Genomic DNA, 144179 nt, shown 5'->3' with positions numbered 1-144179 from the left:
GGCTGGTGGCAAGGAAAAAGTAGCCATCAGAGAGGGAGGCCCCAGAAAGATAGTCCCTGTGGTGTTTAATCTGATTGTGTTCACTGGAGTTGAAATTTAAAATGACTTCTTCCCACTGAGGCTTCAAATGTTGGCTTCCCAACCATACAAGTATGCAAAGTTTAACTGATTCTGCTTTAATCATTCTATAATTTTTAATGCATAGCACTCCCTTTTCTATATGGAATAAATTACCCTACACCTTACCTTCCCCCATCCAAAAAAAAAGAAAATTCTAGGTTTAGAATCAGAGGACCTAACTTCAAATCTTGACTGTGCCATTTACTATCTATGTGACCTTAGACAAGCTACTTCCCTTCTCTGGGCCTCAGTGTCTTCATCTGTGAAATGATATAGATTGATTCTATATCATTTATTTATTGATCCTATTTACAATTAATTGATTTTTTCCCTGTAATTAACTCTGTCCCTGAACATAGTTTAGAATTCAGCTGGCCTATAATGGGTTAAGTTTATAAATTCTACTTTCTTGCTGATCATTGTTCCGTTCTTGCCTCAAGAAATGTAGTTGTTCTTGTGGGGTGCAGTTCACCATAAGGGAGTCAGGCCTAATATGTTTACACCACCAAGCTATCCTTCAAGGATGTCTGGTTTGCTGTCCAAAAAGTCTGGGCCATTATCTTCCAGGTGGACTCAAACAATGAATACTTCTTAGTCATAGGAGGAAAGGAGCGGGTTGTTGCTAGTTCCTCATTACCAAACTTCCAACCAATCATGTTGTTACCCTCACTTCATCTGTGTAACTAATCTTGTTGTCCTCAATCGCATAATGTCATCTACCTTATTCTGTTCTTTGTACCCTCCAAAGCCTATAAAAGGAGAGCTATCCCTTTGCTTGGGGTCTTTGACATAAAAGGATGACAGCCACATGTGTAACTATTAATAAATGTTATCTTGTGTGGAGAAATGTGCCTTAGTTTACGCTTTTGTTAAAGTTCACTCACAATACCTGTAAATAAAATATGGGAACTGGACCAGATAACCTGTAGGGTCCTTTCCTGGCTCTAAATCTATGATTCCATGCTCCAAGATAAAAACAATGATAATTTAATCAGGTCTGACAAGGTCTGTAAAAAAAATTTTAAATATCAAGATTATTTGAAATATGGAGTCACATGTACTTATTAACAATGAACTTCACCCTGTGCCTAAGGGCATGTTGTGCCTTGAGAGAGTAATTAATAATAGGCTACAGCCATTATGATTAGCCAGGTATTTTAAAAGCTAAGTTTTTGTTGTCAAAGTTGATGTCGTGAGGCATCCATAAAAGCTTGTGGGTCTGCCCACTTTAAAAACTTGGAAATTGTATTTTTAACCCACTTAAACTCCTTCCAAAAAACACATTTTTTAACTCATTTCTTAAAAATACAAAAATGTAACCTCTTCTGATTTGTTCATAAGAACAACTAATTAACATCATGGAAGAAAGGAATTTATTAACCAAATTTCATCTAAAACCTTTGTATAGTTAGTAGATAGTATTGAAAATAAGCATAAGTATATTAATATAATTCTTCCATTTGAATCTATATATCTTTATTAGGTTTTTCCCCCCAGCATGACAGACTTAAAACCAAATACCAAAATAAGCCAAACTTAGAATAGAATCTTTGAATCATTGTATGATGAAATATTAAACTAAGATTTTCAGAAATAATGAAACATTTAATACCATTACTTTCACTAAAAACATTAATAGTATTTAAGCAAGAGCCAAAAGTGGATTTTATACCATTAAAACAGAAAATAAAATATTCTTGAAATATTATTTATTTCTTTTTCCTATCCTCATTTCTATCTTTCGTATATGTTCTATAATATACATGCAGCACCCTCCTTGAGACATTGCCCCAAACTGCACTCAAATACATTGGTTTGGTCCTCGAAGAGTGGCTATTACTCCCATAAGTTCTAGGGACACCTTGAAGTTGGTTGTTCCTAATACTATAGCTCACAAACCTCCCAACAATGTATTTCTTGTTAACGATAAGTAGACACAACTAATACTTAGCAAAGATATTTATAAAGATGGGATAGTAAAAACAGTAACTACAAAACATTCTGCAACCCACCCAACTCGAGATACACTCTCCCACAATTACAGAGAGTGTCCCTGGGAAGAGTGGTTTCAGACTTAGAGTACAATAATAGAGGGTCATACATGTAGTAAGCTCATATGTCCACAACAACTGCCGTGTCACAAGACCTCCAGTGTCATAGTAGGGTCTTTACTAAGCCCCCTCCTGCATAGAATATTTCCGCTGAATAGGAAACTTTGCTTGGTTCCCAGAGTTTGCTCTCTACAACTTAAGTCTTACTTATCATAATTAGCTTTCTCTTGAATTCATAGCCAGCTCTCTTTCCTACTGCCAGAAATCTCATACCTCAAAACTACTTCTTCCCTGGAGTGACTGCCTCTCTGTGTCAATGTCTTCTGCAGTATGTATCTCTGCTCCCTCAGCTATTGCTAAAACTCAAACTGCCTCTTCATCTACTAAATGGAGTTATCTCTTCTTGCCAGTTGCTCCATTGCTAGCTTCTATGGCTGTTAGAGGAAAGAAGAAATAAATCTCCCTCTTCCTCCCTGTAAAGGTCTCCTCTACAGTCAGTGCCTGGTCTCCACTCATCTAAACTGCCAAACTCATTAGTGGCTTAACTATTTAAAGCCCTGCAAATGTTCCAAATGTTCCAGAAAATAGTTTTTAATTATGTGAGAAAAGTCAATTATTTATATCCTTTCATCCAATAATCCCACTAATGGCTATATACTCTCAAAGAAGCCAAATAGAGAAAGAACATTTCTAGATACTACAAAATATTCATACCATTTCTCTTTGTAGTAAGAAAAAACAAAACAAAACTAAGCTTTCTGGCTTTGAGACCATCTTACTAGCTGTGTGACCCTGAACAAGTCACTTAAACTCTGCCTCAATTTGTTCAACTGTAAAAGGGCTGCTGTGAGGATTAAATGAGGTAATATTTATAGAAATGCTTAACACAGTGCCTGGCACAGAGTAGGCACTATAGAAATGCTTCCTTCTCCCTCCCCCATCTGTTAGGTCATACTGACTCATTTTTTTTAAAGGGAAGTTATAAAGAAGAGAGGTTTTGAGGAAAAGACAATGGGTCTTGTTTGGAACATTTGAGTTTAAAGAATATCTACCTGGAATTGTCTAATGGCAATGTAGGGCGGGAGTTTAGGAGAGGAGAAAGCTCTATAAAGCTTTCATGGAATAAAGGGGAATATTATTAAGCTTTAAGAAACACTAAATATGAGGAATTCGCAGAAACATGAGAACACATATATGAATTGGTTCACATCAAAGCAGTCAGATCCTAGAGAACAATCTACACAAAAGAACTAAGATAATGTGAATAAAAACTGTACTAAAAGGCAGTTGAAGTCAGATTTGTTGCAATTACTGGTCTTGGTCCTAGAGAACCAACTTCTCTCCTCTCAAAATGTCATGTGTAGCTTTGTCCACTGTGGTTGTCTTGGTTTTGCAAGGTGTTTTCACTTGTTTGCTTTTTTATTGTTGTTATGCAGATTAAATAGAGGTTCAAGGTAGGAAGGTTAATCGGAAAGTAATTGTGTGTAAAAAACAAGACATCAGTACAACTTTTTTTTAACTCCTATCATTTCAAAATCCTCTACTGCAAGGCAGGTACAGAGCTTACTACACAATGATGAAAAATGAACTATTAGGGGAGAGCCACTACAACAATTGGAAGGAAAGTAGATGTCATTGTTCATCATTTATTCTGAATGTTGAAGTTCCTTTTAATTCAAAGGAAATTTTAATTGCATTTCTAATTGACAAATTTCATTTCACAATAGTTATGACTCCTGGCACTTCTGCATAACGGTGATGCTCAAACCCAGGGGAACTGAGGAATCAAACCAATACTGAGAGTGTAGAGAGAGAATATGGTCTGGAATAGAACACTGGGCGCCTCTACACAAAAGGGGAGGGACATGGCCAATTATCACACAGAGAGGATTGGAAAGGAGATGTACCACACTGGTGTTGGAACCACTGTCCAGTTACCCCAGTGTTATCTAGCCTGATCTCCTATTCAGTTGTGGGCCCAGCTTTTCTATCTACTATTCCTGACAAAGACTCTTCTACTGATGGACTGGTTTAATGGGACATCCATCCAAATGCTTGGTGTAATTTGCAATAAGCATTTTTCATACTCTTCATTTTTCCAGACAACTCTTTTGAGTAATTACAGATTTCATCAAGGAAGTTTTGTAGTGTTCCAAGACTTGATGCAATGAGTACAATTTCAGCTTCAAATAAGAGCATATGGAGAACCTTGCCATCAATGGAGAATCCTATTTGGATTTTGCTTCTCTCCATTACATTGGCTAACACATTAACCAAGCATATGTCTACTCACTTTATGCTTCATTTGATATGATAATCAGAGGATTGCTGAACATAATTATCTCCATGATTGCATCTGTCAAGGACTCTTGCATGATTTTAACATATGTATGGGAGACGTATCATTTAAGGAGAGCCTTGAAGGCTGCATTTATTCTACCACGTTTTAATTTTAGTTTCTCTGATTATTAGTCATTTTGAATGGTTTTCTTAGCCATAAAATGGGGATGATAAGTCTTCACAACCAATTTTACAAGGTGGTTGTGTGGAAAATACTTAGTAAAAGTTAAAATGTTGTATAAATTCAATCTATTATTATGTGTATGAGGCTTAATGAAATGTCTTGCTCTCTTTGCAATATCATCATGATAGTCTATCATCAACAAAAGAGAAAATGGAATGGTAGCTCTGCTTCCAGGGTCCTTGTATTCAATGATATGTCCAGTACCAACACAGAAGTCAGCAATGGTTTTAACTTATGCATTTCAGAAAGTGTGGGATTTTTCCCTGAAGAATATTCCCTCTGATCCTTTCACTCACATTCATTACTTGACATTCCTTTTTTAGCACCTGCTACTTTCAATCCTCCCTCCTCTGCATTGTGATAGGACTTATAGAGCAGGCCCTGAATCTGAGCTCTTGCTTTAAGGCCCTGACTTTTAACTGCCCTCTGACCTGCAGGTCATCAGTTAAGCTGTCCATTCTCCCATAGTCCTTTCATCTTTCAGCCTTGAAAGAACAAAAGTCAGTGGTGCATTAATTATACTTATTTTATCAACTGAGCCACCTTCAACAATTCCAAGAGGTTCAGTCTGTTGATAAGCCAGGTGTTGCAAGGGACAGAGTTGTGATTTGCTTTTAAATGGTACTTTTATGCAAAATAAACCTCTGAGGAATGTTTTCTACTTAGTTTTATGAGAATTCTGCCCATATGTGTGTCATTTTGATGTCAGTCTTTTATAAGAGAATCGGGATTATTAGGGATCATTAGCAGAAGTGTCCCTCATGCATCGAAGGTCAGAGCTGGAAGGGGCCTTAGCAATTTTCCAGTCTAGCCCCTTCATTTTTTAGATGAAGAGCTTGAGATTCAGTAGTATTTCATTTATGCAGCACCCACTGTACCACATTGCCATGTACACCTCTGGATTTTGACTCCAGATGTTAGTCTGGGGCTGTTGGCAGAGGCAAATTCAGCTGTGTTCCTGAGGCTTCTAGAGCATTTATCTGCCATTAATCCCTGGGCTTTTTAAAGAAGTACCAAGACATTTTCTCATGGCTAATGTTCACAAGAGGTGTTCGTGGAAGAAGTTTAGTATGTTTTCAGGGGAAAGTGAGTAGGAGGAAAGAGGCCTTACTGGAGAAAAGGGAAAGGGCTAATCCTAAAAGTAGCATCCATGAAGGAGTATACAGAAGCATGGCAGTTTATTCAAGAGACTGAGTGTGAGTGTGGGTGTAAATATTTAGGTTTATATTGAGTTCTGTGTCCTTGTGCCCTCCTCCTCCCCCATGCAGAAATCCCAGCATTAGGAAACTATAACCATGAATCCTGGTCAGATCCTAGATCTGCTTGGCAATTTCCTGAGCTGCCTGTAGCTTCATGAGCATGGACGTACTAGAATTTGGGGCATGAGTGACAGCACTAGCATCAGTACATGCGCAGGCCTCATCTCCACTAAGGGAATTTAGAAGATAATTAAAACTGACCACCTTAATTGTTTTAAACACTTGGGATGTAAATCTTTCTAAAAATGTATGCTGAAATTCCTGCCTTCTTATACAGAATATACTAGATATAATTTACAATTCTTTTGATGATTTGGGCTCATTACTGTGACGATCTTAAGAAAATGTTTGTGTGATAAGTTAATGCATACTTAGATTGTATTAAGGTATGTGTAGTATCCAGGACTACAGAGGTAGTGGTTCTGCTATACTTTGCCCCAGGTAGACTGCATCTGTAGTATTGTGTTCAGTTCAAGGTATCATATTTTAGAAAAGAAATTGATAAACTGGAGACAATTTGTGGAAGGAAGAGCCACCAGGATGGTGAAGAGCCTTGATTTCATGTCATATGAAATCTGGGTGAAGGAAAGAATGCTCAACCTGGAGAAAAGAAGGGTTAGCAGGGACATGATATCTGTCTATCAGAATTTGAAGGATTGTCATGTGAGAAATTTAATTTATTATGACAAAGGGCTATCCTGTTAATTATACATTGAAAAACTTAACTATGATGCCAAACAAGATACTAGAAGTAATCACACAATAGTTCACTACACTGATACATGGGGCATAAGTTCTATTTAGGGACGATAAACCCACAAGCTTACGTAGACTTCAACAGGTGATAATGCTACTAGATCGTGGACTCTGACTGGAGAACAATCTGCAGTGCACCTGGTGGGAGGCAAGACAGAAACTCTCATGAGACACAGAAAGACCTGAGCAGGGTACTGAAACCGAGAGGCAAGGAAAATGGGCACAAAGCCATCAATCTGCCCTGAAACTTTGCCTCAGTACAGATACTGCAGTGACAATAAATGTTTTCCATATTTTATGCCAGGGAGCAATGGTGGCGTATATCCTCTCAGCTTCATTTCTCATCTTGAAAAGCCACGGCTGCAAGACTTCAGTGTTGCTCCAATACGATGCTAAGACACAATGTGTTTCCGGTCAAAGTCCTGACCATTAAGATATCTTTGTGAAACATGAAAGTGATTAAAGTGATTTCTTGCTTTCCCTACTCCTACTTAGCAGTGGTTCTCAAATGTTTTGGTCTCAAGACCCCTTTACATTCTTAAAAAATTATTGAAGACCCCAAAGAATTCTTACTTATCTGGGCTACATCTATCAATATTTACCATATTAGAAATTAAAACTGATCATTTTAAAATAGTAATTCATTTAAATATAACAATAATAAATCTATTACATGTTGACATAAATAAGTTTTTATGTAACAAATTATATTTTCAAAAACAAAAAGTAGTGAGAAGAGTAGCATTGTTTTATATATATATATATATCTTGCAAAATATGCCTACCTTAATAAAAGATAACTAGATTTTCATATTTGTTTCTGCATTCAATGCAGTTGTTATTTTGATTGAAAATCTAGCTTCCTGTGAATACATAGTTGGAAAAGGGGAGAGTGTTTTAATAAGTAAACAGCATCTTAGTATTATTATAAAAATGGCTTTGATCTTAGGGTCCCACTGAAAGGGTCTTGGGCATCCTTGGGGTCCTTGGACCACACTTTGGGAACCACTGCTATAGAATATTTCAAGCAGTAAACCTGGAATAAGTGTACCTGACTTCGTGATAGGGGCTGCAAAAGCCTTTCCTCTAGTCTGTCACCCTGAGTGGGCAATCCAAGGCACAGGGTACATTTCCAAGGAGAGATCAAGGTGAAGAAAATGTTCCTCCCCTTCATTCTCACCTAGCACTCAATGTGACAGGGATGCTCCACCCAAATCTAGAAAGTTCAAGGCCATACTGTGGGGAATGAGATGAGGGGTGGAGGGTCAGGACAGCAACAAATTAAAAGGTTAACAGTTGAGTTTACAGGTGTCTTAGGGATTTGAGGAAAAGCCCAGGCTGCTTAAAATGACATCACTTACTGAAGCAGCATCCTATCAAAGATGGCATCATCATCATCATTAAACATTTATTAAGTACTTACTATGTGCCAAGCACTGAGGATACAAATACAAATAAAAGGAGCTGACAGTCTAATCTTAGCAAACTGATGGTGTCTGCATATATATCACACACCCCACCACACCCCCATTACACAAGTATTCCTACAGTTAACCATGGTCTTCAATACTCAATAGCTCATATTTCTATAGGACTTTAAGGATTATAAAATGCTTTTCTTATGGTAACCCTGTGAAGTGGCTGGTCCAATTATAATCCTCATTCTATAGGAGAAAATATTAAGGCTCAGAGAGGATATATATTTCACTCAGGGTCACAGAGATGAAAAATGTCACAGCCAGGAACTCAAACTCAGGTGTTCTGGCTCCCAGATGAACGCTTTTCGCCATTCAGACCATATTGCTTTTCAAGCCAAAGGATATTTGTTCTTTTCTCCATAATTTCTCCCTGCCTTTCTTCTGTTTCTGAGATAGCATTTGGTTCTATTCCATGGCTACACTGTCTGGCTGGCTGGGACTCTCATTCTCCATCCTCTATAGTAGAAATGTGTGGTCCTAGAACAATGCCTGGAACAGTACCTAGGACATTCCCATGTCCTAGCATGTACTTAACAAATGTTTGTTGATTTTCATTGAATCTTCTTCAGCTCTCAGTATTTGCATATAGGAGTCTAGAGTATAAACAACGGCTTTCTGCCTACCTCTCCAGCTCATGGTCTCAAGTAACCGTACCTTCAATCCATGGTTTGGGCCCCAGAAAACCTCTCCTGCCCCACCCCCATATTCCAAGCAAGAAACAATTCTGCCCCATCTGGGCTCCAAAACTTCCAGTCTGACACTACCTCACACTTACCTGGTCATCTCTAGCCCCAACAGAAGCTGCTAGATTTCTTATCTCCTCTCTGTATGGGTGGATCCTTGAAGCAGATTCCATAGGGTGTTACTTTGATTGATTGGTTGGCACCTCTGTGTAAAGGTCACCCCTTCTACCTGACTCTCACAGGCCCTGAACCATTTGACCTCAGTCAATAGACCCTTTCTGGACTTGTCTTTCCATGGCTTTGCTCTGTAGCTGCTACATTGGCCAACTTACTATTTCTGAACTTGTGTTCCCAGGTGGGCCTATAGCTACCTACCAGATATTGATTGGACTAAAACAACAGATATAGCCATGCACTGGTAGAAGCTGGACAGTTCTGCCCTTCTTCATTCAGTCAGCAACCTTTCCAAAAATTGCTTCCTAGGTCTCCCAGGATTTCTGTCCCCCACCACAACGTGATGTCCCCCAAGGTGATATTCTTTCCCACCCCCATCCCCATCCCCATGTACCTTATATCCTGAGTTCCTGACTTCCAGAAATGCTAGCTATAATTCTATTAGATTATAAGTTTCCAGTGGGCTGGAACCTTGTCCCATTTAGTTTTGATTTTGAATCCCCAGATTCTAGCACTGCCGCACACATATTAGGTATTTTATAAATGTTTGTTGAATCCCAGTATGATACTTAATAAATCCTATGATGTGAAGATGTCTTGTATGTGATTTTAAAAATAACAACAATTCTTTAAATAATTTATTTGGAATAAATTAAGAATTAAATAGCATAATTCACAAAATAGATCTAGAAACAGAATCTTTGGTCAATACAACTAATCACAGGTAAACCACAGAGCACAGAAATTGGTTAAATAAAAATAAACACGGTTACAAAATGACAATGCTATTCTTTTGGAAAGCCATATAAAAGAATATTTGATTGAACTCTTTTGTCTGTTTCTAGCCTTATTAAAACAGATACATTTTCTGGAATACATTATTGGTGAAAATAGATTTTTGCAAGCACAGTACTTCTTCAACCAAAAACTTAGATAGGATTTATATAGATGATGGCCATTTTGGCTGAGCAACTAACTAACCCAGAACCATGCTGCCCGCCAAACCCCAAACAGATATCAAGTATAATCTTTCACCTTAACCATGTGAGATCTAGAGGTCTGAGGGATTCACAGGACGTGAGTGTTCTTTAGAGTTGAACACAAATTCAGACTCCTCCAGACTTCTCAGACTTTGCTAAAGATCCTAGATTTAGCTCTAGGAGGGACCTTAGAGACTACCTCGTCCAACCTCCTCATTTTATAGTTGAAGAATCTGAGACTCAGAGAGGTTAAGTATTTTTTCCAAAGTCACCCATATAGGAAATGGAGGGCTGGGATTTGAACTCAGTTCCTGTGACTCCAAATTCAGTGCTCTCCCTGTAGTACTGCATGTAGGGCAGCTAGGTGGCACAGTGGATAGAATGCCAGAACTGGAGTCAAGAAGACTCATCTCCCTGAATTCAAATCTGGCCTCAGGCACTTACTAGCTGTATGACCCTGGGCGTGTCGCTTAACCCTATTTGCCTCAGTTTCCACATCTGTAAAATGAGTTGGAAAAGGAAATGGCAAACCACTCCAGTGTCTTTGCCAAGAACCCCCCAAAAAGGTTCACAAAGAGTTGGGCATGACTGAACGACAACACTGCATGAATCCACATGCTCTGTAGCCCTCTAAAGCGTTTGTGTAATATTTTACATTGTAATTATGTCTTATCCATGAATCCCCATTCCTAAAGTAAATGAAAGCAGAGATTCTGTAATCTAATTTTTTTGGCTCCTCTAGGGCCTAATTCATCAATTTGCATGCAGTAAATGCTTAATAAATGTTTGTTAAATTTGTACTTTAATTTCTGACTGCACTGATTTCGATTATGATTCTTGATTACATATTTATGACTACAGATCTGATACCTCAGCAGATTTCCCCTTCAGACTCTTATCCAAATGGTAAATTCTAAGACACTGGTGCTACCCAAGAGGCTGAAATCCAATCACTTTCAGAAAAGAAGAAATTGACTGACTTCAACTTCCTATAAATTAGTATTTTATTACTAGTAAAGGATTATGGGATTATAAATCCTGTATATAGGATATATGGAGCAAATGATTGGGGCCAAAAAAATCTAAAATATCTTTGCTCATCATTCATTTTGATACAAATTAAGAAGAGTTGCATGGGATGCATCTGCCTCTCTTTGGGGTACAGCAGGAAGGTGTTTTAAATACAGGCACGACAACATACAAAAATCTATACTTACAACACAGATCATTTTGAGATAATGATTCACATTATTAAAGAATTTATGTTTTTCAAAAGGATTCAGGACTCCACTAAAAAGCCATTTCCTCTAGAGCATACAACATAATTCAACTTTCAGAAATTCAGTTTCCACATAACTTTTTACAATATATCCCTTACATAAAGGTGGCTACATCTGCATTTCCATCTCACTAGTGAGGCCAGTATTCTGAAGAATATAAAACTGTGTTGATTCTTAGCGGGTCATATCATCTCCTCTTCATCTGTACAGTGAGATTTTCTGTCTTCCTCAGATACAAATTAAAAGTAAAGTGAGATTTGAAAAACCATATAAAGATTACAACAGCAAGTGCTGGGCTGACTGTGTAACAAATGAGAGAGGTTCTTATCAAGAGACAGGGAATGCATTCAGTCTTTAAGGTTTGAAATCAAAATACTGGGTAATGAATAATTTTTTGGACAAAGTTTAGTTCACATAAAGATCTTCACTAGAATATACATTTTGGAGAAAATCCAGTGTCTTTCATGCTTTTCCCGGGGAAAGAACTCTAATGCATTTATCAATGACTGTGACAGAAAACTTGTTTCATATGGGCGCTACTTGTGTAGGTGTCAAATAGTGTCAGAAACAACTTCTTGTTTGGGGAGGACACCTCATGCAGTCTTTTTCTGATGGCTAGACTAGGAAATGAAGATGCAAATTCTCCCCAAAATAAATTACTTTCTTTCTAGAGTGACAGGAAATTTAAATTCAGATATTACGTGCAAAGTAGAATTCTCTAATCTTAAATCTATCAATTTCCTACTTGCTGCTCAGAAGGTTGTTTAAAAAAAAACAACCAATAGAGTGCCAAGAACTTTAAGGAAATAAAATGTCACAGAGACAGTCAAATGAAGTGATTTATATTCTGTGTTGAGCAGGGCGATTCATCTTAGAATCTAGGCACAAGGGTGGTACACAGCAGTGAATTCTGCCAGGTCCATGCATTTGCCTTGTTTGCTGTATTACTCTAATAAAGATAATAGCTCATAGTTACATAATGATTTAAGGTCTAATGCACTCTACATACATGGTCTTATTTGATCTTCATAAGGACTGAGCTGATGTTCTGTTGTAGGGAAGAAAAACGAGAAGATAAGCAGTGAATTAGAGTTTTATTTTACAACTCTAATCGTTTACCATTTACGTGAAGTGCTTTCATCGAAGTTATTAGTACTAGTCAGTAAATTATAGCATTGGAATCCCCTGTCATATGTTATAATTGCATATATGGGGGCCTCAGGCTCAATTAAGATACTAAAAATACCTGCAATCAAGGAATTCAATAATTAATGAATTATTGTTCACAAAAAATAAAAACATTGGGTCTGATTTACGTAGGAGGCTAGGTGGTATAGCGGAAAAAGAATTAAAGACTTGGAGAAAACTTGGGATCTCATTTCAGTTCTGCTACTTACTAACTGTGTACAAACCATTTTACCTCTCTGTGCCCCCCAGTTTCTGATGATCTGTAAAATGATGGGGGTTATCAGACTAGGTGGCCTTTGAAGCCCCTTTCAGTTCTTGGGACTCTAATTGTCCTTCCTTTATGATGACAGACATCATATATCACATATACATGAGGCAGGTAGGCCCTCTTAGTGAACAAAAACATGTACCATATATATTTATCACAACGGTGCCTTTGTTTTTAAACAGTTGTCACTTACTTATCCTCTCTGGGAATTAATTTTGAGTTTACTTGCTCCGGTGTAACTTGTTTTAAAAACCTGTCATTGCTGAAGCATTTTCTGTTCATCTCTCTAAACCACTGGCCAAGTAAATAACCTATTTTCCCTCCAAAATCAGGAGTTCTTAACCCTCTTTGGGTCATGGACCACTTTGGCAGTCTAGTGAAGCCTATGGACCCTTTATCAGAATAAGGTTTTAAATTCATAAAATAAAGTACATGGGGTTACAAAGGAAAACAGTTACATTGGAATACAAGCATCAATGTTTCTTGTTAAAGTTCAGAGACTGCAGGTTAAGAACCCTTGTAAAAATGGAAACTAGATTTACATAATCAAAGGTTTCAATAAATATTGTGCCTGTGTAGTATCACCTCTTACAGTTTAATCATGAAACAAACTATGAAGCAAAATAAGGCTGTTGAACAATAGGTTGCTTTGGTGGGGGTTGGGGGGGCGGAGAGAGAATATTCAGAGGACTTCTTCCTGCTCAGTGCTCTGTAGCTGAAGGTTCTGGCCAGCATTCTGGGAGGCAGCTGTCTGGCTCAGGCGAGGGAGCCCTAGAATCTCCCAGGGGACTCATGTCCTCTAGGCTCGGCAAGCAGGGTACTTGCTGCAATAGTCCCAAGACGCTCCCAGGAGGTGCCACTCCTGTCTGCTGCAGGCCTTGCTCCCCCAGGACGGTGGCCAAGAAGTTGATGTACCTCATTGCTAGTCGCAGGGTTTCATTCTTGCTCAGCTTTTTATCTGGGGGGTGAGTGGGGATGAGCTTCCTCAGCCTGGCAAAGGCGCTGTTGACATTTTGCTGCCTCCACCTCTCCCTGGTGTTTGTGAGGATCTTCCTGGCCATCTTTGACTTCCTGGGGTGGGAAAAAAAAGATAGACCAGGAGAACCAAGCAAGAGGGCTGGCAGCTCTTCGGCAGCCTTGTGGGAAGATGTGCCAACCCCCAGTCCACCTGACGTGATTGTATTCATTGCTACTCCAAGTTAGCAATGGCTTCTATACAGACCCTCAATTCTCACTGTTTTCCCAGAGCTCCTGATGCCTGATGGACATCTTTCTGCCTACATGACTTTCTAGTACCTGAATTTTAAGTTCTTCAACTTGAATTCATCTGCCCCAAAAAACCTGCTCCTTCTACCAACTTCCCAATTTCTGTTAATGGCACCACCATCCTTTTAGTCATTCAGGCTCAAACCTTGAAATCCTCTTGACTCTTTCTTTCACCAGTCTCCCCACCCACTGCCAAAAACCTAAGTCCAGCCTTCGTCTTTTACCAACTAGACTATTGTAACAGCCTACTAAATGGTCTTTCTAACCGTAGTTTCTTCTCTATTTAGCTCATCCTTCACACTTCTGATGCCCCCTGTGTAATCTTCTTAACTCTCCACTTAGATCATGCAACTCTTCTACTCAAGAACATTATCTGGCTCCCCACTGCTTAGCTAGTGGCAGAGAGGGTAGATCACAGGGTTGTTGTTGTTGTTGTTTTAATTTTTTTCTATTTTATTTATTTATTTTTTGTTAGAACAACTAACAAAACATGGAGGGATTATGATTTTTAATGGTGGAAGGAGTAAAAACACCCATGATATTATGGATTTTTTAAAGCATTAAGGAAAAAAAGGTGGTGATAAAAGGAGATTTCCTAGAGTAAGGCTTCACTGTACTTGGTGCACATGTGTGAAGCCTGTAGCACTAAACTGAGAAAGGCAGATGCTCACCCAAGCACCATTATGCTCCGCTTTCTCTCTCTCTTTTAGTCTGTAGCAATCCCTCCATGCTAAGGACTGGGCGTTTCAAGATATAACATTTTCTTGGAGATGTAATCAGCATAAAATGAGATTCATGAATGAGCATTTGGTAGTCTGAACATGGATAGATTTTTTAAATCAGGGAAAACAAAATAATTATCTTTAAATGTTATTCTCTTCTTTTCCCCTCCTTTTCAGGGATAGGTTGAAATGTTTGATCAGTGATATCTAGACCATGGAAATCCTGGGTACTATATGGTCTTTTCATTAGAATATCCTGTTATACACAATAATAACCATAATTCCGAAGGACTCATGATGAACCATCCTATCCACCTCCAATGGGCTCGGAGTACAGGATTTTCTTTTCTTCTTTCCTACCCCTCCCCCTTTTTTGGACATGGTTAATGTGAGAACCTGTTTTGTCTCACTATGTATCTGTAACAATTTTGTTTTTCTTACCTTCTCAATGGGTAGGGGAAGGAGAGGAGGAAAAGAAAGGATTTGGAACTGAAAATAAAATTAAATGGAAAAAAATTAATTTAAAAATAATTTTTAAAAGAATCCCCTGTTACAGAAGCTTCTGCAGGGCTCACATGGCTGTGAGAATCAGTAATTTGGATGCAGCCTGATTTCATAATGTCTTTCTTTCTACCCTTCCATAATCATGCATACTGTGATGCAGGAAACACATTTTTACTTTTAACTATTCATATCACTTAATTTCTCAATGCTTCAGACAGCTCTAAGACACAGTAGAGGAATGACATCAGCAGAAAGATTTCCCACAAAGACAGTACCTCTACTGTGATGAAGTCACAGGTCTGGACCTCTCTTCCATTCCCCTCCTCCAAAATATAATCCTCTGGGACAGGGATTATAATTGCTACTTTGCACGTGAGGACACTGAAGCCCAGAGAAGGAGGTTAAGTGACTTGCCCAGGATCACAGAGTAAGTCAGTGGCAACTTGAACCCAGGTCTCTTGTCTCTTAATTTGATGGACTACCCATTACACTGAGTTGTTTCTCATGAGTCCAATACTCTCTTTGGATATCCTGGCTTTAGCTTGCACAGTAAACTTTTCCATAATTTTCCCCTTTTTCAAGTTTGATTCTTCAAGGCACAGATATGAGACCCAAGTCAGCTAAGCTAAGGGAAGGGTTATAAATAAACTCAATAGCCGCACGTTCCTAACCTGGCCTTGCTGGGATGTCCCCCTGGGAATTTAGGTAGGCCACTGGATCTTTTATGATGCACTTTCTACTCAGAGAGAATGGCCTGAGCAATGTCTGGTCACTCAATATTGGAGAAGACTAGATCTCCGAAACGCAAGGGCATTTGGGGCTCTTCATTATGGCAGAATGGATGAGTGGGAATTAGTTACTTCCTTTAAGACAGAATAAGGCAGCATCTTGGGGCCCCTCAAGGGGGCTGTTGTTTGGTAACGGTTCATTAAGTTAAAGGATTTTTTTAAAGGCAGAGATTTCCACATTGTGTTCCAGGGACCAAGGATGGGCCACAAAGTGCTTTCAAGTAGTCTATGGGCCAGTGCCTTGTACAATTCCTATATAACAATGATAATTTTTGTTTAGTCATTTTTCAGTCATGCCCGAGTCTTTGTGACCCCATTTAGGGTTTTCTTGGCCAAGATACTAAAGTGGTTTGCCATTTTCTTCTCCAGCTCATTTTTTTTTACAGATGAGCAAACAGAGATAAATAAGGTTAAGTGTCTTGCCCCTAGTCACATAGTGAATAAGCATCTGAGGCTGGATTCGAACTTAGGAAGATGAATCTTTTCTTGACTCCAGACCCAGTACTCTATCCATTAAGCCACCTAGCTGTCTAATGATAAGAACGGTAATTATCATTATTCTATCTAAACTTTACTTACCATTCCCAACTTGCTTTTTCAACCATTACCTCATCTCACAACAACCTGAGGTAAGTAATAAGTATCATTACCCCCATTTATGCATGAGGAAACTGAGGCTCCAAGAATATAAGTGACTAAGATATTTAAGATTCAAAATCTCAATGTCAATGTCTTGAGAAGCAGACAGCAGTATTACTCAAGGTCACACAGCTAGTAAGTGGCCAAGCTGAGATTTGAACTCAGGTCTTCTGCCTCTAAGCTCAATGTTCTTTCTGCTGTGACACAGCTGGATAATAAGACAATTCCCATAACTTGGTTTATGACAGGAATTCATCATCTTCCCTCATACAGGGAAATGAGGGCCTAAGGCAGTTACCCAGAAAATTGAGACTAAATCAAAACTACTTGCCTTTCTTATGAGGATAAATGCTTTAGCGCTCTCCTTTGAGCTATTGGATAAAAACCGTTCCTGGGAACTTCTCTTTATACTCCCCGGACATCAGAACACCCTAAGAACCGATAAGCTGGGCAGGGGAATGAGAACAATTTAAATCATCAGATGTAACAGTCATAGAATGCAAATTCATTTCATTCATCTGGAGTTGAAGGAACTGCTCCATGGAAAATCTTCTTCTATAACCCAGCTCCTCACCAACAAACCTTTCAATGAATTGAACAAAAGTCAAACTTTTCACCCATCTCTCTCTCCACAAATGGGTACTCCCATGGCCAAAAGTCAAGCCTTTGTACTTTGCAGTTACTCAAGGCAAATCCCACTTTAATACTGTTTCTAAATCACAGGTGATGCACTGGACTTGGAGTCCAGAAGATATCAGTGCAAATGTAGCTCCAGACACTTACTAGCTTAACCCCTGCTGGCCTCCATTTCCTCATCTACAGTGAGAGATAATGATAGCAACTACCCTTCAGGATTATTGCGAAGGTCAAATGAAATAATAATTTAAAGCACTTTGCAAACCTTAAAATACTATATAAACATTAGCTATTAAATGAATATGAATTCATAGTGAAAATACACATTTAAAAGCCAGTTGAACAATTAGAGAGGTACAGAAACATAGGGGAGAAGTTGCAGTATTCATAGGGCATGTCTACTTTCCCTATCTAGGGCAAGCCTAGTGTATCAGGGCTATTTATTTATTTAATGCAAGGATTTCCAGAGCATGATCCAGTGACCACTAACTGGTGAGCCCTGGGGCTTTTCCAAATGTTCTGTGTGGGGATTCTTGTGGCATTCCTAGGACAACACCTATCCTTTTCAACATAGCATAAGTGATAGGAGAGGCGTACCACTCCAAGATCTGGCCTTAGAGTCAGGATTCAAGTCTCATCTCTAACACCTACTGGCTATGGAACTATAGGCAAGTCACAGGTAGTACTCTGGACAACTAGTTCTCTGTAAGGTAAGTGCCAACATGCATAAGGAGAGGTGGCTTCCTCACCCACGCATTTCCTCTAACAATGAAATCACAGGCCCAGTCCCTATCTCTATGTATAGACTCCACAAGATTCAGAGAAAGTCAGTAAGAGAAAATAAAGTCTATGCCAATTACTCTGCAGTTGTCTAAAAATCAGGTAGTCATATATAGGTCATTAGGTGTCTCAGTCTCATAATATGAATTGGTGGAGGGAATTTTTTCATTGGGAATGCCTTACATTAGTGAAATCACAGGATTGAAAAAAAATAGAATGTTAGACTTCGAGTGGGCAAGACCTGAGTTCAAATTCCACTTAAGATATTTACTACCTATAACCCAGCACCAATCTCTTGGTCTCAGAGAACTGTAGGACTCTAAGATCTACTAATAGATGGGTTCCATCTGTGTTGGTGGAGTTCCTTATGCTCATGAAGTCCCAGATCCTCTAGGTGCTTCATATAACTTTATTGTAAATTTAATTACAATTTCAATAAAAAAAATAAACCAGTGCCTGTAACTTTGATTATTAATAACCAATATCCTGGGAAGATTCAGAGGCTCTCCCCTTTTCCTAAATTCCTCATTTTAAAAAGTTCCCTTTTTTGAAGGACATTACGGATACTTCTTCCACTAACTGTGTGGCCTTGGAAGCTTGCCCTTCCTGAGCCTCATCTGCAAAATAAGTGTTGGACTAGGTTCTCTGCTCTGATTCCAAGACTCCAAAACTCAAATGAAAGCATGATTCATCTGGTCCCAATGATGCAGAAAAACTTAGTCATGTCCTCTCATGAGCTTACCACAAGAAATCCATACAACCCTGTGATGACCTTCTTCCTGTCAGCTTGACATTGTGTGTTTGAAGATCTGAATCCCAGATCTGCCACCTATTAGCTAGGTGAACTGGACATAGCTCTGGGCCTGTTTTCCCATCTATAAAATTAGAAGTAGGGACTAGATGGCTTCTGACTGTCCCTCCAGTTCTAAATCCATGATGCTAAAGTCCTTTCCTGCTCTAATCTGCTATAAACTTCATCTTTACACAAAGAACAGAGAAAGACCACCATACTGAGCAGATATAGGGTCTGTATGCAACTGCAAAGCTTTTCATGGTGGTTAAGTGGAGGAACCAAGGGAGAAACTAGTGGTTCAGTTTAAGAGGGGCTTACTACTCTGAGCTTAGTGACTCCAAGCAGTTTAGGGAATGGACTGTATAGATCAGCTAAGGGGTTTGGGGTAGAGGTAGGAAGGGGAACAGTCATTAGTTCCATATTGTCATTCGTTATGTATAGAACAGAAAGGAAATAGGAGGGTTGTTGTACTTGAGGATTCTTTTCCTATTATTTTAAATTTTCTTTTTTATGGGAATGTATATTTTGGTGTTGCCTACTTATAAGGATAAGACAATTTTTAAATTATGTGTGTGTGTGTGTGAATGTGCATGGTGGTAGGCAAACACTAACATTCATATTCCTGTAAAAACAATTAAAAATAACAAGAAAAGAAATACTCGAGCTTATTGTTTATTGAATTAACTAAAATCATTTTTATTTCATTCATTTAAAAACAATATATTTAGTGCCTACCATATTATAAATTTAATTACCTGATTCCTTTAAGCTTTGTTAAGACTATCAAATCTTTTTCTAGTAGGAGAGAAGTGTTTATATTTGGCATAAAGGTGATACTACCTTGTACTATTATATATACATATATTATATATACATACACATACACATATACATATACATACACATATGCACATACACACATACACATACAGTATATATACATATATCTAAAATAGGATTTTGTTCTCCTTCCTGCCCCAGCTCAGTTGAAATAATGGCGGAGTAATGAGGTGTTAATGTATTAACAAGGTAACTCCCAGTCTTCCTTTTACAGAGATGTAAATATGTCCCTGGAGTAAATTAAATAGAGTAGCAACAGTGGACTAGTGAGAATTGGACACAGCTTTGCAGGGTCTTAAATATCTAGGAACTGCTCAGTATTTCAAGGAAACAGACCCATGTGGGGAAAAGCAGGTAATTTCTATCTCCTCATCACCACCCCACCACCATTAGTGATGGAATCTAGTAGCAACTTGCTGAGAGACACCCTATCTATCAATTCAATGATTCATTAATTCCAAAGAGTTTGAGTCACAATTGCAATAATAAAGACATGAACTCCAGAGAGACCTGGATAGGAAAAGCAGTTGCTCAAGGGAGAAGGCAGCTTTGAGAGCTAGGATCCTTGGCACTAAGGAAGAGACCTGGCTAGGAACATGAGAAAGAGCTTGCCATAGCCAATGAAAGTCAAGCTATGGAGGGGAGCAGACCTTTCAAAGTCAACTGAGCCACCTTCCCAACAGAGATGCTGCACACAGGTTCTTTGCTTAAAGATGAAGCAAGAAAATACTTCTAGGATTCACAACCTAAGTTATGAATTACTTTGCTGCATTTATCACCATCATACTCTAAATTTGAACTCATTCTTCTCATGGATGCCATGTGTATCTGTGGGAGAGTGAGTCCCAAAATTCTGTGAGGAATATTTTGTAGCTACTGCTTTTAACAATGTCATCATAGTAAATGCTTTTGCTGGGAGGTAATTGTGTTTAGTGGCTTCCCTATAAATGAAACTAGAAGACAATCAATCAATGCTTAAGAAAGCCACTACAGTGGTGTGGGCTCATGAGCTATAGTTTTAGCCTTAAGTCTCCACAGTGTTATCCCTGGGACCTGAGATAGCGGCCACACTCCTGGAACCCAACTTGTGAAGGTGAGTGTAAGCTGGAGGACTACTGAAAAAGGGGTGCTATGTATAACAAGCACATGTTATAATCTAAGTGTGAATATGCATATATACTTATGTTTCTAAATTCTTTAAATTAAATTTCTTAAATTCTTATTTTCTTCTATCAAGTTTAAATTTATATGATGCTTTATGGTTTTAAATGATTTCATAAATATCATCACAAAGACCCTGTGAGGCAAGCAGTATCAGTATTATTATCTTTATTTTATTGATAAGGAAACTGATGTTCATGGAGGTTAAACGACTTGTCCAAAGTCAAAGAGCTAATGATAGGTAGGCTGTCTATCCGATTCCGGGTCATAATATGTGCAATTGATTTTCTTCATGTCTTTTGTTTTTCTCGCAAAAAGACTAGATCAATCTCTTTTGAGTACTTGGGCATTTCTTTACAGGGCTAAGGTCCTGTATAGTTTCATCGCTCAATGAAATCACCACCGTGTCTTCCATAAAAAGGAGAGTCTAGAGAATTCTGCTGATGGCCGAGAATTTCTTTTTAATTTGGACTTTGTTAAGGACGCCATCAGTGTCACTGGTGAATAATTTAGGTAAACATATATCTCCTTGTTTTATAGCATGCTTGGAATAGAAAATGGGAAATACTAAGAATCATATGATTCTGCAGACCATCTCCAAACATCGATTTAATTATTGGCCCTCCAAAGTTTATCCAACCACCAATGGATATATCTACTACTGAAGGAATCGAGAATCAATCAATGCTTATGAATCAATGTTTATTGATTGCTTTATATAAAGAATTCATAGGTAAAAGAAAAAAAGGAGGACAAGTTCTTCTGGACAGAAGAATAGAACGGTAGAAAGAACTGGTTTCAGTAAGTATCCAAAAGGAAAAAATCACATCCTTTAATGGATCATTAGATAATCTCACCTTACAGTGTTCACGATGAGCATACACTAGGATTGCATGAAGAAAATTATAATAGTCTACCAACATCTATCGTAGAAGATTAAGAAGCAGAAAAATTCTTTGAAAAGCTAAACAAGATCTTCCAGACCTTGTAGAATTATAGACGCCCACAGCGAGATCAGGGCCCCTGTAGTCTAAGCCATACCTAAATAAGAATTCCTCTATACAGGGATTGGTAAACTACAGCCAAATCTGACCCGCCCCTATTTTTGTATGGCCTATGATCTAAGAATTGTTTTGACAGTTTTAAATGATGTTTTATTGTATTTGAAATAAAATTTTATTGTATTTAGAAATGTACAAATCATTCTTAATTTGAGTTGGGGGGATAGGATTTGGGATGAGGCTATAATGTGCAAATCAACAGCAAACCTCACAAGTGATCATACAACTTGTGCTTTATGTAATACCTCATTAGGAAGCTTTCCTAACATCATATATATAATTTCCTATTTATGACTTCTAATCAATAACCCAGAATAATAGATCTATAAATGGAAGGAATATTAGAAGTCATTTGGTCCAACCCCCAATAGGTGAGAACACTGAGGCCTGTGGGAATGAATGCCCAAAATCACACAGGTCATATCAGAGGCGACATAGAAACCTATATTTTCTAATTACAGAGGTAGAATTCCTTTCATTGTATCAAGTCTTATCATTCCTCCACATGATCACCTTTAAAATGTTTGAAAACCACTACCACGTTTCCTGTTGAGTCTTTTCCTCTCCAAACCAAGCATCTCTAGTTCTTTCAAGTGATCCTCATATGCCATGATCTCAAGGCCCTTTGCCATCCTGGTTGTCATTTTTGGTATCCTTCCTAGGTTGTCAATGTCGTTCATCAAATCCTTCATTCATACTGAGCATGTTGCTCTATATGATCAGGCCTCCTTAGTCCTGACCATGATGATTCTTAATGCAGCCTAAAAATCACCTGATGTATACCTTGATTCTTAGTGACTTCAACATGAAGACCCAAAGCACATTTTGGTCCAGCATGAAGAAATAAAAGAAGCTGGAAGTCAAACATATCTATCAGCACTTTTAAAACACATTTTTCATCATGGATAACAGCAGAGCCATGCATGGCCTCTAACTTCTCACTCCCTGATGTGCCATAAGGAAAAGCAGAAATGGCACTAAAAGGGATAGAGACTAGAAAAACAACAACAGAGCCAGCCCAAGTATGCCTGGGGAAAATGTGTGCTGGAAGCAACCTAATTTGTAAAGAACCGAATGATAAAAATGCAAGATATCTGAAAGTGGGGGACAAAGTCAGATGATTGGCAAAAAGGCAATTGACAGAACACCAATAACTCACCAACCCTATCCATACTCTCTTATATCTATGAAATAACTGAAAATGATTAATGTGTGTATGAATTTTGTCCTTGATGAAAATATGAAGATGGAACAGGAAGACTTGCAAACAATTTTCTATAGCAGACCTTATCATTATAGTCACACAAATGACAGAAAGATGCAGAGAATTCAAGACTCACAGTGCTTATTATCTGTTGACTAAAAAATAGCATTTGACTCAAAAGAACAAAACTGTTCTCCTTCAACAAAATATTGCATGCTAAGATTATACATGATTTCTTGATGGGTTCAGCCTCATAAATAACTTGTTCAGTGGGCCTCTGGTTATCAGTACCAACCGAGGTATAAGACAGAGAAATATGAACATAGCAAAAGTGTTTGACACAATCATAGATTTTTCTGCACATAGGCTATGTGGAAGTTGGATTCTATAAAAATGGAAAGATGTTCCTGTTTGCAAATGACATTGTACTGATTGCATCAGGACCTCCATAATGAGACTGACAATTACACTATAGAGTATGACCAACGATCCACACAGAAAATATTAAGTGAATAAAAAATACCTATTAAACCAGCCTATGAGGAAGAAAGGAAGGAAAGGAGGAAGGGAGAGAAGGAGGAAGAAAGGAAGAGGAAGAAAAAAGAATGGAAGGAAGGAAGGGAGGGAAGAAGAAGGGGAAGAAGGGAGAGAGGAAAGAAGGAAGAGGAAGGAAGGAAAAGAGGGAGTGAGGAAGGGAGGGAGGGAGGAAGGAAGGGAGGAAGGAAAGAAGGAAGGAAGGAAGTGAGGGAGGGAATGAGGGAAGTAGGAAGGAAGGAAGGAAGGAGGAAGGGAAGGAGGGAGGTGTTTTGCCCAGAGAAAACATGTGGGAGGAAGCCATAGGAGAACAGGGACTGTACTCAAGTATTTTAAGACCCCTATGTTGAGGAAGGATTAATTTACTTTGTTTGCCCCAAGAGGACAGAATGAGGAACAATGGATGGCAGTTAGAAGATGATTTTGCCTCAATCAAGAAATGATTTCCTTCTGAGGGAAAGCCTGATCTCTACAAAACTTCCAGAACTCTTGGGGTTCTCCCCACAGGGATTGGAGATCTTGGGTTGGCTGGAAATCAATTCCTCACCTTTGGTGAAAAAAATGAACTGTCCTGGGGAAAAATTCATCTGGGTTCCTAGAAAAATAGGGTGCCTAAAATATTTAGGGGAGAGTGTAAACGGGGAGGATTTGAAAAACTTCGTAATAAGAGGAACCATTCAAAAGTGGTAGGCTACATTTTAAAGATTAAGAAACTAAGGCTTGGAGAGACTACTGCAGTTAGTAGTGAGTTTCTCATCACTAGGAGTCTTCAAGTAGATGACGATGGATGACTACTTGTGATTTGCAGTGGGAAAGGGTCCTCTTCCCACAACAGCTGATTAGATGACCTCTAGCCATTATATCTTACTGCTTCATTTAAAGAAGGTTTAAAACACAAACTAGCCTTGAGATTCTATGATTCTTAGAAACAGTCAACTTCCCTGTAGACAAGAAATATCCCCCGACCTCCCCCACAGATGGCTCATTAGCCAATAAACCAGCCCAATTCACCCAAAGTCACCCAAGCACTGATGGGGCCAAGCCCACTGAGTACTGAAGGATCAAGTCAAGCCAGGCAGAAAAGTGGACTGCCTGGAATCTGTTAGCCCTGCTACTTCCTCAAGCTCCCCCTCCCCACTCTCCCCTTAGAGAGAAAAGAAGGTTAAATAAGCAGGCCAAATGCAGATCAAGACCCTATTATACAGAAGATTAAGAAATGCTGGGAGCAGATGAAGACCTCTCTCAATAGTAGGAGCTCTGCAATCTCCGCTTAAAGCTATGCAGATTGTAGGCAGAAGGGAGGCCTCAGACACAATTCACCATTCCTCACCCCTCCCTCCCCTCCCCACACAAAACAGGGCTCTCAGCTTGGACATTTGGACATTCCGAAGCAAATGGCTATTGGAGCAGCAGTAATATTCTGGGGCTGTTAAGGAGGCAAGCTTAAATCTACTCCACTTTTGGGATATGGGGTTTTCTTAATTGGCATTTTAGCATGTGGTGGTGCCTAGTTTCCCATGAGAGCTCAATAAGCTATTAATATTTTATTAACAATGATCACATTTATTATATATCAATGTATTAGTATTTTACATATATTAATTTTGAATGTTTTATTTCACTGAAATTTCTATGTTAATTTTAAAGCAACTCTTCTACAATTTTATATTAGTTTGTTTGCAATACCTTCAATTCATTTATCCAAAGAGTGGAGGCAAAAAAAAATTTCCTTTGGCATAAAATACTTTTAAAAACTGACTAAGTAGGTTAAAAGGTCATTATTAAATAAGATGTACTTCCCTCACAACAAGTCTGTAGGTTAGGTAGAATAAATATAACAGTCATCCCAATTTTACAAATTAGTAAAGTGAGGCTCGGAAGGGTGAAAGTCAATTAAATTAAACAAACCTCTATTAAGTGCCTATTATATTGAAACACTCCCATTACGATTTTCCCCCCAACCAGAAACTGCTTTGATTTACTTTGTAGATTTTAAATCTTACTTATTTGTGTAAGTGAAGCTCTTCCAGGATTGGGTGGCTTTATTTTCTTCAAAATAGAAAGCAAGCTGGGAATTTCTTCAGCACCTGGCACGGTGACTGGAATATAGTAGTTGCTTTTTTAAAAGTTGGGTTGAATTGAATAATCAAATGTGTACGTGATAGGTCTCAGAGAGTCAAAAGGAGAAATGAAAGAGCCCTTGCCACCAAGACCTGTCCATGGTCCTACTACCAAGAAGAAGTAAGAGTCAGGACTTGAACTGATGGCTCTTAGCTCCTTATCCAATGGCAGTTCCCCTCTACTTACTTCACTGTCTCATTTAAAGGAGAGTTAAAACAGTAGCCTGTAAGAAGTGGTTTGTATAACTATGGATATAATCTGTTTATATTGATGTAACAGACAATGCCTATTTTTCTGTTTGGCAGAATGACAAGTTCACAGCTGCCTTGAAAATTTCACATAATACTTTTTTTTTAAACAAATGCATTACAAGCCAGTTTTGGAGTTAGGAAGACCCAGATTAAAGTCCTAATCCTTACATATACTACTACCTTGTCAAGTTAATTTTTCAATGCCCCAGGCAACTCTCTATGGCTATAAGCTATAAACAAGATGCCAATCTGTTTCAGCATTAGTAGATGACAGTTTAATTTCCAGTTTGACTCACATGTCCATTAATCTGTTCCCCATTGAAAATGAATTTCTAATTTGACAGATGTCATAGAGATCGAAGATTTGGAGCTAGGAGGAACTTCAGAAGGAATCTAGTCCAGCTCTCTCATTTTACAAATAAAGAAACTGAGGCCCAAAAAAGAGCAAGTGAATTGTCTAAGATCACATAGGTAGTAAGTGGCAGAAATGAGATTTGAATGAGATCAGGTCTTCTGACTTCCAAAACCAGTTTTCATTCCATTGTGCCATACAGTCCATTAATATTTTCAGGTATAAGTTTTATGTAAGAGCAAGAATTTTAAGACCTTGGCCCAGACAGTACCAGGCTCACCACTTGTACTGATGAACACGTTTATTTTAGGCTATCTTCACTCTAGATTGAATATTGAAAATATTAACGGTGTAAGAATTGGCCCCTATAATCTAGGATCACCCTACTTTTTTAAGCTTATATTATTTTCTATCATCTGACATTATATCATATCCTATTATGTTATATTAAACTAAACTACATTATACTATATTCACATATTATATTGTATTTCTCTCACCCCCTTTAGTGTGTTGTCTTCCCCCATTAGAATGTGATCTCCTTGAGGGAAGAGACTGTCTTTCTTTTTGTTTGTGTTTGTATATCCAGAGCTTACCATGAGACATAGTAAAAGCTTAACAAATGCCTGTTGCCTTCTCCTTATGCTAGACTATTAGATTACATGTATATATTATGTTATGTTACATTACATTGTGTTATATTTATAATATATAGCATTTAAATTATATTGTTTTACATTATATTACATTGCATTATGTTATACTATTATATTACATGTATGTCATGTTGTGTGTGGTGTCATGCACATCACGTGTGTGACATATGTGTTATACAATACTAATTATGACTGTTGAACCCTAAAGACCAGTAGGCTTTTGCATCTGGAACCTCCTATGTGTGTTTCTCCCCTTATTAGAATGTGAGCTTCTCAAGAACAGGGTTGGTCTCACTTTTCTGTTATTTTCTGTGCTTATGCAGTGCTTTCTGTAGTGTGTAAGAAACATTGTCATTCATTCATCATACCTCTGCGCTTTAGTCAAACCTATCTATTCCTGGTCCCTGCAAATGTACTCTGTGATCTCTTGCCTCTGTGCTTTGTCCTTTTGACTAGAATGCCTTCCTTGCCCCTCTTCATATCTTCCAGAAAGCCTGCCTTCCTTCCCTTCCCCCACCCAGGAATGACATTCTCCCTAAAAACTCATGAAACCCTTAAGATTTGAATTTCTCTAATGAACTTCTCTGTGGAAACAAGCACAGGATTTAGTATGAGATCCTAGCTTTGCCACAAAGTAATAACAGCTAACATAAATATAGAAATAGAGCTTCCAGAGTAGCAAGGCAACTTTATATACCCCCATTCTCTCATTTGATCTTCACATCCAGGCTAAAGGGTAGGATTACTATCCCTACTTCAGGAGGTAATGACTTGTTCAAGACCACATAACTACTAAGGGTCAGAGGCAGGTTTTGAACCCAGATCCTACTGACCTCAAGCCAGTGGACCATGAATATCTCAGCAATTACTGCCTATGTGGCCTTAGGCAAGTGACTAAATCTCTGTTTCCTCATCTGTAAAACTATTGAATTAGATCAGAGTTGTCAAATGTGTGAGGCCTGAACCAGGTTGGAAAATAGTAACACAATAAATAAAAATATAATAGAACCTAGATAATGTCAATAAGTGGTTTTCTAAGTCAGTATGTGGCCCCGTGGATCCTTGAGAATGGTTTAGTGGCCCCCATTTCTATTTGAGTTTGACACTGCTGGATCAGATGACAGCTAAGGTCATCGCTAGCTCTAAATCAAAGATCCTAATGTTCATTATATTATTCATTCAACATGCATTTGTTAAATGCCTCTTAAATGCCTATTATCTCACAGAACCCAGCACAGTGTTCTAAAACCTGTATGAGATTAATGGATAGTTGTTGTGTGATGTGCATAGGAAGCAGCTTGGCACAATGCTACATTCAGAGTCAAGAAGATCTGAGTTTAAATCAATAACTAAATGATACGGACAACTGACATCTGCTTTGGTTGAGGCACTACCCACCGTCAATGAAATCATCGGCCCTTAAAATATGTATGTAAATTGTATCTCAAATATGAGACTCTGGGTTTAAATCAATAAAACATAATGGGAGGAAATCAGCAATGCTACAGTTTCTTCCCCCCACTCCCTCCTCTGTTTAATATTGGTAACTGGCTGAATTACTTGTCAATCAGAGGGCTGGGGCTGGGAAGATATTTGTATTTAAGCTTCTCCATGTTAAAGGAAGTTGTTTAACTCCTTAACTAAGTTGAGGCTACCACCAGCAGAAATCTTTTCTAAATCACATGGGGAGACAGGATGAGGCTGTATGAGTTCATTTTCTGAGAGGCTCACTTTGTGGGACTACCAGAGACAGAAAAAAAAAGGGGAAGCAAAAACAAGGAGGTTTGTAAAATTCCATTTGTGAGAAGTAGGTTCTTTGTGGAATGTTCAGAGAGTGATTAGGACAATATGCCAATGAAGCAGTCAGAAGCTGCCTACTGATTTCTGTTTTGCCTCATGAAGTTAGGAATTTAACCTACTGAAAAAAAAATCAGAAGGGAGAGAGAGTCAAGGCACAGGGGTTAAGATAAAAGCTATGCTTAGGTTTTCCAGAATTTGTCTGTTTTAGTCTGGACTTCAGAGGCTACAGCATGGTACAGCAGAAGACACAAACTTGGAGCCATAAGACCTGAGCGCAAGTCCCAGCCCTGTCATTTATTACCTGCGTGACCTTGGGCAAGTCACCCTCTCTAGGCCTCAGTTTCCCCACATGGAGTATTAGAAAGGTGGATTAGATGACCCCTAGACTAGAGACCAAAGTTCTTTCCTTCCTTGAGAACTGCATATATGTGTTTAACAGTTGATAAACAAGGTCAACAAATTCTTTGATTCAATAAATTCAAAGATGGTCAGAGCTCAAAGGACCTTTAGAGATCTCCCCTAGGTCAAGATTCCTGACGACCAGAGAAGGGACAATGTTTGTTCCAGCTAGTTGGTGACTTCCAAGTCAGTGTTCAGTGACAGCCTCTTCATTTAAAAGTTAGGCACATAGGACTAATTTCAAAGCCTTCTGCTCATGCGGAATTCCCTGTACAGAAACTGTCTCCCCCAGTGCAGATTGGCAAGAGTCCTTTTAGAACAGGGATTCCTAGCCTTTTTTGTGCCACAGATCCCTTTGGCAGTCCAGTGAACTCTATGGGTCCCTTCTCAGAATAGTACTCTTAAAAAATTGAAGGAAATGTTAAGTCTCAGAGGTTAGGGAAAATAAAGATGCAATTTTTCTGCCTTCCAAGTTCATTAATGCCCTAAGTCTATCCACAGAGTTGCAGGAGAATCCGAAGAGGCTAGGCTCAAAATACCTATTTTAAGAGAATTGCCTGGGGGCACCAAGAGATTTGGTGAATTTTCGATGGTCACACAGCTGGTCTGGGGCAGGACTGGAAATCAGGTTTTCCCCATTCTTAGGCTCTATCCACCAACCCACTGGTGCTGCTCATGTCAGTGATAAACTATAATACTAATAACCCACAATTACATAGTACTTTAAGATTTGCAAAGAACTTTCCTCACAATAAATCCTGTAGGGAAGGCAATTCAAAGATTTTTATTACCTCTTTGCAGATAAGAAAACTGAAGCTCATAATAGATTATGAGGTGACTTCCCCGAAGTCACACAGCTAATAAGTGTTGGAGTAAGGATCTGAACTCAGTTCTTCTTACTGTGAGTCCAGCCCATAAATCTAAAATATTTGTATCACAAATACTGATATCAAAACAAAAGTCCAGGAGCTCAAGGTCAAGGCTCTACTATTGTGCTCCCAGTACAAGGAAGCCAATGATGTTTGATACAAAGGATGGGTAGGGGTGCTTTCTATTCTATTCTTCCTTTTTCCTAGTCACTCAGTTAACTTACAGAGCAACCAGGTAGGGTTCCTAGTATCTTCTTATAGATGCCTATCACTTTTCTTAGTATTTTTTTTAAACAGGAAATAAGAAAAGCATGGAGGATAGAGATTTATCAATTTATTCTATATCTCAGGCAAATAGCTCTCTCATTCCTAGCCCAGAATGTAGCTTTGTGCTGGGATTTATTAGATTCATACATCTGTATGCTCCCTACAGGCAGGGCAAGCCTGTCCTTGAATGGCATGGCTCTGAATGCTGGAATTCTCTACGGGGAAAGCAGAATGAACCTCTCTAGGTTGAAGAGTAATTGGAGATGAAGAAAGACAGGAGGGCAAAAATGAGTGAAAGCTGATCTTGAAATGCACTTGTCCCTGGCCTGTCTCCTTTCGGCTTATTACCTCTGTTTACCTTTGTTTGATAGTTCACTTAGCTGCTCTTAGGACAGCTGCAGGCTGCAGTATGAATATGGATCTCTGGCACACAGCAAGATAGCTCTTTGTTAAAGTTTAATATCTGCTTTTAAAAGATTCCTTTAGGGAAGAACCAGCTGCCATTATATCTAATTGCTTAATTTCATTTCTGAAATCAAACGGCGAGTTTAGTTAGGAGGACAAAAAGTATTCCCCACTGGCCCATAGGCACCGCATGGGGATGTCATTGGCATAAAAGATGAGAAATTCAAATGCATTTTTTTATGAGAATGAGATGAATTTGTACCATCCCCACAAAACTGCCTACAAATTATAGACTCCAAGCATATGCACATTCACAGTCTTTCTTAATCAAAGTCATCCCCAGGAACCAAACATCCTCTTCCCTACCCCCACCAGCCATCCCACCAAAAAGTCAGTGTCACTTTTAAAAGATGGACAAAGGTGACCCTGGCTATTAATACTTACACAGCCCTAAGCCTGCCTGGGTGCTAAGTTGGTTTAAGTTTTTTATTAATTTTGAACTTTTAGAAAATTGAACCCATAGATAAAAATCCACCTCAAAATACGATCCAGTTAGATTTGAGTAATAATAACAGGATTATTTATGAATTGTTAGTAATAATGATGTCAAGAATGAAAACACATTTCCATATCTAATAATAATAGATAGCATTTTTATAGCTCTTTAAAGTCTGCAAAGGGCTTTATATATGTTATCTCAGTTGACCTGATTCGAACATTTCTGTAATAGAGAAAAGATAAGAGTTGTGAATCCTTTTCTCACAAGGACCCTCACAGGGAAGTAAGTAGGAAAAACCATTTCATAAACTTGTGGTAAAGTTAACTACAGGGCTGGAGGATGCTGTTCCTTGGATATTCCCACCTGCCCTCTGTATTCAGTCATCTGTAGGCAGTCTCAGGACACAGAGTGCTCCTGCCTTTCTCCGCTAACCCTCTCCTCCCCATGCCTCCCCATCCCCCTACCCCCCACTGCTCTATCCCCACCTAGCCCTCATAAACAAAATTTTCTGCCTTTCCCTTTCCCTCTGGCACCTCGAAAAGTCCTTACCACTTACTTTCCCAAACCCAGGGAGCTGCTGGGGAATCAGAGGCAACTGCTGCGTTTCCCAACGGAGCAGGAGGGTCGCCTACCTCTGCTCTGCACTCCCTTGGCCTGGCCACTTGGGCTGCTGTAGCTGCAGCCAGCTACTCCTGGCTGCCTCATTTATAGGATTCGAGCTCCTTTGTCTGGCGCGTGTCACCACTAGTCCCAGGCAATCCAGGCAACTCGCTTTGCATCTCCCTGGAGATTCCAGGCTCCTAGTATCCCCTGTTCATCTTACCACCCCCTTCCTTTGCTGCCATTGCTGTGGGGTTGCTCTCTGTCTCTGTCTCTCTGTCTCTGTCTCTGTCTCTCTTTGTCTCTCTCTGTCTCTCTCTGTCTCTCTGTCTCTCTCTGTCTCTCTCTCTCTCTCTGTCTCTCTCTCTTTCTGTGTCTGTGTCTCTCTCTATCTCTCCTGAAGAAATAGTAGCTACATATTAGGCTGAGAAAGCAGTTGGGGGAACCACTGGCACTGGGAAACAGAGCTAGATACCCCTATTCTTAGATCGAGAAGCTGTGTTTGTGCAAAAGGGACATTCGGAGAACCATCCACAAGGAAGAGAGGAATTCGTTCACTGCTCTAACCTCAGAGAGATGGCGTCAAGGCCTTTGGGACTCCTCTCCTGCTACCTTCACTTTCATCATATTCTGACAGACTTTCTGAGGGATGGAGGGACCTAGCTCTGTGGAACAATGACATTATTGTTGGTGACAGTCTTTTCACTTCGTGTATTTCATCCTTCCTTCCCCCCGTTTTCTTTTTCTCTTTGTCCCAGTTTCCTTGACTGGCTCCCAAACTTTCCCATCCCCTAAGTATGGGCATTAACTAAAAATCTGTAACTGGGTCTTCTATCCCTTGATATTTCCACACTCTGTCCCTCGGCAATTTTATTCACTCAAAAGACTTCATTTATCGTCGTTATTCAGACGATTCTCAAATCTGTATCTCCATCCCTGCCACACTCTATGGGCTCCAGCTGTATGGCTGTCTTCAGGGGGAAGTCCTGCCAGCACCTCAAACTCAATATGCCAAAAGACTGAACTAAACATCTGCCCCCCCAAACTTGACCCCCCCTTGCTAAATCTACTACTTTTGCTCATGACACCCCAATCCTCCCAGGTACTCAGGTTTGAACCCTTACCTTAAAGTTCCCTTTGAGTTTTCCCTCCCTCTCTTCTCATTTGATTCATCATTCACATCACTTACATTTGTCCCCCTCCTTTCTGCTCCCCACTGTAGTTCAGGCCTTGATCACCTTATGTCCCAACTACTATAAAGGTCTCCTAAATGACCTCCGATATCCTCCCCACTTTTGTCCTTTGCAGTGCCCACAAAGAAGGCCTCCTAATGCACCTCTCTACTCATATTACTCTTTGCTTCCAGTTCCACCCACTGCCTCTGAAAATATTGATTCCTGATCCTGGCATTCAAAGCCCTCCACAATGTGGTTCTACCTTAATTCTTAATGATAGCTAGCATTTACATAGTGCTAGGTTAGGTTTGCAAAAACTTTACATGCACTATCTCATTTCATCCATAAAACAACCCTAGGAGGTAGGTGTTATTATCCCCATTTTTACAGATGGGGAACCTGAGAGGTTAAGTGACTTGCCCAAAATCATAAAGTTAATAAGTGGCTGAGACTGGATCTGAACTCAGATCTCTTTGACTCCAGGTCTAGCATTCTATCCACTCTGCCACCCAGCTAGCTGTCACAAATTTACGTTGTTTTACTTCTTTTCCTACTTATGTTTCCAGCAAATTAACAGAGTCTCCCTTGCCTAGTCTCAATTCTGCTCCATTTCAATTCAACAAACATTAAGTGCCTACTGTATGTAAGACACCACTGAATGCAAAGATAAAATAAGATGGTTCCTACCCTCCAGGATCTTCCATTTTTCTTATTCCTCCTGAGCTATCCTGTACAGTTCTGGGTGGTCATACGGTATAAGATTTTAGAGCTTGAAGAGACCTCAGCAGTTAACTGATCCAATACTCTCATTTTACAGGTGAAGAAACTGAGGATCCACCAAGTGACAGAGCCAGAATTTACAAATTATGTTAGCCAGATTTTCATCAGCTGGCTTTACTCGTCATGGTAAAAATGCCTCTTTCATCTATTCCATCTCTTAGCATTGCGTACGAGAGCTGACCCATAAATATGTTCTCAGTCTAGGCCCCCACATACTATTCTCGGCTCCCAGAATACTTCTCCTTCCTGAATTAATCTTTCCTCTCATTCTGAACTGAGCTGACAGACATTTCCTGGAGCCAATGGATACTGGACACCTTTTCTAGGTCTCTGCCATGGAATCTAATTCCTTCCTTATCTCAGGGTGATTAGACAAGATCCTTGTTCGGGCCCATCTGCATATAGTGGAGCTCCAATAGAACATATTACAATAATTACAAATTGTGTTGAAATTTCATCTTTGTTCTGGTCCCTCTGACCATACAAACTCCCTTCTAGTTAGTATAGCAAGTGTATGAGTAACCAGCATAAAGTAACAACAAGAAGTAATATTGCAAAGGGGAACCTGGAGGTCACTTACAGACTGTCCCATAAATTGGAGTATAACAGTTACTTGTAAACTGTAGTATAAATTAATTAAAAATCACATCCTGAGACTATGTGCTAAACCAGGGGAATTCAGGTGGCCTTGCTATAGAGACCTTTTGGTCCTGCTAACTGTCCATGCTCTGTAAGCCTCAGACAAAAAGCTCCAGGCATCTTCAGTAAGACCAGCAGAACATCAAATGTTGCTGATAATTTGGAGATGATGCGGGTATGCTAATGAACTAATCCCAATATGGCACAGAGAAGAGTTCGTCCCCCACCAAAACTCTATAAAAAATGAGACCCCAAACTCCTTCCCCCAAGCACTCTTCTATTTCCCAGGGGTCCATACTGCTCAAGTTCTCCCAAATCCTACCCCCTGTTCTCTTCCCCATTCTGCCTGCTTTCCTGCACCACCCCATCCCTGTTGCCCAGACCATCTGCCTCTGTAGTCCACCTCCAACCCCACATCATTTGCCCTTGTACCCTCTGTGATTCATTAAAATGTAATAGAAGCATTATTCCTCACTGGTCTTTCCTGGTGAGTACCCAAAGAACCAGGAGTGCCTTTTGTTGTCATTTAGTCATTTCAGTCATAGTTAACTCTTCATGACCCCACTTGGGACTTTCTTGGCAAAGATACTAAAGTTGTTTACCATTTCTTTCTCCGGCTCATTTTACAGTTGAGGAACTGAAGGCAAGCAGGGTTAAGTGACTTGTCCATCGTCACACAGCTAGGAAGTGTCTGAGGCCCAATTGGAAATCAGAAAGACAAACCCAGTGCTCTATCCACTTCACCGCCTAGCTGCCTGAATAATTCTATTAGTTAGTTAGCAATACACAAATAAAAATGCATGAGACAATGGTCATATCAACATATTTTCACTCCCCCAATCCCCATCAAGTATTTGGAAAGGTCATGTTACCACCAAGACTAATGTAACGGAGGAAGTGAAATTATTAACTCAGGAGATCAGAGAACAGAGAGCTAGGGAGGTATGACAGTTTCAATTAGATCACTCAATCAATAAACATTTACTAAGCATCTACAATGTGCCAGGCACTGTGCTAGGTGTTAGAAATACAGAAACAAAAAAACAGGAAAGCTCCTTCCTATAATGTGTTTACATTCCTTAAGGAGAAACAGTATATATACAGATAAATAAAAACAGGGATATGAAATAAATACAAAGTTATGGGGGAGAGACTAACAACTAGGGGGATTAGGAAATCCCTCTTGAAGGAGGTAGCCCTTGAGCTGAGCCTTGAAGGGGGTTCCAAAACATGGAGGAAGTAGGGAGGGAAAGCATTCCTGTCCTGAGGGATAGCCTGAGCAGGAGATAAAAGTGTTGTGTACAGGGAACAGCAAGACTGACCACCAATTTGGCTAGAATGTAGTGTGTGCTAGAAAGACTAATGTGTAATCAGTTTGAAAAGATAAGGAACCATTCACTAGAGCTTCCGGGGCAGAAGAGTGACAGAGTCAGACCAGTAATTTGGGATTATCATTTTGGCGGTTTTGTGGAGGATGGATTCAAGAGGGGAGAGCCTGGAGGCAAGAAGACCAATTAGGAGGCTATTGCAGTCGTCTAGATAACGGAGGGATAAGGAGCTGAGTTAGGTTGGTCCTGGTGTAAGTCAGAAGTGGGATTCAAATGAATCAACAACGGGTTTTCCGTGGAATAGAACCAAGGCGCTGCCCCTGCTAACAACCGATTCACAGAACTCAACCTAAAATTAGGTACTGGTTCTACCAAACCTGTGCGAACCGGCTGAATCCCACCACCGGTGTAAGTAGAAAGGAGACAAATGTGAAAGATGTTTGAGAAGCAAAGGAGCTGGAAAAAGACAAGTGGCCAGCAAAACAGTGACTGCTTGGAGGTCTTACACACCTGATGGTGTCTGCTCCTCTGAACGACCCTGGCACATAAGTGATTCCCTGCATATTCTGCATATCTACTCCCTTAACCCTCACACATGCAAAACAGGAATAGAGCCAACCTAGTCTATGTGATGAAATGAGTGCAAGAGAGATCAGCGAATGATTAGGAGAAACCTCTGGAACCAGCCGTAGCACAGTGAAGTAGTGGCACAAACATGGAAAAGATTATCTTCTCTGCTCTCTCCTTTTAGAATTATCTACCCCTTGTCCACCCTGGCTTCTTCTGTCCTGAAATGTGGTTATTAGAGGAACATACAGATTCTAGAGGTCCATACCCTAGAGGCCAGCTAGCACTTGCAAAGACCCAAGTTTAAACCACAGGACCCTGGGAGAGGGAATAATTTGCTAGATCAATGCTATTACAGCTCTACATCGATGACTCTCAAGGTCCTGGAAGAGTGACAAGATATGATACATGATAATTGCCTCCCATCGAGCTAATCCAGTGGCTCCCTAACTGGAATTGATGTTGTGGGTGAAATCAGCAGAGTAGCTGAGGGGAGGACTCGGCTAAGTGCAGTATTGAATCTAAGGCTCCCTGCTTGGATAATCACTGTTATTTCTCACTGTTTAAGTACCAGCTGTGAGCCAGGGAGTCTACAGAACGTAAATCACAGTCTTAGAATCAGAGCCAATACCTGAATGGGGCTCCAGTCTATGACATCCCCAATGAGTAGGCATTCAGCCATCCTCTGCTGAAAGACCTCCAGAGATGAAAGACAATCCTATTCCTGCATTTGGTCAGTTCCGTTAGGAATTTTTTCTTTACATCCAACTTAAATCTACCTCTCTCCAATTTTCACCCACTATTTTTAGTTCGTCTCTGTGGGACCAAGAAGAACAAGTAGAATATGTCTTCCATTTGATAGCCCTTCAAATACTTTAAGTAAGATCATGTCCCCACATAAACATCTATCTAAGCCTTCACCATAAGTCTAAGCACCCCTAAGTCTTTCAAGTGATTCTCAGACAGCATCGGATCCAGTCCCCTCAAAATTCTGATCACCCTCCTTTGGACACATTCCAGTTTGTTAATGTATTTCTTAACATTTGACACAGTACTCCTCCTGTGGTATACCCAGAGTCAGTTTGCACACAAGTGGTATCCCATGGAGATGTGGGCTAAAGTGTGTCCTCAGCCCCTGGGCCATAACCTAGGGGAAGCCTTTGGTTATCATGTATAACCGTACATTGTGCCTGGCACATAGTAGGCACTTAATAAATATTTATCGATTGATTTTTATCAGCTCAGTCCTCTGGATGAGTTACTCAAGTGTCCGATGCTTCAGGCATTAGAACCATAAAATGAGAATAATTTCACTGGGAAATAATAACTGGCATTTATATAATTCTTTAAGGTGTACAAAGCATTTTACTATTGTCTCTGTGACCTGAGCTTCAAAGGTCATTTGCATGACTCTCCTCATTGGTGGAACTTCTGATTACTCAGTACTCCACACCTGCATGGGGGGCAGGTGAGAATGGAGAGAAGATAGATCCTGGTCTTCTGGCTTCCAGCTTTGAGAGAGAAGACTTAGCCATAACCCAGGGGTTGGGGAACCTGCAGCCTTGAGGCCACATGTAGCCCTCTAGGTCCTCAAGTGCAGCCCTTTGGCTGAATCCAAACTTCACAGAACAAATCCCTTTAATAAAAGAATTTGTTCTGTAAAACTTGGACTCAATCAAAAGCCCACACCCAAGGACCTAGAAGGCCACATGTGGCCTCAAGGCTGCAGGTTCCCCACCCCTGAGTCCTAGAACAATATAAGACCTATATATAGACAACAATAAGGCTATAATAATGAAATAAATGAAAATCTAAATAATTGGAGGGACATTCGATGTTCTTAGATGGATATATTGATACAGAAAAAAGATGATACTCTCTAGATTAATATATATACATATATTTAATGCAATATCAGTCAAAATACCAAGGAAGTTCATTCTTCATGGAACTAGATAAAATCACAATGAAATTTATATATAAAAAAGCAAATAAATTAAAAGCACAAACTTTTTTTTAAAAGTACAATGTATAAGGATTGTGTACTATCTGTCATAATTGCTTTTAAGTTGTCTTTCTTAACTTTTCAGGAATTTACATTGTGAGTGGTTTGGGTTTGTCTTTTGGGTCAAAATAAAATTTATCCCCGCAAAACTCCAGTAAATAATATTAAGGAAGTGGGAGATGGGAGATGATGAAGGTGATCCTTCATTCTTAGACTTTAAAACACAATATAAAGAAATTATCACCAAAACTATCTGGCACTGAGAAGAGAAAGAGACAGATAGAGAGAGAGAGAAAAAACACCACTGTGTTCTCTCAGAATGTGTAGATCAGATATTCAGACATTATATATATATATATATATGCATATATGTGTGCATATATATGTAAAATTTGTGTTTTTTTAAAAAGATAGAAAATAAAAACTGAGATAAATAACAGGATACTGCATACAATGTCAGATGTGATCATTGTACTAAATTGTTTTTCCTTGTCACTAAGGAGAGATCAATCTGGAGGGGAAGCAGGGAATGTTCTGGCCCTAAATCACTGGGCTATAAAAACAAAAGGCATCAATAAAATGTATTTTTTTAAAGTAAAGAAAGACTGGGGAAAGATTCATTAATATTTGTTCATGGGAAAACTGGTTGACAATTCAGCTAATTTTATGATGAAATAACTCACTGAATTTCAGCTGGATGATATACTAAAGCATTAACATTAAAAACAAACTATAAAAAGATGTTAGCAAACTAAATACTGTATTTATCTCAGTTGTGGAATGAAAATAACTTTTTCTACTTAACAAATACAAAGAACTGTTAAGGGCAAGATGGATTGCTTCACCACATTGAAACTTCAGAAATTTGTTCAACACTGAATGCAATTTAAAGAGAAAAACAATAGAATAGAAAAATATTATGGGAAACATAACAGATTAAAAAATTGACATGTAAAATATATAAAGAATTGTAAAAAATTTACAAAGACATCTCCCAATCTACAATGGATATATAGTGAAAGGATGTCCAAGAAGCAGCAGTCTATCTCATTAACAAAGAGATGAAAATTAAAACAAATTTTTACCATAAAAATAGCAAAAATAATTACAAATAATTACAGTGTTAGAGAAGATTGCAGAATGACAAGTAGACTCATTGCTCATAGAAATATAAATTCTAATTAATTCTATAAATTATTACGAATAAACAATATTTTTGAGGATCTATCTAGCAGGTCAATAAAACTTACGAAAATGATCATACACAGAAAGAAGATGAGAATAATCCATGTTAAAGGGGTTGTAAGAAATTAGGCCCACTAATGCATTGTTGGTGGAGCTGTGAATCAGTGTAATCATCTTTGAAAGCAATTTGGGATTATGCAATAGGAGCGACTAAAATGTCTATACCATTTGACCCTGATATTCCACTACTAGGCATGTATCCCAAGGAAGTGACTGTTAAGAAGAAAGTTTCCATATACATGAAAATAATTGTGGGAGCAAAAAACTGGAAACAAAATAGATGTTTATCAAATGGAGAATGGCTAAATAAATTGTAGTACAAGAATGTAATGGAATATTACTGTACTATAATAATAAGAAATGGTAAATGTGATGAATATAGAGAAGCATGGAAAAATTTATATGAGCAGATACGGAGTGAAGTAAGCAGAGACAAAAAAACGATATACACAATAACTACAACAATGTAAACAGAAAGAGTAACCACACAAAAAAATCAAGTGAATGATGCGAAAAAATACAAAGCATGGCTCAAAAGAAGAGATATGAGAAGATATCTCCCCCGACTTCTATGCAGCAGTAGGGGGAACATTGCATACATTTTCAGACTTGCTTCAAGATATTGATTGGTTTTGCTATGTTTTCCCTTCTTCTTCCTTTCCCCCCCCCCTTAAAAAATATTCCTTGCTATATGGAATGGATCTCTGGATGAAGGGAAGGGAGGAATCCCAGGGGAAATTTAGGTGATGTAAAAAACAAAATATATCAATAAAAATGTATTTTAAAAAATAATCATGAACTTTTATATCAATAATTCCATTGTTAGGAATATATCCTGAAAGTGCTTTTAGAAAAGAAAAACAGCTGTTTAAATATTTCCATAGCAGCATTATTTGTAATTGTAAAAAACAAAATTGGAAATACATTGGAAAGAGGCAGATGAAGGCTTCCTAGCAATTAGAGCTGTTCAAAAATGAAACAGGCTGTTTCCATACATTCCCCCCTCTATGGACATCCTGATGCACAATCTGAATGATCACTTGTGGGGGATGTTAAGAGAGGGGATTCTTGCTCAGGAACTGGGCTGAGCTAGAACAGCTTCTAAGGTCTGTTTGAACGCTGAGATTTCATGACGCTGTAAAGTCCAATTATAGGGGAATGGTTTTTAAAATGGGGCACATTAAGGGAAGGAAATGTTGTGAGTGGTTTAACATGCTAAGTATGAGGGATCAGGAGGCATCATGGTGTAGTAGATAGAGCTCTGGACTTGGATTCAAGAAGCCTTGGGTTCAAATACCACCTTTGGACACTTCCTAGCTGTGTAACCCTGGTCAAGTTATTTAATATTTTTGGGATTCCCCCATTTTCCTCATCTACAAAATAAAGGGGCTGAATTCAGTAGCCTCTACAATCCCTTTCAAGCTCTAAAGACATCCTGAAAGATCTTTGGAAAAAAATTAAAAGTGGAAAAAAAAAAGCAGAACCAGAGAAACAGCAAATATTAACTTTTGTAATATCTGACTCTTTGTGACCCTGGGGACCACAGCATACCAATACTGTCCATTTGGTGTTTTCTTGGCAAAGATACTGGAGTGGTTTGCTGTTTCCTTTTCCAGTGGATTAAGGCAAACAGAGGTAAAGTGACTTGCCCAGGGTCACACAACTAGTAAATGTGTGAGGCTGGATTTGAATTCAGGTCTTCCTGACTCCATGCCCAGCACTCTAACCATTGAGTCACCTAGCTGCCTCTGCACTACCATCCTAACTAACCATACATACTAGCTACCACCACATAAAAAGAATAGTGAAAAAAGAATGAATGGAGTTAACTATCCTGGAGACTGAGGGATGACCAAAAAAATGTTGTGATATTTTTACATATTGAAACTAATCTAAATTTAAAGAGTTACAAAGCAAGTTTAATGAGTTGCAATAATGATTAATATTAAATTTGTAATAAATTTACATACATACAGGACACAGTTCTGGGAAACCAGTGTGGTTTCCCTGACCAGCTAAGGAATCTTAAGTGTTATCATCCTGTGCCTTGACTGTACCTGTCCTGTGCCTTTCACAATAGCCACAATTTCCCCATTAAAATTTCCTAGCTCTCCTCATCTTTTTCCAAGGTGAAAATATATCTTGAAAGTAGACATTCTTCCCTCCCATTCTCCTTCCCCAGACCAAGAACAGCTACCCCCAGATTGAAGAGTAGGGGGAAGGGGAAAGGGAGAATTATTGCAAGGAGGAAAGGGTGTTGAAGTAGGAATTTACATAATCCGATTAAGGGGGGGATTATCCAATGGTCGCTAAACAGCCTCAGTGTGCTTGAGCTAAAGACCTTACTATTCATTGCTCTCACCACCCCCTGGAGAGTTTGCACCTGCAAGGCTCTGGTTACCCCTGGAAGCTTCCCTGGAAGCAGGAGGCAAGGGAAGGGTGAATTGCTCGTGGCTGGAAAGGGAAGAAAGGATTCAGCTTTTACCCAAGGCTGTTTCCTGGCTCTGCAGTTTTTAATTGATCTGTCTGGATTAGGCATAAGAAGGCCCAAAATGAAAGCTGAACCAGTTAGTGATATCAGGAAGGCTCATCAGTTTCTGAAAAGGCCTGAGAACACACTACACTATCCCTTGGCAAACTCATTCACTCCTAAGACTTCAGCTTCCACCTCTATGCAGATGACTCCCAAATCGATATTTCTCAGCCCTGACTCATCTCCCGAGCTCCATAGTCAAATCTCCAAACGCCTACAGGACATCTCCACCTGGAAGTGCCTCCAGGACCTCAAACTCACCACGTCTCAAGCTGATCTATTATCTTTTCTTCCAGACCGGCTCATTCTTCTAATTTCACTTTTAATCAGTGGCAGCCCCATCGCATCTCTCTTGTTTTAAATGTTGGTACTATCTTTGACACCCTCTTCATCCCTCACCTCTGGCATCCAATCAGCTGCTGAACACTGTCAATTCTAACTCCAAAACACCTCTCCAATCAGTCTCATGAATAAATGAATGAACGAAAAGCATTTATTTATGAAATGCTTACTATGTACCAAGTATCATTCTAGGCTCTGGGCGTAAAAATACAAAAGCAAGGCAATCCTTAAGTACTTATGGAGCTCTTATGGAGCTCACATTCTAATAATAATAATATCTGCTTACTTCCTTGCAATCTGGCATCGCTGCCATCGCTCCACCGAACAAGCACTGGGCTGAGTCTGAAGATCTAGGCTCCTTCCCTGCTGCTACCGCAGTAGAGTACGCTGTGTAACTTTGGATGAGTCACTTACACAAACCTCTCTGGGTTTCAGTTTTCTTATCTGCAAAATGGGGATGCTAATATTTGCTCTTCTCTCTATTCCTGTATCTACTATCCTAGCATAGGTCCATATTGCTACCCATCTATAGAAGAAAAGAAGGAAGGAAGGAAGGAAAGAAGGGAGGGAAGGAGGGAGGAAGGAAGGAAGGAAGGAAAGAAGGGAGGGAGGGAGGAAGAAAGGAAGGAAGGAAGGAAGGAAGGAAGGAAGGAAAGGAAGGAAGGAAGGAAGGAAGGAAAGAAAAAGGGAGGGAGGAAAGGAAGGAAGACGGGAAGGAAATGTAATAATAATTTATTAAGCACCTATTATGCACCAAGCATTGTGCTAAGTACTTTTGCAAATACTATCTCATTTAATCTTCATAACAACTCCAGGAGTTGGAACTATTATTATTTGCATTTCATAGTTGAGGAAATTGAGACAGAAAGAGTTGTTAAGTGACTTGCCCAGAGTCACACAGCAAATAAGTGTCTGAAGTCACATTTGAACCCAGGTTGTCCTGACTGCAGGCCTAGTACTATAGTTAATGGGCCACCTAGCTGTCTAATAGCCTATTCTAATTGGTATTCCAGCCTTAAAGATCCGTATCTTCATTTTATCCACTGCCGCTATGCAAATTGTATTTCTGCATAGATCTGACCATGCTAAAAATCTCAAGTGACTACTGAGTTACAATCAAACTTTTGTGCCCTTGAATTCAAGACCAACCGTAATCTGATATCACTCTGCCCTTCCAGCTTTGTCTTTTATTATTCCCCATTCTGCGGTTTACTTACAATCTTTGCTCCAGCCTAATTGAACCTTGTTCCCTAAAGACACAAAATGCTTTCCCAATTCCATTCAATTCAACAAAAGCAACAAATATTTATTGAGTACTTATTATAAAAAAGGTACAGTACTAAGTGTATGGGAGGGAGTGGAGATACAAAAAAAAAAAGAAAAAAAGAAGTGCTCCCTCAAGGATCTTACATTCTACTAGGGAAATATAACATAAATTGATTGTGTTTGTCCTTCGTTCTCAAAGAGGACTATGACATCAGGGAGATGATGACATAAGTTGCAGTTGACTTTGATTTGAGTGAGGGAGGGCTGTGCAAGGTCACCAGCCTCACTTTCTCCCCCAGAGCCATCTGGGTCCAGTGGCCAGATATTCATCAGGAGGACTGGAGATAGCCCTGGATGCAGCGGGAAACCCTGTCCCTTTTAGGCTGAGGCCTTTTCAGGTTCTCACTTTGAGTGAGGCAAAGTCCATTCAGTGAATAGGCCTCTTTAAGAAGGCTCTGTGATAGATAAAAATGAAGGTAGTTCCTGCCCTCAAGGAGTTTACATCCCAATGAAGGGGCTTAATTTATACACAGAAGCATGTACAAAATAATATGGGAGAAGTTATAAATACAAAGTAACTCTGTGAGGTAGAAAGCACTAACAGCTGAAGACATGACTGGTAAGAAGTGGCCTTAGAGTTTTAAGTGTGTATTTTTGTTTTTTAAAAGACTAAATATCCCTCTCTCTCCTGGGCTGAAATTGCAGGGGCCACTCGCTGGCTGGTCCCACTACTCGTCAGGATGAGAACTCTGAGTGGATCCATTTCTGATCAGGGCTGGAACCTGGTGACCCCGATGCTGGGGGCTCATCATATTAATGCTGGGAACCTAGTGCACATGTTCAACTGGTATAACTCACTAAAGACGAGAACTCCGGCTCTCAGGAGACCCACCAGCCTCAGCCTCCCTAGCAGCAATGATGCCATGCTAGAGTTGTGTTTAAAGGAAATCAGGAATTCTAAGGCAGGGAAAGCTAAAGAGAGAATTCATTCTAGGTATGGAGACCAGACTGTGCAAAGGCACAATTACTTAATCAATATACATTTATCGAGCACCTACTATATGCCAGGCACTGTGCTTAGCACTGGGGGTTCAGAAAGAGGCAAGAGACAGTCTCTGCCCTCAAGGAACCTATTACCTAATGGGGAGACAATGTGTGTGTATGTACGTATATGTATTATGGATATATATCCTATATATAGCTTGAGAACTACTGTGTAAAAAATACCTGCCGCTTCAGCAATGCTTTTCTCATCTTTTTCTGACATTTTCCTCTTTATCCCCGAGAGGACTGTTTGCTTTGGAGAATGGATGGTTGATAAACATGGGAGGCTTCACAGGACGCAAAAGCATGGAGCCAAGGGAGATGGGCTAAAGGAGGTTTGCTGTCTGTCATACTATATATGTATGCATGTATATGTATATATGTATATATGTATGTGTGTGTATAGATCAAGCTATATACAGGATAAATAAGAAATAACAGAGGGAAGGCACTGGAATTAAGAAATGTTGGGAGAAGGTTTTCTTTAGAAGGTGGGATTTTAGTTGGGACCTGGAGGAAGTGAGGGAGGTCGGTAGTCAGAATGGAAGGAAATTGTCTATGTATGAGTGACAGCCAGAGAAAATGCTAGGAGTTGAAAAATGGAGTGAAGAAAGTCATGCACAAAGACTAGCAAGTAGGCCAGTTTGTCAGGAACAGAGTTGTGAAGCGAAGTGCAGTAAGACTGAAAAGGCAGATGAAAGCCAGAAAGCAGAAGGCTTGAAATGCCATGCTGAGGAGTTTGTTTTGTTCGACCTAATGAAGATTCTTGAGTAGATGGGTGATATGTCCACTACTGTTTGCCAGGCAATATCAGCTTGGTGGTTGTGTCAAGGATGGATTGGAGAAGGGAGAGACCAGAAGCAAAGAGTCTAGTTAGGAAGCTACTGCGACAGTCCAGGTAAGAGGTGATGGTGGATGTGAACTAGGTGATTATGTCAGTGGAGAGAGATGTGGGGAATGTGGAAATGTAGAATCAGCAAGACTCGACAACTGTTTGTACATGGGGAGGAGGCAGAGGAGAGGGAGCGGGGAGGGAGGGAGAGAGAGACAGAGACTGGGAGAGACAGAGAGACACACAGAGAGACAGAGACAGAGAGAGAAACAGAGAGAGACAGAGAGACAGAGAGAGACAGAGACTGGGAGAGACAGAGAGACACACAGAGAGACAGAGACAGAGAGAGAAACAGAGAGAGACATAGAGACAGAGAGAGACAGAGAAGGGAGGAAATGAAGAAGGAAGTGGTGGTGGTGGTGGATAGTAAGAGTGGTTCTCTAAAGCAATTAGAACCTATACCATAGTTAAAGCCAAGCTACAGGAAACAGCAGCCTGTCTCTTGCTTCACCTAACGGTAGACTTAGATGGATTGCCATACAACAGGAAGGAACTTTAGAAGTCATCTAGGCAGTGGGTGGTGTAGTGGATAGAGTGCTGGGCCTGGAGTCAGAAGAGACCTGAATTCAAATCCAGTCTCACACTCTCTAGCTGTGTGACCCTGGGTAAGACATTGTCACCTTTGTTGGCCACAGCTTCCTCAACTGTACAATGAGGATCATAATCACACATAGGGTTGTTGTGAGGCTCAAATGAGATAATATTTGTAAAAGTACTTAGCACGATGCCTGGCAACAGCAGGTGCTATATGAATTCCAGTTGAACTAAAGAAAACTGAGATCCAAGGAAGGGAAGTGACTTCCCCAAGGCCACACATTTAGTCAGAGCTTAGGCCCTCTCAACGGGAGTTGTAACTCCAATTTGTAGGTTACCCTCACTACGGATGGTCTAGCTATAACAGGATTCTGGGTTCCCTAAGGCATTGTGGCCTGGGGGAATAAGATATGGAACAGAAAAAGGGATAGATTTGCCTGCAAAAGGTATCACACCACTCTCCATCATCTCTGTGGCTGAAGGACCTGGGTGCCCTGTCAAAAATTGGATTTGGGCTGGAATCTGATCACCCCCACATGCTTATCTGGGTCCCCGTCCCATTTCCAAAAAGCTCATATGTCTCCCCATTGAGTTTTGGTTGAGTAAAGCCATTAGAAATCAAAGTACTTAGAGGTAGCGTTCACCTTAGAGAGCTCATAGTCCAAATGCCCTCTTTTTACAGTTCCAAGCCAATCCAATAAGCATTTATTAAGTGCCTACTATGTGCCAGGCACCATGCTAAGCCCTGGGGATACAATTAATAAAAAGAAGGGCAGTGTCTGCCTTTCAGCCCTCCCATCAGAGAAGAGAGGAGGCTAAGGGAAGTTGTGTCAATCAAGGCTTGAGTTAGCAGCATGGTGGTGAGTTTAGCATCTCATTCCATGGTGTTGAAACCAGACAGGGCAGCAGGTGCAAAATAGACTACAGCTGAGGAAAGATGTCTGAAGGAGTCAGTTGCCCATTCCACACAGCTAGTAAATGGCAGTCAAGATTCTAACCCAGGTTTTCTTACTCCAAACCTAGAGCTGATTCTGCTGCTTCAAAAAGCCCCATCAACTTTGCTGTAAATTTAATGGCCTTTTCTTCTTCTCTCCGCCCTGCCCCAACCCCCAACTATTCCTAAAGCTAAATTGTGGACCTTAAACACCTGCCTCCTACTCCCTCCAAAGGGCACTTTTTGCTGCTCAACGAGACAATAAACCGCCCTCAACCCCTCTCCCTTGGCTTCCATGCTTTTGTGTCCTGTGAAGCCTCCCATGTTTATCAACCATCCATTCTCCAAAGCAAACAGTCCTCTCAGGGGGAAAGAGGAAAATAACTGAAAAAGCAGAGAAAAGCATCGCTGGAGCAGCAGGTATTTTTCACACATAAATCTCTCTCCTCTGACCCTGCAGAAGACAGGGACTGTCTGGCTTCCCTCTGGTGTGTGCCCATATATCCCTCTCCCCCTCTAGCAATGAATCCAGGGCTGGGGCACCAGAACAGAGTGGGCCCCAAGAGCAAATGTTGACCTTGTGCTTGAAAGCTGTAGACATAAGTGCCTGGAGTGGCTTTTGTTTGTTAGTCCTTTTCAGCAACTTTGCCTAGGCACCCACCAAAAGTGTCAAGAAGGGGAGGGGAGACAAGAGAGGGGGACCTGCTGGGAGCCAGGCAACTGAGCCACTGCACCAAAGTGGAGGCAAATTCAGGGCTGGAGCCTCATCATTCTTCTTCCCAACCTAGGAATTAGAGCTGCTCCTTTTTAGAAGGTAAAACTGAGTCCCCTGGGGAAGGAAAGAAGATTCATGGATGTGAAGAAGGAAGAGGAGCCAGGCTGGATTCCTGGGTGGCTCCTGAGACTCCACTCATCAGTAAAAAGGTAAATCCAACTAACTGGTCCTAGTGATAAAGCTTCCTGACAATCTGCCCGGGACTGATAAGAACAGCTCCAGTTGTCAAAAGCTAATTTATTGCTCTCCACCCCCAATAAAGTCAAACAGGGGACTGGAGCTCAGGCTTATCAGCCTTCATCACCTCCCGTTCCTGCTCCACCCGAACTCTGACTTCTAGTAAAGCTCTTTTGCTTCCCAGTTACCCCAGAGACAGCACCTGCCTCTGGGTTGTGGGGGGGAGGCCCCCCAAGGTCCCTTCCAGCTCTAAATCCCATGTCCTAAATGGAATGGGAGGCGTGTCAGTGTCAGGGAACCAGGCTGTGGTTGATGAGAGAGTTGGTTGCTGGGGCATCTCGGGGTCAAGGAGCAGGACCCAGAGCTCATGTGTGTCTGGTGCCCTGTCCCTCATCTTTTCCAGTTTACAAATCCCAATTCAAAGACATAGACCTTGAGACTCTCCAAATCCCTGGGTTTTCCATCCCCTAGAATGAAATTAGCATTTTCTGAAGGCTCCATGGGGCATATGCTTAGGGTGGGAAACCCTAATGTATATAGTAATGCTTCTCTTTATCAGGATGGAAATTCCATGAAGGAAACCCTGTCCACCATATACCAGAAACATCTTTTACCACTTAAAATTACCTCCTGTAGCTCAAATCATCACATTGAAAATTATTGTGAAAAGAAGGAAGAAAATAAGTCACAGCATTATAGATTTAGAGTCTTCCTGCATGACTTTCATCCACCCAAGATTCAGTCATGTAACAGCAAAGCCTCCTCCCTTTTCAGATGGGAAACTGAGACCCAGAGAACTTAAATGATTTAACTAAAGTCACACTAATAAGAGGAGGGCTGGAATTTGAATGCAGGTCTTCTTTCTGTCCATTCACACAGGAAAAGTCAAATGGACTTAAGAAAAGTAAAATTTAAGGAAAGTAAAACCAAAAATTCTAATCTAAAAAAAAAAAAAAGATCTAAAGCCTGTCACCAGGTTTCAATATGCATCTGAATGGATACTCTATAGAACTCATTTCCCAACTGAATATACTACTTTGGGACTTCTCTGAGGAACCTCATCTTCGGTAAATCAATAGAGCATTGGGCCTGGAGTCAGAAGGACCTGAGATCAAATCTTACCTCAAACACTTACTAGCTGTGTGACCTGGCAAGTCACTCAACCCTTTTTACCATAGTTCTCTCATCTGTAAAAATGAGCTGGAGAAGGAAAAGACAAACCATTCTAGCATCTCTGCCAAGAAAACCCCAAATGGGGTCACATGAAGTCAGACATGACTGTAAATGACTGAACATCATCCTGAAAGATCAAATCAGCTATAGTGCTCCTACCACATCACTACCCTCTTTCCTTCTGGAAAGTGAAGCCATGAACTCCAACACCTCCGAAGGGGGCTCAGGATAGCCTTACCATTTCCCATCTAGTTTCCCTATTTTGGGACTTCTCTGACTTCTTTACCAGGCTCCTGGTTGGGTACCTTCCCCTTTCCTTTTCAGCTTCCTTTCAAGTGTTGTCTCTCCCCATTTGATTGTAAGCTCCTTGAGGACAGGGACTGTCTTTTTTTCATGCCTGCATCCTCAGTGCTTAACATAGTGCTTGGCATTTAATAGGCACTTAATAAATGTTTACTGACTGTTATTCATACATATCCAACAGTATGTGTTATCTGAGGAAGACTATACAAATAGTATAGTCTTAGCTGGGCTCAGAGTTCAAATGGAGGAAGACAGGTTATATTACTTTCAGGAAACTGCAAAGCACTTTTACTTACTTAAAAATTCCCAAATGGCAAAAACCCATCTTTTCAAAACAAACACTTTACCGGCATTGCTACATGACAAGAAACCTGAAACACCAATGTTTCCAAACAGGATGATGGAAAGGAGCTTGTTTTGGTGGGTATGAATGGGCTATAATATAATCATGAGGAATTCTGAAGAGCATAAGTAATGGAAGTCATTCAGAAATTACATGACAGCAGTCATGTCAGTCATACAATGAGAGTGAAGGATAACAGGTAGATGGTGTATTAGCAAGGTAATAAACATGACATCAACAATAATTGTGAATATGCCTATGTAGTTCTGTATCACGAAATATGACAGACTCTCCATATAGAAGGTAGAAGAAGGAAAACACTTATTCAGACACCAGAGAACCAAATCCCATAACCAATAAGTCCAACTCATCCAAGCAGCAACCAACTCCCAAAACCAGTAAGTCCACTTTATCATAATAGCAAAGAACTTAAAACACAATATCTCAGCATGGAGCCTCGCCATCTCATAACCTTCTGCCCCACTGCTGGGGCCTTCCCACAAACACAATCACAGCACAGCTGATGAGCCTGTATCTGCTCTCTCCCTCAGCTCTAACTGCTCTGAGCATTTCCTGCTCCACCCTTTCCTGTTCCTCTCATTCAGCAAAATCCTCCCACCACATGTGACTTAGGCTTCCTGTGACATAAGCAGGTCACATGGGCCTGTTAATGGGTGGGAAAGATCTTCAAATTTACATGACTATTAGAGATGGTGGGAGTGTTCCACCTATATCATGGAGAAAGGGGGAAGATAACAAAGGACTCCAGCATGTTGGGGAGATCCTATGAGGTGAATTTTTAGGACATGGAGGTAAAGGAAATTCTTCAGTGAATGAGATGACAAATCCATTTGAATATTTGAGAGAGTGGCTAGGAGACTTGAATTTCAGGTTTTTCGTCAGTATCCTATGGGTTATTTAAATTGCCTCTTGTTTTTGTTAATTCTTCAAAGTTTTCTAGAATGATTCCCAGGAATATGTTATTTGGATTCTTTAATTTCTGGAACATTGTGAGTGATGCTGAGTTATGGCATTTTCACCTATCCTTCTGATCTATGGCTTGAATCTGCCTGTTTCTCAGTTCAATAATTCAAAAACTTTCTGACTCTGCTTTCTAGTTGATCAACAATCTGTAATAATTTTCTGCTAAAGTTAATGCTCTTTGTGTTTTCAATTACATCAGTAAATGAGATAATATTCGTAAAGCCTGGCACAGTGCCTGGAACATAGCAGGCACTTAATAAATGCTTGTTCCCTTTCCTTTAGCATTGTTTTTCATTTTGACTTTCTATTTTACTTAGTCAATTTTTTCCTCCACAATGCTTCTTTTTATTGTTGCTTTTGAGGAGGTGTGAGAATTCTGGCTTCTCTCAAACATCTCATTCAATATTTATTGGGAAACTCTGTGACAATCTTTTTATTCAGCTCTTATTGCCTCACACTCCCCTCAATGACTATTCTAAACCTTCTCTGTTCTTGAGCCCCCATTCCCTTCTCTAAGCAAATGATTAATCTTCCTACTTAAGTGAAAAGTCTATCCATTGGGAGCTCACTTATCCTCCTTCCCTCCAGGCCTCAAAACCAATTTTCCCATCCTCTCAAAAAAATGAAGTGGCCCAGCTCCTTGTCAAGACTAACCCTTCCATCTGAGCCCTTCCAATTTTCTGTGATTTTGCCCTATTGACTATTCTCATCTTTACTCTCTCCTTATGTCTTTAATCTTTCTCCTCTTGTTACAAATATGTTCAAAACCCTCCTAACCTCAAAAAACTTTTCCATGTTCTACCTGTCTTCCCCTCTCTCTCTTCTCCTTCAGTGGCCAACACCTAGAAAAAGTAGTATCTGAATGAATACAACTTCAAAACACTATTTACAGACATAAAGACACTCCTAAATGATTCAAAGAATATTAATTTCTTATGAGGAGGCAGAACCAATATAATTCAAATGATGTTAACTAAATTAATTTACTAATTCAGTGACATAACAGTCAAATTACCAAAGGACTATTTTATAGGACTAGAAAAAGTAATAATGAAATTCATCTGGAGGAACAAGGGGTTAAGAATCTTAAGGAAAATAATGGGAGGAAAAGTGGGAGGCAAGGGGCCCTAGGAATACCAGATCTCAAACTATACTACAAAGCAGTCATCACCAAAATGACTTTGTACTAGTTAAGAAATAGAGAAGACGATCAATGGAACAGATTAGGTATTGTACAACATAGTGACTTATGGCCTAGTGTTAGGTAAGCCCAAAGACTTCAGTATAAAAGGTTATATCATAAAAAAGAGAGAAACAAGGCAGAAATTATTTTTAATCCTGATACTAGATGTGAGAGAGGAAAAGTAATCATTCTGTTGTGGAAGATTAAGAGCCAGAATAGTATTCCTGCCAAGATAAAAAAAGCCAACCCGGTGTTTAGCACAGGCATAAGTAGCAGGAATGTCTGTGAGCGGAACCAATATGTATGGATGTATGTGTATTTGTAGACATATATTATAAACACACATATGTAAAAAAGTATGTGTACACACACATATATATACATATAAAATAATATAATACATATTTTTTCATTTAGAGAAAAGACCTTTGAATTTTTTAGGTTGTTATGGTTGAATGGCTCATTGAGACTACAAAGCGCTACATTTTAATTTAACTCAATAAATTTAATAAATTGAATTGAAATTCAACTGATTACGATTCACCAAGTATTTATTAATTACCTACAATGTACAAAGTACATGTGCTAGAGATAGAAAAACAGGTAAAGAGTCCCTAATCTCCAAGAAGTTACTTTTCACTGAGGATTTACAACTGACTCCCCAAGTTATTAGTGTCTCATTCAAATTACTGTATATTCATATTGGAAAATCCTATATCCATCTGTGAACATGTTGCATCTGCAGTGTTCCCCTCCCCCCAGGAGAATGTAAGGCAGAGACCCGGCATAGCAACTGGCACACAACTGGTGTTTAATAAATGCTTGTTAAACAAGTGATATGTGTTTATATATATATATATAGACATATATATGCAAATAAGTATTAAAAGTTATTTGGGATGGGAGGGGACAGAACTAAAAACTGGAGGAATTAAGAAAGCCCTCTTGAAGGAGACAGAACTGAGCTTTGAAGGGAATTAAACTAGGGATTCCAAGAGCCAGAGGTGAGGAAGGAAGGCATTATAGGGAGGGGGAAAATACCCGAACTAAGTAAAGACAAGGCAGGAGATGGAATATCATTAAAGGGAGCAAGAAGTAGGTCAGTCTGTATGAAACATAGCATGTGAGAGAGCATAATAGGAAACGTCTCACAGATAGTTTGGAGCCAAAACACAAAGGGCCAATCAGAGAACAGTTTGAATTTTATTCTAATGACAATAACAGGAGGCTGATGTTTTTGTGCAGGGGAGGAAAAAAAATGGTTTCATTCTGAATCTCGTGAGTTTGAGCTAATAATAGATCATTTGGATTGAAATGTCCAGCAGGTAGCTGATGCCAGGCAGACACGTGGTGATGCAGTACATGTAATCCCTGCACCAACCACAATAACTTACTAAGTCAGTGATTAGTAGAGGCTTTTGGAATTGAAGAGCTGATTTTAGTTTGAAGGACTTTCAGGATAAAGTTACCCAGCTGCATTTGACTCCATCCTTTAAAAAAAAAAGATCATCAGCATGGCCTTAGTAGCACAGTTTTCTATTGTATCCTGTGAGTCCTACCAGAAAATGTTAAAATAACTTTGAGAATAAAGACGAACAATCAGTGTTATGGGGAATACACATAATGAACTCTACAGCTAAGATTTTCTTCTTAACTCTATCACTTCTTTCTTTTTTAATATTTCATTTGTTTTAATCTGGCAAAATCCACCTTCTCACCCTCCTAGCCTTCTCTTACTCCTCCCTGCTGAGCCACAGGGTCTGAGTGTCTGAGCCACAATGCTGCTGCTGGCTTCTGGCTCTCAAACTTCCTTTCTCCATATGTCCAGAGCACTCCTACCCAGGATGTCACCGGTATGCAGATCCTCTTTTCAGTCTACCCTGATCTGTGACCTAGAAGTGGGTAGTGGGCGACAAAGCTTTTAGTTCACCTTTATCCCCCGATGAAGTGTCATAGGTCTGATAGAACACTAGTATGGCTCCTCTGGTCTTAATGCATTTTCTCTGTAGGTACTGGAGTACTGGGTACAAAGCAGTTGTTCCTGGCATGTTTTGGCCTGACCCCACCTGCAGTGCCCGCAGATCTCTGTGTCTCCCTGTCCTAAGCTGGGCTAGTCATATGATTCACTGTGATTTTTTTTAGGATTTCCCCATTAGGATTCCATCTGGTGCATTTCCTAGATCTCTCTGAAATTTCATGGAAAGGAGTTCAGCTGTACTATCACTTCTTCCTCTATGCAAATCACGGTATCTCTTGGGCATAACTCTGCCGTTTCTAAAAAATGAGAATAAAGGTGATTGTTTCCTAATATACCTTTTGAAGATGCTGTAAAAGTTAAAGCCAAAAGCAAATTTTCCTAATAGAGGAGCAAAGCAAGGATGACTATTCTAGAAATGCTAATAATAGCATTAAAACAAGAGAAAGAAATTAAAGGTATAAAGGTAAACAAAGAGGAGACAAAGCTATCTCTATTTTCAATGACATAGTGCTTTACTTAGAAAATCCTAGGGAATCATCAAAGAAATTAACTGAAAAATTGCTTTAGGAATGTTGCAGACTTAAAAACAAACTTATAAAAAAGCAATAGCACTTCTTTAAAATACTTTATAAGTATTTAAAACTATCACTGAATTTCATTCTCTTAGATTCCATGTCAGTTAGCCAACTTGTGTGACTTTGAGTGAGTTACTTCACAGCTTTTGGTTTGTCTCCCCATCTGTAAAATGAGGGGATTGAAACGGATTGTCTCTGAAGGCTTTTCCAGCTTTAAATCCTATGATCCAATAGTCTATGACTATCTCCAAACTGACAGGTGATGAATCGCCCGTGACACAGTGTCATGCAAAGGCACTTTTAGTAAAAAACAAAAACCCTCATATTTCTTTACAAAGTGCCTAAGTACCCCTAAAAGGGAGGTAAGGTTATTATAATCCCCATTTTATAAATAAGGAAATCGTAGCTCAGAGATTAAGTGAATTGCCCTGTGAATTGTCAAAAAGATAGCCCAGGTTTTCTGACTCTCAAGGCCAATACTCTTTCTATGACACCACACTGATTTCTCACATTTATTCTCAAATAGAACCAGACCATAGCACAGTCTAAGTCCTAAACTTTAAGACTTAAAAACCCTTCTCAGAAGATATAGTAAGCCAGAAATATTCTAAAAGGCAGAAAGGGTTTTTATTCTTTTTAAACCTAAATGTGATTATTTTTTAAAATTTGGACATAATTTTTATCTTAGAATGTAATTTTATTATCTAGTGTTGCTTAAAGTAAGCAGGCATTGCAATTGTTGGGACTTAGAGGGGTTTCACACACGTATTTTTGCTGTAATGGTTGTCTGACCTGTTTGTATGACAGTGTTAAGATTTAGATCTGGAAGTGATTGTAGAAGTGACTATCTCACCTGGGGTTCCAAAAAGCAGTATCATGTGCAGTGGCCACATGGTAAAACCATCTCAGCAGATGGGATAAATCAGGTTGAGAGTTACTGACGGCCTCAAAGTTGTCGGTGAGTTAGGGATGTCTACCCCAAGTATGTGAAGACTTCCCCTAGCAGAATGGGCACATGAGAAGAGTTCGTTCCAATGGCTCTGAAGGTGGCTGAAACAGGAGCAGTGAAGTGCTCAGAGCTTGGTCATCCATTGCATCCGAGGGCCATTGCCGGATGTCCTGACTTTCATCCCGCCACTGGACTTTGATGACTCTGGAAGAGAGGGTGAGGCTGGCGACTTTGTGCAACTCTGCCAGACTCAAATCCAACTCACACACAAGTGAGGATATCACCCCATGATGTCACTGGTCCTCTTCAAAACGAAGGACAAACAACATCTATCGTAGCCACCCCCCCTTCTCTTCACAACTGAGGAAACTGAGGCCCAAGAGATTACCTAGGTAGTAAGCACAAGAGTCTAGATTTGAAATTAGGTCATGTGATGCCAGACCTATCTAGGGCTCCTTCCATAATACCATAGCTGCCTCTCATAGATTTTTTTGTTTACAGCCAAATCATAGTAATGAGTTCCTTTTCATACAGTCCATCCCTTTCTCAAGTGGACACATGGAAAAGGGTTGGACCAAACAGTATGGTTAAGAGTTTCTGCTGGCAGCATCACTTAATGCTGGATTCACACTGTCTGTGAAGCTTATTGAAAGCTAAGTCTCACTCAGGAAGCTGTGGTATGATGTAAAAGACACTGGATCTAAAGTCAGAAGACAATGGTTCAAATTCTGGTCTGCTACTTACTGTCTGGATGGCCCTGAGCAAATCACTTAAATGCACTGTACCTAAATATCCTGATCTGTAAAATGGGGATAATGACACCATGGGGCTACCGGAAGGACCAAAGTGGATAATGGATGTAACACCCTGTAACACCTAAGGCACTGTAACAATATCAGATAATCATAACAATGAGAGCTGCATCTTCAGTGCCCAGCTTGTGCCTTGCTTAGTATTTATTTTGAATGTCAATTGTTGCCATCTCTCTGGTACTTTTTAGTTGTCAGACATCCCTGTTTTCAACAAGATTTAATTATGAACCAGAAAAACACAGAATGCGTGAACATTTAAAGACATTGGAAAATTTTTATTCATCATCCAACACAACATGTAGTAAAATTCTGTCCAAAACCACAATATAACAAATGTTCTCCATAGAAATAAACATCAATTTCATTAATACTATAGAATATCCACAGACTTTGACAAAATGAAATAATTAGTAAATAAACACTGAATTTTGTACATGGTTAAAAACTCTACTTTATTCTAAATATATAAGTGTGTGTCTGTATTTAAACATTTCACTTTTTATCTAGTTCTTTTAGAGAAATACTGGGCCACCGATGTGACAGAAGAGTATTTCACTACATGGCTAGAACTGTTATCTTTTGGTTGTAGGGCTGTCAGAAAATGAAAATATAACTAAATATTAAGCAGCCTCTGAATTAGTCATACAGAGAGCATAAAGCCCTTTTTTAAAGGTAAGACTGTAAATCTTTCATATTAGAAATGACAAAGTTTTTATCACCCATAAAAGCAGTTACAGAAACTAGCTATTGACTAGGGTAACTTGACGAACCTACATTTTCATGAAGGGAGGATAATCTCAGCAACAAGTCCGAAATATAGACATGAGCAAGGCAGAAATGGGCCACCTCCTAAAAACTCATGCTTCTATTTGTGGCTGGTCCACTGCCAAAAGGCATTACCGACAGAATTACTGCTTCTGCCTTACTCAGGATTTCAGCCTCATTTTGTAGTCTGATTGTTCCTTACCTATGTCTAGGTAAAATTGGAAGGATCAGGGAGGGGGAGAAAGTGAAGAGGGGAAATCTTCCTGTCTTACTTTTCTTCTGCTCTGGCTTCTTACATGTCTACATACACACTTGCCAATTATTTGTGAGGAAGGCAGGGTTAGGGCATGAAGCTAATGTACGGAAGGTAAAAATTGGTTTGAGGATATAAGTTGGAACTAATCAACTTTCAACTACTAATAGAAATTAGCATAGATACTGGATTTAAACACCAGTATCACCAACAAAAAGTCTAGATAATTAAAACAACATAGGTAAAGAACACCTCTGCCACCCAAATCTCATACTATTTCTGGCTTTGGCTAAGTATGAGTCTAGATCAGAAGAGTTAGCTTCAGGAACAGGATGGACTGAGTGAGACATCCTGAGAGCAGAAGAAGAGTTGTCAAGTCATCATGAGGAAACACAACGAATGAGGGGAAAGTGGGACCTGAACATCTGGATAACTGGCATAAAAGTGGCAGGTTCCTCCTGGAAGGTCAGTAAAGAACAGACAATATGCATAATTTATGACCAAAATGGTTAAGAGGGAAGTGAATCTGTGACATACAATCAGAAACTAGAGATCTTAACTGAGAGATAGAAAACTACTAAACTAAAAGATGGAAGAGAACAGGACTGATTTACTAGTAGATGGATCCACTTCATTCAATTTTAACTGAATTGTACTTCAGAATTATAAGAAACAGTCACAGCCAAGTGGAAAAGTGTACTTAAAAACTAAAGGTGTTTTTGAGGATTATCAGCTCTGGACTGATTATAGCTTTTAAAAATATAAATAACAGTTCCTTTGTTTCCTTCATTTAGAAAGTTAAGAGACTAAGGAAACTAGACTTTGTGAATAACATATACCTATTTTCAGTCAAAGCCAGTGACCTGATCTCCTTTTTATCTTGTAGCTGAACAGCTGGGGAATACAGAGGGTGAAAGTCCTGTATTATTTTCACTAACCTCAGTCACTACACAAGCACCTAAGGTTTTAAAAACTTTCACTACATGGCTAGAACTGTTATCTTTTGGTTGTAGGGCTGTCAGAAAATGAAAATATAGCTGCCTGATCTATTAGGCTAGGAGCAAGCTCTTAGCATCTCTTGGAGTCTGAATAGGTCTCATACCACATTGCCCCTTACAACACCTAAAAACTTGACTTCCTGATCACTATCCCTGATCCTTTAGTCTTAAAGAATAAATCTAATAAGATAAGAAACAGACACCAAGCAAGTCAGTCAGATGGCGATCTGTGGTAGTTTAAAAAATACTTTTGTTCATCTGAACGTGGTTTATTTTTTCCTTCCATTTAAGTAAGAACATCTGACAAAAACCCAGTAATTTTTCTAACACAAAATTTTCAATTTAAGAACTTCCTTTGACAAGGAGAAATATCTTGTTTGGTAAGTTCAATGGCTTAGTATAGTTGAATAACATCATCCCATTCAGCAACAGGCCAGATCCCATTGGGCTGCACATTAGGTGGGGAGCTCTTCCAGTCCCAGGTCTTCACAGGAATCATCCAGGATTTGCCATAGTTGGCTTCAATATAGTTGATGGTTTCACAGGGCACACGGACCTTTATTTCTACAAATTCAGCCCAACACAGTGTAAATTTGGGAAACAGGTATCTATGACAAAACAGGGTTAAAGGAGGAAACATTAATTTTTCAGATATTAAACTTCAAGAGTAGAAATGCAAGTTTTACCTGCCTTTATACCAAGATATTTTTAATGGTTAACAGCTCAATCTATCAGTAAGAGAACCTAAATAATACATCTTACATAGACTGGTTCATCTTTTCTTTCAATCTCATCTTAGGAATTCTATAATTTAGAGCAAGCCTGATTCCAAAAGTTAACCATTCTGTTTATTCCCTAAAGTATCATGCCTCCGATGCACCTCAAGAATTATATAGTTTTAGCACCATCCTCTACCCCCAGTGCAGGGTCTATTTGCTTTTATCTTTGTATCTCTGATACCAATCCAGCACTATGTCTTGCAAATCATGGGCACTTAATAAACATGTATTGAATTGAATCTAATACTTGGGTAAATGGTATGTGCAGAGTCTAACTTTATAATTTTCCCCTAAATAGCTGTAGATGACTTTTAATTCATTAAAACTAAATTAACTGTACCCATTTCTGGTATGATTTCAGTAAACTATTTCACTGAAAAAGGTGACTTTTAAAAATTCTGAGAGTGGGTATGTTTTGAAAACTGCCATGGGCCATGTAAATTTATGTACTTAAAAAACCACTTAAAAGCCACATTTTAAAAATTCAGCGTAAGGTTGTGACTTGTACATCGGTTTCTGAGAAATGTCTACCTTTAATTTAATGAAAGTGATTTTCACTAATGGCATTTGAGTGGCAATAGCACAAGGTATTGTTCAGTCATGTTTGACTCTTTGTGATCCCATGCACCCATGCTGTCCATGGAGTTTTCTTGGTAAAGACACTAGAGTGGTTTGCTATTTCCTTCTCCAGTGGATTAAGGCAAAGAGGGTAAGTGACTTGCCCAGCGTCACACAGCTAATAAGTGTCCAAGGCCACATTTGAACTCAGGTCTTTCTGACTCCAGGCGCAGTACTTTATCCACTGAGTCACTTAGTTGCACAAGGCTTTAAAACTATGGTGGATTTTTTTCCCCTTTGGGCAACAGGAAAATAAAAACAGAGGTCAAAATGTAATGATATCATAGAAGTAAGACATAGTTAAGCATTTTAGCATCTCTGGCAAAGAAAAGTTGGCTCCTAGCCAACACCCCTCCTGACTCAAATGAACATCAAGCCAAACATGGCAAGAAGAACATTCAAGTGTTCTCAAGAAAGCAGGGAGTTACTTTTCCTTGTTGGTGCATATAGCTGATGGACAAGCCCAGCTGGGGTCTGAGGACAAGAAACCACATCACACAACGGCTGCTCCGGAATAAGATACTGCACTGAGTTGCCTTTTGCCACTCCCAGTTTTGCTCTGTGCACTCATATTAATGGCATGGCTCAATTTGTTTGTCAGGAGAACATCCACCTGTTCTGTCCCATCTCATCAAGTTGGCACTACTAAATCGAGACGAGGCAGAATCTTGAATTCCTCATTTTCTGTCATAGCCTCCAAAGCCTCATAAAATGACTGAGTGACAGAAAAAAACACAGACCCAGTACAGATGGAATAAATGCAGTCTCTTGAGAAATAAGGAATTTATAAATTTAAAAAAATATCAATTTTTAAAGCTGATGAACAATTTCTGAAAACAAGTAAAAGAAAACCCAGTTTAAGAGTTTATTCTTTACAGAAGTAAGTTTTTGATAGTCTGTTTCTCTCCAAAAAATTCAATGACATTTAGCAAATGGAAAATTTGGACTCCCTAGCAGAGACATAAAGGCAAACTAATCATTAAAATGGAATAATCATTAAAAAGAGTTGATTCAATTTACTCCAACAAGCATTTATTAAGCATCTACTATACATGAGGCTCCATGCTAAGTGCTCTGGGTGCAAATAAAAAAAGTCTTTGCCCTCAAAGCGCTCACAGTCCACTGGGTGGATACAACATGTACACAGACGCATACAAATGACAATTTGAGGAAGGAGAGGGCACTAATGACTACGGGCATTCTGCAGGAGGTGGAACATGGTCTAAGCCTTGAAAGACCCTAGGAATCCCAAAAGGTAGAGGTGAGAGAATGCATGGCAAATAGCCATTGGAAAAGCATGGAGATAGGAGCAATATCATGCCATGGTTAGGAAACAGCAGGAAGGCCAATTTATCTATACCACTGCAAAGGTCACAGGGAGTGACATGTAATGAAGCTGAAAAAGTCATCTGAACTAGAGTTAAATTCCAAGCAGAGGACTTTGTATTAGACTCTAGAAGTAACAGAGATCTACTAGAGTTTATTAAACAGTGGAATGGCAAGATCAGACCTGTGCCTCGGGAATGCTACTTTGGCAGGTATACGGAGAGTGAATTAGAGAGGAGAGAGACTTGAGGCAGAGAGATCAATTGGGGACAACAGTTCACACAGAGGTAATAAAGTTCTGAATCAAAGTGGTTGGGCAAATAGATCAAAGGTGACAGATATAAGAGATAATATGGAGGCAAATTCAGTAAGACTTGGTGTTTGATTGGATGTCAGAAGAAAGTAAAGAGTTGTGAACCTGGATAAATGGAAAGATAGCAGTTTCCTCAAAAGAAATAGGAAATTTTGAAAGAGGGGTGGGCTCATGGGGAAAGATGATGACTTCAGTTTTGGACATACTGAGTTTGAGATCCCTATACAATACCCAGTTTGAAATGTCCAGTATATGGCTGATGATGCAGGATTTGAGCTCAAGAGAAAGACTAAGGCTGGATATTACGATCTGGGATTCATCTGCATAGAAATAATTGAACCAACAGAAACTGATGACAGGGAAGGAGGGAGGCCCAGGCAAGGCCTTGAGGTATGCCCACAGTCAAGGGGGACGATTTGGATAAAGATCCAGCAAAGGAAATTGAGGAGCAAGAAGACAGGTAAGAGAAGAACCAAGAGAAAGTAGCTTCACAAAAAACCCACAGAGAAGACAATACTCAGGAGAAGTTAGTTAACAATGTTGATTATTGCAAAGAAGTAAAGAAAGATGAAGAATGAAAAAAGGTCCCCAGATTTGGCAATTAAAAGACTACTGGTAATTTTAAAGAGAGTAGTTTCAGCTGAGCAGTGAAGTAGGAGGCCAGACTGAAGAGTTGAGACGTGAGTGAGAAGTAGAGAGAAGACAGCTTTTTCAAGGACTTTGGCTTTGAAAGATAAAATAGATACAGGATGATAGCTTGAGGGGATGGTAAGAGTTAAATGAGGGGTTTTTAAGGATGAATAGAGACCTGGATTAGGTCTGCATGGAGCAGCGAAATGACTAAAATTAGAGCCACTCACTGAATCAAGGGGACAGGGCTGGGGGAGAGAAGGGTAGGAAGGTGACATGGTCATATCTGCACTTTAGAAAGACTAATTTGACAGCTGAGTAGAGTATGGACTTAAGTGGGAAGAGACATGTAACAGGGAGACCAATGAGCAAGCAAGATATTACAATAGTCAACAGTCCAGGAATGAGGTGTTGAAGACCAGCTATCCCTTCTTAAAATATGAATCCAACTATCCACATGAAAGAAAAATGGTGGATGAAGAATTTCTATTGTCAAGGTTATATTATACAGTTGTATGGACAACCCATATTTTATCAATACATAGATCTTAAGACAAATACTACTGACTGAGAAGAGTGACTGGATTGCCTCTGAGAAAACAGTTCAGTGCTTTTAAATAATTTCAAACTTCTCTCTAAAAGAAAAGATTGTCGTTTTAAAACATCTATAGTACTCTTGATGATGGCTCTGAGTCAAGGAATATCATGGTCCCTGAACAATTAAAATATGAATCACCGAAAAGGGGATCAAGAGGAGCATGGTGGGAAAGAATAGGTTAGGCAAGGAGAAACTGCACAGGAGAAACAGCATAAAGGGTATTATTAGAGATATGTATCCAAAACATGAACCAATCAATTCAGATTTTAGTATTCCATTTTTCTCTCTTCTTTTTATATACTCCCTTTGGTGTCCTCCCATGTTGCCACAGCTTTAAAGTCGACTCCACAATCTCTACATATGTCTCCAGCTTCCAACTACCTCCTGAGACTCCAGTCCTATGCTTCCAATTGCCTATGAGAAGGGGAAGAACCACTGAGAGAAACCCCCAAGAGTGTGACGGCCCATATAAGACTATGATGTCCAATACAATTCAAACATGAGTAATCAAGAGATATAATGAAGACCTAAGAATTGATCCATGTCATGTTGTAAAACACAAACATAACGACAAAGTGAGAAATACAGGACTGTTGCAGAAAAGTCACTTTTAAAGGATGCTCATTTTAAGTAAGTTACCAAAATTTGTTGTTTTTTCAGCTTCAGAACTGGTAGTACTGAAAAAGAAAAAAAAAGTTGGGGGGTGCTCTCCCAAGAAACCGAATCTTCAGAAAAACCCAGCCCTGTAGTGATGGGGTGTGGAAGCAGAAACCAGCAGAAGACCCTGCTCTAGAACTTCCACCAAGCCAAGAAACCTGAGGCGGTTGTCATCATCACCTACAGCTCTTGCTCCTTCACAGGTACTACTTACTCCCACAGAGCTCTTTTCTCTCACTCCTTCATGAACTTCTAAGACCCCCAAGCCATAAAGTGGAGGACAAGGTTGCATTATAGGGGACTTGAGAGAAGTCTCAGGTAGGGCAAGAATCTCAGCATCTCACTCATTTAGTACAACCCACACAATAACTAGTTTGTTTTAAGCCTAGGAGCAATATCATGGCCCCAAAGGTCTATGTGGTTTCCTCCTATTTGGCTTGAGGAGGTTTATTTTAACTAAAGTTTTAAATTCTATTACAATTGCTCCAAGGCCCCAGTTAGAAAAATCCCTAATATTTTAGGCAGAGGTTGGGCTTTTTGCCTAAACTTCTTTTTTAAAGCTCTCTCTAGTTAATTTCTGGCCTCTTGGTTGATGAGGTGAAATTCAGCTTACAGGATATATTTGGGAAACAAAAAAGCAAAGAACCAACCTTTCCCTGGGACCCTCTTTAGCCTTTGTCTTCTGCTCCAAGATGCCTGTAGAGCCAATGACTCTCCTTCTCCCTTCTTTGCCACAGTCCATTCCTTTCTTTGCTCCTCATGAATGTGTTGGAATGCCATGCTTATTCCAGCCTCCTCTATCCAGACCTTAAAGACCCTCTCCTTCTAGTTCTCAGTTTTTTGTTTATATACAAATTTTTTAGGGAGACACCAAGTCTCTCACACAACAGCTATGAATACTTCAAGGTGGTACACAAATCCTGTTCACACTCAGTTCTGACTGCTTGAGTCAATCAAAAACTGTTCCTGCCTAACAAAGGTAACATTACTTTAAGTGGGAAGAATCAGTGAAGATCAACCCTAACATGGGATTAAGAATCCCTTCTGTGACATTCCTCACAAATATACAGTTTCTGCTTAAAGACCTCCAGTGCTAAGGTAGCTCATTCCACTTTTGGACAGTGCTAATAATTTAGGAAGTTTGTTCCCTTTCAAACCTAAGTACGCCTTTCTGAAACAACCATTTATTGGTTCTAGTTCTTCCCTCTAGAGTCCTACATGATGGACTCTAGCACACAGTCTTCTCTTCTACAGGATAAATGTCCACAGTCCCCTCACCATCCTGGTCCCCCTCTTCTGGGCATGGTCTAGTTTTCCTAATCTGTGTTGCTCAATACCAAACCACAATACTTCAGGTCAGATCTGACCAGAACAGTGTAGCAGGACTATCATCTTCTTCTTCTGGACACTATGCCTCTATTAACCTGGTTTAAGATCACATTAGTTTTCTGTGGCAATGTCAGTCATACTGTTGACTCTCACGGAGACATATGTCATTCAACCCTGAGTTTAATCCCAGGCTAGAAAACTAAATGGTTTCAGTTAACACTCAGCTAGCAAGCGCCCTTACAGAAGCGTGAAAATTTGTGCAAAATAAGCAGGTCACTTCTTAAGAGGTAGGTGATTAGACAGGCAGGGCAATTGGGGTTAAGTGACTTGCCCAAGGTCACACAGCTAGTAAGTGTGTCAAGTGTCTAAGGCCGGATTTGAACTCAGGTCCTCCTGACTCTAGGGTCGATGCTCTACTCACTGCGCCACCCAGCTGGCCCAACAGTAATGATTTGGCAGAACTCACAATTACATAGTCTTAGTTTTTGTTACTGTTAGTGTAATAGGGTTCCATCAGCTTAACAATGTGATTTTGAAACTGGCTCCTGGGCACAGAAGTGAGGAGAAATGCCTGCTGCAAGACACAGGCCCCAAGTAGGATTCTTTATGAGAAAGAAAATCCAAATATTTCTTCATTCTCCACACTCACTTCACCAACCTCAGATGCTCGAATAGCTTTAATTATATGAAAATGCATCCAAAATTTATCTCTCTCTGGAATGTGCTAGAAGACACAGGAGCACTGGCTTCTCTCCAGAATCTCAGACTCATGTCTTTTAAAAAATTAATTTTATTTCTCTTTTGTTTTTCTATTAGCTTTGTTTCTATGTCCTTCCTCCTCTCTATCATTCATAATAATAAAAAAAAGTGATTCAGAAAAGCTAACCAGAGGCTGACAGTGTGTACGTGCGCACGCACATGCACACACACACACACACACACACACACACACACACAGTGCTCCATTACCACTGTCATCCCAGATCTCCAATGAAGAGAGGCATGTTTTCTTATTTCATGTATACGAACAAGCTTGGTAGCTGTAACTGGTGTTGTTTTTGTTTTTTTTCTTTCTATGTGTGCTGGCTGTCGTATTCACTGTATACATTGTTCTTCTAGTTTGTCTTACTTTATTCTGCATCAGTTCACTCAAGTCTATCCTCCTTTTATTTGTTGTTGTGGAGTCATTTTAGACATGTCCAACTCTATGACCCCATTTGGGGTTTTCTTGGCCATTTTCTTCTCCAGTTCATTTTACATATGGGGAAACTGAGGCAAACAGGGTGAAGTGACTTGCCCAGGGTCACACAGTTGGTAAATGCCTAAGGCAGGATTTGAACTCATTAAGAGCCTTTTTGATTCTAAGACCAGCGCTCTATCCACTGCGCCACCTAGCTGCCCCACGCTTTTCTTATAGAACAGCAGAATTCTATTATAATCATGTCCCAGGATCTTTCAAATGGTTTCCTAGAAATTTCCACCTGGATGTACTATCTACATCTCAAATTGAAGAATGTGCAAAAGACATTCATCATTCCTCCACCCAAACACACATTCAATTAACTCCAGTAGCTAACTATTACTGACAGGATCAAATATGAAATCCTGTTTGGTATTTAAAGCTCTTCCTAAGTTGGTCCCTTTCTTCATTTCCAGTTTTCTTACATTTTACTAGATTCCATGAACTCTATGATATGATCCTGGACTAATTGCTGTTCCTCACACAAAACACTCCGTCTCTTGATTTTGTGCATTTTCACTGGCTATCCCTCATGTCTCAAATGCTCTCCTCTTCATTTCTGCCTCCTGACTTCTTCATGACTTAACCTAAATCCTACCTTTCCTGGTTTCCCCCAGCTGCTAATATGTCTTGCCCTCTGAGAATGCCTTCCACCTATTCTGTGTTAACTCTATTTATAACAAATTTTCTATTTAATTAATTCTTAATTCTCTATTCATTATTTATTAAGTGGGGTTCTCAATTATTTATTAATCAGTTCTTAATTCTCCATTTATAATAAATCTTATATGTACCTAGTTATTTTCATGTTGTCTCCTCCATCAGAATGTGAACTCTTTGAGGGTAGGAACTGTTTTTGCATTTCTCTACATCCCCTGCACAGTGCTTGGCACATAGGAAGAACTTAATAAATGCTTGGTGACTGACATCCAGAAGCTGAACATGATGCTTTAAAAAGCCAGCCTGGTCTGCTTTCCAGGGACCACAAGAGGAAGTCACAGCTGCTAGATGAGACAGCATTGCAGGACCAAAGAAAGAATGCACTGACATATGACACACTAATAAGAATGGGGTCACCCTGCAGGGCAGTGGACTCCCTATGTCTCTCTTAGGCGTCTAGAGTGGGGGAGGGGAGGGGAGAGGGGAACTGAGGTCAAAGCCTGTGGACCCTTGAGAGAATGGAAAGGTATTTTCCGCCTGATACCAGCTGGACAAGGAAGCATGGGAAATATACCTGCGATGGGATGTGGGACTCTGGATGCATGAGCTGACTTGGATGTTAGTGAGAGTATTCCAACTCTCTTTTTTTCTGACACATTGACTATGGGGCATGGTGAATTACTGTATTAGTAAAACACTTGGGCTTACTTTATTATAATAGGGAAAGAAGGTCTCCCTTCCCATACTAGTTTACTTGGGAAGAGAATACGTGTGAATTCAAGTCACCAATAGGTAGCTATCAAGATGACTGACTCTTTCACCAGAACAGTGAGCAGCTGTTTGGGTAGTCGCAGTACTGTTTCATCATCTTTCTTTTTACTATGAATACACATAAACTATTAAAAAATACACAATTCATACTTAAATTTTTTCCCTGATTTGGCCTGGGTGCCTCCATTCCACATGTGATCAGTCTCTTCATAGAAGAAAAAAATATCAAGTTTCACATCATCTTTTCCATGGAAAGATAGCTCTAAACTGTCTTCTACCTGTGGAGAAAACAGATTTTGACTGGAAAGGGAATAAACAGAAAAAACCACTATGCCTAGACTGTTCAGTGTTATATTCCCTCTTCAAAATGAATATTAAATATCAAATTCCAGCACCCTCCTTCGGCTAAGTATGGACGTGAACAAAACAAAATACCCCTCCCCCCCGTACATTTTCCTTAACAAAGTAAAATCATTAGCAAATAAATCTTTATGATCATCACAAACAATGAGAATGATAATCACTTTTATACAGTAATTTAAAATTTACAGTGTGCCCTAACATCAATCCTACCCAACATCCTAGAAGGACTAAATAAATGTTACTTGGTAACATGCTAGCTCTACAAGGTTTAGTAACGCTTGATATACAAAATTACTAACCTGTAGGAAAAGGAATCAATTTAGTTTGTCATTAACTATTCTTGAAGAAGCTGTGTTTTCTTTCTGAGATCACTGGACCTGCTAAAGTTAACCCCACCCCAATCCCCTCCACCTCTTACCTGTGAGCTCTGAAATGCCTGCTCCACAGGCAACAAACATGTTTTCATCTTAAATCTTTTCCTAGCTCCTTCCTGATGACACAGCCTCCCTTGCCATGCTTTCCAGTATTGGCTGAGGTAGGGAAAGAGTTGGAATATTCCTTGTTCCCCACTGCTACTTCCAGGCTCTCCAACCTACCACTATCATACTCAGTAACCTCTCTGCCTTTGAAGTAAGCTCAATTCATATCTACCACCCAATCAAAATTCTGAAAAAATTGAGGCCATTCTCCAAGGGCCCCCCCTCCTCCCTTCTTCCACATCTCACATCTTACCAAGGTAATCTCTCTACATACACAAATGATACCACTCAATCCTGTCTTCTCTAGCAGATTGTCCCCTCTGTCAGCCTCACTTCAGTCTCTCCCCGACTACTGACTGCCTCCCTACTGCCTACAAGCATGCTCATGTCTTCCTATCCACAAAAAAACACTCACTTTATCTATGCTCTCCACAACCCCCCTTTCTCCCTCATCCTATTATCTCTCCTCCCTTTTGCAGCTAAAGCCCTTGAGGTCATCTACAATAGGTGCCTCCATTTCTTTTCCTCTTACTTCTCTACAGTCTGGCTTCTGACCTCATCATTCAAACAAAACTGCTCTCTCCAAAGTTACTGTTAATTGCCAAATGTAATGGCCTTTTATCAATTCTCATCCTTCTTGATCTCTCTATAGCCTCTGACACTGTCAATTACCCTCTTCTTGATATTCTTTTCTATGAAGGTTTTCATGACACTATTCTCTCCTGCTTCTCCTCCTTTCTGATCTTTCCTTTGCAGTCTTCTTTGATGGATCTTCTTCCAAGTGATGCCTGCTAACTGGGACTGTCCCACAAGGCTTTGTCCTGGGCCCTCTTCTCCCTCTTACTTTGTGATCTCATCAGCTCTCATGGATTCAATGATCATTTCTATGCTAATGATTCTCAAATCTACTTATCCGGCCCCAACCTCTCTGCTGATCTCCAGTCTCCCATCTCCAACTGCCTACTGGACACTCGAACTAGATTTCTGGCAGATATCTTAAACTCACCATGTCCAAAATAACTTGTCTTTTCCCTCAAACCCTCCCCGCTTTCAAATTTTCCTATGACTGTCAAGGGCACCACCATCTTCCCTGTCATTCAGTCTCGCAACCTAGGTGTCAACTTACGCTCTCACACAGTCGCCCCTCCTCCCATCCAATCTGTTGCCAAGGCCTGTGAATTTTACCTTCATAATATCTCTTGGATACCCTCCCTTCTTTCCTTTGAAACTGCCATCCTGGTGCAAGTCCTCATCACTCTCATGCCTCAACTATTGCATAGCCTACCACAAGTCTCTACCCTCTTCAGTGCATCCTCCACTCAGCTGTCAAGGTGACCTTTCTAAAGTTCAGATCTTACCAAGTCACTCACCTACTCAATAAACTCCAGTGGCTATTATCTCCAGGATCAAATAAATAAATAAAATCCTCTGGTGTTCAACATACTCCTTGGACAAGACACTCCATTTCCCAACTCGGGGCATTTTTATTGGCCATCCCCTCATGCCCTCTTCATCTCTTCCTCTTGACTTCCCTCAAATTCCAGCTAAAGTCTCACCTTCTACAGGAAGCCTTTCCCAAACCTCCTTAATTCTAGTGATTTCCCTCTGTTATCACTTCCAACTTATTTTTACATAGCAAATTTGTACATAGTAGTTTGCGTATTATCTCCCCCATTACACTGTGAGTTCACTGACAGCAGGGACTGTCTTTTACCTTTCTTTGTAACCTCAGTCTTTAGCATGGTGCCTACTACATAGCAGGAGCTTAACAAAGGTTTACTGACTTTAAACACATGGTCTCTGCCTAAAAACAGTTGTGAGGAACCTACACACAATAGCTCATTAAAAATCTATGTGAAATAAAAGGTGTGAGAAGAAGTTCTGAAGTTTAATGACAGAAGAATTTTAAGAGATTTCTTCTTAAGAAACCCTGCCCTAAAAATAATCATAGTAATTAAGAGGTCCCTTTGCTTTGATTCCCAAGATTTATTTTCACAGAACAACAGAATTTTTGGAAAGGGAACTGAGTTTATTTCAACCCATACCTCAAAACTGATCCCTTATAAACAAAACTGCCTAACAATTAGTAATCCAGTCTTTGTTTTAAAATCTCCAATAAGAAAAAAAAGTGGCTACTTCATAAGGCATTTCATTCCATTTTTGTATTGCTCTCATTGATAAGACATTTTTCCTTACACTGAACTTAAATCTGCCTCTTTGAAACGTCTATCCACTGAGTTAATTCCATTATCTCCACTTTTGAAACTTGGGACATTGGCCCTTTCCCTATCCTGCAGCACCTCCCTTTTCCAATGATCACTAACAATAGCTCAGAATCACATCCGACAGTTCCTTTGATACCCTAAGGTATAGTTCATCTGAACCTTATAATTAACTAATTAAAGATTACTAGTTGTTTTCCTACTATGTCCTTAGTCAGTTTTGCTAGAACTAGCACCTCACCATGAAAAATTATGCAATAAAAACTACAGAGTTCATAAGAAAAATGAGGTCAGGGCACAACACTCAAAAACTTCATCAGTGATATATTAAAAAAAAAAAAAGGATAGGAACCAAATAAAAACAGTAGCACAGTTTTACATATGTTAAATGGTTAAGAGTACCTAAATTCGATACTGTCAGCAATCTTGGGCTGCTTCTTGGCCTACAAAGTCTCTCCCCAGGCCTTGGGCTGGTCATAATTCTAGGACTGGGGAGAGGGAAGGGAGCATGGCAGAAGATGGGGAGGAGGATGCACAGACCAGCATTCTTCTGCCTACAGGTCTTATTGCACCAGAAGATATACAATAAATATGACACTTCAACTTGAAAAAAACCTTCAGTTTGCTTGTCAAAGTAGGTATAGAAAGGGTTGCAGCCTGCATTCTTGCTATTTCTTGGGGAAGAAATCACAAATAAGCAAACCAAAATTCATGTTATGCTCAAAATGTTCCCTAATATATCAAACTGGAACAAATTCACATTTTCTTTATTCTGTATTCAGAGAGCTTTCCTTGATGCTATTCTTCCAAAACTAGGCCATATTTCTGTATTCATCATCCATTACTTGCCTTGCTTCTATCTTTTGTGCATGTCTGGTTGGTGAGCTTCTTGTGTGTCCACCTTAATGACCAATCACTTTAGACAATGCCCTTATTTCTTTCTCAACATAACTGGGTTTTGTGGGGTTTTTTGTTTGTTTCTTTAGAATCTCATTTTTGAGAGGTTCCTGTTCTTTCTGCTCTGACTTCCCCTACAGAATCTTGGTCCATGAAAGTCTACCTACCCCCTCTCTGAGCCTTAAAATTTTCTCTCCAAAATTTTAGGGTACATCTAAGATTATTCTTGACTCTCTCTTCTTTATCACAAATTCTAGGATGGAGTGATCACTTCCCCTCAAGGTTCCCATTATTTGTACCCTTACAAAATCAAATCCAAAACAGAGCTTCTTCTTGTTGATTTCATCTTTTGAAGGATGATAAGCAAGTCAGGAAAGTTATTAGTTGCCCTACTTTGGGCAAAGAAAGAATTTCAGCAAGCATCCAAATATTTAAGTCCTTCACTACTATCAAAACTCCACGCCAGGCTTATGATGTTTTCCAAATTCTTCCATTTTCTCTTTCTGACCAAGTGTTTTGGAGCCGGAAGACTGGAGTTTAAATCCTGTCTCAAACACTTACTAGCTATGTGATCCTGCGCAAGTCACTTAATCTCAGTCTGCATCAGTTTTCTCATCTGTAAATTAGGAATAACAGTAGCACCCACCTTGTAGGGTTGTTGTATTAAATGAGATAACATTCGTACATCACTTACTGCAGTACCTATTGCAGTGCTCTCTAAATATTAGCTAGTAGTGTAGTAGTAGTAGTAGTAGTAGTAGTAGTAGTAGTAGTAGTAGTAGTAGTAGTAGTAATGGTAGTAGTAGCAGTAGTAGTAATATACTCTGGTGGCATTGTTATTCAGTTTCTATTCCCCACCTATCTTCTCCTTAAAGCTTTCCACTATGTTTCCCCACTTTTTTTGGGGGGGGGGTTTCATAATATATCTTCTTAACATGAACATATAAAATGATGCCTCATACCGCTTTTCTCCATCCTATTTCTTTTGAGTAATACCCATCTAGAATCATTTTTCCATCATGGTACCATCTCACCAAGTCTCAGTGATAACAGCTGAGGTCAAATTTGACTCAAGTTAGGATCTGGTTCATCCTGCTTGTTACCTGTATTTTGTGCGTTTGTATACACACGTCTGAAGTTATGGGTTTTATTATCACCTTCTTTCTCTGATTATCGCCTATTGTCAAGTTCTGGATGCCTTAATTATTCTTCCCCTACTGTAGCTTTTCCATTTAAACCTTTTGTACTAGGTTACCAAGTTTATAGGAAAATATATCTTTACCAGTCCTTCTGAGGTGCATTCCAAACCTATTCAAGACCCTGCCATTCATATTAAAATATATGGCCATGGGTCAAAAATCCAAATCCCATTCTTAGACACTACTTTAATTAGCTCTTCACTTTTGAAATCTGCTTTTCATCCCTGGCTTCCAATATACTGCAATGATTAAGACCCTGCTGATGCCTCTGATGTCTATAGCATCACACAGAGGCCTCTGTAACCTTTAGCAATGCTTTCTAGGTTCCTCTGGAAGTATCATTTATGTCTAGCTGAATCAGCAGATGTGTATAGTCACTGTTTTGACAAGTCTTGGGAGACTGTCTGCCTTATCTTGGAGATATGCCCTGGGAAAGCAACAGACTTCTTTATTACTATTATCAGGTCAATAGATGGCTCCCTCATTACTCCTACCAAGAAGTCAACACTACTCATCTCTTCTTCCTATGATCCTATTTTGCCTGGTCACATCCATCTCCTTGGATAAAGAGTAAATGCTTCCTCTTCAAAGTATCCAACCCCATTCTAAAGAAAGAGCTTCATATATCTGTTTGAGCATCAAGTTTTTGGTGGTCCTTCTTTCCTTCTTTGTGTAACATTCTTCCTCTTTCCAATCTCTTGACAAAGGTCAGGATCATCCTCTGCATCTTCGGATAATTTTCATTCTTCGGTTTCAAACTGAAGCCTCTCATCAGCCCTTACTCCTTCTAGGTTTCTGAGGAATACTTTGTTGCCCTTAATGACTCAAGCACGTTTACTTTCTTTTCTAGGAGGCAGGTCAATCTGCACTTTGAAATGTACACATTTCTACTTTTAAATAACACATTTTCAGTCCTTGGTGAAAGACGATGTATTTTACCTTGACTTAATGATGCAAGTGCATTGTGATGGAATACAAAGTGGAATGTGAAATGAGATGCTGCCTGGATTTCTGGTTTGATGACCTTCTTTTTGTAGCTGGGCTTTGGTCTTTCTTCTTCATGTTTCTCTTGTGTCTCTTCTTCCCTGGTATCTCTCCACCTGCCTCCAACAAATAAAACCAGTCCTCTTGCTATTATCACTAGCTTCAATTTGCAAACTGCACAGAAAACCAAAAGGAGGTGTGTGGGGGGCGGGGAAGTCCCTTCCTTCTGTCTTTAGTAATCTGCGCTTCCTCAACCTCTTCCTTCTCCCTTCTCCCAGGCTGATGAAAAGCTGCCAAATGTAGGTGTAAAAGTTGAGCTTTAAGAATCATAACAATTTCAGTTCTGGAACAATGAACCTGTTGTTTATTTTATGAATGATATGCACTAAGCATTAATCTAATATAAGAGGAAAAGTACTATTTATGACATCTATGCAACTCCAATGTAATGGAGTTCAAGAGTTTTTTCAAATTTTCATCTTTAATGGACAGATAGGTTTTCCTATTATTCTTTAAACAGAAAGGACAAGTCACAAATTAAGCAAACCAGTGTTTCTGCTGAAGAGAGTAATAATGAACATAGCATGTGCATGTTTTTAGCCAGCTTTAAGTCCCCAAATATACATTTATTTTTTGAAGCACACTACCAAGAGGTTAAAGAAATAGTTCATTGCTGACCTTTCCAAACTTGTGTTTTAGTGAAAGTCCTACATTCTGAAAAGCTGCAATTATATCTGATGTATAATCTTGTATAAAAATCCCCAAATCCACATCTTTGCTGTAAGGAATAATACTGCACTGCCGATACCAGCCTAACAAAAAGAAAAAAAAATGAGAAAAAATGTAAGCGGTTGACACAATATTAACCACTGTTCCTTACTAATTTTATACTACTTGGGTTCTATAACATTTAGTATCTTGGGGCATATTACTGTCATTAAAAAATCTTTAACCTATTACTCCGGGCCAAACAGTATAGAACTGCCTGTGTATGTGTGTGGCAGAGTTGCTGTTGTTCTTGTTTTTTAAATTTGGTCTAAACCCTCCAGAAAAGATGTTTCACTTAATTTTTTTTAATAAATTAAAAGTCTGAAAGTAAATACTACCACTAAAGTACTAATTTTAACAATGACATATCAAAAAGGCTTCTCTGGGTTCCTTCAAGTCTCAGCTAAACATCTCACCTTGTTCAAGAAGACCTTCCTGATTCTCCACCCTCCCAACCCTCCCCACCCCCACCCTGCCCAATGCTAGTGCCTTGTATATATTTTGTTTATATGTTGTATATGGTTAGACTGCAAGCTCCTTGAAGGAAGAGAGGGGTTTTTTTTGCTTTTAATTGTATTCCTAGAGTTTAGCATAGTGTGTGGCAAATAGTAGGCACTTAATAAATGCTGGTCAACTTATGAGTACTATACTGAATAGAAGAATAGTTCACTGACAGGTGAAGAAAACTACCCCCGGCTTCTTCTCAAAAATGATTCAATACTTTTCCTCCTTCATTCAATGAGTACCTTTTTCCTAACTAAATTGGTTATAAAGTTTGGGGAGAACTCTGACTAGACCAAATGCTGGTAAGTATAAAAAGAAAGGCAACACTGTCCTAAATTTTCAATATCATCATTGAAAAATATTTGAGTCTTCACTACATACATACATACATACATTCTGTGTTAGCAGTCTTTCTTATACCAGCGGAAAAAAAAATCCCAACAAGAATTTAAAAAAAAATTTTTAAAGGATTTTTAATATATTTTTCCTAAGGATCTCTAAGCACTGGGCTCTGAAAAATTAATCAAGAATAAAGGCAAAAAGCACTTAAAAAATTCTGGGTTCAGTTCACAAAAGGGATTTATGTTAAGAGATTTCTCTAAGAAGGAGAAATGTCCTCTCTTTTCTCTAGCTGACTCTTTCCTATAATGCCAGACAAAACTAAGGGCCATTTCCTGGACTCACTGCAGTGTACTCATCATAAGATCATACTTTCTCTCTCTCTGAAATTTAGGCTTGCTTATAATTGTGACTTTTTTTGCCTGAGACACAGTGTACCTGATAATTTAACCCTAAGCATAAAGTGTGCTAATCTATAGCGATTTGGTTTGTTGGTTGACTGCAGACAAGTCACTTTAATTCAGTGCAAAGAAATATTTACTTAGGAAAACGAAAACCAATTTAAACCATGAATAAGTTCCTTGCATAGAAACAGCCATTTATAAGTAATAAAGGACTTCAGAATACTAATTTTAAAATACTTGCTTCCAATTAAACATTGACAGAGTGAAGACATGGAACTGGTAATTCTTGGTTTATATGCCAAATAGTAGTGTACTTTGTAGCCTTTGGTCACTGTTCCATTGCTATTGGCCATATCATAGTATCATATATTATAGAACTGGAGTTTGGAAGAGATGTTAGAAATAATCCAATCTTCGCTAGACAAATGAGGAAAAAAAAGGCCCAAAGAAGTTATGTGACTTACTCAAGGTAACCCTAGCAAGCCAGGATTTGAACATGGGTCCAAATCCTGTACTCCTCCTACTATGTCATGTTATGTTTAATTCCTTAATTGCCTGAACTCAGGCAGACTCCTCTTCCAGAGTTCAAATCTGTTCTCAGACACTTACTAGCTATGTGTCTCTGGGCAAGACACTTTAACCCTGTTTGCCTCAGTTCCCTCATCTGTAAAATGAGCTGGAAAAGGAAATGGCAAACTACTCTAGTACTTTTGTCAAGAAAACCCCAAATGGAGTCATGAAGAGTTAGATACAACTGAACAACAAGTTGCAATGTCAAAAAAAAACCAAAACTACTAACAATTATTTTTTAAAATACCTAATTTTTAAACAATACTACAAAGTGAAGCAAAAATATGAGATTTATGCAGAACAGAGGAGCCTAAAGCTAAAGGGAAGTTCATACATTTTCCTAAAAATTTTCAATGGGTTAGTATATGTATAGGCAATGTTTTTGAGACTGCTGTGATATCAAAAATTAGGATGCAGAAGGAAAATAAGTCGGACACACACCACACTAACGTCAGATCTTCATACATTCAAATAAAGGTGGGAACTGTTGGGAAGAAATGGAGGGAAGGTGGGAACCACTGGGAGGTGACAAATAAAGAAAGGAATGGGAACAGTTCTTTGAATGCTTCAGAGCAAGATCAACTTTGATGTCACAATTTGCCAATCTCAGACTAGTGTAAAGAGAGACAGGGCTCAAAAAGTCCACTTCATTAGATAACTATCTAACTATTTGACACTGAGATGTGGATAATTTTAAGGACTGTGTAAGGTTCACTTTAAATTATGCTTTATCCTAGAAATGAATGGGCAATAGGTCCTCCTGCTGCTTCTCATTTCTGCATAGTCTGCTCTCATCCCACAAACTTCCCTGGTCTCCCAAAAACTCCTCAGTCTTTCCTCTTTGGCTTTCTTCTCTAGAGTCTCCAGTATAGGGCTGGGCACAGGAGTAACCATAACTAGTAGATATAATCAGTTTTGAAATTGCAGTTCCTTTCCCTTAGATTCCCTCCCATTATGTGGGATTTTCATAGATTCATGAGATATCTTGACCTTGAAGGGTTCCCTGAAGAAGCTATTTTACTTAGACATTTACTGAATGGTTTAATCTCTATCTTGTCTAGTGGCTCACTGATTTTTGGTTGTTTCATATATTTAATTCTAATTTATGTTTACAACAAAGTGGTCATTCATTAAAATTAAGGAAATAAATCAAAGACTCTTCTTGAACATTAGTTAGAAAGGCAGGTACTGCTTTTAAATGTCAAGTTTACCTGCTTTTCCTTCTGACTCTTATGTGAAAGATTCTTTGTCCATCCCTCTGCCTTAGCATTATATGTAACCTTCCTTTTATCCTGAAATTTTTTGTGTAATTTAAATGAGTAAAGAAAAATAATCATGACTATCTTCAAGGAAGCAATAATAAAATGTTAACTAGAAGACTGCAGTATTATGTAGGCATGTATGAATTTTTTACAAACCACCTTTTCCTATAAATATTACTATGTTCCTCTTCACTATGGTATAAATTTTAATAATAATTCCTGGAAAAATCTAAGCAGAAATCATTATTCCACGGTACTTAAGAAATTCTTTCTTTTTTCTAATGCTTAGAAATTAAATACTTCCAACATCTTTGAACTGTCGTAAAATTATTCTCAAAAAGCCATCTCTAGACACAGAAGTTGAAAACTCTATACATTTGACATACCACCAATTTAAGCATGAGGCAAAAGAGGCAAATAAAAAATGCAAAGATTTTTTTACCAAGACAGGTTCCACTGCTGAGCCAAAATCGGACTCCCAAATCCTTTAATGTTGCAGCTGCCAGGTGTAACAATATTTTGGCATTCTTCTGAAATAGCATTGCTTCCACAGTTATGTCATCATGATACCTCTATAAATTAATAAATATTTAACTATTACTTTCATATTTAGAAAGAATATCACCTATCTTCTGTTTTCCTTTACTTTATAATAAAAATAGAATGTCATACTTTATTGGTCTAATTAAAAAAGAATGAGTATGTGTGATGAGCAAAAGAAGGAAAGCAAGAAATTGGTTTATCTGATTTCTTCCTTGATGACAAGAGTGATATGAGGCAGCATAGGAATACTGGGCATCTAGAGGTGACGAGATACTGAACACTCATGGCAGGCATAGAAGGGTAAGTCAGGGAACTGTCTATTTCTCAAGTTTGCATAGGACTTCAGTGACTCAATTCTCTGATTCAGACTGACCAGCCTGCAGCTACCATCCACTTAGAGAAGTGGAGCTCTTCTCAATCGACAACAGCAAGGGATTGCTATAGGGCCAGAGAACGGAACAACTTGAACATCACACATGCTATAAGAATCAAGAGTTTCTCTGAATAGGTTGTCTTCTCTAGAACGCCCTCACCACTTTAGAATCATTGTCACAGGAGTCCTCTTTAGGGTTATCACTGCTGCGTGCTGAAAGAGCGTGTCAATCATCAGTCTGACAGTCCAGGCCTTATCTGAGTGTTCACAGTTTGATATAGATTCTGTGATGAAAGGTCCTATCCTATATTCCAATTCTTCCACTTCCCAAGATCTCAACTCATTAGGCAAGGGGAGTATAAAATGGAGCTACTTGGATGCATTAATTTTCTTCTCTTTGATGAAGAATTATGTAGTCCAGGGATCATGATGGCCTGTGGTAACGCACTTATTGGGTGATGAAGGCTTTTGTCTTTGGGTCTAATAGCCATCTCTTAACCAAAGAGAACCATTTTTACTCAAGGACCCCTAAGCCTGTGATTCATTCCTTAAATATAAAAGCTCTTTTCCCTACCCATTAAAAAAAAAACCAGACCTATTCACACCACTCTAAAAGGGTTCCATCAAAGTTTCTCGCTGCTTTTCTTGCTTTTATGGAACATGGAGTGGTAGATCTCTTTATTTTTTTTTGCTTTTTGGCAGGGCAAGTGCCCAAGGTCACACAGCTAGTACTTGTGTCAAGCGTCTGAAGCAGCATTTGAACTCAGGTCCTCCTGACTCCAGGGCCCGTGCTCTACTCACTGTGCCACCTAGCTGCCCCGGTAGATCTTTTTCAAAGGACAAACCCATCTCTGGTTTACATCTCTAGAATAGCATATCCTTCTGACACTAAGACACCTCTGTTTCCAAAGCACTTCCCCTGCAGTACACCTAGCCATGGAACATACAACCAGAATCTGGGAAACCTCTTCTATCACCCCTTGATAGTGTCAGCATGCCAATGAACTGAATTGAAGTAAACTGGGATTGAGCAACAGGAATTCATTTTCTAGCCATGATTTTGCTGTGAACTAGCAGTACAACCCAAGTGTAACCAGAATGGCCTTTGTTTTCTTTGAATGACTCAGCTTACCTCATTGAGCCTCTGGATGCTGTGGCTTGCTCTTCTGGGGCAGGAAGCCTAGAGAGCATGTCAGGAAGCAGAAAACTTCCTGTGTGATGAGTCATGGGGCTGGCTGAGGGGAGGTGTTAATGTCTACGCTAGGGGGAGGGGCCAAGTCAAGAACCAATCGGCCCTGGTCATTCAGGCGGCGCTTGATGATGTCAAAAACCCTATAAGAGGGGAGAGGACAGCTTGAAGCTCTCTCTTTCCTCTTCCGGTTGGTGTGGGAAGCAGCGTCAAGCAAGCATGACTCTGGGCCAGCCCTTGCTCTCGGGCCGAGCCCAGATGTTGGTAACTATGAATTGTATTGGGTCTGTCTGTTGATGTTTGTAATTTGTTTGTATTTTGGTTTTGAGGTTCGGGGTGCTGGTTTGTTTTTTCCCCCGAACTAAATGAATGTTTTGAGCCTCAGGGTGCTGGTTTTTTTTTCCCCTGAAGTAAGTCAATGAATCTGTATTTGGTCTGTCTCTTGATGCTTGTCTGTATGCTCCCCTGAACTCACCGAATGCTAACTGAATGCTGGCGTTTTCCCCTGAACTAAAGGATTGTTGTCTGTATGCTAACTGAATGTTGGATTAAAGTCAGCTGGTCAACCCCTTCACCGTGCTTTCCTTGTTTAAGCAGATAAAAAGAACCTGTGCTTTCCCAGCAGCCTCCTGGGTCCCGGCAGAACCTGGGTGCCAGCTGTGGGGGAGGGATCTTACGCCCCCACCGAAGCTGCTAGCTGGGTTGTTAAAACACCAAGGTAAGTCACTTAACATTTTTTTGCTCCAATTTCCTGCCTACATGCTACACTGACCTACTGTGAGAATAACATAAAATCACCAACTCGGCAAAGTTAAAAGTGCGAGGATCTGTGAGTTGATCTAACCGTTTTGGAGAGCAATCTGGAATTATGCCCAAAGAGTTAATAAACTGCCTATATACCCTTTGACCCAGCAGTATCACTATTAGGTCTGTTTCCCAAGAAGATTAGGGAAAAAGGAAAAGAACCTACATGTTCTAAAATATTTATAATAGAAATGGAAATTGTGGGTATGCCCCTCAATTGGGGAATGGTTAAACAGATTGTGGTATATGTTCATGATTGAATATTACTCTCCTATATGAAATGATGAGTTCAATGATTTTAGAAAAGCACGGAGAGACCTGCACGAAATAATGAAGAGTGAAATGAGCAGAACCAAGAGATTATATACAGTAACAGCAGTACCGTTTTAAGAATGACTTTCAACTACCAAGTCATTTTGACTATTATAAACATCCAAATTAACCACAAAGGTCCTATGAAGGAAGGTGCTGTTTACATCCAGAGAAAGACACATGTTCGTGTCTAATCGTAGCTACCTCTAGGGTGGGTGGAAGGAAATAAAAAAAAAGGAAGTTATACAATAACTGTTGTATATTTGAAAAGTATAGCAAGTTGTACAAAATGAAATCTGCAACTTCAGGTGCAATCCTCTGTTTTTCTATTCCACCCTTTTTATTAGAAAGTATTATCACCATAATAATAGCATATTCCTCAACCCACTGAACCATCCCTTAAGCCTGATTCAACCCCATCTACGACTAAACATCTTTTGCTTCACGGTAGTTCCCGAAATTCTTTTCTTAGAGCTGCAGATTTCTGATACTGATGTTTCAATTAAGGCTTATTTACTCCTTAAATCAAGAAAGACTGTCTTTGGAATACTGTGATTATAAATCCCAAGTGAGGTAACATCTCTTTAAGATGATTTCGTATTTGGCCAGAAGAACTTGGACCAGAAAAGTAAAAAACATAGAACCCCTCCTAAAAATCATGCAGTCTTAGAGTTAACATTCCAGTCAAACCGGGCTACTAAATGTTCTTTGAACTCAGCATTTCACCTCCTGCCACTGTTCATTCATTTGTTCAAGATAGCAATCAATCAACAATCACTTATTAAGCACCACTATACTAGGTACTGGGGATATAAATACAAAGAGTGAAATATTCCCTACTCTCAAGGAGTTTACATGTAAGTGGGGAGTCAACAGGTACATACAGAAGAGTATGTGTGTGTGTGTGTGTATTATATATACACACACACACACATATAAATACAAAAGAAGTACAAGGTAGTTAAATACTGGGTAGTTGTGGAGGACTATCAATTGGCGGTGATGGATAGGGAGAGATCAGGAAAGGTTATGTTGAGAAAGTGGTGCCTGAACTGCATCTAGAAGAGAGGGATTCTATAAAGAGAAAATGATAAAGGAGTGCATGCCAGAAATGGAAGACAGCCAGGACAAAGGCACATGTAAAAGGGAAAAAGCTGTTTGGCTGGACCATGGCCCATAATTGGAAATGTACTGCCTTTCAAAATACTTTTATTCCTTCAAGGCTCAACTGTGGTAGCTAAGAATTGGGGAATGGCTGAACAAGCTGTGATATATGAAGGTAATGGCATACTATTGTGCTATAAGAAATGGGGATGATACAGACTTCATAACAACCCAGAAAAACCTACACAACATAATGCTGAGTGAGAGGAGCAGAGCCAGGAGAACATTATACACAACCACAGATATATGGATTCTGTGCGGACCAACCCTGACAGACTCCGCTCTTCTCAGCAACACAAGGTACAAAGACAACTCCAAAGGACTCACGATGGAGAATGCAATCTACATCCAGAGAAAGAACTATGAAGTATGAATGCAGATTGAGGCACACTTCATGCTAGCCTTTTATTTCCCCCTTTTTTTTCTTTTTCTCTCTTTTATTTTTGCTTTTGGGTTGGGTTTTTTTTTTTGGTCCTGTTCCTTCTTTCCCATGATTCATTTCATTGATCACAATTCTTCTCCACAACTTGACTAGTGTGTAAATTAATTCAATGCAAAGTTATACGTGGAAGTTATATGGGATTCCATGCCGTCTTGGAGAGGGAGGGGGGGAGGGAGGGAAGAAAAGCTGGAACTCAAATTATGTAGAACCAAGTGTTGTAAACTAAAAAAAAATTAAAAAATTAAAAAAAAAAGAGAGTTGAGAGCCACAGAATCAACCCTTTGGAACTGAGGTGCTGAAGAAGATTTTTGAGAGTTCCTTCGGAAGTAGGGAGATCAAATTAGTCAATAGGTAAGGAAATTAATTCAGGCTGGAAGGTCAAATACTGAAGCTGAAGCTTAAACACTTTGGCCACTCATGGGAAAAGACCTAATGTTGGGAAAGATTGAAGGCAAAAGGCAAAGAGGACAGAAGAGAATGAGAAGGATAGACAGTATCATGGAAACAACAATGCGAACTTGGACAGACTGACAGATAGTGGAAAATAGAAGGGCCTGGCACGCTATGGTCCAATCAAAATGGGCTCTTAGCACTTAATTCAATCAAGTGCTCTTGAAGAGTTTGGCCTTTATTTCCTTGATTAAATTAGGAGTCCTTGATGACCTCCTTGCCTCAAGGGAAGGCCTAGTTTACATGGGTTTGAGTGACATGTTTGTGACATCAGAGGCTTTCAGACCACCTGTTTTTAAGTAGAATTTTTGTGACGATTTTAGGTCACGTGGGTGAGTCGCGTGTGTGACTCACCCTTGACCCTGAAAAAGATATAAAACCAGAGGTTGGCTTTGTCTTTTTTGGAGCTCTGACCCACAGCCCTTGTCGAGCTCCCAGCTGAACTCAGATGTTGGTAACTATGAATTGTATTTGGTCAGTCTGTTCATGTTTGTAATTTGTTTGTATTTGCTCTGAAGTTCAGGGTGCTGGCTTTTTCCCCTGAACTAAGTGAATGGTATTTGTATACTGGACTAAAGTGAGATTGTCAACCCCTTAACGTTGCTTTCCTTAGTAAAGCAAAAAGCAGATCAAAAGAACCTGGGCTTGCAGCGTTCTGTGAGCTGCTTGTTGCTGGTTTTTCACCCCCACAGCAGCTGCCAGCCGGACTGTTGAAACAGGAGGTCATGAAGAGCGGTACATGACTGAATAACAATATCATAACTCTTTTCAGCACCTCCATTAGTTAATGACTACTGCTACAACAAAATCAGACATAGGTATGCAAATGTATACATATGACTTATAACAGTGTTGTTATGAACATACTGCTCTCAATAGGTATAGCTCTTCTATTACTACTGATACACCACCAGAATGACCATGGGGGAAAAAAAGGTAACTCTATAATGGCAACAAAAGTTACTAATGGCTAACACCTAATTTGGGGCAGCTAGGTGGCACAGTGGATAGAGCGCTGGGCCTGGAATCATGAAGACTCTGGTCTCAGACACTTAGTAGCTGTGTAACCCCGGGCAAGTCACTTCATCCTGGTTTCCTGCCCCTCCCATTTAGGAGGTCATGTAGGATTAAGGAAACATATGTGCTCACCAAACTTGGTTGTATGAGTGATTTACGTAATACTTCTACCCCATGTCATCCCACAGAGTTCAATTTATATGGCCTTCACACCAGTGAAAAAAAAAAGCTCAAAAACACCATCCTCATACTTCATTTATCTTTAAATAATATTACAAGAATTACAAAATTAATCCTTCTGAAAAGGTGATTTTCTTCATAAAGTGTTATAATATTGCATGATGTATGACCCAGAGGGGAGTTTTTATCCTTTGACACTTTTAAAAACAGGGTAGACTACATTACATATATACAACGTATATACAACTAATGGGTAGTTCTACCGGGAAACAAGTTGAACAAATTGACTTCCCAAGGTTCTTTCTAGCTTTTATATTCTAAAATTCTGCCTCAAACATGTGAGAAGCACACAGAAAAGAACAAGTGGTTTTGAGGTGTTAAATAAAAATAATGAACTTCCAGTGCTCAAAAAAAAAAAAAGGCCTCAAAAGCATCAAACTATCCACTTGGAAAGAATTATATTCTCAAGGTTAAAGCCATACTTATTCATTAAAACAAAATATCCGAAAGAGACCATTCATGAATCCACAATCCTGCTGACAGAAGTTTTATTTTGTTTTTTTTTGTATATTTTATTTAATATTAAAATGAGAAAACTATTTTAATTTTAAGTTATACTTCCTGAGTGTCACTAACCTGAAAGAAAGAGCGAGCTTCTTTGAACCTACATTCAATAAACCTAGAGTGTGGCACTTCCTCTAGAAAGTGGTTAAGGTCCTTTGGAATCTGTACTTCAAGTCCATCAACAGAAACTTGTAGCAATTCTGGTCTGAAGAGAAAACAAAAAATTTAAGATAGGATTCTGACCCAAAACATTGTACCCATGACAAACCGCAGCCTCTTCTAACATATAAAACATCAGCAAAAATGGTAAATCTTAAGAATATTTTCACCACAGTCAACTTAGTTACAAATTAACAACTCAACAACAATCTATAAAACTTTACCCAAAATGAGTGTATTTATGTATTTTGTATGAATGAATTTTTAAATACTTTTGTAAATACTCATAAATATTCTCACAGGTTTCATTAGGAAGTTAACAGTGCTAACAAACATGATGACATCAATTTCCTTTGAGAGAAAGCTGTTTATAGAGTGCCTTTAGCTCTAGAAACTTAGAATTAATGACATGAGGAAGAGAGGCAGCCTAAGCACAATGCTGGAGACTGGCCATCAGGTTAATGAATTATATTCCCATATCAGAGACATTCCAGTGGAGTCATCATCATACCTCTAAAAAACAAACAAAAAAATAAGGACAAAGGAAGAATAAATTTTTTTTGCCCTTAGAGAGAGCTTCTGTCAGAAGATTTACAAAGCCATGTTCTCTCCTACAAAGCTGTAAAACTGAAGTTTTGCTTCCTTAGTACAAATTTAGAGTTCAGTACAGTACCTTGTACTTACCAGATGCTGAAAGAATATATGCTGATTAACTGAAGACAATTAGAACCCACACTATACACCTGAATGTAAACTTCAGGAGATCAGGAATCTCATTTGATCCCTAGCATGGAGGATAATATCTAGCATATAGCAGGCACTTAATAAATGCTTACTGACTTTCAATTACTGAATGGTAACTAAATTAATGGATTTAAAACTAGAAAGAACCATAGAGACTATCTAGTCCAACTCCTTCATTTTACAAATAAAGGGAAGCCCAGAGAGGTTAAGTGATTTGGCCCAAAGTCTCTCAAGAGATATCAGAGGCAGGATTTAAATACAGGTCTTCCCACTACAAATTCAATACTTTCCATCTCCCATTGGTCTAGCCCATACCTTTTGCACAGTGTTGTTCAGTTGTTTTCTGTCTTATCTGACTCTTTGTGACCCCATTTGGAGTTTTCTTGGCAAAGAGACAGGAGTGGTTCGCCATTTCCCCTTCCAGCTCCTTTTACAGGTGGGGAAACTGAGGCAAACAGGATTAAATGACTTGTCCAGGGTCACACAGCTAGTAAGTGTCTGAGGTCAGATTTGAACTCAGGAGGATGATTCTTCCTGACTCCAGTCCCAGCACTCAATCCACTGTACCACCTAGTTGCAACGTTTGCATAGCAGGCTCATAATATTTCTTGAATGAATGAACTAGGGCTAGGGTTTTAAAAAAACTTTCCAAAATCATGTCTTTCCAGAACCAGATGTTTCCTATCTCTAAGCACATCCTTGTGGACTGTCTCTAAAAAGGAAGGGGGTAAAGTAGAGGCAAGCACAAGGGATGGGATGTTCAGAATAATGGCTATTATTTATTCACCTAAAATAATATATGATGAAAGTCAATCTTTCAAAATATTTTGACTAAACTGGTCCTTTTAATGCCTGGCTAGGGTCAGAAAAAAATCTACATCTACATGCAAGAAAAATGTATTGGTTCAGACCCTGTTTCATTCTGAGTTAAATATTCAACTCCTGAACTCTGATTATAAAGGTTAACACAAGCAAATCACCATTTTTCTTTACAGGAACAACTCTTCTCCTTGGAAATAATCATGCCTCAGCATTTGATACTGGAATTCTACCAAATTTAAGAAATTCTCATTGTCAGAATTTTGTCAAATGTAAATAAATAGGGGAGAGGAGGCATATTTGTTTGCATTTTCATATGTAGGCCCCTTGGAATTTGAAGCATATTCAGCATTACTGAATCTGTAAAAGGGAAAAGATTTAACAACCCAAGAGAAGAGATTTAACTTTTGATGCTAAACCCCGAGCATAGCTTTTATATCTTCTTTTTAAAAAAATGTTGTTTTATATCTTCAGGGCCCTCCATGGAATCTTATCACAGAGTATTTGGGACTCTGAGTGCTACTGTGACCACACTGGTCATTACTACTTCCTGTTGTTTCTCAGCTATTCACTGAGGGTTTCTGATCACCCTGGAGCTTTCTCTGTTTTTGCTGCCCCCAGACACAGAACTCTGCAGGCTACACATATCTTAGGCCCATATCTGGTCACAGTAGGAGATTGCTGGTTTGTCTGCCTGAACTGATACTAGCTTTTGTTACCACTTTTCTATCACCTATTGACTTCTAGTTGACTTCCTGTGCAGTTCTGGGGTATAATAAGTCATTTACTATAGTTTTTCATTGGATTTCTTGATCATTTGGTGTGGTACAATTTTTAGGGTTTTAAAGGGAAGCTGATCTGCTTTGCCACCATTCAAGGCAGCCAAAGTAGCCAAAAGTTGACATATCTTCAAATAACCATAAAGTCATACCATTAATTACAGAATTTTACAAAAAAATTTTAAATCCCACAAAAATGACAATTTTTCAAAGGAAATACTGTTCTCACTTCTAAATGGGACCCTTTAGATGTTCAAATTTGGATATTAATAAAACCAAAAAGGTACATTTTTCCTCCACAATTTTTAATGAAATTAATACTAAGCCTTTAAGTCTTTAGCCACAATTCCCACTGTCCAGATTAAAGAAGAAAGCTACTAAATAATATTTATAATATCTGAAATAGAATGGTTTCAAGGTACTAGATTAAGTGAAACTGTTCCATCTAGTCTGTCCCATTAAAGCATGATAAGATTCAAAAGCTTTTAGAGCTAGAAGGGTTCCAAAACAACTCTGTCACACCCCCTCATTTTAAATTTACATTGAGAATACTGGAGCCTAAGGATATGACCTGCTCAAATCACACAGCTAGCTGGTTGCAGAGTTGACCAGAGCCTGACTCTCAGTCCAGTGTTCCTTCTATCTCACAAGATTGTCTTCCAGCCTTAAGACAGAGAGAGTCAAATAATTAAAGAAAAGCATCTGATTAACCTAGAAAGACTGACTGGTTGATTAAGCCAATCATGTTATTGATACTAATTGAAAGAAGGCACAGCACAGAGTGGAGAAAACCATATATAATCCAAACTTTTCTGGTAGCCACTGAATTTTATGCTCTCCCCACTTCACAATAGTTGCTAACAAGAAAAAAAAAACCACAAACCCCAAAACACAAACAAAAACAGATGGTTAAGTTTCAGTTACTGTCCTCCTGTCTTTAAAGAAGTACTATGTTAGCAAGGAAATAACCAAAGTAGACAAAGAGAAGAGGAACCAAAGAGTATGGACAACTCACATACTGGACAATTCACTCCCCAAAATTATAAAACTCTTTAGCATAACTAAAAGGGAAAGAAAATATTTGCCTTCTTCCTCAAAAGAAGACCTGAAATTCCTCTTCTCTATGGCCAAGAACTCTACTCACCTGCTATTCCTTAAAGGAGTAGAAAATGATGCTTTCACTAGCTATTTTCATATCCATGTTTTTATTCCAATTCTAAGGAATCCATGAATGGACAGAAATGCTTACATCACTAAATATTTAAATGTTATGAAGTGAATGACTGTTACTCCCTATATATAATGAATCATGATTATATGTCCTTGATCTAGAGTGACTATTAATAACATTTAACTTGATAATCAGATTTTTAAAAGCTTTTGAATTTTAAAACTGGCATATATTAGTTTTATATTACATTTTTTTCACACAGGAAGAAATGTCACTCAATGGGGACAGCAAAGATGTCCTATTTTTTTCAAGGTGTTTAACTCACCTGTCAAAAGCTCCTGGATAATGACCATACTGTAACTTCCGAAAAGGCACAAACTTTCTGTCTGAATGGCCTTTGAGTCGTAACTGTCCATGCCAGAGGTAGTTGCCACTTCTTTCATAGAAGATCACCAGGTGGATGGCATGAGTTGCTAATTTGAGGATATAGTGCAGGGGGATTTCAGTTCCAGAGAGGTAATCTATTCCATCCAGGCGGGGATCTTTGCTCTGAATCTTTAAGCACTGGAATCCCATTCGCTCAGCTATTTGAAACCAGTTTTCCTGGAACCAAAGAAGTTTCCTTTAAAGTTTCAGCTAAAGCCAAAGATGAACAGCAAAATGTGATTGGTGTTTACTAAATACATTAAAGGATCATGGGATCAAAAGAATAACTAGAAGAAATCATAGAGATCACATAGGTCCAAATCTTCACTTTATGGATAATAAAACTGAAGCCCAGGGAATTGTCTTTTCCATAATTAGACTATACAAGGTGATTTCAAGGGACCCCTCACTGTTTCACACCAAGATGTTCCTCCTCCCTTGAAGTCATCTCCCTTGAGAGAGGAGATGAAGTACTGATGCCAAAGACTGAAGGAAGGGTGGGAAATTTTACTAGGGACACAGCTGTTATCTTTCAGACACCAGGCTCACTTATACTTCAAAATGCCTGTGAGACGCAGAAAAGTAGAAAAATATTTGGAGGCCACAACCTGCATTCACTATGTCAATTTTCTCACCTCTTACTTATTACCCAATTCCATCCCCACTACCTGACTACTCTCTTCATGGGCACCAACAATCTCTCTATTACTAATCCCAATGATCTTTCCTCAATCCTATATACTACTGGATACCAATGACAACTCCTTCCTTCTGTATAATTTTTCTTTTCTGGGTTTTGATAGCAGGATTACAGAATTTGAGAACTGGAAGAGACCTCAATGGCCATCCAAACCCACCCACAACCCAAAAGGAGTTCCCATTATAACACAACTGAGAAGTGGTTGTTTAGCCCAGGGCTTCTTAAACTTTTTCCACTCAGGACCCCTTCAGCACTTCTTAAACAGAGTCGAGACCCACAGTTTAAGAAGCACTGGCTCTGGCCTCTGCCTAAAAACCTCCAATGAGGCAGAGTGCAGCACCTTTCAAGGCTGCCCATTCTATTTTTGGACAACTCTAATTATTAGGTTCCAACCTACCTTTCCAGGCTAATTACATGTGATTCCCCTTCATGGATACTATGGTCCTGCCAAAAAGACTTACTTTTTCCTTAGCTTTTCCCCATGCCTGAAATATTCTTTTGTTACCTCCTGAACCCACCCCCTGCCCCAGTTCTTTCAAGGTACAACTTGAGTGCCACATCTTTCAAGACACCTTTCATGGTTCTCCCAGTTTATATGATCTGTCCCTGAGTCATTCTTTTCCATATAAATTACATTTACAATAATACTGTGGTATCCTTCCACCAAAATGTAAGCTCTTTCAGGGCAAGCACTGCCTTGATTTTGCATCAGTATCCCCAATTCCTGGCACAGTGACTGGCACATACTAAGGAGGCACTTGACAAATACTTGCTAATTGACTGTTCATTCAATCTGTCCCTTAGAATTCACCAGAAAGTATAAATAAATTTTAATAGACTGCTTACTTAATACTTAAAATGAAAGCTGCTGGTCTAAATTTAGTTATTAATAATTTTACATTCCCAGAGCACTTCAAAGAAGCAGCCCTTTCATGAGCACCCTTATATTACAATTTGTTACTCTAACAGAATACCATTATAAAAGAATTTATTACATGGATCTTAATGTGTTGTAGGACAATTTATCTTTCGCAACATAATAACATCTAGTGAAAGTGTACTTCAAGCAATAATGGTGCAGAGGCCAGGCAGCAGGCACTGGAATCATGACAACGGAGCTTTAAGACCCACCTTCCACACATCCTGGCTCTGTGACTTGAGGCAACTCACGATCTCTCAGTGCCCTAAGCAACCCTCTAATACTGTAAGCTGAAGATCAGTTACCAATCTGCACCAGCAGAAGCAGTTTCCTCAAGAATCTCTCTGCACCAGTAAAATCACAGGTCTGGAGCGGCAGAGCCTCCTCCAGAGGGAAGGGAGAAACTCGGAGTGAAGACTGAGGCTTATTTTTTAGAAGGTTTTTAGACACGGACAACAATGCTTGACTATACATGTTTACAACAAGTTTTGTTTTCTCAGCTGGGGGTGGGGGAGGAGGAGGAAGAGGAGGGAGAGAACGGGCAGATAAGAACCTCACTGGCCGATAAAAGCAGCTGTTAGCATGACTGACAATGACAATTTGTGCTTCTATAGTGCTTTAAAGCTTACCTCCCAATAGTCTTGTGAGTTAAGCTTTTCACTCATTATTATGATGTCATCTGCTGTTTACAGATGGAAAGCTGGAGATCAGAGTGGCTAAGTGACTTGCCTGAAGTCACACAGCTAGTAATGAGCAGAGACAAGATGCAACGTCAGGATTCTTACTCTTTTCACTACACCACTCGGCTTCTCTTGAAACCTCTTTTATAAAACACAGTATTAATTCTGTCCCAGGAGAATGTAACTGTTTGGGAGCCTTTGTATCTCTAGTACCTTGCAAAATGCCTTGAAAATGATAGGTGCTTTTTAAAGTTGAATTATCCTATGCCTATCTAAATGTTGTGGCTTCACCCTTGTATCCTGTACATTGCTTTCCTCCCAAAACCTCCTGGTGCTAATTGTATACCCTGCCTTGTAATACTGGAAAAAGATTACCTCTAAATTTTCTATTTATTTCAACTCTTAGCTCCATTCCTATAAAAACTATCTACTATGGAAATTTACCTTTTCCTTTCTATCTAATATAACATCTTAAATAAGGCCTACTACAAAACTATCACCCTTTTCCATAGCTATCTTCTTTTCCTATCCCACTTAATTCTAGTGTCCTCCCACTGTTGACCGTTTATATATAGCTTTACGGTACATAGTTGTTAGACTATGAGCTCCTTGACAGTAGGGACTGTCTTTTACTTTTCTTTGTATCATCAGTGCTAAGAACAGTGCCTGGTATACAGTAGACACATAATAAATATCTACTGATTTGTTTGAAATTCTCCTCAAACTTTGATTATTACAAAATGAATAAATATAAAGAATAGTAATTGAATACTGTCTGTTACAAGTATCCAGAGAACAGAAACAGGCACTTTTTAGGCATAGGTTTGGTTCTCTTGTCATCTCAGAAGTCTTCTAGCCCTGGTATGTATTCACCTAGACCTTGGAGAATGAATACAATTTTTGGTCAAATCTAGGAGGTGTCAAACTTACTCCATGCGTCACATCTAACATTCCAAGTAAACTATTTAGTATCATGTAAATGTGACTCTTATTATTAAATTATGTTTAGTCCATTTATTCTTCCATTTAAGTTCTGCCAACTGAGTAATCTACCTCTCACACTGAGAACATATCCTTCTAAATCTACTTTTCATTACACTAGCTTTTCCAATCCACTAGTTACCTGCTCCTGTCTCTTTAGCTGCAGGAATATGCCACCAGCAAAGCCCTCTAAATCCTCATTTCATTTTGATCAGCTGACAACCTCACCAGGTCCATCTCAACCTGATGTCCTGTCTCCTAGTCCTTTCTAAGACCCTCTACTACGTTCTCAACAAAAGCTCCTACATTCAACCAATGTTCTTTCCACTACCTTGTCTTAATTGAAACAAAGCTTCCTCCGAGTATACAACATCTCTTGAAATTCCCTCCAATGGAAGCCACTCCTTTTCCCTCTTCCTCCAACTGGTGGGGCTAGGAATGTAAGCTCATTTTTTCTTTGTTCTCCAGAGCTATTTTCAGATTACTCCTTGACCTTAATGCTAATGCCTGTCCTCTTTTGATGATTTCCAATTTATCCTGCATGTGTCTTTGTTTGTATATAATTGTTTCCATGTTGTTTCCCCCATTAAGACTACGAACTCCTCAAAGAGCTTTCTTTGTATCATTTGTGTTTATTTACCATAAAATATGCTAGTTAACCTGACATAGCCTGCTTTTATGAAAGATGCAAAAAATGTACACAGCCAATTATCTAAAAGTAAACCACCTTACCTCATTTTTCAAAAGATGGTCCAGTAGTGCAAATGTAGTGAAATCCCTTTTTGCACATAAATACTTGCATTCTGAGACACTGCCATAAGAAGAGTTTTTAACCTGTTCAAAATCTTTATTAATCACTTCCAGAACCAAAGGATCAATAAGAAACACTGGCATAGCTTGGTTTGATGTTAGCTTAAGAAATTTCTTAACTGCACGCTGTTTAGGGAAACAAAAAGAAATTCAGTTTTAATTTCACATTTTCACTTCATTTGGTTATAAGACACTTAGATATACACATTAATCTCTCACTAAAAGAATATTTTTTTTTCCCAAGAGAAGAAAAGGCAAAGGCAAACCAGATCTTTCAACTTAAAATGAGTGACCTGGGATGAATGCCTTCTCAAAACTGGCAATTTAATTATCTGTACCCTTTCACTGAAAGATTAATAATATGCCAAAAGTTTTCACTATTGTCTATACTTTCTGTGCAAAAGACTGTGATCAAGACATTGTCTCTGACAGACTAGTCCACATTTACTTTAACTTTTTAAGGATTTTTCCAAGTACTCTTTTACAAGGACAACAGAGCCCTCTACTGGAAAAAGAAATGACAGCATTAGACAAGCGATGTCCTTATCTAGCAGTACGAACGCCTAATGATAGCAAAGATGAAGATAACAAAAATTAAGGATGTATTAAAGCTACATCGCATATTTCAATGAGATGCACATTTACCTGTATTTTAGAAATGCTTAAGAATTTATGTCTGTTAAACAGTCTGAGGTTCTATAGGAAAATAAGAAATCACAGAATTTTAGATTTGGAAATCTATAATCCAGCCTTTGCTAGAACACATCCTAAGAGAGGAAATCAGAAAGTCTCAATTCACGCTGGACTTTAGTCTTCCTCATACTACTCTTACAGGATTGGGCATTCATTTTTGGTTGAATCTCTTCCGTATTCTATACATGCCATTTTTGAGTTTGTCACACTGGGTTCCTTAGCTGTCTCTTTCTTTTTCTCTCATTGAAATAATTTGTGATTATGGAGACAGAATATTTTTAATGCCTTTAAAATTCATTTTCCATTTTTTTAGAGACTCTGGCTAGAAGAACATGCCTATCTTCTTTTAAGTACATTTTCATATCTTTTGTTTTTAATATCAACTACATTTCCCACTGTGTCTTTCCTCAGTGTGATCAGGAGGGACATCCCTTCTGAAGATTTTATATGCTGCTATGTCTGACTATGTCCAGAATTCCCTTTCATGGTTATTTTTAATTCTAAGATAATATGGTCACATGAAATGATTAAACACAATCTCTCAGAGGACCAATGATGAAGAATGCTATCCACCACCTAACAGAGAGGTGATAGACTAAATATGCAGAATGACACGCAGATTTTTGGACATGGCTAATATAAGAATTTGCTTTCCTTGACAATGTATATTTTTTAACAATGGTTTTACTTTTGTTTTCTAGTGAGAGAGATATGGAAAGGAAAGAAAATAAATACTTATTTACTGAAAATTTTAAATTAACTTTTAAAAAATGTAATATGGTCACTTTCCCCCAAGTTTCTCTGTAACTTTACATTACAATCCTGTTTTTCCACAATGTTTAGAATTTGGTCTGCAGTAGGAGTTTCCTTAATTCTACACTTCATATCCTAGAAGTGAACTGTCAGCCAAACATTAAAAATGTATTGGACTTCCCACATTGAGCAAAACAAACCTTAAAGCAATGGTATGTATAGCTGAAATTCACCATCACTAGCATATCATGTTTCTGTGTCAGTTTTGTAATCTATTAGGAAAGTTTCATTCAGATTCTCCTGGTAGCCAAGGGGTCAATAATATATTCACACAAGACTTTATATTTAATTTGTATTCAAATTTCTCTATCATAAACCAATTTTAGTTTACAGGTGATTTTCTAAGTTGTAGTTCACGTAGTTTATTATTTTCAAAAATCTTTTTTTTTTCCAAAATATATAGAGACGGAGAGAGAGAGAGAAAGGAGAAAGGAGAAAAGGGAAGTGAAGAGAAATTTACAGATCAATAAATTTAATTTGGATTCCTGGCAAAATTCTAGAATGTATAATTAAATGAACAGTTAGTGAACCTCTAAAACAAGGAGGGGGCAGGGGGTAAGGTATGATAACGAGCCCAAATGGCTTCATCAAAAATAGGTCATGCCAGACTAATCTCCTCTTCTACTTTGTTAACATTGTTCCTGGACTGATAGATCAAGAGAATGTTCTAGATATAACTGAGTTAGATTTTAGCAAAGCATTTGACAAAATCTTTCATGCTATCTTTGCAGACAAGATGAAGACCTATAATTGGATGTAATGGGGTTGAGAAGGATGAATATTTATGCTGAACCACCTACACAAAATCAGTGTGTATATCTAAGTCCTAAATATGGATATACAGTATGTATATATATACATTTTTATTACCTTTTTTCCCCTCTATTTACTTTTTTATGCCTCTCCTGAGTCTTGTATTTGAAAATCAAATTTTCTACTGAGCTCTTGCCTTTTCATCAGGAAGCTCTGGAATTCTCTTATTTCATTCAATGTCCATCTCCTTGACTGAAAGATTATGCTCAATTTTGCTGGATAGTTGATCTTTGGTTGTAGTCCAAGCTCCTTTGCCTTTTGGAATATCATATTCCAATCCCTCCGATCTTTTAATGTAGAAACTGCAAGGTCCTGTGTGATCCTGACTGTAGTTCTGCAATATCTGAATTGTTTCTTTCTGGCTGCTTGCAGTACTTTCTCCTTGGCCTGATAATTCTAAAATTTGGCTACAATATTCCTTGTTGTTTTCAATTTGGGAACTCTTTCTGGGGGTAATCAGTGGATTCTTTCGATGACCATTTTATCCTCTGGTTCTAGGACTTCAGTGCAGTTTTCCTTGATGATTTCTTGAAAGATACTGTCCAGGCTCTTTTTTTCAGCATGTCTTTCCGGTAGACCAATAATTCTTAGATTATCTCTTCTGGATCTATTTTCCAGGCCAGTTGTTTTTCCAATGAGATATTTTACATTTTCTTCTATTTTTTCATCCTTTAGATTTCATTTGACTGATTCTTGATGCCTCATAGAGTCATTAGCTTCTACTTGCCCAATTCTAATTTTTAACAAAGTTTTTTCTTCAGATAGCCTCTGCATCTCTCTTTCCATTTGGCCAATTTCACTTTTCAAGGAGTAATTTGCTCCTGTTACATTCTATAATTTTTCTTTTACCTCTCTAATATAGCTTTTAAAATCCTCCTTGAGCTCTTCCAGGAATGCTTTTTGGTCTTGAGACCAGATCATATTCCCTTTTGAGGTTTCAGATGTGGGTATAGTGTCAATGCTGTCCTCTTCTGAATTCATATTTTGATCTTCTCTGTCCCCATAACACGATTCTATGGTCTTTTTTACTTTTCTAGTTTGCTTCTTCATGGTGGTTGCCTTTTTCCTAGATTTTAAAGTGGATCTCTGCTTCTGAGGCCCCAGGGAGGGGGTGGAGGGATCCGTCCCAAGCTTCCTGTGTTGGGAGCTAGGGGCCTGGTTACTGGCTTTGTGTGCTGTGGCCTCTGGTTTTATCAGCTAGAAGCTATAAAATGCTGCAGCTCATCTGGTGCTGAGCTGGAACTGGCTGGTATGTGCCAAGGATCAAGGCCCAGTGAAGTCTTTCTGAGTTTCCCTGGGGTTACACTGAAGCTTACAGTATGAGGTGTGGGGGAGGGGTGATGTGGTTATTGGAAGTCTCCTCTTCCCCTAGGGCCGCACTATACAGCATGAGTGGCCTCAGCCATTGGTCTGTGCTGGTGTCTGCCAATTCCCATGGCTATGTGAAGGCTTGCTGAGAGTCCTGGTGTTGGCACTTAACAGCTCCACACCCCCAGGGCTCAGGAACTCCCACTGGTCTGCTGAACTGGGGCTTGCTGGGACTGCTCCCTTCCTGCACTGTTCTCCTTCCGTCACTGCAAGAGGGGCCGTCTCCCTAGCTAAAAGACTATTGTGCCCCTACTTCTGGCTCCTCTATTCCAGGGTTTTTCCTAGGGCAGTATTCTCTGGGTTATTCAAGGGAGGGATGAGAGCACTTACTCAGTCTTCATGGCTCCCAGAAGTTCAAGAAGGTGAGTTTCAAACCTGTAGAGTGTGGGCTGATAGGCCCAGGAGTAACTGATGTCGCTGCCAAAGGCTCTGTGCTTCTGTCTCCCCTAGCTCCAATAGACTCTCATTCTGCACTAAAAGGCCTGGGGATTGCCACCACAGCCAGAGGGCTGGGCCTGTTCCCATTCCGGTATGGTCAGGTGTAGTTCCTCCAGCTCAGTGCTCTCCCAGCCTGGTTCAACAGATCCCTCCTGTCGACTTTCTAGACTCTCCTGGGTTGGAAATCTGACACATTCTCCTAGTGGATTTGTTCAGATTTATTTTTCTTTCTTTTTATTTTTTAATTTATTTTAAAATTTTTTTATTTAATATTTTTACTTTTCACCATTGATTTCCACAAGATTTTGAATTGCAAATTTTCTCCCCATTTCCACCCTCCCCCCCACTCCAATCTGGCATATGTTCTGATTGCCCTGTTTCCAAGTCAGCCCTCCTTTCTGTCCCCCCACTCTCCTCGATCCCCTTTTCCCTTACTTTCTTGTAGGGCAAAATATATTTCTATGCCCCATTGCCTGTATATCTTATTTCCCAGTTGCATGCAAATACAACTTTTTTTTTTGAACATCTGCTTCCCTCTTCCCTCCCCAACCACCCTCCCAAAGAAGGCAAGAAATTCAACATAGGTCACACATGTATCATTATGTAAAACCCTTCCACAATACTCATATTGTGAAGGACTAACTATATTTTGCTCCCTCCTATCCATTCCCCCTTTATTCAATTTTCTCCCCTGACCCTGTCCCTTTTCAAAAGTGTTTGCTTTTGACTACCTCCTCCCCCATCTGCCCTCTCTTCTATCATTCCCCCTATTTTATCTCCTTCCTACTTCTTTCCTGTAGGGTAAGACACCCAGTTGAGTGTGTATGTTATTCCCTCCTCAAATCAAATGTGACGAGAGCAAGATTTACTCATTCCCCCTCACCTGCCCCCTCCTCTTCCCTTTCTACAGAACTGCTTTTTCTTGCCACTTTTATTGAGATAATTTACCCCCATTCTATCACTCCCTTTCTCCCTCTCTCAATATATTCCTCTCTCATCCCTTAATTTGTTTTTTTTTAAGATATCATCCCTTCATATTCAACTCACCCTGTGCCCTCTGTATATTTCCTTCAGCTACCCTAATACTGAGGTCTCATGAATTACATACATCATCTTTCCATGTAGGAATGTAAACAAAACAGTTCATCTTTAGTAAGTCCCTTATGATTTCTCTTTCTTATTTACCTTTTCATGCTTCTCTTGATTCTTGTGTTTAAAAGTCAAATTTTCTATTCAGCTATGGTCTTTTCATTGAGAAAGCTTGAAAGTCCTCTATTTTATTGAAAATTCTTATTTTGCCTTGCAGCATGATACTCAGTTTTGCTGGGTAGGTGATTCTTCGTTTGAATCCTAGCTCCATTGACCTCCAGAATATCATATTCCAAGCCCTTCAGTCTCTTAATGTAGAAGCTGCTAGATCCTGTGTTATTCTGATTGTTTCCACAATACTCAAATTGTTTCTTTCTAGATGCTTGCAGTAAATTTTCTCCTTGATCTGGGAGCTCTGGAATTTGGTGACAATATTCCTAGGAGTTTTCTTTTGGGGATCTTTTTCAGGAAGGGATCTGTGGATTCTTTCAATTTCTATTTTATCCTCTGGCTATAGAATATCAGGGCAGTTTTCCTTGATCATTTCTTGAAGGATGATATCTAGGCTCTTTTTTTGATCATGGCTTTCAGGTAGTCCAATAATTTTTAAATTATCTCTCCTGGATCTATTTTCCAGGTCAGTGGTTTTTCCAATGAGATATTTCACATTGTCTTCCACTTTTTCATTCCTTTGATTCTGTTTTATAATATCTTGATTTCTCATAAAGTCACTAGCTTCCACTTGCTCCAATCTAATTTTTAAGGTAGTAATTTCTTCAGTGGTCTTTTGGACCTCTTTTTCCATTTGGCTAATTCTGCCTTTCAAGGCATTCTTCTCCTCATTGGCTTTTTGGAGCTCTTTTGCCATTTGAGTTAGTCTATTTTTTAAGGTGTTATTTTCCTCAGTATTTTTTGGGGGGTCTCCTTTAGCAAGTCATTGACTTCTGATGGTTTTCTTGCATCACTCTCATTTTTCTTCCCAGTTGCTCCTGTACTTCTCTTACTTGCTTTTCCAAATCCCTTTTGAGCTCTTTCATGGCCTGAGACCAATTCATATTTTTCTTGGAGGCTTTTGATGTAGGCTCTTTGATTTTGTTGACTTCTTCTGGTTGTACGTTTTGATCTTCTTTGTCACCAAAGGAAGATTCCAAAGTCTGAGTCTGAATCTGAGTCCATTTTTGCTGCCTGGTCATGTTCCCAGCCAACTACTTGACCCTTGGTCTTTTTGTCTGGGTACGACTGATTGTAGAGTAGAGAGTACTTTGTCCCAAGCTTGAGGGGCTGTGCTGCTATTTTCAGAGCTACTTCTACACAACCAGCTCTGCTACACCAGTGTTCCTTCTACCCCAAGATCTACCAACCAGGATTACAGCCCAGATTCAGGCAGGGCAAAGCAGGCTTTGCACTCCTGCTCTGATACGCTGCTTAATTCCTCCCGGCAGGTGGGCCTGGGGCCAGAAGCAACTGCAGCTGTAGCTCTGGAAATAGCCTCAGAGCTGCACTACTTCCACTGTCCCCAGGGCAGTGGCCAACCCTGAACTCCTTTCACTCTATCCCAGCAGCTTTTCCCACTAACCTTCTCTGTTGTCTTTGGTGTTTGTGGGTTGAGAATTCTGGTAACTGCCACAGTTCACTGATTCAGGGTGCTAGGGCCTGTTCCACCTGGCTCCTAGTCTGGTTGGTCCTGGCATGGCCCATACTGGGCTCTGCTCTGCTCCCAGCTCGGTGCGATAGACCCTTCCCAGCGACCATCCAGGCTGTCCTGGGATGGAGCCCTGCTTCCCTTTGCTATTTCATGGGTTCTGCAGCATTAGAATTTGTTCAGAGCCATTTTTATAAGTGTTTCAGGGGACCTGGGGGAAACTTATGCAAGTCCCTGCTTTCCAGTCACCATCTTGGAATTTGTGAGAGAGCTCGGGTATGTACCTGCTTTCACTTCACCATCTTGGCTCCACCTCCCCTTTTCATTACCTTTCTTGCAAAGCTTGATCTATGTATCTTCTTTCTCCCCTATTCTCAAACACCATAACTTTCAATATCTTGAAAAATGCAATTAAAGGCTAGAAAACAAGGGTCTGGGGCTGGGGAAAATGGAGTTCCATCCACAAGTATTTATTAAATTTCTACTATGTGCTAGAAGTGCAAAGAATCAAACAATCTCTTTTCACAGTAAGCTGATATCCTAATGGGGGAGACAACAAGGAAATACAAAAGTATATATAACATAAATGTTCAATCCAACCTATGAAGAAAAAAGCGAGATATACTATGAGAATATAACATGCCATCTCTAAGGTCTGTTCTGTATTTTCCCACTCCTGTGCCCTTGCTTGAGTTATTCATGACCTCTAAACCCCACTCCCTATGTCCAGCTTCCTATTCATGTGTTACCTGTAAATGCCATAATCTCATTTTTTATATACCATGGGTTATTTATTGACTGAGTTTCCATAACACCCCTTATTCCAAGCTAACCTTGGAGTGCTTACTGAGACAAGTTTATTATGCCTTATGTGTTTCCCTGGTTCAACCTGGTAACTAGCCTCCTTCAACTTCCTGAAGATTCACCAAAGACTAGTTCTTAGTGCCAAAATACTTCAGTGACTCAAGGAAGGGCTGGGCTTCATTTAATTGACCAAAGAAATAAGTAAAAATTATTTCTTACACCTGGGAAGATTTATATGAACTTATGTAAAGTGAACTGAGCAGAACCAGGAGAACACTGTACACATTAACAATAATATTGTAGCAATAATAAAATGTGAAAACTTGGTTACTCTCATCAAGTCAATGATCCAAGATAATTCCAAAGGGCCCATGATGAAAAATGCTAACCACATCCAGAGAAAGAGAACTAATGAAGTCTGAGTACGGACTGAAGTATACTTTTTTCTCTTGCAACATGGCTTTTATGGAAATATTTTGCATGACTTTACATGTATAATCAATTTCACCTCAAGGAGTGAGAGAGGGGCAGAAGACAAAATGTGGAACTCACATTTTTAAAAAATGTTAAATTTTTTTACATGTAATTGGTTAATATTTAATGAAATAAAAATATAGTGAAAAAAATATTTCTTTTGGCCACCAAGTGTTAACACTTAAACTGCCAACACTGACTCAGCACAGGTGACATAGTCCTTATGTTCTTTGCAAGAAGGCAAAGATTCTCCGCAAAAGTACCACAACATCAATGGCTATTTCCAGCTCCCTAGGTGTGATGCATTTCTTTTGATCTGGAGATTAACAAGTCACCATCCCTTACAAAAGTATGATAGGTGACCAGGACATCTCATTCACCTATTCTGATAGAAATGAAAGGTAGGAAGGAGAGATGGAGTAGGGGAATGGCTGCTGCTGTGACAAAAGAGGTTATTTGTTTGTTTATTTTGATCTAGGATGATCAGATAAATGTAGTCAAGGAAGAAAATGGGCCTCTCTAATGGAGTGAAAAAACAAATCAACTAAAAATTTCTTCTGAATTTTCAAAGTCTTTGACTTTTCTGTAACATAAGCCACTATTCATCCAGCCCTTCAATCAGGATACTCTGCCCTCCACACACATCAGTGAAAACTTTTTTTTTTTGGTCAATCTCCAACATCTCTGATCAGTCTTTCCCATTCCTTTTTTTTTAATCATTATTTATTTATTTAATATTTTTAGTTTTCAGCATTAATTTTCACAAGAGTTTGAATTATAAATTTTCTCCTCATTTCTACCCCCCCCCCGACTCCAAGATGTCATATATTCTGATTGCCCTGTTCCCCAGTCAGCCCTCCTTTCTTTCACCCCACTCTCCCCCATCCCCTTTTCCCTTACTTTCTTGTAGTGCAAGATAGATGTTTATGCCCCACTGCCTGTATCTTATTTCCTAGGTGCATGCAAAAATTTTTTTTGAACATCTTTTAAAACTTTGAGTTCCAAATTCTCTCCCCTCTTCACTCCCCACCTGCCCTCCCAAAGAAGGCAAGCAATTGAACATAGGCCACATGTGTATCATTATGCAAAACCCTTCCACAATACTCATGTTGTGAAAGACTAACTATATTTTGCTCCTTCCTATCCTATCCCCCTTTATCCAATTTTCTCCCTTGACCCTGTCCCTTTTCAAAAGTGTTTGCTTTTGATTACCTCCTCCCGCATCTGCCCTCCCTTCTATCATCCCCCCTTTTTTATCTCCTTCCTCCTTCTTTCCTGTGGGGTAAGATACCCAATTGAGTGTGTATGTTATTCCCTCCTCAGGTCAAATCCAATGAGAGCAAGATTCACTCATTTCCCCTTACCTTCCCCCTCCTCTTCCCTTCCTACAGAACTGCTTTTTCTTGCCACTTTTTTTGAGATAATTTACCCCATTCTATTTCTCCCTGTCTCCCTCTCTCAATATATTACTCTCTCATCCCTTAATTTGATTTTTTTTTTAGATATCACCCCTTCATATTCAACTCACCCTGTGCCCTCTGTCTATCTATCTTATCTATCTATGTACCTATCTATCGATAGATAGATTCCCTTCACTACCTTAATACTGAGGTCTCATGAATCATACACATCATCTTTCCATGTAGGAATGTAAACAAAACAGTTCAACTTTAGTCAGTCCCTTATGATTTCTCTTTCTTGTTTACCTTTTCATGCTTCTCTTGATTCTTGTGTTTGAAAGTCAAATTTTCTATTCAGCTCTGGTCTTTTCACTGAGAAAGCTTGAAAGTCCTCTATTTTGTTGAAAGTCTATATTTTGCCTTGGAGCATGATACTCAGTTTTGCTGGGTAGGTGATTCTTGGTTTGAATCCTAGCTCCATTGACCTCCAGAATATCATATTCCAAGCCCTTCAATCCCTTAATGAGAAGCTGCGAGATCTTGTATTATTCTGATTGTGTTTCCACAATACTCAAATTGTTTCTTTCTGGATGCTTGCATTTTCTCCTTGATCTGGGAGCTCTGGAATTTGGTGACAATATTCCTAGGAGTTTTCTTTTGGGGATCTTTTTCAGGAAGGGATCTGTGGATTCTTTCAATTTCTATTTTATCCTCTGGCTATAGAATATCAGGGCAGTTTTCCTTGATCATTTCTGGAAGGATGATATCTGGGCTCTTTTTTTGATCATGGCTTTCAGGTAGTCCAATAATTTTTAAATTATCTCTCCTGGATCTATTTTCCAGGTCAGTGGCTTTTCCAATGAGATATTTCACACTGTCTTCCATTTTTTCATTCCTTTGATTCTGTTTTATAATATCTTGATTTCTCATAAAGTCACTAGCTTCCACTTGCTCCAATCTAATTTTTAAGGTAGTAATTTCTTCAGTGGTCTTTTGGACCTCTTTTTCCATTTGGCTAATTCTGCATTTCAAGGCATTCTTCTCCTCATTGGCTTTTTGGAGCTCTTTTGCCATTTGAGTTAGTCTATTTTCTAAGGTGTTGTTTTCTTCAGTATTTTTTTGGGTCTCCTTTAGCAAGTCATTGATTTGTTTCTGATGATTTTCTCGCATCATCCTCATTTCTCTTCCCAATTTTTCCTCTACTTCTCTTACTTGCTTTTCCAAATCCTTTTTGAGCTCTTCCATGGCTTGAGACCAATTCATGTTTTTCTTGGAGGCTTTTGATGTAGGCTCTTTGACTTTGTTGACTTCTTCTGGCTGTATGTTTTGGTCTTCTTTGACACCAAAGAAAGATTACAAAGTCTGAGTCTGAAACTGAGTCCGTTTTCGCTGCCTGGCCATGTTCCAGTCAGCTACTTGACCCTTGAGCTTTTTGTCGGGGTATGACTGCTTGTAGAGTAGAGAGTACTTTGTCCCAAGCTTGAGGGGATGTGCTGTTGTTTTCAGAGCTGTTTCTACACAGCAAGCTCTGCCACACCAGCGCTCCTCCTCCCCCAATAACCGCCAACCCAGACCGGACTCAGATCTTAAGCAGCCTCTGCACTCTCACTCTGATCTGCCACTTCATTCCTCCCAGCAGGTGGGCCTGGGGCAGAAGCAACTGCAGCTGTAGTTCCGTAGCTGCACCACCTCTGCTGCCCCCAGGGTGGTGGTGGAACAGCAAACTTCTTTCACTCTGTCCCCTGCAGCTTTTCCCACTAACCTTCTCTGCTATCTTTGTTCTTTGTGGGTTGAGAAGTCTGGTAACTGCCACAGCTCACTGATTCAGGGTGCTAGGGCCTGTTCTGCCCAGCTCCTGGTCTGGTTGGTCCGCGCACAGTCCATGCTGGGCTCTGCTCTGCTGCAAGTTCCGTGCAATACACCGTACCCAGCAACCATCCAGGCTATTCTGGGCTAGAACCCTACTTCACTTTGCTATTTCATGGGTTCTGCAGCTCTAGAATTTGTTCAGAGCCATTTTTTTATCAGTGTTTGGAGGGTTCTGGGAGACAGCCCTAGCCAAGTCATTGCTTTCTAGATGCCATCTTGGCTCCGCCCCCTTTCCCATTCCTTTTTACTGGATCCTTTTTCTCCTCCTAGCGTCTAGGTGTGGGTGGCATTTGAGGTTGTGTCCTAGGACTTCCTTCCTTTCTCTACCCTTCTCTTTATGATGGCATCATTTGCTCCCATAGCTTCAACTATTTCTGTTGACAACAAGAACCATCATTTCCCCAGTCACCAAAGAGTTCTAAGCCTTGGAGTTATGTTTTACTCTTCTCTCCACACAATCCAATCAATTGCCAAATCCTGTCAATTCTATTCTCACCTCTTGCAGCACAAATTCCCTTCTTTCCTCTTCCATCCCACCCTAGTTCAAACTCCATGTTACTTCTTGTCTGGATTATTACCTCTTAGCCCAGGGCCTGGCATTTAATGGCACTTAATATTCACTGATTTAAACTATTATAGTTGTTCTTAAGTGGTCTCCCTGACTCCAGAATCCTCACCTATTTACCCTTCACAGAGCTGCAAGAGTAATGTTAATGGTACGCCTGCCTAACTCCACTGTTCGGAAACTTTTAGTTATCTCCCCACTCTCTGCCAGACAGTCAAGGCCTTCTACACTCTGGCTCAAGCTTGACTTTCTGGCCTTATCTCACACCATGCCTTCCCTAGATACAATCTACATAGCAGACAAAATGTATCCTTCATCATTTCCCAAACTCATCCTGCCCCCTCCAGCCTCCAGACATTTGTATATGTTTCCCCTTATGCTGGACACTCCTCCCACATATATTTCCCTGAAATTCTTCTCTTTTTTTCAAGGTCTGCCATCATGAAGCAGCCCTACAGCTAGAATGAATGAATGCAGCACTTACAGTCCCACTCTCCAGGAGCTCCCATTCTAATGGAAAAGACAACACACACAGGAGGTTTGGAAAGGCTGCATAGTCCTTAGGGTGCAACAGCAAAGTAGATGGTAATACATGTCATTTCCATTGATAAAAGCCATATTGGCTTCTGATGCCAAACCTTTTGATAGTGCCAAAATCTTGGCAGCAAAAACTTTCTTTCTAGGCCCAAGTAACTCTGGCTGCTGAGGAATTTGGCAAGCTGCATCTTCTAAGGATTGCTTGCATGGACTATGGCTATACGAACCAGCCGAGAAGCCAGACTAGTTGGGGATTAGGGTAGAGGGGAAGGAAGAGGAGGGGAGTAGCTCAACTGCCCATAAGTGGTAGTGCTTAATGGTTGGTAATAGTGTTAGGAAGGATGAGGGACTGTGGATTGCATCTTAATTTTTTTTTCACCTTTAAATTCTCTGCTTCTAGCTCAGTTCCATATACAAAGCAGAACTTAATTAGTGTTTTCTGATTTTAATACAATTAAATTTACCCCTGAGCTAAAATACTTTTAAACGAATTTAGATTATTCACTTACAAGGATACAGATAAACCTCAACTTCATCTTCTGTGGAATTTTCCTTTTGTACTTTTGTCTTTTTCCTAAGCAAAAGAATTTTTTTAACATAACAATCATCCTAGTTTGAGAATCCGGGATTTCAAGAATGGCAATTAAGGAGATGGTTTCTCCAAATGCTTCGCAGGGAAAGAATTCTAAGAAGTGTCCCGGCACAGAGATATATATAGATATCAGAATTCCAACTTTTTTTCACTTTAGAAGGAAGTTCAAGAGTTAAAAGGAGTCTGTGGACCCAGAGACAAAAAAGAGAGAATTAGGAGAACTATAAAGTAGCAGAAGAGACTGGGACAATTGGGACTGGGATCTTGGAGGTAAAGGAAGAAGAATGAAAGGGCTGCTAGAAGACCAAAACAAGGACTGATGGCTAACAAAGCCAAAGTTTACCTATTTCACAATTTTCTTTATCTTCAAAATAGAAATATCCCTACCCTACTCTGTCTGTTGGGTGGAGAGAGTCAAATGGATTTCCCTAAATGACAGATTCATTTACTTTTCCATTAAAGACATACACACTTGATTTTTAAGTAAATCAATGAACTTGTCCATTTTTATCGCTTTTCTTAAAATTTTTTTGAAGCCTGCAAATTATAGACACTGTCCATAAATTCAGCCAAGTTCTCTCACAATAACATGGCAGCTATTAAGACTTTTTTAACCATATTCATATGCGCTCTTGAAAGCTTGAAAATTTTATATTATGAAATGCATATCCAAATTTTTTAAGTTTAGAAAAATTATTTGGTAGCTCTGAAGTACTATGGCTTAGATAGGTAAATAGCCTATTATTTCCTTTACAACATCGCATCAAACTTACCATAAAGAATGACATATGGAAGTTTTTTTTATTCCATTTTGCTTCAAGGGGAGGGTATATTACATGTCTAGTATTCTATTTAATCATATGGCTCTATGTGGCTGAGATTAGATTACTAAATATCTAGTATATCATGTTCTTTTTTTCTCCCCCAAATCCTAGAAAAGTCCCTATGATAAAAAAAACCTGCTACATTAGATAACTAAAAGTACACATATGTGTCTCTAGATAGATAGAGTGAGGGGTTTGGTAATGGAATGCCTGGACTTTTTTACCACTTAAACAGCAATTTGGTTCCAGCTGGTGTCAGCAGTGACCCAGAATTTATCAGTATCTGCCGACTGCTTGGTGACCTAAAAGCTGAGTTCTAATCTAAAAGTCTTCTTCCTCACTGGTAGCAGAGGAGTCAAAGATTGAATTGTGTCATTAACATTGAAATGTCTTGTCATATCACTGATTCATACTACTAGGATATATGCATTCAGAAATGGCCAACCTGGCATCACTAAATTGACTTACAAAAAGTTAGGTAAGAATACATCTCAAATTTGGACACTGAGTCTGAAATATGCTCCATGATAGTTGCTGGTTATATTTTCAAGAGTTCATACAAATGGCCTGTGTCCATTTATTACTTCTTATCAATATTTTCCTTATTCAATTGTTCAGTTCTGTTAACTTAGTAACAATGTTCATTGAGGTATTAAATACATATTATACTTACCCACTGTGCATTATTGTGTCCAACTTTACTTCCTTTGGCTCCTGATAAACCAGCTCCATTCTAAGATAAAAATATTTATATTTAGCAAGCTTATTTATTTATATTATCAATATATTATTACATTAATAGCATAATTATATATTATATATAATAATATATTATTACATATAAATATATATTATTTACATTTAGCAAGTTCATAGCTTGTTAAGTAACCTTTCCTTTGGGGCAGCTATAAGGGGAAAATACAAATCTGACATATTAATTCATTAGTATAAATTTTTTTTAGTAAATGCCCACATAAACATGGTCCTAGGCAAGATACTATAGTTATAAAAACATTGTGTGAGCCCTCTATGAGCTTTCAATCAAAGAAATCAAGGGTGTAAAGGACAAAAGTCCCTAAAACAAGCTTATATTTACTAATGATTGACAAACTAGCAGAATGTACTTCTGCTGATACTTCTACATTTCAGACTATCTATATTACGGAGACTGACTGACTTATTCTTCCATTTACTAAATATTTGTTAAGTGCTGATTGTGTTAGGCAGGAGGAAAATACAAAGTTAAAATAAGATATAGTCCCTGCTTTCATCAAGCTTGCTGATTACTAAATAAGTAAGGTACAAACAGATAATATACAATGTTACATGAAAAGAGTTGAAAAACAAAGTGTTATATGATTTCTGAAAGTGAAAGTTGTTATCAGCTATGGATATCTGGGAGGGCCTGGTGGCAGAGGTAACAGAAGCTGGGCTTTAAAGAAAGGGTACAAATTCAACAGCCAAAAATGAAGAGGGTGGGCATTCCAAACATAACAAAGAGCAAGAGCAAAAGGAGGGAAGGGCAGGGAACATCAGGTAGGACTGGAGGGGGGAGGGGTAACAGCTAATATTTGTATGGTGCTCTGAAGTTTGTGAAAAGGTTTAAAAATGCCTCATTTGATCCTAACAACACTGGAAGGTAGGTACTATTATGCCCATTTTATAGATGAGGAAACTAAGGCAGACAGAAGTTAAGCAACTTGTCCTGGGTCACACTATAGTCAGTATCTGAGGGTGGATTTAAACTCAGATCTTCCTGACTCCACTGGAGATGGAAATGGCAAACCACTTCAAGATCTTTGCCAAGACAATGTCAAATGGAGTCATGAAGAGTTGGACACAACTGAAAAATGACTGATAAAACTTCCTGACTCTAAGTCCATTCTATGCACTGAACCACTTAGCTGCCTCTTCATGCCTTCTTCCCTTACACCAAAAGAAGTCATAAAAGGTAAGGCTGGAGTGGTGGTGGACTGGCAAAAGACTGTGGAAGGAACCAAATGCTAGTCCAAGGGGTCTAAATTTTACTTGGAAAACAACAGGAGGCCAAGGAAGATTTTTAACAGACAAATGGCATGACAAAGAAGTACTCTGTAAGAAGACTTGTTAGTAAGCTATTACAACAGTAAAGGCAGGTGATAAGGAAAGACTGAACCAGGGTGACATTAACAAGAATAGAGAAGACACACATGTGAAAGGCAGAAATGGAAAGGCCTGGTATCTCAACGAATATGAGAAGTGAAAGAGAGGAAAGTGTCACGTTTTTAACATGGGAGACTAATGACACTGACAGAAACAGAGAAGATGGAACAATAGTAGTAAAATTAAATAAGCTTGGTTTTAGACATCTTGAGTTTAAGATGCTGGCAGGATATCCAGAGATAAAAATCTTGCAGGCAGCTAGAGATGTGGATTCGGAACTCAAAAAGAAGTCAAGACTAGAGCTACAAATTTCGGAGTCAACTTCATGACTCTCAATCTAATCATGAGTTTATAGTTGAAGCTTCTTCCATCTCCAGGGGAGAGACTAAAGAGAGAAGAGGGGCAATGACAGATTTTTCAATGTTAGGAAAGGAAATGAAAGGCCAGTAAGTGAGACAAGGATGGAGCTGCCAAATAGAAAGGAGGAAAACCACAAGAGAATGATGTCTCTTCTCTATTTCACTAAAATCTCCCATCCCTATCAGATCAGAACATCAAAACCATGTTTGTTGCGTCTTGTAGAGTAACAAATTATACCTCCTGGTTCCCAAAGCTAACTATAATTCCTCTGAAATATTTTGACATACATGTTAAATATAGGCAGGTGCATTTGAGAAGTTTATTAATTTGTATTTTTAGTTTAATTTTTTTATTATGAACTTAGACATCAATAAACATAAGCATTCCAATACACAGAGAACAAAAAGAGGATTGTATACAAAACCATAAATTTCTGTTACCTTTTTATAAATGCATATCTGATTTAACAAAATTGCTGACTGTGCATTCTTCTGAACTTTGGTTTTTTTGATATATTTTTTCTGCTTTAATATTTTCCCATTAATTCATCCACAAACAGGAAGAAGCCCTCTCTTATAATAAATATAATCCAGCAAAACAAATCAAGCATTAATATAAACTGTGCTCTCTAGCAGTAAATTCAAAATAGTCTTTGCTCCTCATTGCTACTTTCATACTCTCTCTCCATCACCCATCACTCAGCAACTTCTCTTCCTTTGAAAGCTATTAAAATTTATTACCTACTGCAGATTCTGGTGGCCAGAACATTCTCCCTCCTTCCTCAATGAGCTCAGTGTTGGGCTCAGAGACTTTTTCTCCCCCACCTGCCAACATATATACTGATATTCCCTCAAATACCCTAATTTCCAAGTTCCTCAATATTCTCAATTCATATTACTCCTTCACTTCATCTCAATTACACACAAAGATGGACTTAACCTTAGTAAAGCATCACTTATAAGTGTTGAACCTCCATGTTCATGAACTGTGAAACTCCTCTATACGATCACAATTTTTTATCATCACATTTTTCCATGTGCTTTATGACTCCAAACTTCGTTCTTTATCCTCACCATTACTTCTAATCTTTCTATCTCTCAAGTTTTTGTTACAGGTCATCATCCATACATTGGCCTACACTCTTCTCCCTTCTCATCTCAACCCCTTGGTGGATTGGTTCAATTCTACACTATCCTTTACACTCAAAACCCTCATCCTCTTCTCTTATTATCAATCACACATTGCTAAACGTCAACTCTGGATCACTCTCACCACCTCCACCACTCCTATTCACATGCTGCTGAACAGGCTAGAAGGAACACACACAAATGACTGAGACCACCACAAATTTATGTTACCTAATCTCAACTGAGTCCTCACTACAACAAGGCACTCTAATCAATAAGCTATCCCACTCAACTAACAGTGGTTATTCTGAACCTTTTTATCCCTCTTCAAGCCTCCCACAGTACTCCCTCAATCCAACATTTCAGCTGAGGACCTGGCCTCCCATTTCACCAAAAAAAAAAAAAAAGGAAGCCATTCTCCATAAGTTCCATCTTTTTCCCTACTCCTCTCATATCGCTCAAATGTCTTCCCTCACTACCTCCTTCTTCACTCCTATCTCAGCTGAAGAGGGGGCCCTTCTTCTTGGTGAGGTCAACTTGCTCCACATTTACCAAATGAGATATTATTTCTAAAGCATTTAGTACAATGTCTGGCACATAGTAGGCTCCTGATAAATGCTTACTTAGCCTTCTTTCTCTCCTCTTTCCCTCTAAGTTATCTTACTTGGTGATCTCATTCACTCCTATGAGTGAATAAACTGGAATGTTAATACAATTTGAAGATCTTCCCATTCATTAATAGGCCCATGTGACTTTCCTTAGTCACACAGAAGTCTGAGTCACATGAGCCTGTGGTGGGAGCAGACTGCTATTCAGCAGGATGGAACAGGAGGGGGTAGATCAGAGCTGAGAGGAAGTGAGGCAGAGCAGTCAGCTGGGAGAGACACACACAGAGCAGCAGCTAGTGTGAATGAAAGAGGGAGTGATTTTGCTCTTGTTCATGGGAAGGCCTTGACAGAGGGAAGACTTGGGGATGAAGGTGCCCCTGCATTGCTAATGTGTATAGATTTCTTTGTTGCTATGATGGATTTGGCTTTCTGGTGTTTGAATAAATGTTTTGGTTTCGCCTTCAATGAAGACAGTCTGTGATATTTTGCAATATATATTTGCCATATTCATGGCAGTCACTGTGGATATCACATTGGCACTATACCATCTCTATGCAGATGATTCCCAGATCTAAGTATCCAGTCTTAATCCAGAGTTCCAGTCTAGGACTAACAACTGCCTTTTGGATATCTCAAACTGAATGTTCCACAGGCATCTGAAAGTTAACATGTCCAAAACAGAGAACTCATTATCTTTCCCTATAAACCCTCCTCTTTTCACCACTTTCTTATGACAGCTAAGAACAACATCCTCCTAGTCACACAGGTTTGCAACTTCCATGTCATCCCTTACTCGAACTCATTTACCTAGCCAGTTCACTGTCAAATCTCTTTTCTAACTTCACAGCATTACTCATATGCATCCCCTTATTTCTGTTCACAGAGACAACATACTAGTTCAGGCCTTCATCACCTCTTGCCTGGCACATTGCAGTAGACTTAATTGGTCTCTCTGCCTCAAGTCTCTGATTCAGCTGCCAAAGTAATTTTTTTTCAAAATTTTTTAAATTTTAAATTTAAATACTAAAACCTGAATACAAAGTAAGAAAAGAAAACATAAACATTATAAACTTAAATATTAAAACGAGTACAAAATAAGGAAAAGAAAGCATTGCCAGGTGCACAGCAGAATGTAAGAGAGGATTCAAAATATACAACAATAAATTTCCATTTCAAGAAAGCCTATATAATAAATGCTACACATTGTGTTCAGAGCTGTCCATCTTTTCTTTGCATCCTTGTAAATTTTCTTTTGTTCTTTGCTGTGCACATTTTACTTTGTTGTTTTTCCCCCCCTTTCTCCTCCCCTTCCCCAAGAAGGCTACAATTCAGCATGGATACACACACACATACACATACTTACATACACATACATATACTTAGGTGTCTATAATCATACTCCACAGACATATACATTCATATGCATCTATGTAAGACTGTACTATACTTATTTCTCCTCTGTTTCTCTGAGGGTAGAAGAGGATACTAACCGCTTCCTTCATGAGTCCAAGTTCTTCCATATTTTTCTAAGTCCACCAACTCATCATTTCCTACACCACAGCAATATTCCAACCTTATACTGTCTAGTTATTTTAAATAGTCTAAAACAATATTAATATGGCTGACATATAGCATAGTTTCCCTATTTTTCTCTTTTGATTAAATCTACTTAGCTTTAATTTTGTCTCAGATCATGATTACTACCCCTGCTTTTTCCCCTAATAAATTCTACTCCTGATCTTCATGTTTGTATCTCTTACTTGCTATCCTTCCTGACTCCTCTACTTTACCTCTGCCCACTACCTTGCCCTCTTACTTAACCTACCCCCCATCCCTCCTTATCCTCCCATTCTTGCTAATCTAAACACCCTTCTATACTTCCCCCTTATCCTATTCCTTCATTTTTCCCTCTAAAAATCCCTCCCTTATCCTCTCCCCCTTCCCTATCCTCTTAGCCTTTTATTTCTTTTTGGATCTAGAAGACTTTTATACCCTTGAAATAAATATGTACCATTCCCTCTTAAACCCATTCCCAATGAAAGTAAGATTCCAAAGCTACCAGCCTTCCTCTCCCATCTAATTCCTCTATGTCAATTCTTACTCTGGCATCTCATTTGTATAAGATAATTATTCGTTTTATCTTTTCCTGAAAAGTTTTACTTTTTAGAATCCTATCATACTCAGGTCTAACCCAATCTTTATTCTGAACTATCCAATTACTAATAACAATCTTAGATATACATTTTACATTTCATCATATAAAAAGTAAACAGTTTGTCCTTATTGAGTCTCTCATAATTAGTCTTTGATATGTACCTTATATTTCTCTTGGATCGTATATGTCAAATCTTCTGTTAAGTTCAATTTTTTTTTAAACAAAATCCTAAAAGTCTGGCAATTCATTAATTATTCATTTCTTTTCATTCAGGATTATGCTTAACTTTGCTGGGTATGACATTTTTTCAATGTGATTTTTTTTAATTTAAATTTATTTATTTAACATATTTGGTTTTCAGCATTGATTTTCACAACAGTTTGAATTACAAATTTTCTCCCCATTTCTACCCTCCCCCCCACTCCAAGATGGCTGGTATTCTGGTTGCCCTGTTCCCCAGTCAGCCCTCCCCTCTATCACCCCCCTCCCCTCTCATCCCCTTTTCCCTTCCTTTCTTGTAGGGCAAGATAAATTTCTACGCCCCATTGCCTGTGTATCTTATTTTTTAGTTGCATGCAAAAACTTTTTTTGTTTTTGAACATTTGATTTTAAAACTTTGAGTTCCAAATTCTCTCCCCTCTTCCCTTCCCACCCACCCTCCCTAAGAAGTCGAGCAATTCAACCTAGGCCACACATGTATCATTATGTATAACCCTTCCACAATACTCATGTTGTGAAAGGCTAACTACATTTTGCTCCTTCCCAACCCATCCCGCTTTATTGAATTTTCTCCCTTGACCCTGTCCCCTTTCCAAAGTGTTTGTTTTGATTACCTCCACCCCCATCTGCCCTCCCCTCCATCATCCCCCCCCTTTTATTTTATTTTTTTATCTTCCTCCCTCTTCTTTCCTGTGGGGTAAGATACCCAACTGAGTATGTATGGTATTCCCCCTCAGGCCAAATCTGATGAGAGCAAGGTTCACTCATTCCCCCCTCACCTGCCCTCTCCCCTCCTCCCACAAAACTGCTTCCTCTTGCCACCTTTATGCAAGATAATCCACCCCATTCTATCTCTCCCTATCTCCCTCTCTCAGTATGTTGCTCTCTCATCCCTTAATTTCATTTTATTTCTTTTAGATATCTTCCCTTCATCTTCAACTCACCCTGTGTCTGCTCTCTCTCTTTTACGTATATATATATATATATACACACACACACACATATATATAAAAACACACATATATATACACATACATACACACACAAACATATACACATAGATATATACATACATACACATTCACTTATATAAACATATATATATATGCATATTCCCTTCAACTACCCTAATACTGAGGTCTCATGAATCATACACATCATCTTTCCATGTAGGAATGTAAACAAAACAGTTCAACTTTAGTAAGTCCCTTGCAATTTCCGTTTCTTGATTACCTTTTCATGCTTCTCTTGATTCTTGTGTTTTTAAGTCAAATTTTCTATTCAGTTCTGGTCTTTTCACTGAGAAAGCTTGAAAGTCCTCTATTTTATTGAAAATCCATATTTTACCTTGGAACATGATACTCAGTTTTGCTGGGTAGGTGATTCTAGGTTTTAATCCTAGCTCCATTGACCTCCGGAATATCGCATTCCAAGCCCTTCGATCTCTTAATGTAGAAGCTGCCAGATCTTGGGTTATTCTGATTGGGTTTCCACAGTACTCAAATTGTTTCTTTCTGGCTGCTTGCAGTATTTTCTCCTTGATCTGGGAGCTCTGGAATTTGATGACAATATTCCTAGGAGATTTCTTTTTGGGATCTATTTGAGGAGGCGATCGATGGATTCTTTCAATTTCTATTTTGCCCTCTGGCTCTAGAATATCAGGGCAGTTCTCCTTGATAATTTCTTGAAAGACAGTATCTAGACTCTTTTTTTGATCATGGCTTTCAGGTAGTCCAATAATTTTTAAATTATCTCTCCTGGATCTATTTTCCAGGTCAGTGGTTTTTCCAAGGAGATATTTCACAGTCTTCCATTTTTTCATTCCTTTGGTTCTGTTTTATAATATCCTGATTTCTCATAAAGTCACTAGCTTCCACTTGCTCCAATCTAATTTTTAAAGTAGTATTTTCTTCAGTGGTCTTTTGGACCTCCTTTTCCATTTGGCTAATTCTGCCTTTCAAGGAATTCTTCTCCTCATTGGCTTTTTGGAGCTCTTTTGCCATTTGAGTTAGTCTGTTTTTTAAGGTGTTGTTTTCTTCAGTGTATTTTTCAGTATTTTTTTGGGTCTCCTTTAGCAAGTCATTGACTTGTTTTTCATGGTTTTCTCGCATCCTTCTCATTTCTCTTCCCAATTTTTCCTCTACTTCTCTAACTTGCTTTTCCAAATCCTTTTTGAGTTCTTCTATGGCCTGGGACAAGTTCATGTTTTTCTTGGAGGCTTTTGTTATAGGCTCTATGACTTTGTTGTCTTCTTTAGGCTGTATGTTTTGGTTTTCTTTGTCACCAAAGAAAGAATGCAAAGTCTGAGACTGAATCTGGGCGCGTTTTCGCTGCCTGGCCATATTCCCAACCAACTAACTTGACCCTTGAGTTTATCAGTGGGGTATGACTGCTTGTAGACTAACAAGTTCTATGTTCTATGTTTGGGGGGGAGGTGCCAGCTCTGTCAGACCCGCACTACTCCTTCCCCAAGAACCCCCAGTCCAGACTGGGCTTAGATCTTCAGCAGGCTGTTGCACTCCTGCTCTGATCCGCCACTTAATTCCTCCCACCAGGTGGGCCTGGAGCTGGAAGTAACAACAGCTGTAGCTGCCCCATCTCCACTGCCCCCGGGGGCTGGAAGCCGAACCGTGAACTCCTTCCACTCCTGCAGCTTTTCCCACTAACCTTCTCCGCAGTCTTTGGTGTTTGTGGGTTGAGGGGGTCTGGTAACTGCCGCAGCTCACATATTCAGGGCGCTAGGGGCCCCATCCGCCCGACTCCAAGTTTGGTTGTTCCACACCGCTCAGGCTGGGCTCTGCTCCACTCCATTCCCAGCTCCCAGCTCCCAGCTCCGTGTGGAATAGACCTCACCCAGAGACCATCCAGGCTGTCCTGGGCTGGAGCCCTGCTTCCCTCTGCTGTTCTGTGGGTTCTGCCGTTCTAGAATTGGTTCAGAGCCATTTTTTATAGGTTTTTGGAGGGACTCAGTGGGGAGCTCATGCTAGTCACCGCTTTCCAGCTGCCATCTTGGCTCCGCCCCAAATGTGATTTTTTTTAAAAGCCCAAGTTTGTACATGTCACCCCCAAAACAAACTCCAATAGCTCCTCGTTACTTCCAGGATTAATGATTAGCATTAAAGCTCTTCAAAATTTGGCCTTTTTCTACATTTCCAGTCTTCTTACACTTTATTCCCTTTCAAAAACTCTTATGATCCAGCAACACTGGCCTACTTATTGTTCCTTGAATATTACAGTTTGTCTCCTAACTCCATGCATTTATAATGGCTGTTCTACATAACTAGAATGCTTTCCCTCCACACCTCCTCCTGGCTTCCTTCAAGACTCAGCTCAAATCCTACCTTCTGCAAAAGGCCTTTCCCTGTAATGTACCTCCCCCACATCCTGCCACTACCTTCTCTCTGAAATTACCTCCCATTTCCACTGTACATATCTTGTCTGTGTATCATCATTTTTACTTTGTCTCCTCCATTAGAGCATGTAACACACTTTTGTCTTGCTTTGTATTCCCAGCATTTCAAAGTGCCTGACTCATGGTAAATCCTTAATAAATGCTTGTCGACAGGCTTTCAAATTCCTCAAATTTTCCCACAGGTTCATGTCTAGATTTCTCCATTTCTGTTCTTGCATTCTACCTTATAGCATATTTATTTGAGGACATGCACTGCTCCCAAATTTAATTTTGAACTCCTTGATAGCAGACACAGTGCTAGGTTTTTATCTCTGTATCCCCACTGCTCAATATAGCACTTACTAGGTATTTAATAAGTATTTGTTGAATTATAATGAATTGCCCTTTCCCTGCCTTCTGCAATGCAGCAAATTCTAGGGTCTTGTTTTTTATAATCTCAAAAGCAAAAAGAAATAAAATAATTAAATGTCTCTACTTAAAAATTAATTTATATTATGGAAATGTTTTGCATGACTACACATGTATAATCTATATCAAATTGCTTGCTTTCTCAATCACGGTGGGGATGGAGAGAGAGAAAGGGAGACAATTTGGAACTCAAAGTTTTAAAAACAAATCTTCAAAATTGGTTTTATATGTAACTGGGGAAAAACAAGATACTAAATAAACAAAAAAAATTAATTTGGCATTTTAAGTACAATTCTTATTTTAAAATCTTCCCTTTTGGAAAAAAAAAAAAAGAACCTCTCAAAAGATGCAGAAAATACAACACCTATTCCTACTTTAAAAAAGCACTAGGGAATATTAAGAATAAAAGGAGTTTTCCTTAAAATGAAAAGTGGTATCTATCTAAAACTATCAATAAGCATAATCTGTAATGGGGTTATACTAGAAGCCTGCCCAATAAGATCAGAGGTAAAGCAAGGATGCCCATAATAACCACTTTTATTCATTATCGTACTACAGCAATAAGAGAAGAAAAAGTAATTGAAGGAATTAGAATAGGCAAAGAGGAAATAAAACTATCACTCTTTGCAGATGATATGATGTTATACGTGGAGAATCCTAGAGAATGAACTAAAAAACTACTTGAAATAAATGTTAGCAAAGTTGCAGGATATAAAATTAACCCACAAAAATCATCAACATTTCTATATATTACCAACAAAGTCCAGCAGCAAGGGAAAGAGAAATTCCATTTAAAATAACTGTGTACAACGAAAAGTACTTGGGAGTCTACCTGTCAAGACAAACTCAGGAACTACATGAACATAATTATAAAATACTTTTAACACAAATAGTCAGATCTAATAACTGGAAAAATATTAGTTGCTCATGGGTAGGCCTGGCCAATATAATAAAAATGACAATTCTACCTAAATTAATCTACTTATTCAGTGCCATACCAATCAAACTACCAAAAATATTTTATAGAGATAGAAAAAATAATAACAAAATGCATCTGGAAGAACAAAAGCTCAAAAATATCAAGAGCATCAATGAAACGAAAAAGTGAAGGTACATCCTAGCCATACCATACATATCTTAAACTGTATTAAAAAACAGTAATCATCAAAACAACCTGGTACTCACTAAGAAAGAGAGTGGTGGATCAGTGGAATAGATTAGTTACACAGTACATTGTAGCAAAAGACCGCAGTAATTTAGTGTTTGATAAACCCAAAGATTGGGACTCACTATTTGACAAAAACTGCAAAACAGTATGGCAGAAACTAGGTATAGACCAATATCTCACACCCTATACCAAAATAAGGTCAAAATGGGTACATGATTTAGACATAAAAGGGGATACCATGAGCAAATTAGGAGAGCAAGGAACAGTTTACCTGTCAGATTTATAGATAAGGGAAGAATTTAGGACCAAACAAGGGATAGAGAGCATTATGAAATGTAAAATGGATAATTTTGATAATATTAAATTAAAAAGGTTTTACACAAACCAGTGCAGCCAAAATTAGAAAAAAAGCAGAAAACTAGGGGGAAAAATTTACAATACGTATCTCTGATAAAGGCCTCATTTTCCAAATATTTAGAGAACTGAGTTAAATTTATAAGAACAGAAGTCATTCTCTAATTGGTAAATGGTCAAAGAACAGGAACAGGCAGTTTTCAAAGAAATCAAAGTTATCTACAATCATGTAAAAACGCTTTAAATGACTACTGATTAGAGAAATGCATATTAAAACAACTCTAAGGTACCACCTCACACCTATCAGATTGGCTAATATGACAGAAAAGGAAAATGATAAATGTTGGAGGGGATGTGGGAAAACTGGGAAACTAATGCATTGTTGGTAGAGTTGTGAATGAACTGATCCAACCATTCTGGGAACTATGCCCAAAAGGCTATAAAACTGCGCATACCCTTTGATCCAGCAATACTATTATTAGATCTGTATCCCAAAAAGATTAAAAAAGGAGGGGGAAGCAACCTATTTGTAAAAGGGTATTTATAGCAGCTCTTTTTGTGGTGGCTAAGAACTGAAAATTGAGGGGATGCCCATCAACTGGGGAATGGCTTAACAGAATATATCTCTTAATAGAAATTTCTCTAAAGACTTACATGAAGAGATGCAGAGTAAAGTGAGTAGAACCAGCAAAACATTGTACACATAACAGCAATATTGTATGATGAACGACTGTGAATGACTTAGCTATTCTCAGCAATAATGATCTAAGAGAATCTCAAAGGACTCATGAGGAAAAATGCTCTCCACTCCAGAGAAAGAATGGATGGCATCTGAATACAGACCACGGTTTACTATTTTCCCTTCCTTCTTTTCTTCCTTTGTTTTTCAAGTTTTCTTGCACAAAGTGATTCATATGGAAATATATTTTACATGATTGCACATGTAGAACCCATATCAGATTGTCTATTGTCTCAGGGAGGACAGAGGGTAGGAGGAAGGGTTAGAATCTAGAACTCAAAACAAAAAAAAAAACCACTTTTAAAAAACTGTTTTTGCATCTAATTATAGAAAAACAAATAAATATTTAAAAAGAAAGAAAAAAAAAGAAACTCTCCAGTTACAAGAACTTAAGGTTAAGAGCTGGTACCTTAGGGGTAACTAAACTAACCCCTTCATTCTTTAAATGAGGAAAATGAGGATCAGAGGGGTAAAGGGACTATTGAGACTGTTAAGGAGATCATGGGATGAGAAAAATATGCTGAAAACTCTCGCACAAAAATGGCTTTTAAATCTCAGGAAGAAAAATAATCATTCCTTTTTTATTTCTATGCTACTTATGTACTACTGCTGTATTCTGTATTGTTAAGAGATTCCTGATGATCTCCAAGTTGACTTACAGGTCTGCGGGATCCAGGCAAGAGGGTAAATATAATAGGAAAGGAGGCATTAGCCATGATGAGCATATTGAGAGAGAAAAAATAGAAAACGAATTTGTAGTTTCATGTAGAAGACACAAAAATAGAGAATGGAGTCCTGGAGATGGTGTGAAATACTAGTGGAAGGGAAAAGAAGAAACCTTTGGAGTAAAAATTAAAGGGAAATCTGTAAAGCAGATTTAGATGCTAAAAGAAATTTGCTGAAGTCTGATGGTCTTTGAACTTTACTTATGAACATAAGGAAAACAAGGCATATATTCCCCAGCTTCTTATTGAGTTGAGAATGAGGCTGAGGCTGTGAACCTGAGGGAATAGTGGTACAAACAGCCATGAAAAGACTGAACACTTAACAAGGAAATCCAATCAGAATTACGATGGGCTACTCATCAGTAACAAAAATGATCTGAGCAGGATACAGCACAGAGTAAAAAAAACAGACTGTAAATTCTACATACTTGATAAAATCGAAGACTTCCAAACATTTCTGTTTAAAAAACCAGACTACGAAATGCAAAGTAGTAGACTGCTCCCTCCTCCAAAAAACTTACAGATAAACAAATCCGAACAATTCAAAACGTATAAAGAGTAACCACTTGATGTTTACATTTTGAAAGGAAGAGACAAGAATGCCATGTTAAGGGTAAGTGAGGGAACAAATCAATCAAAAAGCATTTATTAATGCTTGGGGACAAAAATACAAAAAAAGAAAGAAACAATCCCTAACTCAAAAGGAGCTTACATTCTAACAAAATTAGAGAAGGTTTGGGACTGAATACTAATACAAAAACAAAACGAAACAAAAAGCCTGGCAAGCCTATGATTTCCCAAAACCTAAACTGAAAACAAAATTGAAAACAAAAAAGTCTAGGAAAGGAGAGGAAAAGAAGGGAAAACTGATTATTTCTTAGAGCTGGGATACCACAGGAGGTCACTGAAATAGAGAAGTGTCTTAAAAAGCATTTCCAGATATATTACCTATTGAATATTTCTCTGAATTAATAATAGTTCACATATATATATATATATGACTTTAAAATTTGTAAAGCATTTTACGTACATTATCTCATTTGATCCTGTCATGTAGACCTTGTCAGGAAGATGTTATCTCTATTCTACAGATGATGAAACAGGTTGATGAAACAGAGCTTAAATGACTAACTTGTAATTCTTTGCCTACTATACTAAGCAATCTTAATTTCATTATGTGTCCTCTCTCCATAATTCCCATCAATAAATGCTTTTCACATTTATCCAAGAAAATACTTTAATATTTTAATGGATTAATGATCTCCTAACTGTAGGCACTCCTGATACTGTGACAGACTCTTACCAGTACAGATGAGAAGTGATTTATTTATACCTTCCCATATTCTTCCCACATGCCTTCCCAAAATTCTTGCTTACATCTTTCAGTAAATACTCCACAGAGAATGCACTCAACCTCCTAGTTGCTTTGTTTGAATTCTTTTAAATACTCTGTAGATAACACTGTGGAACTTGGGCTGAACATGTGTCATTCCTTAGATCTTTTATACCACTTTTCATGCACCAGTTGTCACTGTAATATGCTGCCACCTTTACATACCAGGCCCTTTGGGGTGTTTGAGAGGGAATCACTCTTTGAATTATCCCTTATACCTTTTCCAGAATGCAACAAAGGGGGAAAGGAAAGAGGAAAGGACTTTTCTCTCCCTGCTTCAGCATTGGTGTTTTACACAGTGGAGCAACTGTCCTGGTAAGAAGCATCACACCAGAGAGAAAATAGGTATAGAATCAGCCCTGGCAGTGCAGAAAAACATATCCAGAAAAGGCACTGTGCCCAGGGGAAGCATCATGTGGACATCAACGAAAGAAGAAAAGAAATACCTCAGATTTATGAAATATTTTGCAGTACTATTCTTACTACATCATTTTAGTAAATACCCTTTGCTTTGAATTATGGCCTTTGACTGACTACTAAAAGTAAACCCATCAGTGGGTGCTCCTGGGCTATAGTTTTAAGAGTAGGCTCCCAAAGAGAACCTTGAAACTGGAACAGTTGCTGAGGGATCCAACCCATGAGCGTGAATTTGGCAGGGAGTTATTCCAAAGGGTTGCTACATATGGTACGTGAATGTAATGGAATATTATTATGCTGCAGATTCAGATAATCTGAATCCTAGGAAGACTGATACGAACTGAGCAAAGAGAACAACTTATATGACTATAATAATTTAAATAACCTTGAAAAAACCTTAGAATTCTGATCAATAAAATGATTCATAGCTCAGAAGACTGATAATGAAGGATGCTTCCCACTTTTTTTATGTAGATAGATGAGGAACTAGAGAGGCACAAGGAGACATGTTTCCAGACATGGCTAATGTGAGGATTTGTTTTGCCTGACTATACTTATTAGAAGGAATTTTTTTTGGGTGGAGGGAGATATTTGGTGGGTAGTAACCATGATGTGAAAAGTCAGAAAAAAGTATCAATGAAACATTAAAAAGATACAAAAAAGGAAGTCCCAAAGGGGACAAACAAGAAGGGCAGTTTTATTACTATCACGTTAAACTTAACGCACACTTTAAAAACCCAAACTGTACATATTAGAATTTCACAGTGCTGTTTTTGTGTTGTTCTTTATATGCTTAAATGTTCATGTCTGTTGACATTTAAGTCCATAAAAAAGTAAATTTATAATTAAAAAACACCTCAATATTAAAAATATTTTCAGTTACAATGGCTATGGCCCCTTTAAACAAAGCAGATGGTATGTCACAGATATATTTAGAAAATTTAGTTGTAAGATAAATTTTATTTTTCTACAGCAAAATTTAAGATATAGTCTAATGGAAAAAAGTACTTCCAACAGCCTGAATCGAAATTCTTAAGTAGGAAATAAATTAAGATATCTGCAAGCTTTCTGGACTATCAAGTATGCCAGAAGAATTATACTTACTGCTCAGAACTCCACAGTACCTTTCCAACTTTATGATTTTCCTTCTGAATTATAGAAGCTTTTCCTAAGGTAACTTCTACTGATGAGTTGGGACAGCTAATAGAAGCAGCCTGCAGTATCACATTTCATCAGCATGTGATGCCATCTACTATCTAATATATTTCAACCTGAAAATTCTTTTTATTAGCTTATGGAAATAAATTCACTATCTCATCAATTATGTAAACTCAGTATTTTCTTAAATGAAGTTACTTAAAGTGAAAGAAATGTCTATAAAAGAATCTCAAACGCTCAAATAGAGGAACCCAGGGTCAACATCAGACAGCTCAGCAGATTTAATTCCAGACACTTATTAGTACATTTGTTTTGATATTGCAAAACCAAACCAACATCTAAAAGTTTTTAACAGGTAGCAGCTCTCAACACCTGTATTAACCAACTAAGAATTAAAGAACTGATTAAAAGTACCTTTACAAAGATTTGTTTTAAACTACAGGTAATTTTGTAATACTACAAAGACAACAGGTTTGCTGTTCTCAGATCGCAATAGAGAAAAGAAGAATTAAAAAAAAAGTTACCTTTGGAGATAAATAGTGCTTGTAGTAGTATAACTGAAATAGTAGAAATACTGAACTTGTCAGAGTTAAAAGAGCCAAAATCACGTTTTTATTGATTTTACTCATTTGTCTTCAGGGTTCACTGGGTTGTCATTCAAATATAATTCAGTCTTTTTCATCATTTTCTATTAGTCGACAGTCTTGCTTTCTGTGAACAAAATAATATATCTAAAGTACATTTACATGAGATCTTTAGCCTCTAATAACTAGCAACTGGCAGTAAGGAAAGGGTCTCTGAAATGTGATGAAATTACTACTATCCTCAGACACCTCTCCCTCCCTACAAGTACATATACCCTTGCCTGGGACAACATGTGCTTCTATTTTCCCTACGGCCTTTTGCTGAATTTCAGTTGGTTTCAAACTTCTATGGATGGGAAGAGTGGAGAGATGGCTTACCTAAGTAGGTGCGTAGATGGTAGAATAAAAATGACAGAGAGGAAGAAAAGGGAAGAAGAACTGGAGGGAACAGGAAGAAAAAGGGTACCTCCCTTCCAGATGTATACCCTCATCTATAAACACTGTCTAATACAATGACTAACCCTAGCCTCCTGTGACACCAAAACATTTTCTTAATATTAAACATTTTCCTGACTTGACCCTCACTTACCACACTGACTCAAAATATTGCTAAGAAAAAAACTGTGCCTGGAGATGAGGAAGAACGTTAGACTAGAGAAGGGGCCACGCATAAATTTTCAGTCATAAATTGTTCTATTCTTGTTGCTGTCACTTAGCTTCTTGGTGTTCAAAGCACCTCTTAAACTATAAGTTGCAGAGACATTATCTATATGCATTGGTAGAAGTTTCTCCACCTAGAAGTCATAGGTCAAATCCCTATTCTTAGCCTACAGTCTCATTAGGGTACTCAGCAAATTATGAAATGCTACACATATATGTGTTATTGGCAAATGAAGAAACTGAGGCTCAGAGCAGCTGTTATTTATATACCTGTGAAGAGAAAGAACAGGCAGGAGACTAACATCATCTTAATATGCTCTTAGCAATCCCCTCTTATTCAACACCCTCAAACAGTTTCCAGAAGCATAATGATTCATATTTACATGGCACTTTCAGGTTTATTTAAAAACGAAAACAACTTTCCTCACATAACCCTCCAAAGCAGAGGGTGTAAGTATTATTATCACCACTTTACAATTACAAAAAAAAAAATTCAAACTGACTTACCCACGATCACAAACTAGTATGAGTAATAAAGCCGGGGTTTGATCCTAGGTTCCCTAATCCTTGTATAGTTCCAGAGTTGAATGCTATTCTTCTTCATATTAAGCTTGCCCTAGCTGTATTTCTAGTAATTCTCTTCTGGGTGGAGCCCAAGGCTGAACTGAAAATCCGTATTTCAGTGGTGGCAGCAGCCTTGGTTACAATCCCTAGTCCTGAAAATCCTGAGACAACCCTGTTGGCCCTCCTTCCCTGAGGCAGCTAAGCATTGCAGTGGATGGAGGACTGGATTTGGAGTCGGAAGGACTTGACTCAGATGCTTACTAGTTGTATGACCCTGGAAAAGTCACTTAATCTGCTTGCCTCAGTTCCCCTAACTGTAAAATGGGGATAGTAAGAGTTTCTCTCTCAGGGTGGTTGTGAGGATAAAATGAAATATTTGTAAAGTGCTTTGCTAACCTCGAAAGTACTATAAAAATGATGACGACGATCTACATTAAAGCAAGCTCAAAAGTCTGATTTAACGTTGGGCCATTCTGATCAGCTAATAAGCTAGGAGCTGCTTTGGCACAGTGGATAAAGTGCCAGACCTGAAAAGACCCCTCTTCCTGAGTTCAAATCTGATTTCAGACAATTACTAGTTTTGTGGGATCCTAAGCGAGTCACTTAACCCTGTCTACCTCAGTTTCCTGATCTAGAAAATGAGCTGGAGAAGGAAATGACAAACCACTTCAGGATCTTTGCCAAGAAAACATCAAATGGGGTTACAAAAAGTCAGACGTAACTGAAACAATTCACTAACAAAAAATTGTGATCAGACAAACACTAACTCAAGTCTCTAGAGCAATCCCCAAATTATTTAGTATGCTTAGGACCCTACATACTAATGAAGATTCAAAGACTGTTTAGGATCACTATCAGTAAAAACCTGTCAAAGAAGGTCCAATCTTGTCCAGTCCTGACTTAGGTCACAAATAAATGATTGCCTAATCAGTTTTTTAAAACCTAAATAGGATTGTCTTTTTTAAAAAATAAACACCAGGACAAAAGGAATGCCATTACAAAAATCCTTCTACTTCTGAAATAATTTTCAAAATTACTTTAAAGAAATTATAATCTCAGTATCCCATTTACCCTGTGGTCGGAATGGTAGCCAGGAAGTAATTTTAAAAGCCTCTGAGTATCCCAGCCCTCACCCCATACTCAAAGGAATTATCATAAAATTGGGCACGAGGAAAGGTTAAGTCCATTATTTTAGAGTTTACTGAGTCTTAATTTACACAGAATTCTAACAGACTTCATTAGACTAAAAACATGCAATTAGAAGGGAAAAAGCTGCAAGAAGTAGATTTATCTGCTAGGAAGGGAGGAATAAGGAATACTGTACTAATGGAAACTGCTTCATGGGTGACCTAAAAGACAATGGAGAGATATACAATGGGTGTAAGTAAGTTATGAGATCTTACCAAAAAAGACCTAGGCTCAAGAAGGGAGGAAATAAAGCGGGGAATGGGGGAAGGGGGTAGGAGCCACAAGCATTTATTAAGCACCAACTATGTACTATGCACTATGCTAAGCCCTTTACAAGTATTATTTCATTTGAGCCTCGCAAGAAATCTGTGGAGTAGGTGCTATTAATATCATTTTACATGTGATGAAACGGAGGGAGAGGCTAAGTAACTTGCCCAGGGTCATATAGCTAGCAAATATTGGAGGCCATACTTGAAAGGTATTCCTTATTCCAGGCCTAGTGCTCTTATCAACTGGGCTACCTAGCTGCCCATGGCATAAGGGATATCATACGGGAAATGTATTATCAGAAAAGCAAGTAAGCCAGTCATGTAACAAAAATGAAGCCAAAGTTTTGAAATATTGCCCTAAAATTTAACAAGAGGCCTGTAGCATATTAAGTAGATCTTCTGTAGGGAATTTATGGTAGAACATAAACAAGATTACACAGAAGGTGGGGTTTCGATGGGCTAGGATCTGCATTTTTAGAAGAAACATCCACGTCAATGAGATTATGAATTTATTGAAGTATTTACGTGTCAGTATTAAAAGACTACAGTAATTGATGGCTAAAACGCTAAGTCAACAAGAAAGGTTAAATTATGTTCAATACGCTTTGCTTCAATTCAGTCCAATAAACTTTTATTGAGTACCTATAATACATTCGGCCCTATGCTAAGTGAAAGGAAAATGTTCACTTCAATTAACATTTACTACATTCAAGAAAACTGTCCTAAGTACAGGAGAAGATGCAAAATTTAGATAATAGGTTCCCCTCTTCCTTTCCTCTCATGGTGCTTACAGTCCGGTACCAAGAAATCTTAGATTCTGAGAGTTAGAAGGAAGCTTATAGATAATTAACAGGAGCACAGAGGTGAAGCAGCTTGCCCAAGGTTGTTAGGAAATTCACAGCAGAGCTAAGACTGAAATCTGGGTCTTGTGACTCCCAAGCTAGTGTCCTTGCCACTGTAGTACACTGCCTCCCTAGCCTCAAGGAGCTTTTATAATCTAGAATGTGAGATAAGGCATGAACACAGATAACTCTAATAAAGTCGGAAAATGAATGCAAAGCAGAAGTCCAAAATCCTGTTTAATAAAACATTCAAGGAGGGAGAAACAACTTCCAGTTGGGGTTTGTATCTCCAGCACCTAGCACAGTTCCTGACAGTGCTTTAAAAAAAAAAAAAACCCAAAACAAGGCTTATTGATTTAACAGAGGCATCAAAGAAGACTTCATAGAGATGGAGTCTGAATTAGGCCTCAAAAATAAGAAAAGAGTTAAAAAAAATTGTGAAGAGTAGTGGGAGTTGGGAGGTTAGAAAGTCTATTCTGGGTATTGGCTATGGTTTGAACAAGGGAAAGAAAACATTACATTGTATAAATGGGAATGACGAATGGTCTTATTTGTTTGGAAGGGAGAAGAAAATCAGGAATTAATGTTAAATATGATTAAACAAATTAGATGATTTGAGATTTCAATAGGCCTCAAATGCCAGGCTACAAAATTTATACTTTATTTGGTTAGAGAGGGGAAGATTTTGCACATGGAAAGTGCAAAGAAACTGGAGGCTGGAAGATCAATTAGAAAATCACTGCAATAACCCAGGAGTATAATAATGAAGTCCCAAATTCAGGCTGTATCACTGGAAGGCAATAGGAGGGGAAAGATTTAAGAGATGCAACATAAATAGAATTGATAGAAACCAGGCAAACAACATTATACAGGACTAAGAAAGAAGAGTGAAAGATCATTTTAAAAAGGCAAGAAAATGAATACTATAGACACTTCAAATTGACTAAAATAAAGATAAAGCTTTCGCATTTAAAAGATCTCTTCAGACATCTGGAAAATTCATTTATGTGGCACTTCATTTCCCAGTGATGCTAAAGACATCAACTGTACGGGATTATTTACATATGCATGGGGCCTCTCTAGAAAAACTTTATAAATAGGGCACAATACAACAAAGATTATGATTATAGTAAAAGGCAAGTCTGATGAGGTACCCAAGGATTCTTTTTATTTGTCAAAAAGATGAAAGAAAACACTTGCCAAAAGGCAAACTCAAGTTCAGAATACAAGATGTCATTACACATCAAAAATATGCCTAGTTTCCATCCAAATTGTGGACTAATGTCTTCAGAAAGATTTCATCAATGGTATTACCTATGAGTTAATTCTAAATCGTAGCTTCAATAAGAGTATATTATTATCTAATATTGTTAGAGGTTGAATGCATGATGTATTCATGGAATCAACCTGTTGTTGTTGAGTTGTTTTCAGAAAACCCATTTGAGGTGTTCCTGGCAAGGATACTGGAGTGATGTGCCATTTTCTTCTCCAGCTCATTTTACAGATGAGGAAACCAAGGCAAACAGGGTTAAATGACCTGCCCATGGCCACAAAGCTACTGAGTGTCTGAGGCCAGATTTGAATTAGGGAATATATTTCCTGACTCCAAGCCCAGTGCTCTATCCACTGCACCACCTAGCAAGTCAACTTCATGAAAGAAAGAAAGATGGAAGGAAGGAAGGAAAGAAAAAAAGGAAGGAAAGAAAGAAAAAGAAACTGAAACATCTGCATGCAATTTTACAGAAAAAACAACTTAATCAAAGCCTGACTAATAATTCAAATATAATTTCAATCTATTTGATTTAAACCAAATCTGCCCTGCCCAAGAACAGGAATTGATAATAGCTGAAAATGTAGTGGCCATTCTACTTCCTATTTTGATCTGTCAATATCAACTGTCTTTTTTAAACACATCCAAGTACCACTCTAAAAAGATGCCTTATTTTATGTTATTTTTTCATCTTTCCTTATTTCCAATTTCACTATTAGTTCTAAGTGACTCTCTTAACAATCCTATGTGGCAGGTAGGCCTAATATCTTCATTTTCCAGAGAATAATGAGAAATGTTATCCAAAGGATATGAAGAAGGTAAGGGCTCAAAAATGTTAAACAGATTTTCCAAGATCATACTGTAAGAAGCAGAGCCAAAACTAGAATTCAAAATATTCTGACTCTAAATCTGGTAGTTATAGGTCTAGACCCAGACCATCTTGGTTTTTAAAAAAAAAATGTTAGCATTCAAGAGAAGGGCATACTTGTGACAGGATGATACAAGTTTTAATTCATTATCAAGGTTAACCCTAAATACATTATCATTATTATTATAAAAGTTCTACCAAAACTAAGACTTTAAATGATTTAATTTATCAAAAGAAATTCTTTTAAGGCCCACTCTTTGTAATTGATTCCCTACTCTCATACACTGCATGAATATTATCTCATCACTTGTGTTTTGAATTCTCAGACTAAAAATGGCTTTTCTTATGTTACAAATAAAAATGTGGGACAGCCATTCTACATGTCTAATCAGTTTCCAAGGAAAATTCTTTCAGTAAGTTTAACTATCACAACTTTTTTTCTATGATGTTTATGACGGACTTGAACTTAGGACAGGCTTTAAAACAGATTAGCTCATTGATCCTCACAATAATCTAAAGAAGCAGAAGTATTTACACTGGAGTGCAAGAGGTTAAATTACTTCCCTGGACCTTATATCAGGAAGACCTGGGTTCAAATATGATTTCAGACACTTACTAGCTGCGTTGCACTCGGCCAATTGCGTAACCTGTTTGCCTTATTTTCCTCAACTATAAAATAGAGATAATAACAGCACCTACCTGGCACAGTTGTGGTAAGGATAAAATGAGACACTGTAAAATGCTTTGCAAACTATATAAATGCTATTATTATTATTATTATTATTATTATTATTATTAATTTGCTATTACTTGTCACAGTGCTTGCTAGTCAGAAGCAGCAAAATTGAAATCCAAGCATACTGACTCCAAATGATATTTTTACTATTCCACAACTGTCTCAATATAAAACATGATCCCTGGCCTCAAGTAGTTTACCATCTAGTTGGAATGATAATATTAACACAGACTATATATGGAATATTGGCTTAAATAATAGCAGAGTGCTGGGTTGTGTGACAAACTAGAAATGTTCCAGCAGTTCAGAGAGAGGTGAGGTTCTGAAGGATAGTGAGGATTTGGCCCAAGTGGGAAGAGTGGAGGATCTTCAAGAGAAAAGGCACAAAGGCAGAGCCAAGTGTGGCATGTTCATGGGACAGTAAGGACTTGCTTACAAAGTATTTTCTTTATAACACCCCTGCAAGAATCACCATTCCCATCTGATGAGGAAACTGTGGTTCAGAAAAGTTCAGTAACCAATAAGTATCCTAGACAGGACTAGAACCTAGGTCTCCTGATTCCAAATCCAACGCTCTTTTCATTACATATGAGTTAAGAGAGTAGATGCACATAACTGCATAAATTTGCTGCTATGTCTGGATAACTATGGAAGCAGAGGAAGAGCAAAAGCAGAGCTAGACCCTGTTAATGAATTATTGAATACATACATATCCAAGAAATTTAAATGTATGTTTAATGCTTTAATGGATCCATGGTACTACTACCAAGAGTACAGATTATAAACCAACCATCCACAGCTCCTCGTGCAACTCTTGCCCACGTGATCCTGTAAATCTTTCATTGGAAGTGCACCAACAGGCCAGTGGCCTTCCTCTAGGGTTTTTTTTTTCTCAGCATTATGTAGATAACAGGGAAGTCCCTGAGCAACATGGTAGGATGGAAGGGGTGCTAGAATTGAAGTAAGAAATCTAAGTTCCGATCCTGGCTCTGCTGCTTATGCCTCTATAACATTGGGCAAATCACTTAACTTCCCTTTGGGCCTCAGTTCTTCAACTGTAAAATGAAGTTTGGACTAGATGAATTCTAAAGGATCCTCCTGCTCAAAATATACAAATCTTCTATGGAAGACTTCTATCAAGAATTGTTTTTTTTAATCAGCAAAAAACATAGCAAGATCCTGTTTCCTCAGCACTTTTCTTCAATTGTGCGTGTATAAAAATGAGGTTTGCTATCAAAAATCATTTACAAAAGTCTACCTTTTCCCTTGTCATTTTTCCTCAGATATTCTTGATATGTGCGCAGGTTATTCAGATAAAGATTTGCAATTAGAAAGTCAGCATTTTTTATATTATTTATATCCCCCCATTACCTTCATTCATTGGGAAAAAATCATGGATAGTATTAATATTATCTGTTAGATTACTCTCTTCCCAAGATCAATGCCTTCAAAATTGCATCATCTCCAGCACAGATTTTCTCGGTATACGCTTGGTTTCATTTGGCTGTTCATACCATCACCATCTTCCTTAATGATAATGTATTTTCTGGTGGGAAAAGTTCAGGTACAGAGCCTATTAATACCTTCCCCTCTTCCAAGCTCCATAATAGATTCTTGATGGAAGAGTACAGACAGAATATCCCAGCAAAAGTCCATGTACTCTAGTGTCCATAATAGATAACTGGTGTAAGAAAGTGGATATCCTTTTCAAAAAGCTTGTTACAACTGGTAGGGAGAAGAGTAGGCAGTCTCATTACCAGTATCAATGTAGTTTTTATCTTTCCATTTCCTACTTTTCAGCATGAATAACTTCTGTGATTATGTCAACTTGGAGCTACCACTACTGAATGTTGGTTCTTCTCTCACCTTCAACATTGTTTCAGAACTTTGCTCTAACAAGGCAATGATCTGACTAAATTAAAAAAGCCCTGATTCATAAAGCAGAAACCAGTCATTTATGACTGTTAAAATACATTAGAATTCACTTTTTATGTTCTTCAGTGTTCACCATACCTATTATCTTCCAACTATATTCTTAAAGAAAGTATTCATGATATGAAAGCATGAAGCTTTTAGTATTTTTCATTTCTTAAACCTGAACCATATTTTTGCCTACCTCTCCAGAGTCATCCTTGGAATGACATCAAGGGCTGCAGTATAAATTAACCTAAGTCTGGAAAATCCTACTTAAGTACTACGTAGAATCTGAGTCTTCATCCTCTGAAACATATGCCTGCTTATTTTCACTTCACTGAAACTGCTCTGTCACCAACAGCTTTCTCTCAGATCTCATACTTCTTGATTCTTCTGCAATATCTGATATTGTTGACCACTACCTACCTCTTTCTGGCTACTCTAACCATTTGGGATTTTTTTTCCTAGCTTGGATGATGAACATTCCTTCTTGGTTTCCTCTGCAGGTTCATCATCCATGTCCTGATTCGTATGTGTGGGTATGCCCCAGTGCTTTGTCCTCTACCTTCTCCACTTGTCAAATGTCTCTTTCTCTCGAGTTTCTTCGGTTCTTGTGAATTCAACTTCGAAGTCTATGAAGATGACTCCCAAATGTACATATCCAACCCTCATCTACCTCCTCAGTTCCAGTATCTTATCTCCAATCACCTGTTGTGCATCCTCAAACTTATCATATCCAAATGAGAATCCACATTTCTTTTCCTCCAAACTCACCCTTCTTCTTAATTTAATTAATTTGTTAAAGGAACCACAATTCTTCCAGTCATCCAGGTTCAGGAGTCATTCTCAAATCATCCTTCATCCCTCAAACCCAATCAGTTGTCTATTCTACTTCCTTAATATGTCTTGCATCTATCCTCTTCTCTGCACAACCATTTTAGTTCAGTACTTCATCACTTCTCACCTGGCTTGACTGCAGTCTCCTAACTGGTAGCTGCTTTCTTGGGCCTGGTGCAAGCTAGCCCCAAATGCATGTCTATAATCTAGAAAAGTTAAAGAGGCAAATAATTTTAAAAACATTTTTAGTGATATAAACACTCAACAAAGACATATAAATAAACCTTCAGCAAGAAAATGCAGCTTCCACTTTCTAAGTCCCCACCCACAGGGATGTAACTCAGGTCAAGAAGCAACAGCTCACACAAGAATAAACAGATCATCAAATCCAAAAAATTATTCACCTTCTTGATACTGTTTTACTTAAGACTCTCCAAAAAACAGGCCTTAGCTCATTTAACCTATTTCCCTTTGAGGATAAATCATATGCAACCTAATCATGCCCTTATGTTCCAAGGTTTTGGCTGAATAACGCCTAAGACAGATGCAAAACTGATATTGCTAAATTTTAGAGCCTAGCACATATCATCACTCTGCTTGACCCTTTGGTGACAGCCCCGCCCCCCCCCCAAATTTGCCTTTAGGATAAAATCCAAGCCTGTAAAGACCCTGACAATTTAGCTCTATCCTATCTCTCCAGGCTGATTACACGTTACTGTCCTTCATTCACTCGATGCTGCGGTCAAGCTGGCTTACTTGCTGTTCCCCACACAGCATCCTCTTCTCCGTTCCCAGAATGAGCTCCTTTCTCATCGCCATTTCTCAGAATCCACAGCTCCCTCCAAGTACCACCTGGATCAAGGGAGCTTTGCCCATTCCCCCAGGTGCTACGACGTGCCCCCCTCCCCCATCGAGGTGCATTTATTTTTTATGTAATCTGTATTTACTTACCTACGAATACGCTGTACCCCAACCCCCACAGTAAAACTCCCTGAAGGCGAGCGCCTCTCCTTTAACTCTGGCTGCACCTTCCTCCTAGTCTCTGCTCTCATTGACAGTCAGTGCCGCGGTTCGGCCCCTCCAGCACTATGTCCACCCGCCAGTGGCCGGAGCAGGATCTCACACGTACAACATTAAAATGAATATTGACGTTGGGTTCAAACAGCGGCCTCCGCTCCCGCAGCAGCCGCAGGAAGCCGGCCCGGGAGGGAGGGCCGTTGGGTATGTTTTTCTTTACGTCACTACCGGGCGAAAGCGTTCATCACGTGGTGAGGCGCCGCCTCACTCGTTTCTAGACCCGTCCTCAGCCTGCCGCCAGTCTAGGGCCGGGAATTAGCCTCCGGGTCTTCGGGCTGGAGCATTTTCCGGAGCTTATACCTCCCCTCGGGACCCAGGTCACAGCCGCACCCCGGAGAGACGACAGAGAGCTCGGCTGGACAGTTTTTAAATGTATTTTTTAAAATTAAAAACAAAACAAAATGGGTGTGTGTGTGTGTGTGTAAATGGTCTGAACTGTTTTCTCAGGTGTAGAGATGATAGCCGCCCCACCCCCTTAGAGGCCTGGAATGAATGTCGGGATCTCCAAGCGCTGGATAAATGTGAGCTATTAAAAAGGCGAGGTGGAAGAGCAGAAGGGGCGGAGGGGGGAGGGATGACGGGGGGGAGGGACACAAGGGGACCAGCCCGGGGGATGTGGGACGATCGTGACAGCAGGCTGCAGGAGCGACTGGGGGGGCCTGGCCTGCCCTGGGGCATTAAGTCGGGGGGGATCCTGCCCCCGCCTCCGCGCGCTTGGAGATCCTCAAAGGAAAGCGCCCTCAGAGGCCCACCGGGGCGCTGAAGGCAAAAAAAACGGACGCCACAGCCCAGAAGGCCCGCCGGGTCGGTGGCCAGTCTCGGGCTTACCTGCAGAGCGCACAGGAGAGAGCGAAGGCGGCGGGTTTGCTTTACGGCACACGCTGCCTGCGTTAGGAAGGACTGCAGTCGTACACCGAGGAGGCGGGGCCTATAGGCCCCGCCCTCCCGCCTGTGTCTCCCGACCAAGATCCTGCAGGGCTTCGGGAGCTGTCCAAATGTGGACGTGGTGGGCCGGCGTGGGGCCGGGCGTTCCCACCCGGCTGCATGTTCACAGCCACAATCTGCTCAGTTGGAGGTGGGGGTTTGCTCGAGGTCGGATCAAATATGAGAACCAGCGGGCCTTCGAGGTCATCTCAAAGTTCAACCCAAACCCGGCAGGGATAACAACGGCAAAGGGGCTGGTCAGAGAAACGGAGCCTCCTGGAACAGGAGGCAAAGAAGAAACAAAACGATGCTCCCCAATGATTCAATAAATGTCCGTTAAACACCTACTATTTGTTTTCGAAAGGAGAATTAAAAAAAAAAACCGAATAAGAAGGCTCCTTACCTTCCAGGAGTTTCTCCATTAGTCAGGAATACAAGTGCTACCAATTGGCTTGGGCCTATGGGTATCAATAAAGATAATAGATATAGATAAAAATAGATACAGAAATAAATGTACACACATATATACACGTGTATATATTTGTCTATCATATATGCATATTAAAATTTTTAATTGACTCAGTTTTTTTTTAACATAACTCACTTCTCAACAACCTTCCCTTCTCTGCCCCACCTTCCATAAATACTCCCTAGTAACAAATAATTACAGTTAAACAAAACATATCTATATATTGGCCACGTTTGGAAATGTCCACTACATTCCGTTCCTATGCCTCTCTGCTGAAGGTCAAGGATTGTGTTATAGTCCTCTGAAGTCACTGCACTGATCAGAGTTTCAAAGTTTTGGTGTTTCTTGTTTTCTTTATAGTAGTAACAGTGAATTGTTCTCCTTGTTCCACTTAACTTTGCATGACAGTCAAGACTCTTAAATAAGCTTTTATTTAGGGCCTACTATGAGTTAGGCACTATAAGACCTGGGAATACAAAGAAAGGTAAAACACAGTACCTGTTCTCAAAAAGGAGACATGAAAGCAACAGTAATGGAAGAGATAACAAAAAGAACTGTGTACAAACAAGATATGTGCAGGATAAAATGGAGCTGACCAACAAAAGGAAAACACTAGCATTAAGGGGAAATTGGGGAAAACTTCCTATAGAAAGTGAGGTTTTAGCTGGGATTCGAAAAAAGGCAAAGAAACCAGCAGGTGGAACGAGGACGGAGACAATTTCAGGTTTGGGGAAAAGCCAGTAAAATGCATGAAGTCAGAAGATGGATTGTCTTGTTTCAGGAACATCAAGGATGCCAGTATCACCATATCGTAGGGATGAATGGAAAGGTAGAAATGACTTTGAATGTCAAACAGGTAATCATCCTAAAGGTGATATGGTGCCACTAGAGTTTACTGAATGGGAGAAAGTTGGCTAGACCAGACCTGAACTTTAGGAAGATCAATTTGCCAACTGAGTGGAGAAAGTCTTCCAAATTTATGATTCTTTCATATTGTTAATTTTTCTTGGTTAACAATTATTCACCAATATTCTAATACATTCATTAGGTTAGGGCCTCCATAATGCAATGAACCCGAGGATGGATCTGGAGTTAACAAACCTGGATTCAAACTCTAGCTTATCACATACTACCTATTGTTGTTGTTTGTCCCTTATTTTTGAAGAGAACCAATGACATCATGGGTGATGTATTGATTCCCACATGAATTGGATTTAAGTGAAGCAGAATTGCACAAAGTTATTGGCCTCACTCTTCCTGAATCATTGAAGTCCAGTGGCAAGAAAAAAGTCAAGATGGCTGGTAATGGCCTGGGATGCAGTGGATAACCTTGGCATCTGCAGTGCCGGACCAAGCTATAAGTACTCCAATGCCTACTTCAGGCACCTTCATGGCCATTGGAACAAATTGTTCTCATTTGCCCACCCCTCCAGGGGAAATTTTCACATGCCTAGTGTAGACATCCCCCTAACTCACTGACATATTTAAGGCCCAACCATAACTCTCAACTTGGTTTAGCCCATCTGCCAAAACAGTTTACTAGGGCATGGCTGCTGTGCATCCTACAACCTCTTGGAATCACAAGTGAGAGCTGAGTGTCAAGTGGATGCTAAAGGTATATGAGCAATGCAGAAAAGGGCTTGGCAAGCCCTCACACCAGAGATGCTACTCCTCCTTGAACAACCCATACACCTGTGTTGGTAAGCAAAATGGGCTCTTAGCCCTTAGTTGGCTTTTGTTTCCTTTGAGTAATTCAGTGTATTTCATTGAGCCTTACTAGGTGCTAAGCCCCAGGCCCAAACCCCTATTGGGTGCTAAGCTTATGTGGGTGTGAAGCTCCCAGGGTACCAAGGGGTGGTGCTACCTCAAGACCCAATCATAGCAGCCTAAGTTCTGGTCATTCAGATGACGTTTGATGACGTCTAAAAACCTATAAGAAGACAGAGCCATTTGCACAGGGCTCTCACTCTTGGTGGCGTTTGGAGACTCCCGGGCAGCTGTAGCTAAGAAGCCCTCAGCTTGTAAACCCGGATGTTTGGACTTTGTTAAACTCTGGTAACTATGTATTGGGATTTGAATCAGATGAGGTCTGTCTGTTGATGTTTGTACTTTGTTTGTATTTTGCTCTGAAGTTCAGGGTGCTGGTCTTTCCCCCTGAACTAAGTGAATGATATTTGTGTGCTGAATTAAAGTAAGCTTGTCAACCCCTTAACCTTGCTTTCTTTAGTTAAGCAGATCAAAAGAACCTGTGCTTTCGCAGCGTGCTGGTAGTGTGCTTGTTGTTGGGCTTCTGTTGGTCTTTCACCCCCACACCAGCTGCTAGCCGGATTGTTGAAACAACACCCCATACTACCTGTATGACCGTAGGCAAATTACTTAACCTTTCTAGGCCTCATATTCCTCATCTGTAAAATGAAGTTGCATTGTTTTTCATTTTGTCTTTGTATCTCCCACACCTAGCATACTTGCCTTGTATGTGGACACAATTCTTACGATGCTTAATTGATTGCATTGGAGGGTCTTAAATGACAGGTTGAGGAGTTTGCATTTTACTCTGCAGGCCAGCGGCATCAAATTCATATAGAAATGTGGGTTACTAAACCATGTGTAAAGATCTGAGTGTGCATATTACCTTAGAAAGTCACATTATTAGTATTCTCTGTTTTATTGCATTTTTATTCTTTTTGTTAAATATTTCTCAAATACACTTTAATCTGGATCCTGAGCACTATGTATTACTGTAACTAGCATGTTTGACACCTCCGCTCCAGTCAATAGGGATCCACTAAAGGTTTTCAAGCAAAGGAAAGACCTGTGTTTTAGGAAGATGATTTGGACAGCAGAATGGAAGATGGATTGGAAGAGAGACTAGAAACATTAAAAATAATTATAAGTCTCTTATAAGAATATAGGAAAGAGGTGTTGAAGGCCTCAGTTAGGGTGGTATCTGCTGGAGTAGGAAGAAACAAGAGTTGTAAAGATAAAATCAACAAGTCTTCACAACTAATTAGACCCAGTGGATGAAGGAGAAGAGTCAACAACAATTCCAAAGTTATGAATCTGGGTACCTGCTAAGATAGTAGTATTCTCAATAGTAATAAGGATGTTTTGAGGATATGTAAGTTGTTCATCCTTTGTTCTCAAAGAAGTCAATGACATCATAAGGGTGATGTCTTGACTTGTGCATGAATTAGATTTAAGTGAGGCAGAACTGCACAAAGCCTCACTCTCTCCTTTAACAGAATGTAAAAGAGATAAGGTATGAAGAGAATTTTGTTAGTCAACTGGGGATTCCAGAAGGCACAGCAGAAAGGGAGGGCAAAGAAGGGCAGAGACTACAGTGTAGTAGGATTGAACTGGATGGAAATGAGACTGCATGTAGAGGTTAACAGAGAAAGAGAGTTTTAGTCATGATGGATGGCAACACTGAGTCACTAGGATTCAGGGAGCAGGAGGAGCTACTTTCCAGGGTCCTATTATTGTGAAGGACTGTGTGGATGTGATCCTACCACTCTAAATACCAGGGAGTTGGCAGTGGGAGGTGGGTTAGTGGTGGCCAGGAACTTAGGTCACAGACACAGGTCTTCAGAGACTGGTGGACTAAATGCACAGTTCAGAAGTTACGTTCCAAGATAGCAGTGGATACATCCAGAAGATATTCTAAACACAGAACATGTACTTGGCTCTTTGTCAGAACTGATGTCTAAGATCCTGGTTCTTTTGGTATTCAATCTAGTAGTGTCTGAGGCCCCTGGTAATGGTAAGAGTAGGCATTTGTCTGATGTCTCAGGCTTTCTGGCTCCACTGGTGGTGACTGAGGCCACACTAGGCTTTTACCTAAGGTCCCTTCATCATCTTTTCGCGATGTACTTTGGAAGCAAGTGGGCTGATTGTATAACAAGAATAAGAGTCAACAAAGAGGTAAAGCGATGCCCTTGAGATACTTCTTGTTGTTCATCCTTTGTTCTCAAAGAGGACAATGATATCATGAGGGTGATGTCTTGACTTGTGCATGAATTAGATTTAAGTGAGGCAGAACTGCGCAAAGTCATCAGCCTCACTCTCTCCTCTACTCACTGGAGTCCACTGGCAAGACAAAAGTGAAGACGACTGGTGATGGGCCAGGATCCCTCGAGATACTAAAGGAATCAGAAACACAGGGTGTCTCAAAAGTCTTAGTGCACTTTTAAGCACTTAAAACTGCACTAAGATTTTTGGAACATCCTGTATTTCTAACATGGTGGGTCACTCCTTTAGGATTTATGAAGAAACATCAGAATTGCACAAGATGCGGAAGAGATGTTATCTATATTGCTGCAGAGAGTACATTTACTTAATAAAAACACATGTCCAGAAAATTTTTGGTATCAACTGCAGTTTATTCCAGAAACTGAGGTACAAGGAGTTAACCATGAGTTGATAGCTTTGCCATAGTCATGGCAAAGCTAACAATAGTTTTTGAGGACATTATACAATATTTTCTGAAATTTCCTTCAAACTACTTCATTATGGAGTAGAAGTTATAAGTATTATTTAAGATTATGGCTTAAATTTAAGATTCCATAAAAATATTCCTAAAAATTTTCATCCTCTTGAAAGTTGTCAAATTGATACACATGATACTTCCCACCATGTTATTGAAGCTAATGAGAATAAAGCTAGTGAGATAAATTAGCAAAGAGTTATGAGTTATGGAAGTGACCTACAGAGATCATTTAGTCCCATCATTCATTCTGAGCAAAATTGCCTATTTTTAAAAATATCCCTAACAATACCTAGCATATGCTTAACACAGTGTGAACGCTAAATAATTGTTGAATGTAACATAAACTTTCTAGCCTATTCTTGCGTCTCAAAAGGACATTTTCATATCCCTGTCTTGTGAATGCATATCTTTTAGAACTATTGACAGGAAGCTATTTCTAACATTACCTGTTACAAGTCTGTTCTTAAGTAAAAATGAAAAATATTGTTACATGATGCTCTTTTGTATAAATTTCCTTCTTTTCCAAATTAAAATAGCCTCAGTTCTTCTAACTTTTATAGGCATTCATTTTCTGATCATCAGTTCTTTTCTAAACCCCCAAAATAGAAATCCAAGAATTATTAATTTAAAATTGTCTTAACAACTTTATATGAAAATGGAACCCAGACGTGTAAAGATAGGAATTGAGTCTCTGCCTTGTATTGTAGTTATGTTCTCATTATATATCCTATCAACTCTGTGGGGGTGGAAACTAGGCCTTATTCATCTTCCTATCCCTTCACAACACTTAATAGACAATAAATATCTGTTCATTGAATCAAAGAATAAAAGCAGAGGTTGAATATTTGGGATTGCAGAGGTGATTATCTAAAGTTAATGAAATTCCTTGGTAACTTTGTACCATTAGACAAAAATTATGTTTAAACTTAAAGTTGTTCATTTTAAAGAGTCAACATTATATTGGAATCTAAACGGGCTAGGAATCAGATGACCTAAATTCTAATCTGTTTTACCCATTACTTGTATTCTAACCTTGAGCAAGTCATAAACTCTATGGGTTCTGGATTCCTCATCTAAAAATAAGATAATGCTACTTCTTCTGCCTAATCCCTAATGTATGTGAAAATGCTTTTAAAGTGCTAAAGAGGAAAATTGCATTATTTTAATAATAACATAATGTTTTCCCTAAGGGATTTCCTAACAAACGAGACAAGATGCTGAAAATACTGTAGTTAAAGCAATGGAAACATAAGAAGATTGCTAGTTATCAGAGTGTTTGACTTAAAAGTCAGGAGAGCACTGGGTTCAAATCCTATCTCAGACACTTACAAGATGTGGGACTCTGAGACTCTTAATTTCAGTTTCCTCATCTGTAAAAGGAGGATAATAGCACCTACTTCACAAGGTTGTGAGGACCAAAGGAGATAACACAAATAAAGTGCTCTGCAACCTTAAAATGCTAATTGGCATTGTTTCAAGCTTATTTTTTAAAGCTTTAACAGCTTGAAATTGCACTAAGAGTTATGAAATGTGAATTTGATAGAATACTATTTTGTTGTAACAAATGTTGCAAAGTGAAGTGAGTAAAACCAGGAGAACAACTTGTACAATAAAAATACTGTATACACATATATGTGTGTATATATATATATGAATATATATATACACACACATACTTATACACACACTGTATAAAAAAACTTAGGGATTCTGATTGACACAAAGACCAATGACAACTCCAGAGGATTTATGAAACATGCCACCTCCCAACAGAGAAATAAAGGACTTATTAAGTACCAATTGAGGCACACATACACACCTGTGCATATATATATATATGCAACATATTGTACATACATGTGTGTATCTGTACACAAACATGACTGAGGGATTTTTTTTTGCTTCACTGTTCTTGTTCGTAATGTATTTGTGTGTGCACGTTTGTGTGTGTGCTTTCTCAATGGGGCGTGGGAGGTTGGAATGAAAGAATTCAGAGCAGAAAATAAAACTGAATCTTTTTTGGCAGGAATCAGATTCTACAACCATACCCTGCCATCCTCAGGGAGATCTTCAATATGTTTTAATCTCATAATACTGAACATGTTGGAGATTTTGAGGCTTTAACAAAAGGCCCAGTGGTGTCAACATGTGGAATTTTCAATGGTTTGTAGTCTCTGAAGGTGGAATAAACTTATGTTTAGTATATTTCCTGGCCAAGAGATCAGCCTAACTATGGCCTCAGCTCAGAAAAAACTCTGATAGAAACAAATGAAAGCTTTGAATGTGGGCAGTGAAAATCCTATTCCAGTTGTACACTGTAACAGTAAATATACTGGTACAGTGTAGAAGAGCAATAGGCCATTCATTTACCCATGTTGTTGTTCAAATTAAGGCACCCAGTAATCTATGCTTTGCCATTAGTTGTTTATAGAGTAACTGAAGAATGTTAAAGTATAGATGCTATGTTTATTAAATCTGAAGATGAACAGGCTGTAAAAGATAGCTAACATGCTGTATGTCAGTAGCCAGAAAGACTTTAATAGGCTAGAATGTTGGGCCAAATCAAATAAGATTAAATCTAATAGGGATGAATGTAAAATTTACTTGGGTTAAAAATAACTGCCCAAGTACAAATTAGGGGAGGCATAGTGAGACATTTGTCTGAAAAAGGTCTTAAGGTTTTGGCAAACTGAAAGATTAATGAGTATTCTATGTTATGGCAGCAAAAAAGCTAATATAATATTTGGCTGCTTTAAGAGGTATGACTTTCAGGAATAGCTCTACCACACAATCCCCCATTTCTTCCCTTCAGTCCACTTCTGGAATAACAAGTTTAGGTAACATTTTAAGACAATAAAAAACTTTAGTGTCAAGAGGAAGGGAAATCAGGATGGTGAAAGGCTTTGATCTCATGTCATAAAGACTGAAGAAAATGAGTATGTTTACCTTAGAGAAGACTTATAGGAAGTGATGTCACTTTGGAAGAGGAATCAGATTTCCTCTACTCAGTCCCAAAGAACATAATTAGACGTGATGGGTAGAATTTAGGATCAATGTCAGGAAAAACTTTCTAGCAACTAGAGCTATCCAAAATTGGAATGGGCTGCTTCAAGAGATACTGAATTCTCCCTCATAGGTCTTCAAAGCAAGGGCTTGATGTCCCCTTGTCCAGTATGCTGTAAAAGATTATTTTCAAGTGAGTTAGATTAGATGGCTGTTGAAGTCCCTTCTAACTCTGTGATTCATTAACTATTGATATAGATGATGTTTTAGAGAAAAGTCTTTATTTAGGTAAAAAGTGATTTACAATGGCAGAGGCACAAAAGAGGCAAAACCAAAATGAAGTAAATGTTCAAAAAAATTTTAAGTTCTTTCTTATGTTTCAACTACATCTACAATTTGTTTTCCATTTCTCCATCACCTTAGAAAATAATGCCAACAGAACACCACTTTCAAAGTCTGCTTTGGAAAAGTTAGATCACTAATGCTAGTATAAAATACTAACATTTCATGTCTGGACACAGCCTTGATTCAAACCCAGATTTTTCTGATATCATGTTCAATGTGTTTCCATTACCCAGTGTTGAACTCAAACACAGGTGCCATGAACCCCAAGTCCAATGCTCTTTCCATACTGCATCAACACATTTTAGGAAGCAAGACCCAAGTTGTGGATCTAATGCACAGTCATTTTTTCACTTTGTCCTACATATGATTATGAATATAATAATTTATAATATATATATAAAATTTTATATATAATATAATAATGTTTGCTAAAGATCTAAGGCATTATACCAAAGCCAAGATCAAATATCAGAATTCTTTCAGGACATTTTATCAAATATTTATTCAGGTGACATAATAATGAGTATATTTTCAAATGTATATTTATATATACTTGAAGGTTTGTATATATGCTGAGTATTACAGCTGGAAATATAATCATAAACTTTATTATGCAGGAAAATAAAACAATGTTTGGGAAATTAAGTGAGTTGATTAAATGAATGTTTTAGGTAACAATAGTAGACCACTGGATTTAGATATGAAAGACATCTTAGAAATCACCTAGTATAGTGTGCTGCAATGAAAAGAATGATAAATTTGTTTTCAATGGACTAAAGTATGTAGATAGGCCCTGTCATCTGCCACCTGTGTGATCTTGGGTTAGCCCCTTGATCCCTCTGGGACTGAGTGTCCTATTTATAAAATGAGGGGAGTGAAGTAGATGACTTCTACAATTCTTCTTAGCTCTAAATAGAAATGCCTTCATTTTATACAAACTGACTAGAGAAAAGACATAACTTGTCCAATATCCCATAAGCATTAGAGCGGGGATGAGATAATGTATATTGATAACTGATTTTCAAGAAATTTTAATATACTGATATACATATGAACATAATTTAGTCTTTCACTGATGATTTGCAAAGTTTTCAGCTTTGGGCAGTACTTTAGGGGCATCATTACCACTGAACAGTATTACAAAAACATTCTGGTATTTGGATTCTGGATAAATGAACATGTACATGTCCAAAAAATAATTAGATGACGGCAGAAGGTGGAAATATGCATTTGAGAGGT

The 144179-nt window shown here is 38.9% G+C and overlaps 2 protein-coding genes across 5 annotated transcripts; both read right to left on the bottom strand.

Annotated features, from left to right (window-relative positions):
- Positions 1–13462: 13462 nt before the first annotated feature.
- TAL2 (TAL bHLH transcription factor 2) lies at positions 13463–13822 on the bottom strand. The gene has a single exon (XM_036737599.1). The coding sequence runs from the start codon at positions 13820–13822 to the stop codon at positions 13463–13465; it is 360 nt and encodes a 119-aa protein (XP_036593494.1).
- A 42866-nt stretch (positions 13823–56688) lies between these two features.
- FKTN (fukutin) lies at positions 56689–134628 on the bottom strand. 4 transcript variants are annotated; one of them, XM_036738773.1, is made up of 11 exons: positions 133588–133855; positions 132764–132842; positions 123429–123615; positions 107193–107252; positions 92521–92724; positions 88408–88685; positions 84483–84615; positions 77815–77944; positions 74204–74337; positions 67532–67659; positions 56689–59068 (listed from the first exon to the last, which is right to left on the bottom strand). In XM_036738773.1, exons 3-11 carry the CDS (start codon positions 123531–123533, stop codon positions 58855–58857), a joined length of 1386 nt encoding a protein of 461 aa, XP_036594668.1. In that variant the 5' UTR covers positions 123534–123615; positions 132764–132842; positions 133588–133855; the 3' UTR covers positions 56689–58854. The 4 variants fall into 4 exon arrangements, with proteins under 4 accessions (XP_036594668.1, XP_036594669.1, XP_036594667.1 ...); XM_036738774.1 differs by lacking the exons at positions 132764–132842; positions 133588–133855 and adding an exon at positions 134542–134621; XM_036738772.1 differs by lacking the exon at positions 132764–132842 and having other exon boundaries at positions 133588–134543.
- Between the last annotated feature and the right edge of the window lie 9551 nt (positions 134629–144179).

This window comes from Trichosurus vulpecula, chromosome 9 (assembly GCF_011100635.1).
Source record: "Trichosurus vulpecula isolate mTriVul1 chromosome 9, mTriVul1.pri, whole genome shotgun sequence".
In the NCBI taxonomy this organism is placed as follows: domain Eukaryota; kingdom Metazoa; phylum Chordata; class Mammalia; order Diprotodontia; family Phalangeridae; genus Trichosurus; species Trichosurus vulpecula.
Note: the sequence above shows the minus strand (reverse complement) of the source record. Positions and strands in the feature narration are given on the sequence as shown.

Bases quoted from the DNA above. Each gene is read 5' to 3' on its own strand.
- TAL2 (XM_036737599.1), bottom strand. From the start codon at position 13,822: ATGGCCAGGAAGATCCTCACAAACACCAGGGAGAGGTGGAGGCAGCAA.
- FKTN (XM_036738774.1), bottom strand. From the start codon at position 123,533: ATGAGTAAAATCAATAAAAACGTGATTTTGGCTCTTTTAACTCTGACA. The intron at 74,338-77,814 runs GTAAAAAAATCT...TCTTTTTGTTAG, and splicing joins CAGCAGTGGAACCTGTCTTG to GCTGGTATCGGCAGTGCAGT. The intron at 59,069-67,531 runs GTATGAATTGTG...GTTTTGTCATAG, and splicing joins AAATCAGGGAAAAAATTTAA to ATACCTGTTTCCCAAATTTA.